The sequence below is a fragment of the Oncorhynchus clarkii genome, chromosome 17 (assembly GCF_045791955.1).
Source record: "Oncorhynchus clarkii lewisi isolate Uvic-CL-2024 chromosome 17, UVic_Ocla_1.0, whole genome shotgun sequence".
NCBI classification, from domain to species: domain Eukaryota; kingdom Metazoa; phylum Chordata; class Actinopteri; order Salmoniformes; family Salmonidae; genus Oncorhynchus; species Oncorhynchus clarkii.
Genome location: NC_092163.1, coordinates 35842017 through 35986195, shown reverse-complemented (window position 1 = coordinate 35986195; position 144179 = coordinate 35842017). Strand labels below are relative to the sequence as shown.

The window sequence follows — 144179 nt, the reverse complement described above, 5'->3', positions numbered from 1 at the left end:
CCTTCCTCAGGTGATTCCTGGTTCCCTGGCTGATGCTGTTCCCCACGACCCCCCCCCGCTTATGTCTTCAGATCACTCCAGGACTCCCGACGTCGTGGGGGTCGGCTTCAGTACCTGGTGGACTGGGAGGGGTACGGTCCAGAGAACGGTGCTGGGTTCCGGTGGATGACAGTCTAGATCCCAACATCAATTACACCTTCGCTGTCTAGACCGTTCCGCTCCTAGCCCTCGGGGCCATCCTCCTGGTTGACGTTGTGTGTGTGTGTGTGGGGGGGGGGGGGGGGTGTACTGTCACATTTACTCCTGCTCCCCCTCTGCAGCGCTCAACGTCGCCGGTCTACTAACGACCGGTCCTGGCAATCCTTCGTTACACACACCTGGCAACCCTCATTATGCACACGTGCGCCACATCATGAGGCACACCTGAACTCCATCACTACCCTGATTACTTCCCCTTTATCTAGCACTCCTTTGTTGTCACCCACCAGGCAATATTGTTCATGTTTCCATGTTAGATGCCTCTCTTGTTTTGTATTGTTCCATGTTCTTCGCCATTAAACTCACTAACTGCACTTGCTTCCTGAATCCCTGCGTCTACATTACAAAGACCCTGCAAGTGTATGTAGGATGTGGTGATTTGTGTGCTCTGGTGTCCTTTGTCAATGAAGGCTCGACAGCAAGACAGATAAAAGGTCTTAGTCCATCTTTTGTGGCAAAGGATGATGTCAAAAGCGGGCAGGTGTAAATACTGATTGACATACATGAAAGTGCCATGGCCTCTTGGAGCTGTGGCTTTGAGAAGCCTGTATGTCTCCAATTTAGATTTTTACGTGTGCCTTACATTCTGAAACTCATTTCCATAACTTTAACCAGGCCAAAAAAACAATAAACATTTGATGACCTTTCCAGGATTTTCATGACCATACGAACCCTGGATTTGACAACTTGAAACAGCGCATCGTGCTCATTCTCAAGGTGTGCATTCTTAATCTCGAACAGCCTCCTAGCCACTGTGTGTGAATCCGGGCCGATGATAGGCTACTTTGTTTTATAGAGGAGTCAGTACACAGTTCCCCAAAAAATAGAGCTACGCCCCAAGTTAAGCACTTGTTAGTGAAACATAGGGTATGTTAAGTCCCAAAAAGCTGGACAGCTCTGAAATTAGAGCATTGATTGTGTCAGGTAAAATCACAGAGACAGTGGTAGACAATGGAGATGTCCGAGATCTACACCAATGATGAGTTTGGCGTTGACAATAATGGGGCTGCAGAACGGGTTGAGAATCTTATACCAATGAAGATGGTATAACTTCTTTATATCAATTCTCATGACTCCAAAAGCAAGGAAAATGATTTCACCCCGAAGAGCAGACCATGGGCTAAAAACCCAGGTACTGAGAGTTCAGAGAGGAGACTGCTGCAGTGTATCTTGTACTTCTGTGTCTTCTCCTACTGACTGGGATCATAGGCCTCTGTGTGACTATAATGAAGTGATGGGCAGTTTTGAGGAGAACATCTTAGTTTATAAAACCAACTCCTCAACAGAAAGAGACCAGTTCCAGACCAGGTACAATGCCGTGACTAAAGAGAGAGACCAACCCCAGGCATAGAGAGAATATCTCCAGGCAAAGCTCACTGTGCTAGAACAATGTGTAAAATAGGGATGGGGGTATTACAAGTCCAGTTTGTACTTCATCTCTACAAAGAAGAAAACCTGGGAAGAGAGCAGATAGGACTGTCTGAGAAGAGGAGCAGACCTGGTGATCATAAACAGTAGAGAAGAACAGGTCTAGAATTGACCCTTCGCTCAGCCCTGTCCCAGAATTTTGGGCAACCAATTGCAACGCTCCAATAGATAGTTAATTTTTTTATTTCACCTTTATTTAACCAGGTAGGCAAGTTGAGAACAAGTTCTCATTTACAATTGCGACCTGGCCAAGATAAAGCAAAGCAGTTCGACACATACAACGACACAGAGTTACACATGGAGTAAAACAAACATACAGTCAATAATACAGAATAAACAAGTCTATATACGATGTGAGCAAATGAGGTGAGATAAGGGAGGTAAAGGCAAAAAAGGCCATGGTGGCAAAGTAAATACAATATAGCAAGTAAAACACTGGAATGGTAGATTTGCAGTGGAAGAATGTGCAAAGTAGAAATAAAAATAATGGGGTGTAAAGGAGCAAAATAAATAAATAAATACAGTAGGGAAAGAGGTAATTGTTTGGGCTAAATTATAGGTGGGCTATGTACAGGTGCAGTAATCTGTGAGCTGCTCTGACAGTTGGTGCTTAAAGCTAGTGAGGGAGATAAGTGTTTCCAGTTTCAGAGATTTTTGTAGTTCGTTCCAGTCATTGACAGCAGAGAACTGGAAGGAGAGGCGGCCAAAGAAAGAATTGGTTTTGGGGGTGACCAGAGAGATATACCTGCTGGAGCGCGTGCTACAGGTGGGTGATGCTATGGTGACCAGCGAGCTGAGATAAGGGGGGACTTTACCTAGCAGGGTCTTGTAGATGACATGGAGCCAGTGGGTTTGGCGACGAGTATGAAGCGAGGACCAGCCAACGAGAGCGTACAGGTGGCAATGATGGGTAGTATATGGGGCTTTGGTGACAAAACAGATTGCACTGTGATAGACTGCATCCAATTTGTTGAGTAGGGTATTGGAGGCTATTTTGTAAATGACATCGCCAAAGTCGAGGATTGGTAGGATGGTCAGTTTTACAAGGGTATGTTCGGCAGCATGAGTGAAGGATGCTTTGTTGCGAAATAGGAAGCCAATTCTAGACTTAACTTTGGATTGGAGATGTTTGATGTGGGTCTGGAAGGAGGGTTTAAAGTCTAACCAGACACCTAGGTATTTGTAGTTGTCCACGTATTCTAAGTCAGAGCCGTCCAGAGTAGTGATGTTGGACAGGCGGGCAGGTGCAGGCAGCGATCGGTTGAAGAGCATGCATTTAGTTTTACTTGTATTTAAGAGCAATTGGAGGCCACGAAAGGAGAGTTGTATGGCATTGAAGCTTGCCTGGAGGGTTGTTAACACAGTGTCCAAAGAAGGGCCAGAAGTATACAGAATGGTGTTGTCTGCGTAGAGGTGGATCAGAGACTCACCAGCAGCAAGAGCGACATCATTGATGTATACAGAGAAGTAACGGTCATCAAGTCCAAAAACTTGGACAAGCTCACTTAAATCGCATGAAAGCCGGTGAGGGAAATGACAAAAAACTGAGAGTTTTCTTTAAAAAATAAATGTTTAAATGGCTGAATAATTGAACAGTGTACCAGGAGTACTTGCTACTGTGGTTCCTGAAATGCAGAGGCTCTTATTATACTTTTGTTACATTGTTTGCTAGATCAACTGGTTTGCAAGCGCTCATTCTCATTGACCACCAAACGTTGCTAACGCTAGCTAGCTAGCCACTAAATCTAACTTGTTTTCTCAAAATGTGTTAGCTAGCTAATTTACCAGTTTAATTGACTAATTCCCAGCTGCTGTTAGTTCCAAACGTAATTATAGCTTTGACTGCATGCTGACAGAGGCATTTTGTGGCTAGCTACAAAGTTACAAGTTAAAAACCTAATTTGACCAGTTTACCATACCCAATAGTTTCCTAATTATCAATGGGTAGTCTGTGTTTAATATCATTATTTATTAGAAACACAGTTTGGGATCATTGTGAGAGGATTTCGCCAGTGGTTGAATGGGAAATTAGGATTCCTGGGAAAATCTAACCAAGGGGGGAGGGGCTTAGCGAAGGGTCAATTGGGTGGACAGCACATCACTGACCAGAGGGTACTGGTGGAGAGGACAGCCTGATTGGGGCATGGAGGATTGTGCTGCACGATGGTCTGATGTTTCTACCCCAGAGGAGAGTTGGTATGCTGCAGCGTGCAAACAGATTGCACTTTTGAATATGTCATAAAATGGCCTACCTGTCACTGAACTGTAACCAAAATAATCCATTACAGCAAATTATGGCTCTGTCACGTTTATATACAGTACAATAATGCTGCACCAATTTTTGTGTTTTATTATACAATTATTATGAATTTCTGAAATAGTATGTCTTTGTTTTTACTGTATTCAACTCTTGGAAAGACATCCAAATAATCTTAATTTTTCAATAAACAACTGTTTCATACACAAATTGAGTTTGGAATCTTCTCAGATTTTCTTTCTTCTCCTACATATGTTATCTGGTAAGTAGTGGAGATTTCCATTCTCAGCGTACCCTCTCTTTCCTACCCTCCCATGCAGTCAACTGACTTCAATTAGTTTTGACTGTACCATTCCGTAGCCCATGATCCTGCACTCCATTGGTAATAGCCACACGTCTCTAAGCGGCCGGTCCTCCATTAGTGACACTGATTAACCCCAGAGTGTCTGTCCACTCTTCAGCTGATGGGGCCGGACAGGGGATGTCCTGGAATCAGGGCGGCCGGGCAGCGAGGGAGACCAGCAGCTTTGTTAAAATGTATGAGTTTTATCACATCTCATTGAGGCCTCTTCATTGTCTGATTGAAACAGAGCCCTATAATAGTGCTATTGGATGAGATTTGGTATTTCCATTTTCACCGAGGTGTTGACCACCAGACTGCCAATTTGGAAAATAAAAAAATTGGCTTGCTCAAATGTGTTCCCTCCTCATAGCATATGGCTCGATTCTACTACAGAGAAGCAGAGAGGATAGCGTTTACACTTGTAGGGGAAAGAAAAGTGTTCTGAAGTGTCTTCGGGATGTTTTTGAAGCAAGAAAAATGGAGGTCTTGTTTTTTTGCATATTGCAGAAATAATAAGCATGCTAACAAACCTCAATGCAAGAGGATTTTATGAGATTTGATAGTTTGAAAGATCCAACTTTTGACACCAATGTAGTGACACCAAGTCAGAGTATGTTATCAATCTTATGATCCATAACATTATAGGGTTATTAAGGCTATCAGGTTATAAAGGCTATCACGGTTAGCATATTACAAGCTCACACAAGTTCTTGCCGCATATCTATTCATTTTGATCTATGAAGAATTTGTCTTCACGCGCCAACAAGGCCAGGTGAGAGTTACAGTATCCATTTAAATATCTTGGCAGTTAAGTCCAAAAAGAAGTGCTAGGACTGAGCTATGGAAACTTAATGAAATACACAAAAAAAAAGTTTATCTTACAATACATTTCTACAGTGTTCTGCACATGTTTAAACGGATGGCTTTCGATCAACCAATTTTAATCTTCTTTAATGTTGTCAATTACATAATGCAGCTGGCTGCATTTACCAACAGAACCTATGACATTATATTACCTGGACTGGCTGAGTTTGAAAGGCGACCCACACAAAAGTGAGGGCTGGGAGAGAGAGTATGAAGGTTTTTACTTATTTTCTGAGATGGAGTAGGGTGATGGAATTTCCTGAGCTATCCAATCAGAAGATTGAATGCCTTGGAGTCCTTGGGACAAACAAGTGCCAGTAATTGAGTTGGTTCCGTTCGAGACAGTGGCAGTTTGGGTAGGAGGCTTACTCGTTCTCCCTCTATCTCCCATTCTCTTCCTCTCTTTCTCCCCTTCCCCTCCCTCCAGGGGTGGACTTAGTGATTTGGTGGCCCTAGGCAGAGGCCAGTCTGAGAAATGCGTATTGTATCCTAATAGAGCCTAAGGGCCCGGGGCTTGGTTTCTACGAAGCTACCCTTGTCGAGAACCAGGCTTCTCTAATACAGGTAAGCTTGGGGAAGTTCATGGGGGAAAAAATAGCGAAATAATAGCGAAATAAGGGTGGCAAACCAGTGTAAATCAGTGACGCCTCGCTAAATGTCAAACCAATCAATTGCCTTGCTTGGGCGGAGCACCTACAGTGCTCATCAGATTAGTGTAGTAGGTGCAACAGACGATTCTTTTACAGTCTATGGTGAGAATAGCAGATTAAAACACCATCAAAATATTTTGATGTTGATAATGTCTATAGAGCACACCTCTGACAAAACAGAATTTAATTGAATTTTCTGCAATGTTGCAACCCTTACAAAAAAGTCATTGGTCATGCATTGGTCATGCTGCCAGAAGCACCTTCATTCATACATTTTCTGAATAAATAAATACGATGTAAAAAAAAGTTGTTTACAGTTAAGTTAAGCGGGTCAACCCTTTCTAAATAGTTATGCACCTCAAGTTTTCTGTTTGTTTTGTTTTATTTCTTGTTTGTTTCACAATAAACAATATTTTCTATCTTCAAAGTGGTAGGCATGTTCTGTAAATCAAATGATACAACCCCCAAAACATTTATTTTAATTGAAAGGCAACAAAAGAGGAAAAATGCCAAGGGGGGTAAATACTTTTGCTAGCCACTGTAGTAAACTGTACACACGTACATTTGTGGGTTTCCTTCTCAACTGGCATGTCAAACCCTGACCCTCAAGTGAAAAACACACATCCAGAAAGGGCTGAAGGAAATAATTAATTCTGTATTTTGTATTTCTTTGTACCATCATCTTTGAAAAGCAAGAGAAATGCCAAAATGTATTATTCAAGCCCAGGTGCAATTTATATTTTGGGCAATCGATGGCAGCAGTGTATGTGCAAAGTTTTAGACTGATCCAATGAACCATTGTATTTCTGTTCAAAATGTTGTATCAAGACTGCGCAAATGTGTTTATTAATAACTTTTCATGTTCAAAACTGTGCACTCTCCTCAAACAATAGCATGATATTCTTTCACTGAAATAGCCACCGTAAATTGGACCATGCAGTTAGAATAATAAGAATTTAAGCTTTCTGCCAATGTCAGATATGTCTATGTCCTGGGAAATGTTCTTGTTACTTACAAGCTCATGCTAATCGTATTAGCCTACATTAGCGCAACCGTCCCGCAGGGGATCCACCAATCCTGAATAAGTTTAACACTATTTTGGTTACTACATGATTCCATATGTGTTATTTCATCATTTTGATTTCTTCACTATTATTCAACAATGTAGAAAATAGTAGAAAATAAAGTAAAACCCTTGCATGTGTAGGTGTGTCCAAACTTTTGATTGGTACTGTACATATATACTTATCAGAAATACCCCAATTTATCAGGAATACGCATAATGACAAATTGAAAACAGATTTTAAGAATTGTTTGGAAATGTATTGAAAATAAAAAAACTGAAATATGCTATGAGTCTCAAAATTGAGCTCAGGTGCATCCTGTTTCCATTGATCATCCTTGAGATGTTTCTGCAACTTGACATGTGGTAAATTCAATTGATAGGACATGATTTGGAAAGGTCCCACAGTTGACAGTGCATGTCATAACACAAATCAAGCCATGAAGTGGAGAAGGAATTGTCGGTAGAGCTCCGACAATGTGTGTCAAGTCACAGATATGGGGAAGGGTACAAAAAAATGTCTGCAGCATTGAAGATCCCCAAGAACACAGTGGCCTCCATCATTCTTAAATGGAAGAAGTTTGGAACAACCGACTCATCCTAGAGCTGGCCTCCCGGACAAACTGACCAATCGGTGGAGAAGGGTCTTGGTCAGGGAGGTGACCAAGACCACAATGGTCACTCTGACAGAGCTCCAGAGTTCCTCTGTGGAGATGGGAGAACCTTCCAGATGGTCAACCATCTCTGCATCACTCCACCAATCAGGCATTTAGGGTAGAGTGGCCAAACGGAAGCCACTCCTCAGTAAAAAGCATAGGACAGCCTGTTTCGAGTAAAGTACAGAGAGCAAAAGTACAGAGAGGTCCATGATGAAAATCTGCTCCAGAGCGCTCAGGATCTCAGACTGGGATGACGGTTCACCTTCCAACAGTACAACGACCCTATGCACACAGCCAAGACAACGCAAGAGTGGCTTCGGGACAAATCTCTGAATGTCCTTGAGTGGCCCAGCCAGAGCCCAGACTTGAACTTGATCAAACGTCTCTGGAGAGACCTGAAAATAGCTGTGTAGCAACGCCCCCATCCAAGCGGACAGCGCTAGAGAGGATCTGCAGAGAAGAATGGGAGAAACTCCCCAAATAGTGTCGTAAGCTTGTTGTGTCATACCCAAGAAGACTCTAGGTTCTAATTGCTGCCAAAGGTGCATCAACAAAGTACTGAGTAAATGGTCTGAATACTTATGTAAATGTGATATTTCAGTTTTGGATTTGTAATAAATTTGCAAACATTTCTAAAAACCTGTTTTAGCTTTGACATGAAAATTACAATCTATTGTGTATAGATTGATGAGAAAACAAAACAACATTTAATCAATTTTAGAAGATGGCTGTAATGTAACAAAATGTGGGAAAAGACAAGGGGTCTGAATACATACAGTGGGGGAAAAAAGTATTTAGTCAGCCACAGATTGTGCAAGTTCTCCCACTTAAAAAGATTAGAGAGGCCTGTAATTTTCATCATAGGTACACTTCAACTATGACAGACAAAATGAGAGAAAGAGCAAGAGTTTTATTGCATGTACATTGACTTGGCTAATGATGGGAACAGAATAGGAGTGGAATGGGTCATGTGACAGCCTACACAAACCTCGTAAAAAATGTCAGTTTCCATGGTTGCCATGGCTATACTCGCCGATAGCAGATGTATCTAAGCAGGAAAAGCAAACAACTGAGGAATTGGGGTCTCCTGCCTTTTCTTCCCCTCCTCTCACAGTGACTTGCATTGTCACCCTATATTCCTCTCCTCTCTTTCACTGTCAATCTCTCTCTCTACCCCACCAACCCTCTCTTTCTCTCTACCACTCTTTCAACTTTCCCATCTTCTATGTTCTCTCAAGGATGGCTGCTTTGCCAATCATGACCTGTTTGCATATTGCTGCTGCGCCGTCCACTGACTGATCGACAGTGACAACCAGAGCGGGCTTTGCCAGCCAGTGCTCATAAACTTCAAATTACACACTTGAAAAATACATTTTCTGCCTCTCTGACAAGCCTTATTGCTAACTAATTTGCTAAATTGAGATAAGACCGTTCCTAAAGGGGCATAACATTTTATTAAATTCAAAGACAAAAGGGTACATTTAAGTTTGAAAAATACAAGGGGACCAGTATTGACCTCAGTCTAGTTGATTACATTATGTGCAATGATTATACTGCTTGTGTCCTATAACCTATAGGTGGATCAAGTTAATTATTTCCTAACACAAAACCTGCAAAGCCATCCAATATATGTATATTTCCACAATGTTTAGATTGAGTGAATGTATTTTTTCCCCAAATTAAATTCAAATCTAAGACGCAGTATATACTGTAGAAATGCAGTCTTCATGTACTAGGTTAGCACTCTTGATTTGTTAAACTTACTGTGTGCTGCACAGTAACTACAGTGTAACCTCAAATACAGAGCTGTGGAGTACGAGCTAATGAGAGCAGATGGAAAATAAATTAATACCTTTAGTTGTTTCCATGGCATCAAAATTTGACATTTAAAGTAAGAGCACCTATTCAAACTGTGTTAATAGCTATCATGTTTTTTTTTAAACACTTTACTTGTAGTCTGCATCTTGATTGAGATCTTAAATCTGAACTTTTTCATCAAAAGTATAATGTAGTACATTTAGAATAAAGTGTTTCATGTCACACCAAGATATGCTGGGTAGTGGGTGCACACTGAACCAGAAAAAGTTGAAGATTCTTGTCCATCGTATGAGGCCCTGCTAGACTGACTATCGGTTTTACTGGAGGCTACTTATATGGCTGCAGTACGGGGAAGAAAACGATAACTTTAAGCTGATTGAAGTGAAACTGAATCAACAAGTTGACTTGATTCATCAATGTCTAAATAATGTTGAAATACACTGCCTTCAGAAAGTATTCACACCCCTTGACTTTTTTCCACATTATGTTGTGTTACAGCCTGAATTTAAAAATCATTAATTGAGATTTTGTGTCACTGGCCAACAAACAATAGCCCATAATGTCAAAATGGAATTATGTTTTTTTTTAAATGTTTGAGTCAAGTATTCAACCACTTTGTAATGGCAAGCCTAAATAAGTTCAGAAGTAAAACTGTGATTAACAAGTCACATAAGTTGCAATAGTGTTTAACATGATATTTGAATCTCTCATCTCTGTACCCCACACATACAATTATCTGTAAGGTCCCTCATTCAGGCAGTGAATTTCAAACAGAGATTCAAGATTTTCCAATGCTTTACAAAGAAGGGCACCTATTGGTAGATGGGTAATAAAAAAAGCAAACATTGAATATTCCTTTGAGCATGGTGAACTTATTAATTACACTTTGAATGGTGTATCAATACAACCAGTCACTGCAAAGTTACAGGCATCCTTCCTAACTCAGTTGCTAGAGTGTATAGAGAGGGATGCTATGTTAGCTAGCTGACTATCCAACACAACACTGGAACTCTTCCAAGTTAAGGTAAGCTTTTGGTTTTATAGATTTATTGCCACCGGGGCCCGCCGGTGTAACTGTTTACTGACTATACACTGTAACGTGACTGCATTGTAACGGAGGAGGAGTAGTAGGAAGGATCGGAGGATCAATGCGCAGCGTGGTAAATGTTCATGATATTTATTATAACTCAGAACACTAAAGAATAAAACAACAAAGAGAACGAAATTAAACCGAAACAGTCCTGTACGGTGAATACACAAAAAACACACAACAGAAAATAATCACCCACAACTCAAAGGTGAAACCAGGCTACCTAAGTATGTTTCTCAATCAGGGACAACGATTGACAGCTGCTTCTGATTGAGAACCATACCAGGCCAAACACAGAAATCCCAAATTATAGAAAAAGGACAGACTGCACACCCCAACTCACGCCCTGACCATACTAAAACAAAGACAAAACAAAGGAACTAAGGTCAGAACGTGACATGCATAAATGTATTGGGTTTACTAAGGCATTAGTTAATATGGGGACAACGATGTAGGCTGTGTGTAGCGGTTATGACATGGTTTAGCTTGGAAATGTTTTTTTTCTCCTGGTCACATGCAGCTGATGTGTTGTTCATTGAAGTTCACAAACGAAAGGAAAAGGTGAGAGGAGGAAAGTGCATAGAGGCGAGAAGGAATACAACGTGGCTGCTATGAAAGTGAACTGCGTTTATGTGTGATCAGGGGGTATTAACTCTGCGGATTTTGTTGAAAAACATTTCTTAAACGGAAGCAAATGAAAAGGGATAAAAATACCTAAATTTGTCCAATAGAAACTCTTGTTTGCAGCTGTTGGGCTAATGATTACACCCTAGGTAAGCAAGTTGCAAGTAAGACTGACAGGCGGTATTGAATGTGTCACTGTCTGTCCACGTGTCACTGTCTGTCATCTCAAATGTTTCTCTAAACCTCTGTGCACCTACATTGTAAACTTTATTTCATTGGCTAGGTTGTAGCAACCTCATGATGGGTATAGGCAACATTCAAGCATCATGTAGTAGCCTAAACCTATTGATTGTACATTGAACTGGGTGAATGGAATATGAATGACAGTCATCCAACATTCTGTATTAGAAATAAGGTCATGCTCATGAAAAAACAAATCGTCCTCCCTCATAATAAACGGCACTGACCGCCACTGATTGACTCAGTGATGTGAATACTTATGTAAATTAAATATTTCTGTATTTCATTTTCAATACATTTGCAAACATTTTTTTTAAACAAGTAGAGATTTAAAAAAAAATCTATTTCAAATTCAGGCTGTAACGCAACAAAATGTGGAATAAATTAAGGGGTATAAATATTTTCTGAAGGCACTGCAGGGTGGATTCTTGGTCTAGAGATCTAGTATTAATTTATTTCATCAATTTTATTCAGATTGGCGTAGAGAAAACAAATATTATGATATTCAAATAGGTAGTTATCATGCATTATGTGGCTTATCATATATTAATCATTATGCACATCATTATGTCAGAATAATAGTTTAGTAATGACTTCATCATGCTTTTCCAGTTCATTGGCTCACATAATCTTCCTTTGCAGGGAACAGGAGGATAAATTACTTTCAGAATGAAACCAAATCTCATTATAAGTGTTTGCTAAATAACAATAGCCAGAACGATTAAATTATAACTCTACCCCACAGCCTTCAGATAGGGAAACTTGAAATCGAAGCTCGTGATTGCATTGTTTTTGACACATTAAACAGAAAATCGGAGGTAAAATTGCCTTCAAATAAGATGAAAGACTAATGTGTTTGTGGTGTTGAGTAGTCAGGTTTAGAGCTATGCTTGGTTGCATGCAAAGTACTGTAGTACTAGTGATGTGTTGGGAGACAGAGAGTCCTTGAGAATATGGCCGGCAGTGCACAGTATGCGTAAACTATAAAGCCTAATTCCACGGTTGGGATTCACTTCAAATATTTTTAAGATGCAGTGGCTTAAAGAGCGACTGCCTTTACAAAGTAATCAATCCCTTTGAAGACAGACAGCATCGATATGAGTCAGAAACAGTTATTCTAGTGTCAAAATTGACTACAAAGTGTAAATAGGATCATTTTGGTCATAGTCTGTCTTGGAACATCCATGCATCGCAACGGGTAAATGAAGGTTGGGTTTGGATTTGATGATGTTCATTTGCCCACTAACATGGGGTGAACAGCTGCGGTGATTTTTCTCTATCCAATAGCACAGACAGTGAGACAGACCTGCCCAGCAGCTCCGACTTTGTTAACACGTCGCACATTTATCTCTTGAGAAATACTGTACTAAACACTATAGTTAGAGATGAAATTGCGCAACTAAAACGTCCTCTGCAAAAACGTCAACATTTATGACAGATTTCTTGAGTTATCTTTGATTCATTCTGGGGATTTTGAGGATGTGAAATAGGCTTCCGTGTCTACAGTGTCTCATAGGGGGCCACACATCATTAACCAAACACAGAATCGGTCAGGAAACACACCTCCAAGACTGAAATCTCGTTTTTCTAATGAACAACAACAAAAAAACACATGTGCAATCGTTCAGTGTTCAGTGGCTCTTTAAACGTCCACAATATATATTTTAGTACCAAGGAATGTGTTAGTCTCAAGCAGCTTTGGAACTGGGCTGGCCATAACCTACAGTGCAGCATATAAAGCCTTATGAGAAACTGTGTTGTAAAATAATGTTTTAGGAAAAGCTAGCTGTGCTAGATCCTCGGGCAAAATACAGTAAATGATCATCATTGTGAAAGAATGTGCATGACTCTAGGCTAGTGATCATGAACTCTTTGTCTCCTCTATAGTTGGAGGCCTTATTCACATGCACCTCATATTTATTTTAAAACCATACATTTTTCAGGGCTGGATTAAAGCCCTGTCAAAACTGGATATGATTTGTGGATATGCTGATGATTTCATATTCCATCTCGAAAGTGTTATGAATTATTCAAGGGCATCCAAAAAAAGAGCAGCCAAAGTTATGTTCATTTGCGGTTCCTTTAATATAGTTGGCTCATACTTTTGCTGTATTTTTCTCCCTGAGATGGCTCTAACTGAAATGACACAGTGAGGACTGAGAGTTGGTAAGGTGAAGGAGTGCTTGTTAATGCCCTGGAGAGCTGGCCTGCCTTCTTTTATCTCAAATGAGCAGATCAGAGTTCTGCTGATGGACTGCTGTCGGACTAGCTGACTGACTGGCTGGGAGGTATTCAGGCACGGCTAAATGTGTTTTAAGTGATCTTGCATATTCTGCTTGCATACAAATATACCCGTGTGTTTGTGTGTGTGTATGTGTATGAAGCATGAGTCATCACTCCAGAGAACACGTTTCCAATGCTCCAGAGTCCAATGGAGGTGAGCTTACCACCCCTCCAGCCGACGCTTTGGCAATGCGCATGGTAATCTTAGGCTTGTGTGCAGTTGCTCAGCCATGCAAACCCATTTCATGAAGCTCCCGACGAACAATTTTTGTGCTGACATTGCTTCCAGAGGCAGTTTGGAACTCGATAGCCAGTGTTGCAACTGAGGACAGACGATTTTTACGCGCTACGCGCTTCAGCACTCTGCTGGTCCCGTTCTGTGAGCTTGTGTGGCCTACTACTTCGCTGTGTGCTCGATTGGCTCTGTGATCAATTTTATACACCTGTCAGCAACGGGTGTGGCCGAAATACCCAAATCCACTAATTTGAAGGGGTGTCCACATACCTTTGTATATACTGTATAGTGTATGTTAGTTGGCATTTGCTCATAAATACTAAACACTCATTATGTACATGGTTTACACCCACCTAACCTTTGACGTTTGCAGTTGTTACACATAAATTACCTCAGATCAGTCCAGTGATTGAAGCTTCCATATGAAACACCACGCCATATTCTAATTGAGGCATCATATGGCGCTCTCGAATCCCTAATGTGTATTAATGTACATTCTTGTGTATTTTATTCCTCTTGTTTTACTATCTTTCTTTTTCTTTTATAATTGCATTGTTGGGATGGGCTCGCAAGCAAACATTTCACGGTTAAGTCTATACCCATTGTATTCTGCGCATGTGAAAAATAGAAATTGATTTGAATCCATTTGGTTAATGGTCACGACCGAGCAGGAATGTGCTCCTTATAAGAAATGTGTGATTAAAGGCCACGAGCAAGTACAGCGAGTAACCTATCCATTCATATAGTTGTCAACGCCAGGTACGTTATTGTTTTGTTTACATAGCCACTGTGATTGTGGCAAGTATGTATTTTATTCCCTTTAGGAGGCTTATCTCGCCATTTGTTTTTTGGGGGTAAGTCTATCTGCAGGCTATTGTTCCTTTGACGGCTCCCGTGCTCTGTGCATATTCATTTTCTAAGGGATTACATGGAGATGTGCTCTACTTCTCCACAGAGGACATGCTGTTTTTCACCCAGCATCCCTGTCTGTACAGATGGCGAGACAGATCAGTTTCTTCTCTAACCTGTGACACCCTGCACACAAAAGCCTCTCTGGTATAGGATGATCATACCTCACTTTTTCAAATGAGGCATTATAACATATTCTACCAATTCTGCCAGTGATCCAATATAGGAATACGGGAACACCTACATGTATTCTACATTCATAATACACACATAAATTGCATTTAACTTCATGTCGGTGAAGAACGTCTTCAATGAAAGGGCCTGCTGTGACAGCACTGAAGCTGGAATCTTTTCTAAAGTACTATATTGGCTCATCAAGACCTTGACAAACGTCCTTCTCTTGAATGGAACTGATTGTGTTTCTTCTCTTACTCCTCCTCCTCCCTCTCTTTGTCTCTCTCTCTATTTATATTTATTTTTCTTATTGATTAATCAATGGTCCGAGACAGCTTTGTAATGTTAATGTGATGTAACTGATAGCCCCTTTCCAACTCCTCCACCATCAAAGGCTGTCTTCATATCCATCCCTGTTTCTACAATACACATTTCCCTTTCAAGGCAGTAAAGCATCAGTGTGACAAACAATTCAAATCCCCTCGTGTGATGCGGCGTGCCACATAGACACACCTTCTCATTTAGTGTTTGCACTGGGGAGAGCTCAGATAGGAGGACACAAAGAGTTATGTGATCCGGGTGGAAATGTTGAGCCCCGGCTGCATTTTTTATAGGCAAGCCTTAGAAAAGTATTGCGGGCTGCTGAAGGCTCGGCTGAGCTCAAACATACCTGACCTTTCCTATGATGTCAGCCTGTGGGATTTATGACACTTTACTTTGTTTAATTAGCCCCGGCTTGCTCTTTGCTTTACCTCATATCTTCCTGGGCTGCAGGTAGCCTGGCGGGTAGGAGCATTGTGCCAATAACCAAGAGGTTGCTCGATCGAATCCCCGAGCTGACAAGGTAAAAATCAGTTGTTCTGCCCCTGAGCAAGGCAGTTAACCCACTATCCCCCAGGTGCTGAAGACCTCTGATTCAGAGGGGTTGGGTTAAATGCGGAAGAAACATTTCAATTGAATGCATTCAGTTGTACAACTGACTAGGTATCCCCCTTTCCCTTGGAGGATGAATGAATGACGTACACTATATATACAAAAGTATGTGGACACCCCTTAGAATTAGTGAATTCGGCTATTTCAGCCACACCTGTTGCTGACAGGTGTATAAAATCGAGCACACAAACATTGGCAGTAGAATGGCCTTACTGAAGAGCTCAGTGACTTTAAATGTGGCACTGTCCTAGGATGCCACATTTCTAACAAGTCAGTTCGCGAAGTGGTAGGCCTCACAAGGTAACAGAATGGGACCACCTACTGCTGATGCGCATAAAAAGTTCTCGGTTGCAACACTCACTACTAAGTTTCAAACTGCCTCTGGAAGCAACGTCAGCACAAGAACTGTCAGCACAAGAACTGTTAGTCTGGAGCTTCATGAAATGGGTTTCCATGGCCGAGCAGCCGAAGAAAAAGCTTAATATCTCTATGTACAATGCCAAGCGTTAGATATAGTGGTGTAAAGCTTGCCACCATTGGACTATGGATCAGTGGCAATGTGTGATTCGTCACTCCAGAGAACACGTCACCATCTGGCAGTCTGACAGACAAATCTGGGTTGGGTGGATGCCAGGAGAACGCTCCCTACCCGAATACATAGCGCCAACTGTAAAGTTTGCTGGACGAGATATAATGGTCTGGGGCGGTTTTTCATGGTTCAGGCTAGGCCCCTTAGTTCCAGTGAAGGGAAATCTTAACACTACAGCACACAATGACATTCTAGACTATTCTGTGCTTCCAACTTTGTGGAAACAGTTTGGGGAATGCACTTTCCCGTTTCAGCATGACAATGCCCCTGTGCATAAAGCGAGGTCCATACAGAAATGGTTTGTCAAGATCGGTGTGGAAGAACTTGACTGGCCTGCACAGAGTCCTGACCTCAACCCCATCAAACACCTTTGGTATTAATCGCTCAACATAAGTGCCCGATTAGTGAGGTCGCCCAACATAAGTGCCCGACCTCACTAATGCTCTTGTGGCTGAATGGAAGAAAGTCCCTCCCTCTCTGGATCTGTTTGTTGTTCCTCCCTCTGTGGCTCTGTTTGTTGACCCTCCCTCTCTGGATCTGTTTGTTGTCCCTCCCTCTCTGGATTTGTTTGTTGTCCCTCCCTCTCTGGATCTGTTTGTTGTCCCTCCCTCTCTGGATCTGTTTGTTGTCCCTCCCTCTCTGGATCTGTTTGTTGTCCCTCCCTCTCTGGATCTGTTTGTTGCCCCCCCCCCCTCTCTGAATCTGTTTGTTGTCCCTCTCTCTCTGGATCTGTTTGCTGTCCCTCTCTATCTAGATCTGTTTGTTGTCCCTCTCTCTCTGGATCTGTTTGTTGTCCCTCTCTATCTGGATCTGTTTGTTGTTCCTCCCTCTCTGGATCTGTTTGTTGTCCCTCTCTCTCTGGATCTGTTTGTTGTCCCTCTCTCTCTGGATCTGTTTGTTGTCCCTCTCTCTCTGGATCTGTTTGTTGTCCCTCTCTCTCTGGATCTGTTTGTTGTCCCTCTCTATCTGGATCTGTTTGTTGTTCCTCCCTCTCTGGATCTGTTTGTTGTTTCTCTCTCGGGATATGTCTGTTGTCCCTCTCACTCTGGATCTGTTTGTTGTCCCTCTCTCTCTGGATCTGTTTGTTGTCCCTCTCTCTCTCTGGATCTGTTTGTTGTCCCTCTCTCTCTGGATCTGTTTGTTGTCCCTCTCTCTGGATCTGATTGTTGTCCCTCCCTCTCTGGATCTGTTTGTTGTCCCTCCCTCTCTGGATCTGTTTCTTGTCCCACCTTCTCTGGATCTGTTTGTTGTTCCTCCCTCTCTGGATCTGTTTGTTGTCCCTCCCTCTCTGTATCTGTTGGTGGTCCCTCCCTCTCTGGATCGGTTGGTTGTCCCTCCCTCTCTGGATCTGTTGGTTGTCCCTCCCTCTCTGGATCTGTTTGTTGTTCCTCCTTCTCTGGATCTGTTTGTTGTCCCTCTCTCTGGATCTGTTTGTTGTCCCTCCCTCTCTCTCTGGATCTGTTTGATGTCCCTCTCTCTCTGGATCTGTTTGTTGTCCCTCCCTCTCTGGATCTGTTTGTTGTCCCTCCTTCTCTGGATCTGTTTGTTGTTCCTCCCTCTCTGGATCTGTTTGTTGTCCCTCCCTCTCTGGATCTGTTGGTGGTCCCTCCCTCTCTGGATCGGTTGGTTGTCCCTCCCTCTCTGGATCGGATGGTTGTCCCTCCCTCTCTGGATCTGTCGGTTGTCCCAATCTCTGGATCTGTTTGTTGTCCCTCCCTCTCTCTCTGGATCTGTTTGTTGTCCCTCCCTCTCTGGATCTGTTTGCTGTCCCTCTCTCTCTGGATCTGTTTGTTGTCCCTCCCTCTCTCTCTGGATCTGTTTGTTGTCCCTCCCTCTCTGGATCTGTTTGCTGTCCCTCTCTCTCTGGATCTGTTTGTTGTCCCTCCCTCTCTGGATCTGTTTGTTGTCCCTCCTTCTCTGGATCTGTTTGTTGTCACTCTCTTTATGAATCTGTTTGTTGTCACTCTCTTTATGAATCTGTTTGTTGTCCCTCCTTCTCTGGATCTGTTTGTTGTCCCTCCCTCTCTGGATCTGTTTGTTGTCCCTTCCTCTCTGGATCTGTTTGTTGTCCCTCCCTCTCTGGATCTGTTTGTTGTCCCTCCCTCTCTGGATCTGTTTGTTGTCCCTCCCACTCTGGATCTGTTTGTTGTCCCTCCCTCTCTGGATCTGTTTGTTGTCCCTCTCTCTCTGGATCTGTTTGTTGTCCCTCCCTCTCTGGATCTGTTTGTTGTCCCTCTCTCTCTGGATCTGTTTGTTGTCCCTCTCTCTCTGGATCTGTTTGTTGTCCGTCCCTCCCTCTCTGGATCTGTTTGTTGTTCCTCCCTCTCTGGATCTGTCTGTTGTCCCTCTCACTCTGGATCTGTGTGTTGTCCCTCTCTCTCTGGATCTGTTTGTTGTCCCTCTCTCTCTGGATCTGTTTGTTGTCCCTCTCTCTCTGGATCTGTTTGTTGTCCCTCCCTCTCTGGATCTGTTTGTTGTCCCTCCCTCTCTGGATTTGTTTGTTGTCCCTCCCTCTCTGGATCTGTTTGTTGTCCCTCCCTCTCTGGATCTGTTTGTTGTCCCTCCCTCTCTGGATCTGTTTGTTGTCCCTCCCTCTCTGGATCTGTTTGTTGCCCCCCCCCCCTCTCTGAATCTGTTTGTTGTCCCTCTCTCTCTGGATCTGTTTGCTGTCCCTCTCTATCTAGATCTGTTTGTTGTCCCTCTCTCTCTGGATCTGTTTGTTGTCCCTCTCTATCTGGATCTGTTTGTTGTTCCTCCCTCTCTGGATCTGTTTGTTGTCCCTCTCTCTCTGGATCTGTTTGTTGTCCCTCTCTCTCTGGATCTGTTTGTTGTCCCTCTCTCTCTGGATCTGTTTGTTGTCCCTCTCTCTCTGGATCTGTTTGTTGTCCCTCTCTATCTGGATCTGTTTGTTGTTCCTCCCTCTCTGGATCTGTTTGTTGTTTCTCTCTCGGGATATGTCTGTTGTCCCTCTCACTCTGGATCTGTTTGTTGTCCCTCTCTCTCTGGATCTGTTTGTTGTCCCTCTCTCTCTCTGGATCTGTTTGTTGTCCCTCTCTCTCTGGATCTGTTTGTTGTCCCTCTCTCTGGATCTGATTGTTGTCCCTCCTTCTCTGGATCTGTTTGTTGTCCCTCCCTCTCTGGATCTGTTTCTTGTCCCTCCCTCTCTGGATCTGTTTGTTGTCCCTCCCTCTCTGGATCTGTTTGTTGTCCCTCCCTCTCTGGATCTGTTTGTTGTCCCACCTTCTCTGGATCTGTTTGTTGTTCCTCCCTCTCTGGATCTGTTTGTTGTCCCTCCCTCTCTGTATCTGTTGGTGGTCCCTCCCTCTCTGGATCGGTTGGTTGTCCCTCCCTCTCTGGATCTGTTGGTTGTCCCTCCCTCTCTGGATCTGTTTGTTGTTCCTCCTTCTCTGGATCTGTTTGTTGTCCCTCTCTCTGGATCTGTTTGTTGTCCCTCCCTCTCTCTCTGGATCTGTTTGATGTCCCTCTCTCTCTGGATCTGTTTGTTGTTCCTCCCTCTCTGGATCTGTTTGTTGTCCCTCCTTCTCTGGATCTGTTTGTTGTTCCTCCCTCTCTGGATCTGTTTGTTGTCCCTCCCTCTCTGGATCTGTTGGTGGTCCCTCCCTCTCTGGATCGGTTGGTTGTCCCTCCCTCTCTGGATCGGATGGTTGTCCCTCCCTCTCTGGATCTGTCGGTTGTCCCAATCTCTGGATCTGTTTGTTGTCCCTCCCTCTCTCTCTGGATCTGTTTGTTGTCCCTCCCTCTCTGGATCTGTTTGCTGTCCCTCTCTCTCTGGATCTGTTTGTTGTCCCTCCCTCTCTCTCTGGATCTGTTTGTTGTCCCTCCCTCTCTGGATCTGTTTGCTGTCCCTCTCTCTCTGGATCTGTTTGTTGTCCCTCCCTCTCTGGATCTGTTTGTTGTCCCTCCTTCTCTGGATCTGTTTGTTGTCACTCTCTTTATGAATCTGTTTGTTGTCACTCTCTTTATGAATCTGTTTGTTGTCCCTCCTTCTCTGGATCTGTTTGTTGTCCCTCCCTCTCTGGATCTGTTTGTTGTCCCTTCCTCTCTGGATCTGTTTGTTGTCCCTCCCTCTCTGGATCTGTTTGTTGTCCCTCCCTCTCTGGATCTGTTTGTTGTCCCTCCCACTCTGGATCTGTTTGTTGTCCCTCCCTCTCTGGATCTGTTTGTTGTCCCTCTCTCTCTGGATCTGTTTGTTGTCCCTCCCTCTCTGGATCTGTTTGTTGTCCCTCTCTCTCTGGATCTGTTTGTTGTCCCTCTCTCTCTGGATCTGTTTGTTGTCCGTCCCTCCCTCTCTGGATCTGTTTGTTGTTCCTCCCTCTCTGGATCTGTTTGTTGTCCCTCTCTCTCTGGATCTGTTTGTTGTCCCTCTCTCTCTGGATCTGTTTGTTGTCCCTCTCTCTCTGGATCTGTTTGTTGTCCCTCTCTCTCTGGATCTTTTTGTTGTCCCACTGTCTCTGGATCTGTTTGTTGTCCCTCTCTCTCTTTTTGTATCTGTTTGTTGTCCCTCTCTCTCTGGATCTGTTTGTTGTCCCTGTCTCTCTGGATCTGTTTGTTGTCCCTCTCTCTCTGGATCTGTTTGTTGTCCCTCCCTCTCTCTCTGGATCTGTTTGTTGTCCCTCCCTCTCTGGATCTGTTTGCTGTCCCTCTCTCTCTGGATCTGTTTGTTGTCCCTCCCTCTCTGGATCTGTTTGTTGTCCCTCCTTCTCTGGATCTGTTTGTTGTCCCTCTCTCTCTGGATCTGTTTGTTGTCCCTCTCTCTCTGGATCTGTTTGTTGTCCCTCCCTCTCTGGATCTGTTTGTTGTTCCCTCCCTCTCTGGATCTGTTTGTTGACCCTCCCTCTCTGGATCTGTTTGTTGTCCCTCTCTCTGGATCTGTTTGTTGTTCCTCCCTCTCTGGATCTGTCTGTTGTCCCTCTCTCTCTGGATCTGTTTGTTGTCCCTCTCTATCTGGATCTGTTTGTTGTCCCTCCCTCTCTGGATCTGTTTGTTGTCCCTCTCTCTCTGGATCTGTTTGTTGTCCCTCTCTCACTGGATCTGTTTGTTGTCCCTCTCTCTCTGGATCTGTTTGTTGTCCTTCTCTCTCTGGATCTGTTTGTTGTCCCACTCTCTCTGGATCTGTTTGTTGTCCCTCTCTCTCTCTGGATCTGTTTGTTGTCCCTCTCTCTCTGGATCTGTTTGTTGTCCCTGTCTCTCTGGATCTGTTTGTTGTCCCTCTCTCTCTGGATCTGTTTGTTGTCCCTCCCTCTCTCTCTGGATCTGTTTGTTGTCCCTCCCTCTCTGGATCTGTTTGTTGTCCCTCCTTCTCTGGATCTGTTTGTTGTCCCTCCCTCTCTGGATCTGTTTGTTGTCCCTCCCTCTCTGGATCTGTTTGTTGTCCCTCCCTCTCTGGATCTGTTTGTTGTCCCTCCCTCTCTGGATCTGTTTGTTGTCCCTCACTCTCTGGATCTGTTTGTTGTCCCTCCCTCTCTGGATCTGTTGGTTGTCCCTCCCTCTCTGGATCTGTTTGTTGTCCCTCTCTCTCTGGATCTGTTTGTTGTCCCTCTCTCTCTCTGGATCTGTTTGTTGTCCCTCCCTCTCTGGATCTGTTTGTTGTCCCTCCCTCTCTGGATCTGTTTGTTGTCCCTCCCTCTCTGGATCTGTTTGTTGTTCCCTCCCTCTCTGGATCTGTTTGTTGACCCTCCCTCTCTGGATCTGTTTGTTGTCCCTCCCTCTCTGGATCTGTTTGTTGTCCCTCTCTCTCTGGATCTGTTTGTTGTCCGTCCCTCCCTCTTTGGATCTGTTTGTTGTCCCTCTCTCTCTGGATCTGTTTGTTGTTCCTCCCTCTCTGGATCTGTTTGTTGTCCCTCTCTCTCTGGATCTGTTTGTTGTCCCTCTCTCTCTGGATCTGTTTGTTGTCCCTCCCTCTCTGGATCTGTTTGTTGTCCCTCCCTCTCTGGATCTGTTGGTTGTCCCTCCCTCTCTGGATCTGTTTGTTGTCCCTCTCTCTCTGGATCTGTTTGTTGTCCCTCTCTCTCTGGATCTGTTTGTTGTCCCTCCCTATCTGGATCTGTTTGTTGTCCCTCCCTCTCTGGATCTGTTTGTTGTCCCTCCCTCTCTGGATCTGTTTGTTGTCCCTCCCTCTCTGGATCTGTTTGTTGTCCCTCCCTCTCTGGTTCTGTTTGTTATCCCCCCCTGTCTGGATCTGTTTGTTATCCCTCCCTCTCTGGATCTGCTTGTTGTCCCTCCCTCTCTGGATCGGTTTGTCCTCCCTCCCTGTCTGGATCTGTTTGTCTCTCTCTCTCTGGATCTGTTCGCTGTTCCTCTTTCTCTGGGCATGCTTGCTCTCTCTCACTTATACAGCTCGTATGTTGATCTCTGCCTTGCATAGAAGCCTCTCTTTCTGCATGACCCTTTAAGATATTATGAACATAATTTATTTATGCCTAACTGTCACAATCGTTGAAAGGAGTAGATCAAGGCGCAGCATGAGTAGAGTTCCACATATTTTAATAAACTGAAACTCACCAAAACTATAAAGCACAAACGAAATGTGACGCTACTGGTGTGCACTCAGGCAACTAAATGTAGACAAGATCCCACGAAAACCAATGGGGAAATGGCTACCTAAATATGATCCCCAATCAGAGACAACGATGAACAGCTGCCTCTGATTGGGAACCATATCAGGCCACCATAGAAATACAAAACACCTAGATCACCCACCCAAGTCACTATCACGCCCCAACCAACGCAGAGAATAAACAGCTTACTATGGTCAGGGTGTGACACTAACAAAGTAAGACATATGCTGTCATATGCTGTACAAATTGAATTGAAAGCTTAAACATCTACTTGCATTTTTTTTTGTCACTAACCTTCATCAGACATGCTCCCTCAGCCCTGACAGCCTCCAGCTTCTTTCCCTCATTCTTGTCTGCTGTGTTCTGACATGTATTGTTATTAAACTCATATTTACTCAAGGCTTAATAGGTGAATAGGTTAAATCAGTTTAAGTTTTAATTTGTTTGTTTGAACTGGTAAAATCTTCATTTCTCACCGGATTGGCCTGCTGTTGGCCTGCTGCTGGCACTGCCTCTCCTGAAGAGTTTCCGTATATCCATCTAACGTTAGTCGTTAGCTAGCCTACAGTAGAGAAATTGAGGATAATACAATGACATTGTGATCAACACTATGTCACCTTTTCTACACATGACCTACTGATAATTGTTTTGCAATGGCCTACTGAATGAAAGCAATTGAGTATGAAAATATATGTGCCTGATGTTACGTCATCTTTCTCATTTATAGCCTGGCACAGATAGCAAAAACTACATTACATGCAACGTTAACTAGATATCATCGGCATATAACTTGTGTCGAATTTAAAAGACACCGTTAGCTAGCTCGCAACGTCTGTTACACTATAACTTAAAGGCAGCCTCACATAAACACCTATTGGTTAACAAAGCTTTGATTATGACCAAAGTCTATAGTAGTGAATACTCTCTCTCTCTCTCTCTCTCTATTCTAACTTACTGCAAATTCACATCGTAGCCAATCTGCATGAAACCGTCCTGTCAGAGCCTTTTCCTGTCAGTTTATTGTTAGCTTGCAGTCTCAAGCCACAGCAGTAGCTAACGCCAAACAAAATGTTAGATACAAGTAGACCTAGCCTCCCCCAGGTCCTAGTGCCTGCCCGGTAAGTAGTTTAAGATGCTATGGAACGGTTGACGGAAGAAAAAATAAATCACAGAGAAAATATATTGACAGATATATTTATTTATTTAGGGGTGGCTAATGAATATTTTAGGGGAGATAAAGCCTTTAATCTATTTTTATTAAAAAAAAATTAAAAAATAATCACTCAGATAAAAATTTAATAATTCCAACTTCGGCAGACAAGTGTCTAATTTTAGTTTTAGCCACAAGCATAAACTAGCTAGCTGGTAAGGACTGACTGAACTGAAATGAACTGACTGAGCCGAATCCGTTAGTCTCCACTCAACTCTCACTATGCGACAAACATTATCAATTTGTGCACCAGGCGTGTCCGTTTAGACTCTCTCCTCTCCCTTTGACCTTGGCTGGGCTGACACGTAAGGGGAGGTGGTACAGTTTGGAAATGGAGACTAGGTGTACTATTAACGGTGCTGAGGCAGCAATTTTGACTGCATTTGAATTTAGAATTGAAATATCTGTGCCCCGCTCCATCCTTGACCCTTCCTTAATAAGTCTATTTCACACATGAATGATGTTAGAATTTTGATCTCACAGACATAATTTGTGTTATAAGCAGTTTCGTCAAAATTCCAAAAAGTAACTTTTTCAAATCCTACTACAGAGTTACATGCAGGAAATTTTTAGTTGCTCTATATAGTTTCAGAGAGTGGATTCTGAGGTTTACAAAACACTTACATTTGCCAAATAACTCTAGGAATTGAAGAGATGAGCTCTATTTCTAAATATCACTTTTCCCAATAATAACCTGTTCCTTTGCACTCCACACCTGAGCACACGGCAGCAGACCGCCTACAGTAACATAAACTAGTGAAAATGCTATTGTGTTCTTTGAAATACTTATTTTTTTTCCATATCCATAACAAAAGGACAATTTAACATTAGCATATATGAAATGTATTTATTAGACAGAATGTTGCAGTCAAAATGGCTGCTCATTGGCGTTTAAGGGGGTAGCAAGGCCAGGCAGTTAGTGTTAACCCACTTTGATCAATTTTTCTATGGTACAGAGTTCTTTATTTTGGTGAAGTGATTTGAATTGTGGTGTTATGCTTTTATTTTCACACTTTCAACCCTGTTCAACCTTAATCGGTGTTCCAGCAGCACATTTGATCTGCGCATGTGCTGGCCGAGCGAGCCTTCCTCTTTAGCACTAGTGACGTGTTCGGAACAACTGAATGTATGTGTCTTAGAAGTAGTTTTCACATACAAACGTCATATGTCCGATCTCAGAATCCACATCAATCTCTATTCTCCAGCTCTATTTTTTTCTCTTGCTTCATCCCTCCTTCTTTTTCTTTGTTAGAGGGGGAACTGTGTTGGAGCTGTCAAATCAGTGAGCAGCTCCTCTTGTGATCATTGTCATGAAGACACACCCGTCCCACTCGCATTAAAAGTGTAGGCCATATAGAAAGAATGTCGCTCAAAATTGAAAATCACAAATAATGAGGTTTTCTATCAGCCTAATCAAGGTGTAGATTTCATTTCACATTTTCCAGTGTTCGGATTTCTTTCAATGGGACTCAATGCAGCCAATGGCATTGTCCGCTTTAGGTATAATGCTGGGAGCCGTTGTGGATTTGACAGGTCTAACTCAGTTCCACATCTGACACTGTGAAAACATCCGCTACGCGGATTTCGGCGTAGCTGACTGAATCGGGCCCTTAGTGCAACAGAGGGCCTTTACCTGCAGTTTCATTGTTGATTTATACCTCATCATCCATACCTCTCCATCCCCATATCTTTCTTTTCTTTTGCTAATTTTTACAGATTTTTCACACCTCACGCCTTCTGATGAGCCCTGCAGAAGGCTGAAAACAACATAGATGTGCAACTAATGAAGTGATTACACAGGGTGACTCTATATTTCAAGGATGTGTGCTCAGATATTCAGTAATTGATGGCCGACTAACATTTCAAATGATCCAAAGTGAATGGTGTGGTTTCTCACTTGAGTGCTCATTGAAATACATTTTTTTTTTTGTGAAATAGACAAAGTGACATTAACAGAAAAGGGCTCGATAATTTCAAAGGATGAGAAAGAGAGTCAGTTCTAACAACTTGTTTTATTAATGAAGGGTTGGTGGGAGATATTAAAATGATTGAGACCCAGATATATGAGAATGGGGGGGGTTCTCAAATTAAAGCAAAATGAAAAAGCATCACAGCTTGTCATTACAATTTGTTGTGCCTGAGGAAGATTCTCTGTGAAAATTACCCATATAATAACCAGGTTTATTACATCATAGATAGCCTGCCTCTACCTTCACTTCCCATCAATGTAACTCGAGTAATAGTAGCTATGTTAACCATACTGTTGCTGCGGGAAGTAGGGATCCTGGGGGTGTGGCAGCACCCTTTGTGGTGAAATGGCAAAACTGTAAGAATGTGTTGTTGCAATAAAAAAAATATTAACATTTTCCGTTGCATTATTGATATAAATAGGGTATGGAAAAGAGAAAAAAACATGGGATATTTACAAAAATAAAATCTTCAAACTGTAGGCTACAACCAATCATTGACAATGCACCTCCACGAGATTGAACGTTTCCGGTTCATTCCTTCCTGTAGGCTAGGAGTTAGCCCAGCCCGCTATCACCACCCAATGGAGACCGAAATGGTGGAACCAGAAAAAGTGGGGTCTTTGAAGCTATGGAACCCTGACCTGTTCACCGGACATGCTACCTGTCCCAGACCTGCTGTTTTTAACTCTCTAGAGACAGCAGGAGCGGTAGAGATACTCTTAATGATTGGCTATGAAAAGCCAACTGACATTTACTCCTGAGGGGCTGACTTGCTGCACTACTGTGATTATTATTATTTGACCATGCTGGTCATTTATGAACATTTGAACATCTTGGCCATGTTCTGTTATAATCTCCACCCGGCACAGGCAGAAGAGGACTGGCCACCCCTCATAGCCTGGTTCCTCTCTAGGTTTCTTCCTAGGTTTTGGCCTTTCTAGGGAGTTTTTTCTAGCCACTGTGCTTCTACACCTGCACTGCTTGCTGTTTGGGGTTTTAGGCTGGGTTTCTGTACAGCACTTTGAGATATCAGCTGATGTAAGAAGGGCTATATAAATACATTTGATTTGATTGATCTTGTGCAATCAGAAGTAGAGAGAATATTTGACCAGGAAGGGCTAGGAATATCAGCAATACGTGAGAAAACCCTCATTGACGCAGCAAAATTACTCAACTGGATGCACAGTCGCTTGACTCCCTTCACCTCACCATCTCCCAACTCCACATGTTGTGAGAAAAAATACCCAATCCATCACTGTCCCAGGTGTTGATTCAACTCTGGCCCAACTTCACCCACAACCGGAGAGGTCTCTTCAGAGAAGTAGAAACCCTAATCAAACTGGGCCTCTGTCTTTTGATCTCGTTCAGGTCCACGGAGAGGACGTTCACCCTTCTTCACCTAAAGACGTGGATATGCAGCACAATGAGCAGGAGAAAAGGCTGACACAGCTGTCCCTTATACATGTTCACTGTAAAATTCTGGACACAAGCCCTAATGAGTGCCTTTATCAGCCCCGCAGAGCAAGGCCACTATTGATGTTTTATGACTGCTGGCACGCCTGGCCCAGCAGTGAGGTAAGACCAATGGTTTAATAAGCTACCATCATGCAGTTAATATTCTATATTCAATGCCTTTTGGGGATGTTTTAATTGGGTTTTGCTGTGTTACAAAATGTCATAATGTTGCAATATTAATGCGTTGGCTACGCTTGTGCTCCATGCACAATAGCTTGTGGATAGTATGGCATTGGCTACTGAAACTGGTCAAATGTGCTTTTTCTCTTCTTGAACGCAGTTGTTGTGCAGTGGTGTGGTTTCTTGAGAAATTATTTCTAATGATTGTGTGACTTTGCTGGATTTAGTTGGTTGGAACCGGCCCGATTCGGCACGGAGACCTCTCAGCTCTGTTTTGTAAGCGGTGCGCTCATGATTTATGCTTTTACTAATTCAGTTGTGTGGGGTTGGAGTCGGACACATGCTATGCCCTGCTGTATGATAGACAGTTTAGTTTGACTCGAGTCAGGTCTCTCTCTCCCTCTTCAAATCAAATGTTATTGGTCACATACACACTTTTATCAGATGTTATTGCAGGTGTAGTGAAATGCTTCTCTCACCCCTTGTGGAGGATATCAGGTGATCTGGAGCAGTGCTCGCATAAGTCTCCCACTTCTATTTTCTATTTGTTTACAAATATAAACTTGGTGTAAAAGCATATGGGAACCATATCAAATAAGGGATATGGTTAGGGTGACCACATGCCTTGTATTGTGTGGAACAGTCCCACATTTTGGCCCTTTGTCCCACAACCAAACAATCATGTCCCGCATTTCATCAAACAATTCTAACACCACTAATTTACCCCAAATATTATATTAGTTCCATATTTCAGTCAGGCATTCTGACCGGTCTCTTTTGCAGCAGAGAGGAAGAGGCAATGCACCTCTCGCCATCATCTGTCCAAAATCCAATGCATTTCCATGGCATATTTTGGACCTAAGTTTTTCGCCTGCCTTCCAGCTTTTGGGACGACTCCCATTGTTAGGGCGTAGAAATTGTCATCTCATCATTATATTTAGATCTCTGTTTGTGGTCACATTGCACGTTTGACAAGTTATATATCATAAGGATGGCTACTGGTGATGTTAAATACTTATCCAATCGTTGAGATCTGACATTCTACACAAGGAAAGGCACGTAGACCAATGTCAAATGTACCAGTCAAATGTTTGGACAATTCATTCCAGGGTTTTTCATTCTTTTTACTATTTTCTACATTGTAGAATAATAGTGAAGACATCAAAACTATGAAATAACACATATGGAATCATGAAGTAACCAAATAAGTGTTAAACAAATCAAAATTTTATATTTGAGATTCTTGAAAGTAGCCACCCTTTGCATTGATGACAGCTTTGCACACTCTTGGCATTCTCTCCACCGGCTTCATGAGGAATGCTTTTCCAACAGTCTTGAAGGAGTTCACACATATGCTGAGCACTTATCAGCCGTTTTTCCTTCACTCTGCGGTTCAATTCTTCCCAAACCATCTCAATTGGGTTGAGGTCAGATGATTGTGGAGGCCAGGTCATCTGACACATAACTCCATCATTCTCCTTGTTGGTCAAATAGCCCTAACACAGCCCGGAGGTGTGTTTTGGGTCACTAAGCACAAACCAGATGGGATGTCCCACTAAGCACAAACCAGATGGGATGCTGTATCACTGCAGAATGCTGTGGTAGTGTAATAACATATTAACACATGTAATAACGCATTCACTGACTGTTGTCTGCCTGTGGCCTATACCATGCAATTATGGCTTGCACTCTGTGTTATAACCTCCCCCTCTCCCTGTTTCCTGTATATACTAACTGCACTGGAAACCCCCCGCACAGGTGGCTGACTAAGATAACATACACACTGAAACTCATAAACAGACACACACTCAAACCATCTTTGGGATGGGCTCCAAAGACAAAGAACTCTGTCGAGAACCAATGGGATACTGACACCAGGCTGGAGGGGACTGTCTATCACCTACAAGCAACCTACCAGAAGCCAGGACTACCAGAATCTACCTACGTCATTTCAATGTATAAAATGAACTGCACATCATGTTTCAGGCCTCTTCTTCCGATAGTTCCCTAAGAGCTAGACGAACGGGGCCGTGCAGCACGCTTTGCCAGATATCATTACGCTTGAATAAACGGCCTTTACTATACCTTATCCGCCTTGTCCAGAGTCTCAACTTGGTCTCGTTTCTCATGTATCTATTCATCAACAAATTGGTAGCAGAGGATGGTTGAAACCCATGAATTCAGTCCATAGACAGTTGATGAGAGAAAAGACAAGTTGACGACAGATTCTAGAAGGACGGGCGACCTGTCTACAGGAGCCATCGGGGATTCAACTCGCCTCAGGAAACTGATCAAAGAGCTCGACACTATAAGGTAAGCAGAACCTGTTAAATCAAAATCTGCATATTATATCATAGTCAATATCCAAATTATGATCAGGAGTACTGGGGGCGTGAGTATGAATTGCCGTTAAATTTATGAAAAAATTATCCGATAACCAAAGGCATTTGCGTAATGATATCAGTGTAAATAGATTGTCAAATCTTATTCATATAGTCTGGCAATAGTAGATATGGAAATCAACTAGGTGTAACAGTGAAGAATTTGATGACTCAGTGAAATGAAATGTGAATGAGATGATGAAATGTTTTGTTAATTGATCGAGACGTATAACCAAGACTGGGACTAGTGGAGTTGGCATCCCACTAGGAGCATCAGTTAATAAGTAAAAAAATTGGACTAGGAGTGAAGGAATTAAACCTGATCTCTCCAGATTAATGTCACTGATTGACCGTTTCATGAGACCGAGTGATACCGACCACCGACTCTAAATTTGACCGCTGAGTCAAAAGTTTGGGCGGGGTTGTGCGGCCGCCGTGCTGTGTAATGAATTGATTTCTGTTCCCTTTGTGCCGTTGGGGTTGCCTAGAATTAATTTGGCAAATATTATAGAAGGCATCTGAATGCATTGTCATTGACCAAAAAGTAGGCGTTTGGGACACTAACATTTGGCCAGGCAGTAGAAATGTGTGAAGCTGTAGAATTACTCCAATAAACTACCCTAGACGCATAATTATCTCGCGAATATCCCTTTTCGATATTATAGTACAGTAATTCTAAAAAACTCTTTGTGCACGAGGGTGAGACACAAGAGATAAGTCTGTGTTGGCACCAGGAATACGTCGCTGGTTTCGACCAAGTGACGGGCTAAGTGCACTAAGATATATAGGACCCAGACATAGTGAATCGTCAATATGGCCTCAATTACCGTTCCCAAACTCAAATTCAATGAATATTTAGATCAGAGAATACAGGAAAGGGCAGGAGGAAAACAGGAGTATAAATCAATAAAGCAGATATGGGGGGGATTAGGCTGAGATGGACCCAGGCAGGTTACATTAGTGGAGTTGCCCCGTCAAGGGAGCAACTCAGCGCTATGGAGAGAGAACTAGAGGAGGCAGTGAAACACGGGAAAGAGAGTGAGGCAGAAAGGAATAAGAGCCATTTTTTCAAGAAGGAAGGAACAAAGGAGAGGGGGAGAGCTGAGGCTGAGCTGAGAATAGGGACATGGGCAATAGAGGAGACAAAAAGGGCACACCCACACAAAAAACCTGATATGATGGGTGTGCTTGCTGGGGCCTCAGCTGACGTCAGCGAAGGCACAATCAACAACCACAACACTCCACCGCCCACCGTGACCACCCCATCGGCCCCGCTCTCTCTATACCCGCCACTGCCACAGGAAGAGAAGACTGCAGTGCCACCTTACTATTCACAAAATCCATTCGCACACCTCCCACACAACCCGTTTAAAACCCACGCCACCCCAGCCGCCATACAGGCCCCGGTCTTTATGGTGCAGGGAGGACAGCTAAAAGGGAACCCACAAGGAAGGGAAGGTGGATCTCAACCGGGCCTCATAAAGAGAGAAGACCACGATCTTATTCAGTTCTCCTCTACTCCGAACACAGACTGGAATGGACGCAGAGGTAAAGAAGATGATCAAGGGTCGTGGGTGTCACAAGGAAAATGTTCTGTCGGGGCTTCGTCAAGAGAACACCCCAGTAAAGACGATGAAAGCGAAAGTAGACCTGGACGAGATGAGGAGGAAATGGAACGGGACATCCGGAACTCTCTAGCCCAAGCCAGAACTATGATAGACGAAGCTGAACGTGGAGGGGGCACATTCCATGTGGAAGGGGTAATGGTAGGAACAGTGACGAACCTGTCAGACAGTCCGTAAGGCTCTCAGAACTAAGAAGCAGGGGAGTCTCATCCAGAGCGGACTGGGATCCCCAACATGGAGAGACAGGAAGGACAGGCTTCCAAATGCCGTTAAGGCCCACTCCTGATGGAGAATACGAAGAGTACCAACGCTGGAAAATGACAGACCTCACCACTTTAATTAATGGAACAGTTGCCCAGCCTACATGGGGGTGCCTCTGCATGGCTCCTCCAACTACAGACACTTACCTTTGGCCTACGCCTCTGTCTGGGAGACATGAAGGCCCTGTTGGCTAGAGCTACAGACCATACCACCATGATGGCTCTCATAAGAGATGCAGATCTGGCCACGGCCCCAGCTGCACTAGGTCTAGGACGATTCCGAACTCAGTTATGGGCTGAGTTGAGAAGAGCATACCCTACCGAACGAAACCACTCAACCCTGTCATCGTTCACCATCAATCAAGGGGAACAACCAGCAGCCTACCTGGATAGAGCAAAGACAACATGGAGAACCGTTCATGAAGACCCATATGATCACACTGCTACCACACTCAGCATGTGGAAGGAAATGGTGGTGAACGGGACCCAGAATGAAGTCCGTATAAAACTAAGGGGCACAGTGGGGCTGATGGCGCTACCTTTAGCTCAGTTTAACTCCCATGTGCATCACCACATCACCCAATTCAACAAGGAAAAGGGTGGAGCGGATACACAAGTCCAGTCCCTACAGGTACAACTTCTGAATCTTCAGCTGAAAGAAGCCCAGAAGGGGGAGAAACCCAAGAAACAGATGATGTCGGAGGAACATCCCGATATCGCACAAATCATTGAGAAAACTGTTTCCCAAATGATACAGCAACAACACCCTCCCACGCAGGGAACTCCCCTGCCTCCTCAACACCGGGAGCCGCCCCATCCAATGGCGCCACCTCCACACTATCAACCACCTACACAACATCAGTTGCCGTGGGGACAGCAACCACGCCACCCTGCACCATGGGCGAGCTGTTATAACTGTAAGCAGGGTGGACATATGGCTTGACAGTGCCCATATCCAATGACAGCGGCCCAAAACCACTGGATGGCAAACAGGGGACGAGGATACACACCAAGAGCAAGAGGAGGAGTCCGACCAACAATGTATCAACCACGAGCTCCCCCTCAACCTGCATACAACCACCCTACTCCAGACCCAAATCAGCAACCACCACCTCCTTTCCAGGGCATGTCGGACGAATATGCCCCTTGGCCCTGAAGATGCCCACCACCACCGGACGGTAGGGAGGGTCAGGTTTTTCCTCTTCACACAGAACCCACCGAGCTGTGTGAGGTGGAAGGAGTGACCCACCAATTTCTGGTAGATACAGGATGTACGTACTCTGCTATAAGAACCCGTCAACCACTCTCTTCGGAATCAATACAGGTGGTGGGGGTATCAGGGGCACCCGAAGCACAAAACAAAACCGTTCCGTTGCTCTTCACATGGGGCCAATCAAACCTGAGGCATCAGTTCCTGTACTGTCCAAATTGCCCAATCAACCTCCTGTTACGGTTTTCTTGGTGAGAAGGAGAGTCGGACCAAAATGCAGCGTGTAGATTGCGATCCATGTTTATTCAACAAACGAAAACACGAATCTAAATACAAACACTACAAAAACAATAAACGTAACGAAAACCGAAACAGCCTATACTTGTGTAAAACTAACACAGAACAAGGACATCATGATACTAAGGACAATCACCCACGACAAACTCAAAGAATATGGCTGCCTAAATATGGTTCCCAATCAGAGACAACGATAAACACCTGCCTCTGATTGAGAACCACTCCAGACAGCCATAGACTTTGCTAGATAACCCCACTAGCTACAATCCCAATACATACATACCAGAACCCCAGGACAAAACACACCAAAATACAAAAAACCCGATGCCACACCCTGGCCTGACCCAATACATGAAGAAAAACACAAAATACTTAGACCAGGGCGTGACACCTCCTTGGGAGAGATCTCTTGTGCAAGCTGAAATGTTCCATCTATCTGACTGAGAAGGGGGTAGAGGTTTCCATTGATCCCATTACCTCAACTCCTGCTCGTCCTGTCAGGTTATTAATGTTACCCCTCATCCCGACCCCTGTTCTGTTCGGCAACACAATAAATCTATTGGCTGAAATGCGTTGACACAGGCCCAGGGACTCCAGCGATCCAATTCCACTTCAACCAACTGAAACAACAGATCTATGCACTGCATCCATACAAGACCCCACAGGCTGAGATCCACTGCACACTCAATGTAACGGATGATGACGTAAACCCATACACTGACGACTGGGATGAAAACATGATGCACCTCACTCCATCCATCAGATGTTGCACCATCGTCTGCGGTCAGGAAGGAGTCGCAGCACCAGTCATACTACCACCTTATCTGAAATCATGGTTCCTTCTAGGGGAGGAGTCAGCACCCCATGTCACACTAGCTGTGGGTAATGGTTTCGAAGCCAGAAGCTTGGGCCCAATGATCAGGAGTGCATCAAAACTGGAGTGGGAACCAACCCAAACACCGGGGATACACAAAGCCACCACGGAGAAAATGTGGAGGTTGAAAGACTGACCTGAAAGACTGACCGTGCCAAGACACCATGGCAAGCCATACACAGACCACCCATCTACTGAAGCATTGCTCTCTACTATAGATGAAAAGATATGGACTCACACCCCTTTCGATGTTGGTAAGCTACAAGTGGCCCCAGTCTCCATTACACTATTGGATCCAAGCCAGATACCTATTTACCGAACTCAGTATCATCTAAAGCCTGAACAAACCAATGGGATCAAGCCAACCATTAATGGGCTGGAAGGGGCTCAGGTGATTTATTGAACTGTCTCCCCATGGAACACTCCCATTCTACCAGTACTGAAGGCAGGGGGAGAAACATACCGGATGGTACAAGACTTCCGAGCAGTGAATGACGTCACTGCACCTATAGACCTGCCTGTCCCTGACCCTCACATCACTCTGAGCAACCTGTCACCGAGACATCAATATTTCACGGTTGTGGACTTGGCTAATGCATTCTTCAGCATTCCTTTGGATGAAGCATCCCAACCACTCTCGGCATTCACCTATGAAGGACAGCAATTTACTTACTCCGTCTTGCCAATGGGGTACAGGTGCTCCCCCGGAATTTTTAACCATATCCTCAAGACTCACCTGGCTGAGCTGAAAATTCCAGAGGGGGTGATTCTGATCCAGTATGTAGACGACCTGTTGTTGGGGGCTCCCACTTCGGATCTCTGTCTACAGATGACAAAATCATTACTGGACTTCCTTGCAGTCAAGGGATACAAGGTAAAGAAGAGTAAGGTCCAGTCCTGTCGCAGAACTGTCCTTTTCTTAGGCAGAGAAATCTCTGGGGAAGGTGCAGGGCTCTCCAAAAGCCACAGAGACTCAATACTCCATCATCCACGCCCCATCACAGTGTCAGGAATGTTGTCATTCCTTGGGCTGACTGGTTACAGCCGCACACACATCCCTGACTTCGCTGGCAGAACTGAGCCCTTGAGGGAAATAGTACGCGAGGCGGGGTCGAGAAACCTACACTCACCACTGGTATGGACTCCTGAAGCATCATTGGCTTTTTCACTCTTGAAGACGGATCTCTCAGTGGCCGCAGCTTTAACCGCACCTGACTACAAAAACAAATTCCATCTTGATGTTTCTGAAAAAGAAGGATTTACGTCATCCATCCTTTTTCAGAAACAAGAGGGGGAGAGGAGAGTGCTGATGTATCACTCCTCGAAACTGGACCACATTGAAGTAGGACAAACCACATGTTCTAGGTATATGGCTGCAGTTGCAAAAGCCATTGAAAAAACCGCCCACCTGGTAATGTGCCATCCGTTGGAAATCCACACCCACCACGGAGTTGCGGCATATCTGATGAGCAAAGAATTCACATTCAGCGCCGAAAGAAAAACGAAAATCCAGAACAAATGCACACAATCACACATCACATTTGTCAACACTGACAAAAACATGGCTGACGCGCTCAACGCGGAAGAAGGACTGCCCCACTCCTGTGCGGAACGAGCTGCACAAGAATTAAAACTGAGACCTGACCTGGGGAATGAACCACTCTGCAACCCTGACCTATGGTTGTACACAGACGGATGCTGTTACAGAGGAGAAGATGGAAACATAGCAGCATATGCAGTGGTGCAGCAGCTTCCGGATGGATCACACGTGACCCTGGAGTCGGCTATCATTCCGCAACCTGCGTCAGCTCAATTAGCTGAAATCATAGGCTTGACACAAGCACTGAAAGGAGCTGAAGGGAAAACTGTAAATATCTACACCGACTCGGCATATGCCCATGGAGCAGTTCATATGGATGGACCACAATGGGTGAGGCGCAACTTCACCACCACCGGGAACCTTCCAATTAAACACAAGACACAGATGGAAAAACTGATTACATCCGTTTCTCTACCCGAAAAGGTGGCCATCATGAAGTGTAAAGGACATCAACAACTGAAAAACAGAGTCAGCGAGGGGAATGATGCAGCTGACAAAGCAGCCAAGAAAGCTGGTGGATACACACCAAGACAAATGGTGCTGCAGACCCAACCACCCCAGACTGAACTAACAGAACAACACATAAAAGAGCTCCAGATCTCGGCAGGACCATATGAACATTCAGTTTGGGGACAGAAGGGGGCTACCAAAGGACCGGATGGACTGTGGAGATGCCATGACGGCAGATTGGTGGCTCCCGCAAATCTATGCCCAGAACTAATACGGGAAGCTCATGGGCCCACCCACGAAGGCAAACTAAGGACTTTACAGAAGGTGTCTCACATCTGGTGGCACCCTCACATGAAAGATATGACAGACTTATTCTGTGACGAGTGCAGCATTTCTGGTAGCTACAATCCTAAGAAACCATACCAAACTCCAATGGGCTCATACCCAGTACCTAATGCATGTTTTCAGGACATTAGCATAGATTACACAGACATGGGGGCGGATAATGTGGTTAATGGGAAACGCTACCTATTAGTGATGGTGGATAGGTTTTCCAAATGGGTAGAGGCAATTCCAACGGCGAGAGAGGATGCGAAGTCAGTCATTAACCTCTTTGATCTCTAGGGGCGCTATTTCATTTTTGGATAAAAAACGTTCCCGTTTTAAGCGCGATAGTTTTTGAAAGAAAACACTCTGAAGTTTCAGAATCTGCAAAGATATTGTCTGTAAGTGCCTCAGAACTCATTCTACAGGCGAAACCAAGATGATGCGTCAACCAGGAAATGAGCAGATTTCTGAAGCTCTGTTTTCCATTGTCTCCTTATATGGCTGTGATTGCGCAAGGAATGAGCCTACACTTTCTGTCGTTCTCCCAAGGCGTTAGCAGCATTGTGACGTATTTGTAGGCATATCATTGGAAGATTGACCATAAGAGACTACATTTTCCAAGTGTCCGCCTGGTGTCCCTGCGTCGAAATTGGAGCGTAAAGCCAGGTGCAATTATTTTTCCATTTGAGAGCAAGGAGAAACCAGGCTTCCAGGAAGGATATATCATTGAAGAGATATGTGGAAAAACACCTTGAGTATTGATTCTAAACCACGTTTGCCATGTTTCAGTCGATATTATGGAGTTAATTTGGAAAAAAGTTCGCGTTTTGAGGGCTGAATTTTCGTTTTTTTTTTTTTTTTTTTGGTAGCCAAATGTGATGTACAAAACGGAGCTATTTCTAATACACAAAGATTCTTTTTGGAAAAACTGAGCATCTGCTATCTAACTGAGAGTCTCCTCATTGAAAACATCAGAAGTTCTTCAAAGGTAAGTTATTTTATTTGAAGGCTTTACTTGTTTTTGTGATAGTTGCCTGCTAAATGCTAACGCTAATGCTAACGCTAAATGCTACGCTAGCTAGCTACTGTTACACAAATGATTGTTTTCCTATGGTTGAAAAGCATATTTTGAAAATCTGAGATGACAGTGTTGTTAACAAAAGGCTAAGCTTGAGAGATATCATATTTATTTCATTTCATTTGCGATTTTCATGAATAGTTAACGTTGCGTTATGGTAATGAGCTTAGGTCTATAAATAGAATCCCGGATCCGGGTTTGGTCGTCGCAACAGGTTAAATGGCTACAAACTGAACCCATACCCAGGTATGGGGTTCCGCGTCAAATCCGTTCCGACATTGGCTCCCACTTCAGCAATCAGCACCTGAGAAAGGTGGAGGAGTGATTTGGCATCACACACAAATTTGGGTCTGTCTATAGGCCACAATCCCAAGGTCTCGTGGAACGCGGGAATCAAACGCTTAAATCCAAAATAGCTAAGGTATGTGCCGGGTCGAAGTTGAAATGGGTCGAAGCCCTGCCCCTGGCGTTGATGGCCATGAGAGCCTCACCAGGGTCAGGCACCCATCTCTCTCCTCACGAGATAATGACTGGTAGAGTCATGCCTGGCCCACCAAGGGAGGGAGGTCATATGCCCGCTCTTGATGTGCAACAAATTTCTATGTCTAACTATGTAAGAGAACTAACAGAACTTTCTGCAGCTCTCTCTGTTCAGGTTCACAAGGTCCAGGAGAGAGAACTGCCGGAAGATCCAGTACCACTGAAGGTAAAAGTTGGAGACTGGGTAAGGGTAAAGGTCCACAAGAGAAAGTGGCTGGAACCCAGGTGGACTGGTCCGTACGAAGTGAAGGAGGTTACTTCACACTCAGTCCAGGTCAAGGTAAATTGGGCGCACCTTGGCACCACCTCACACATTGTACACCAGCTCCAACCCCTTCCCGCACACTGACGGAAGTCAGAACTGACCTAAGTTTTCTACATTCGGTCCCAAATTCTACATCTATTTAGCCAGGGAAAATGGGAGGTTCAGCCCCATACTCCCTGACTAAATCACACCTTTCCCCCTGGGAACGTTTGGGGATCTCGGGACCCCTGTTTGTCATTTTTCTTCTCATAGGAGGAGTCACGGTATGCACACTCACATGGCTTATAGACCAACAGATGCACCCACTACAGATTCACACACTGAATTCTACTCTGCCAGGTGAAACTAACTCTCTCTCTCTTCCCTTTTATCTACCACAAGACCATACCGTTTCTAGGCGTGAGGTGGGGGTCACTAAGTGCACCCCCCAGGAGTTGAAGAGCACCACCTTGTGTTTGCCTTTCAATGCCACCACCACCGCTTACCTGCCTTGGGGCCTTTTGGGTCATGCGCGAAATAGTCTGGGGCTACCTGCCTGGACCTATTCCAGTTTTAACTGGTATATAACCAAAAAACCTGGTGGCGGAAACAGGGTATGACTGGTCCAGCTATTCCAAGGGACGGGTTGCCCTTGCCTGGCGCAAACGGCTTACACTTTCACGCACTGGTTTTCAATTAAAGCTGATTGTACGACCTGGGACCACTATGGGTTGCCAGGTTTTTACGTTGGCCCCATATGTAGATATCAGCAGGACTGAAGTCTATTTCACACTATATATCTGCTTTACGCCACAACCACAGCCTACTTCTGTGACGGTGCGTGACAGTATGGCAAAGCCACATACCCTACCCCAGCACAGGGATGGGTGGGGTTCTGCTGTTTTAGTGGTCACTACCCCTACCCCGGATGAGAACATTCGGGTTGCTACAGGTGTCTCAGGTTTGTCTAACAATTGGTTATTGTTGACCGAACAAGCAGCCAATACAACCCCCACTAGTTGCGTAGTTTGCATGGGTGCCAGACCATTGCTCCGCATTGTCCCGGCCACTGTCGAGATCGGATGTTTAATGCCCCTTATGGACAAAGACAATCCGACTGGTAATTGCTCCTTGTGGGATGCAGTTTACCCTGTTGTCTCCGCTACGGTCAGGGCACCAGTATTTTCCTCTGATGTTGCCTGGGCCGAATTCTCCTGTATTAACATGACAGTGGGTATACTACAGTTAGGTTTGCTCCCTGAGGGTTGGTGTACAAATACTATCGTAGTAGTTGGTGGTTTTAAGCCAGTGATCAGGGCTGACATCTGGTGGTGGTGTGGCGGACCTCGGCTTTTTGACAGAACTCCCAATAATGCTACGGGTACTTGTGCGCTTGTAACACTTCTGCTGCCTATCTCTGTTTACCCGATAGGTGTGGGAGATTTGGTGACCCGGATACAGGCTGTGGACCCACAGTATCTGCCTACCAGAACCAAGCGGGAAGCAGCCCTGACTGTTGGGGATCCCACGTATATTGATGCCATAGGTGTTCCTAGGGGGGTCCCTGATGAGTACAAGCTGGTGGACCAGGTCGCCGCAGGTTTTGAATCATCTCTCTGCTGGTGGTGCACTGTGAATAAAAATGTTGACCTCATTAACTATATACATTTCAATGTCCAAAAATTAGGTAACTGGACTCAACAAGGTTTTGAGGCCGTACATGGTCAACTGGCTGCCACCTCCCTTATGGCTTTTCAAAATCGCATTGCCGTTGACATGTTGCTGGCTGAGAAGGGTGGGATATGTTTTATGTTTGGGGAGCAATGTTGCACATTTATCCCCAATAACACAGCCTCTGATGGCAGCCTCACTGTGGTGTTAGAAGGCCTGCGTACCCTTAATGGTAAAATGAAATCCCACTCTGGGGTTGATACCAGCATGTGGGACTCCTGGATGGATGCATTTGGTAAATATAAGGTCCTGGTCTCTTCTATTCTGGTCTCTATCTCTGTGTTTGCTGCTATATTAACCCTCTGTGGCTGTTGTTGCATCCCATGTGCCCGCTCCCTGCTTTCTCGAGTTATTACTTCTGCTATTGCACCAAATAATGACATTGCACTGATGTTCCCCCTCCTACAACAGGAGGATCCTCCGGTGGAGTTTGAAACATGCACATATGAGTAGTTTTCACGTCTCTTTGGAGACGTGAAGAGGGGGACTACAATTTTCCTGTTCTATTTTTCTTACTTTTAGTTTTTGTCACGTCTATTCAGAAGTGAAGAGGGGGATTTGTAATAACATATTAACACATGTAATAACGCATTCACTGACTGTTGTCTGCCTGTGGCCTATACCATGCAATTATGGCTTGCACTCTGTGTTATAACCTCCCCCTCTCCCTGTTTCCTGTATATACTAACTGCACTGGAAACCCCCCGCACAGGTGGCTGACTAAGATAACATACACACTGAAACTCATAAACAGACACACACTCAAACCATCTTTGGGATGGGCTCCAAAGACAAAGCACTCTGTCAAGAACCAATGGGATACTGACACCAGGCTGGAGGGGACTGTCTATCACCTACAAGCAACCTACCAGAAGCCAGGACTACCAGAATCTACCTACGTAATTTCAATGTATAAAATGAACTGCACATCATGTTTCAGGCCTCTTCTTCCGATAGTTCCCTAAGAGCTAGACGAACGGGGCCGTGCAGCACGCTTTGCCAGATACAGCACGCTTTGCCACATTACGCTTGAATAAACGGCCTTTACTATACCTTATCCGCCTTGTCCAGAGTCTCAACTTGGTCTCGTTTCTCATGTATCTATTCATCAACAGTAGCCATGCTGGGGAAGTGTGCCTTAAATTCTAAATAAATCACTGACACCATCACATGGCACATCATTTCCGGTCACAACTTGTGGACTTGTTTACGTGCTGCTGTATGCTTTGTCGCTAATGTTACTTTGCTACCTTCTAACTTTTTTCATTCAACTTTTTCGCCCCGGGCACTTTATCTGGACATGGTTCTACAGGACCTCCACCAGCTGAAGCTAAGTAATAACATTAACATTATGCCTTCTAAATTGTAGTCGCTATACAGGAGAATGATCGCCTCATGGTGAGGATAGCCGTGCTCCAAGCCCAGCTTCAGACAGAATCGTTAGGCAAGGGTAATTTAAGTGTAGGAAAGGATGAAACAGTGTCTGTGCCACCAATAAGTACAGATAGTAGTATAAATCCCCTCTCACAGTCCCCACAGCCAGACAATTTTCTCATGGCTTCTGGAAGGAAATGCTGTAGGAATGCTCAACTGGTGTCGCTCATTCAGCCAACAGAAACGTTCAACCGGTTCTCCCCATTTAAGAAACGAGTCGGAGTCAGAGGCTGAGCCTTCTCTGGTCTCTCCTCCACCCGTTACGGGGTCTGAGACGCCGAAGCTTCCCACCATTAGCTCTGACAAATTGAAAACCCTAGTCATTGGCGACTCCATTAACCGCAGAGGGCAGGGCTACCGACGTTAAGGCTAATCTGAAGATGGTGCTAGCTAAGGCTAAAACTGGCGAGTGTAGAGAGTATAGGGATATTGTTATCCATGTCGGCACCAACGCTGCTAGGATGAAACAGTCAGAGGTCACCAAGCGCAACATAGCTTCAGCGTGTAAATCAGCAAGAAAGATGTGTCGGCATCAAGTAATTGTCTCTGGCCTGCTCCCAGTTAAGGGGAGTGATGAGCTCTACAGCAGAATCTCAGAACTCAATCGCTGGTTGAAAACTGTTTTCTGCCCCTCCCAAAATATAGAATTTGTAGATAATTGTCCCCCTTTCTGGGACTCACCCACAAACAGGACCAAGTCTGGCCTGCTGAGGAGTGATGGACTCACTCTCATCTTATCTATGAACATTGACAGGGCTCTAACTCCTCTAGCTCCACAATGAGATAGGGTGCAGGCCAGGCAGCAGGCTGTTAGCCAGCCTGCCAGCTTATAGGAGTCTGCCACTAGCACAGTCAGTGTTGTCAGCTCAGCTATCCCCATTGAGACCGTGTCTGTGCCTCGATCTAGGTTTGGCAAAACTGAACATGGCTGTGTTCGCCTTAGCAATCTCACTGGAATAAAGACCTCCTCCATTCCTGTCATTATTGAAAGAGATTGTGATATTTCAAAATATCTCAAAATATGGCTACTCACTCACTTCCAAGGCAGTCATAGTCAATGAACTAATCACTGATCATAGTCTTGATGTGATTGGCCTGACTGAAACATGGCTTAAGCCTGTTGAATATACTGTGTTAAATGAGGGCTCTCCTCCTGGTTACACTAGTGACCATATTCCCCGCGCATCCCACAAAGGCGGAGGTGTTGGTAACATTTACAATACCAAATTTCAAATGACCAACAAAACAAATGACTGCGTTTTCGTCTTCTAAACTTCTAGTCATGAAATATATTTAGCCTACTCAATCACTTTTTACACCTACTGTTTACAGGCTTCCTAGGCTGTATCCAGCATTCCTCACTGAGTTCTCTGAATTCCTTTTGAACCTTTTTGGTGACTTTAGTATTCACATGGAAAATCCACAGTCCCACTCCAAAAGGTTTTTGGAGCCATTATCGCCTCAGTGGGTTTTGTCCAACATGTCTCCGGACCTACTCACTGCCACAGTCATACTCAGGGCCTAGTTTTGTCCCGCGGAATAAATATTGTGGATCTTAATGTTTTTCCTCATAATCCGGGACTATCGACCACCATTTTCTTATGTTTGTAATCGCAACAAATAATCTGTTTAGACCCTGACCAAGGATCATCAAAAGCCGTGCTATAAATTCTTGGTTAACCTAAAGATTCCTAGATGCCCTTCCAGACTCCCTCCACCTACCGAAGGACGTCAGAGTATAAAAAAAAAAAATCGGTTAACAACCTAACTGAGGAACTACATTTAACCTTGCGTAATATCCTAGATGCAGTCGCACCCCTAAAAACATTTGTCATAAGAAACTAGCTCCCTTGTATATAGAAAGTACCCGAGCCCTGAGGCAAGCTTCCAGGAAATTGGAATGGAAATGGCGTTACACCAAACTGGAAGTCTTCCGAATGGCTTGGAAAGACGATCTAGGTGCAGTATTGAAGAGCCCTTACTGCTGCTCGATCATCCTATTTTTTCAAACTAATTGAGGAGAATAAGAACTATCCAAAATGTATTTTTGAAACTGTCGCTAAGCTAACTAAAAACCAGTGATAAATTCATGAACTTCTTTGACGAAAGGATTATGATTATTAGAAAGCAAATTACGGACTCCTCTTCAAATCTGCGTATTTCTCCAAAGCTCAGTTGTCCTGAGTATGCACAACACTGCCAGGACCTAGGATCAAGGGAGACACTCAAGTTTTTTAGTACTATATCTCTTGACACATTGATGAAAATAGTAATGGCCTCTAAACCTTCAAGCTGCATACTGGACCCTATTCCAACTAAACTACTGAAAGAGCTGTTTCCTGTGCTTGGCCCTCCTATGTTGAACATAATAAACAGCTCCCTATCCACATGATGTGTACCAAACTCACTTAAAATGGCAGTAATAAAGCCTCTCTTGAAATAGCCAAACCTTGACCCAGAAAATATTTTAAAAACTATCGGCCTATATAGAATCTCCCATCTCTAAAAAAATATATATGAAAAAGCTGTTGTGCAGCAGCTCATTGCCTTCCTGAAGAGAAACAATGTATATGAAATGCTTCAGTCTGGTTTTAGACCCCACCATAGCACTGAGACTGCACTCGTGAAAGTGGTTAATTACCTTTTAATGGCATCAGACCAAGGCTCTGCATCTGTCCTGGTGCTCCATGACCTTAGCGCTGTTTTTGATACAGTCGATCACCACATTCTTTTGGAGAGATTGGAAACAAATATTGGTCTACACAGACAAGTTCTGGCCTGGTTTAGATCTTATTTGTCGGAAAGATATCAGTTTGTCTGTCACGGTCTTCCTCCTCTTCATCTGAAGAGGAGAGGCGAGAAGGATCGGAGGACCAAAATGCGGCGTGGTTTGTGTTCATCTTGATATTTAATAAAGAAAACACTGAACACTGAAACACACTATACAAAAACAATAAACAAAATAACGACCGTGACGCTAATGAGAACTGTGCTGACACAAGCAATCAACATAGACAATCACCCACAAAACCCAACACAAAACAGGCTACCTAAATATGTTTCTCAATCAGAGACAATGATTAACACCTGCCTCTGATTGAGAACCATATTAGGCCCAAACACAGAAACAGACAAACTAGACATCCAACATAGAATGCCCACTCAGATCACACCCTGACCAAACAAAACATAGAAACATACAAAGCAAACTATGGTCAGGGTGTGACATTGTCTCTGTGGATGGTTTGTCCTCTGACAAATCAACTGTAGATTTCGGTGTTCCTCAAGGTTACATTTTAGGACCACTATTGTTTTCACTATACATTTGTACCTCTTGGGGATGTCATTCGGAAACACAATGTTAACTTTCACTGTTTTCCGGACGATACACAGCTGTACATTTCGATGAAACATGGTGAAGCCCCAAAATTGTGACCCCACTTCCCAATTTCAGAATACTATCTTTACTGTCCTAGATGGGTATTTAAGTTCTGGTCAGATAACCTAAAAAGAACATGCTTTTTTGGCTATTCAACACCCTAAAATTGCCACTTTCTATACTTTGCCGAAATTACACAAGAATGTTACACAACCTCCAGGGCGCCCTATTGTAGCGGGCATTGATGCAGTAATGGCCCCTCTATCTACTTTTGTTGACTTTTTTATTAGACCACTCGCAGAACAGCTCCCCTCCTTTGTAAAGGACACCAGCAGTATGATCTCTATCATTGAATCTCTTGATCCTCTCCCTGAGAATACCTTGTTAGTTACTTTTGATGTTGAGTCATTATACACTAATATTCCACACGAGGGCGGTATTGAAGCTATGGAACATTTTCTTCTGCAACGTGACCCTAATGAATGACCTTCCAGTGCATGCATTGTAACATTGGCTGAAATAGTACTCACGCTTAACTATTTCATGTTTCTAAATGATTTCTTTATTCAGACGAAAGGTACTGCTATGGGATCTCCCATGGCTCCTAACTATGCTAATTTGTATGTGGGTTACATGGAGAAACAGTCTATTTTCAATCCTCTCAAAAATGTTTTCATGCCAAACATCATTATTTGGAAACGGTATATTGATGATATTTTTGTTCTATGGAGGGGTGATGCAAAACAGCTCCAGAAATTCCATGCTTTTCTTAACTCCTGTTCTGAGCATCTGAGATTTACTATGCAATCTGACACACGTCAAATCAGTTTTCTTGATCTTCTGATCTTGTATGAAGATAATGTTCTATACACTGATCTTTACAGGAAGCCTACTGATCGTAACAGTTTGTTGAGGGCTGATAGTTGTCACACACTTCCCATGAAAAATAGTTTGCCCTACAGCCAATTCTGTCGAATCAAAAGAATTTGCAAAAAACAATCCGATTTCGACAGAAATATGGCTGAGACGCAAAGAAAGTTCAAGGAGAGGGGCTACAAGAATGATCAGATTAATATTGCCATTGAGAAAATTCAAAACAAAATGAAGGTCAGTCTCGCAAAAAGACGCATTCTTGCGTTCTAACTACCCACTAGTCAAAGTGCTCTGAACAAATTAAGGGAATTGTTCACAAACATTGGCACATCCTAAAATCCGATGATAGTCTCGGTAATGTGTTTTCGGACCTTCCCTTGGTCGTATTCTCGCGGGGCAGAAATCTCAGAGACTAATTGGTAAACTCTGATTTACCACCCCAAGATATTCCTCAACAATGTCTATTTGCGCCCCTACTGGATGGAAATTACAAATGTAATGGCTGTGCTCAATGCAATGGCACTTATAAATGTAGATCCTTCAAACACCCACAAACAGGGAAATCAATCCCAATAAAAGGTGTTATTACGTGCTCCACTAAGGCAGTTATTTATCTTATAACTTGTCCTTGTGGTAAAAATGATGTAGGTGAAACAAAGCGCGAATTAAAAGTACGTATCTCAGAGCATCGTAGCACCATTAGGTGTAAAAACTTTACTTATCCAGTTGCGGCCCACTTCTTGGAGGCAGGCCACTCGATTTCGTCTCTGCGTTACATTGGCATCGAACATGTCACCCTCCCTAGGAGAGGGGGGGACCTTAATATTTATTCTTAAAACGAGTGGCTGCCTGGATCTTTAATTTAAAGACCCTTGAGCCCTTCGGTCTCAACGTAGACTTTGATCTGAAGCCCTTCTTGTGATTATTGTGACTTTGCCATTGTAATTGTCTGTAAGCTTGTCTAGTCAAATTAATCTATGATCGTATGCTATCCATTTGTTGTTTGTATGCTGTTCTTTGTATGACATTTTAATATTTGATTATTAACCAATGATTTTAGGCCACTCTTGGCCATGATTACAGACACCTGTGTCTTTTGACACTATATAAACGAGACATCCCGCAGTGTTCGTGATTATACCCTGATGAAGACAGCTTGGCTGTCGCAACGTTGGTAATTACATTTTTGCATCTGAGCTCCTAGAGTGTGCGGCTCTCTTTTATTTTTAATTTCGAAGCCCCAAAATTGCCCTCCTTGGAAGCCTGTGTTTCAGACATAAGGAAGTGGATGGCAGAAAATGTTTTACTTTTAAACTCAGACAAAACAGAGATGCTAGTTCCAGGTCCCAAGAAACAAAGAGATCTTCTGTTCGATCTGACAATAATCTTGATGGTTGTACAGTCGTCTCAAATTAAACTGTGAATGACCTCGGCGTTACTCTGGACCCTGATCTCTCTTTTGACAAACATATCAAGACTGTTTCAAGGACAGCTTTTTTCCATCTACATAACATTGCAAACATCAGACACCTTCTGTCCAAAAATTATGCAGAAAAAATTTATCCATGCTTTTGTCACTTCTAGATTAGACTACTGCAATGCTCTACTTTCCGGCTACCTGGATAAAGCACTAAATAAACATCAGTTAGTGCTAAACACGGCTGCTAGAATCTTAACTAGAACCCCAAAATGTGATCATATTACTCCAGTGCTAGCCTCCCTACACTGGCTTCCTGTTAAGGCTAGGGCTGAATTTCAAGGTTGTACTGCTAACCTACAAAGCATTACATGGGCTTGCTCCTACCTATCTTTCCGATTTGGTCCTGCCGTACATACCTACACGTATGCTACGGTCACAAGACTCAGGCCTCCTAATTGTCCCTAGAATTTCTAAGCAAACAGCTGGAGGCAGGGCATTCTCCTATAGATCTCAATTTTTATGGAATGGTCTGCCTACCCATGTGAGAGACACAGACACGGTCTCAACCTTTAAACACCGCTTCACCACAGCTAACCGGATGTTTGTCCCTGACGCTGCCAGCTGCCTGGTCCTGGAATGGACTCATTCCTCCAGAGAGCTCTGATATATATAACACTTAACAATCACAATTGCATTATTGTAACTTGTGCTCCCCCCCAAAAAAAAATTATGAACAAAAATAGTTATCTAATAAAACACTTAACCAAACTTGCAAGCCCCGACTCTGATGAGTATGTGGATATATGATGTACTTTCAAAACCCATTTCAACAGAATGACAACTGCAGGCTCTTTTTCTCACTATGGAATTTCTTTGCCTCCAAGGATTATAGTGTCCATTTTAGGAAATTTCTTCACCTCACATGTTGAGCTTATTTGTCCATTTCAATGGCAATTCTAGCATTTGGGGCAAACGGAATTTTTTTTTTTTAGATGCATGCCAGCGAAGCCACTACACAACACAACACAACACTTAACAATACATGAAATGCACTATAACGGCGTCAAACGGTGCCCACAATAGGTTAGGCACTACAGAAAGCTGTCCCGACAGCGGAGCTTTCCTTCCAGTACCACGGAGTGAATCCTTACTTCCGCTACACCTGGCTACCAGGGGAGCCTCGTCTGACAGCGATACAGTTCATTCAGCCTAATATACAAACCATAGCTTATATGGCTGACTTGCTTAAATAAATATGGTTTCTACTGACTCATTGTGGATTTGTGTAACTCGATAAGAACTGCATTCTCCTTCAATAATAACGCATGCAGACATGAGTTTGGACCATACACAAACATTATTACCATTTTATGTTCAGTAAAGTCATTTATATGTTCTTATGTCATTAACACTTAGCTCTCAGTATAAGCAAGGGAAAGCAAACGAGCAGCGACGAGGCAGGCCTATTTGTTTAGCACTTTAGAAATCGACAGCGACGTCAATTCAGATAGATGTTGAGGGCTTAACTTTACTGTTCTTTAAGTCACCACAGAGAGAGAGATAAAGAGCAGACACAGCAGTTAGCATTTAGCCTACCATTTGATGTATTTAATTATGTAGTCTAAAAAGGAAGGAAAGCGCATTGCGCAAAACATCCCTCACAATATGAACTGGGAAAATATGTTACTGAGATGTTTTATTTCTAATTTATCTTCATATCACGAGGATTGAAAATGATTTGCTAGTAGATTGTCGACATGATTCATGACGACAGCTTATCTAGCTTGCAAGCTGAAAGTATGACTTGACATGATCAGTCCAATCAAAGCTACGGGAGATATACTGATGACAGTTGTTTTTTTTGTACTTTCTGTGGATTTGTCAATGCTCAACCACAGATAGAACCTTACAAATCAAATCACATTTATTTATATAGCCCTTCTTACATCAGCTGATATCTCAAAGTGCTCTACAGAAACCCAGCCTAAAACCCCAAACAGCAAGCAATGCAGGTGTAGAAGCAAGGTAGCTAGGAAAAACTCCCTAGGAAGGCCAAAACCTAGGAAGAAACCTAGAGAGGAACCAGACTATGGTTCTGGCTGTGCCGGGTGGAGATTATAAAAGAACATGGTCAAGATGTTCAAATGTTATTAAATGACCAGCATGGTCAAATAATAATAATCACAGTTGTTGTCGAGGGTGCAACAAGTCAGAACCTCAGGAGTAAATGTCAGTTGGCTTTTCATAGCCGATCATCAAGAGTATCTCTACCGCTCCTGCTCTCTCTGGAGAGTTGAAAACAGCAGGTCTGGGTAGCAAGTCCGGAGAACAGGTCAGGGTTCCATAGCCGCAGGTAGAACAGTTGAAACTGGAGCAGCAGCACGGCCAGGTGAACTGGGGACAGCAAGAAGTCATCATGCCAGATAGTCCTGAGTCATGGTCCTAGGGCTCAGGTCCTCCTCCGAGAGAGAGAAAGAAAGAGAATGAAAGAGAGAATTAGAGAGAGCATACTTAAATTCACACAGGACACCGGATAAGACAGGAGAAGTACTCCAGATATAACAGACTGACCCTAGCCCCCCGGCACATAAACTACTGCAGCATAAATACTGGAGGCTGAGACAGGAGGGGTCAGGAGACACTGTGGCCCCATCCGATGATACCCCCGGACAGGGCCAAACAGGCAGGATATAACCCCACCCTCTTTGCCAAAGCACAGCCCCCACACCACTAGAGGGATATCTTCAACCACCAACCTACCATCCTGAGACAAGGCCGAGTATATCCCACAAAGATTTCCAGTAAAGACTTAAAGGTTGAGACCGAGTCTGCGTCTCTCACATGGGTAGGCAGACCATTCCATAAAAATGGAGCTCTATATGAGAATGCCCTGCCTCCAGCTGTTTGCTTAGAAATTCTAGGGACAATTAGGAGGCCTGCGTCTTGTGACCGTAGCGTACATGTAGGTATATACGGCAGGACCAAATGGGAGAGATAGGTAGGAGCAAGCCCATGTATTGCTTTGTAGGTTGACATTGCTACTGACATTGCTTCAGTATTTTAATGTATGCTACTGATTTTTCATTTGCAAGGATTTCTACTGAACCTGAACCCATAAGTGACCCATACAAATTAATGCATTTATCATGTGTATTTCTTGTTGTTATTTGAAAGTACTTGCCAGTACTTGGAATAGTTTTGAACACTTTTTCTTAATCCAGAAGCCTGAGGCTCAGTTTGCCTTCAAGGAACTTAATTCAGTGCTTGACGCAGATCCCGGGATTCTTAATCTGTATTGACAATGACATCGATGCAAAAAAGAATCACTCCGACACTTGCCTGTTACTTTTTCCTCAACTGGGACAGAGTTTCTCTCTATTTGGGTGACTCCTTTAAGTGCCTAGCACTCTGTGTTTACACACCCCGTCACATCTGTTTACTACTGAGACTTCAGTGGAGAGAGAAAACAGTTCCTCTGAAGGTATACAGCAAATGTGCTGAGAGGTGGAGGTTTGTGATTTTAGCGGGGAGCTGAGATGTGAGACACTCGACATGTGTGAGTGGCATTTTAAGAGACTGGCCACACTAAGACGATCCAGAGGAAGGAATAAAGCCCTTTCTTCCCTGTCAATCAATCAATAACACAGTCCTCAGAAAGGAGTATATATCTACCCTTACCACTGTCAATTGATTACAGTTGATTGGGCTTGAGGTCAATCCGTTTTTAACTCTGACAGTTCCGAATTTGATTCATGGATTAGGAAATGCTTAGGCCAATTATTTTCAATGAGGGCTGATTCAATTCAGCAACTCAGTCCAATTCAGTCCATTTACTGTGATCATGTAAGTCATATCAATGGTCACAGGGGACATACTGTGTCTAATAATGTTGTTAATGATTCGCTGACAGGGGATACCAGTAATAGTTAAACACCACAGCTTTACCTTTAAGCTATGGCAGATCAGAAAGGATGAAGGATGGCGATATCCCTGGTTAGCTTTTCATCCCTGGTTTCCACAGAAACGGAACAATCCTTCAGCACACAATGAGCTAACCCTCAGGTACACAAAGGGCCTAATAGAGGACTGAACAATAGGCTCACTCTGGTAATTATGCCTTGGACCCCTAGCAGGAGCTCCTGCCAGGTGAGAAGCCAGAGATACATCTCCATATTTTCTCAATAATGAAATAAAGCTATTTCCTCCCTGCATGAGGGCTCAGATATACAAAAGCCAGTGGTCTGAAAGGGGTGAATGGGAGAAAGGGATGACTAAATCAATGGGTGAAATATACTGAGTTTACAAAACATGCTCTTTCCATGACTTTTTGATTTTTATTGATGTCACTTGTTAAATCTACTTCAATCAGTGCAGATGAAGGGGAGGAGACAGGTTAAAGAAGGATATTTAAGCCTTGACACAATTGAGACATGGATTGTGTATGTGTGTCATTCAGAGGGTGAATGTGCAAGACAAATATTGAAGGGCCTTTGAACAGGGTTATGGTAATAGGTGCGAGGCACACCGGTTTGTGTCAAGAACTGCAACGCTGCTGGGTTTTTCATGCTCAGCAGTTTCCTGTAAAGGAAATACAGGCAACTTGATTTGACTGTGGGAAGCATTGGAGTCGACATGGGCCAGCATCCCCGTGGAACACTTTCGCAACCTTGTAGAATCCATGCCCCCAACTAATTTAGGCTGTTCTGAGGGGGGTGCAAATAAATATTAGGAAGTTGTTCCTAATGTTTTGAAGATGGACATGATATCAGTTCTGCTGCCATGTACAAAGCTTTTCAGAAAGCTATCCCAAATGATAGTGATAAAGGTCACAGAACTTATCAAATGCGTGGATGAATATCATAATCTGCCCATTAGTATCCATATAGAAAGCTCTAATGAACTACCAACAAGTGTCATGACGATACCTGAATGCATCATAGCAGCATGTCCACGTCATGTTTATGTATGCAAGCATTTAACAGGCAGAATGAAGATTTTATTTGATATGGCTCTCATGAAATCCGGGATCCACTTCTTTGCTTTCCATGAAGTAAAAAATTCCTTTCTAAAGATATCAGCACGAGCTGTTTCCCTCCTTGTAAACTTAAATTCTGCCCTTTTTATGCAAGTATCGTAAAACTCTTGAATTATGGATGCCCCCGCAGTGTTTGCATTGGAATTGCACACGGTGGCCATAAAACGCCAGAGCTGTGACAACACCATTAGCACAGATGAGCGTCAGGAGGTAAAACACTTAGGTGATCCATCCCAAGGACCCACTGCCCTGTAGACAGCCAGATTAGCCTTAGCCACGTCGCAGCTATAATGACCTGCCAGGGGCACTAATTCATTTCACAGTGCATCAGCACTCTCCCTGGCACTGATACCATCTCGGCAGGGAAGCAGTCACAGGAAGAGACACTGAACTAGGGGTGACCCTGGCATGTTTTTATTTCAACTTTATTTTGACAGGGAGTCATGCTGAGTCATGCTGAGACCATGGTCTCCTTTACAGATGAGCCCACATCAATATACACTATACACATCAATTTACACATCTATACACATCAGGGTATGTAAACATTATATTAAGTGGCATTGTTTAAAGTAGCTAGTGATACATTTTTTACGTCAATTTCCATTATTAAAGTGGCTGGAGTTGAGTCAGTATGTTGGCAGCAGCCACTCAATGTTAGTGGTGGCTGTTTAACAGTCTGATGGCCTTGAGATAGAAGCTGTTTTTCAGTCTATCGGTCCCTGATTTGATGCACCTGTACTGACCTCGCCTTCTGGATGATAACGGGGTGAACAGGCAGTGGCTCGGGGAGTTGTTGTTCTTGATGATCTTTATGGCCTTCCTGTGACATTGGATGGTGTAGGTGTCCTGGAGGGCAGGTAGTTGTGCAGACCTCACTACCCTGTGGAGAGCCTTATGGTTGTGGGCGGAGCAGTTGCCATACCAGGCGGTGATACAGCCCGACAGGATGCTCTCGATTGTGCATCTGTAAAAGTTTGTGAGTGCTTTTGGTGACAAGCTGAATTTCTTCAGCCTCCTGAGGTTGAAGAGGCGCTGCTGCTCCTTCTTCAAAATGCAGTCTGTGTGGGTGGACCAATTCAGTTTGTCTGTGATGTGTATGCCGAGGAACTTAAAACTTACTACCCTCTCCACTACTGTCCCATCGATGTGGATAGGGGGGTGCTCCCTCTGCTGTTTCCTGAAGTCCACGATCATCTCCTTTGTTTTGTTGACGTTGAGTGTGAGGTTATTTTCCTGACACCACCCTCCGAGGGCCCTCACCTCCTCCCTGTAGGCCGTCTCGTCGTTGTTGGTAATCAAGCCTACCACTGTAGTGTCGTCCGCAAACTTAATGATTGAATTGGAGGCGTGCATAGCCACGCAGTCGTGGGTGAACAGGGAGTACATGAGAGGGCTCAGAATGTACCCTTGTGGGTCCCCAGTGTTGAGGATCAGCGGGGTGGAGATGTTGTTACCTACCCTCACCACCTGGGGGCGGCCTGTCAGGAAGTCCAGTACCCAGTTGCACAGGGCGGGGTCGAGACCAAGGGTGATGACAAGTTTGGAGGGTACTATTGTGTTAAATGCTGAGCTGTAGTCGATGAACAGCATTCTCACGTAGGTATTCCTCTTGTCCAGTTGGGTTAGGGCAGTGAGCAGTGTGGTTGCGATTGCATCGTCTGTGGACCTATTGGGGCGGTAAGCAAATTGGAGTGGGTGTCAGGTAGGGTGGAAGTGATATGGTCCTTGACTAGTCTCTCAAAGCAGGTCCGCAGGTTTTGGTAGCGGGTCATGTCAGTGGCACTGTATTGTCCTCAAAGCGAGCAAAGAAGTTATTTAGTCTGTCTGGGAGCTGACATCCTGGTCCGCGACGGGGCTGGTTTTGTTTTTGTAATCCGTGATTGACTGTAGACCCTGTCACATACCTCTTGTGTCTGAGCCGTTGAATTGCAACTCTACTTTGTCTCTATACTGACGATTAGCTTGAGGGAATAGCTACACTGTTTGTATTCGGTCATGTTTCCGGTCACCTTGCCCTGGTTTAAAGCAGTGGTTCGCGCTTTCAGTTTCGCGTGAATGCTGCCATCAATCCACGATTTCTGGTTTGGGAATGTTTTAATAGTTGCTGTGGGTACGACGTCGCCGATGCACTTTCTAATGAACTCACTCACCGAATCAGCGTATTCGTCAATGTTGTTGTTGGACCCAATGCGGAACATATCCCAATCCACGTGGTTGAAGCAGTCTTGAAGCGTGGAATCAGATTGGTCGGACCAGCGTTGAACAGACCTGAGCGCCGGAGCTTCCTGTTTTAGTTTGTGTCTATAGGCTGGAAGCAACAAAATGGAGTCGTGGTCAGCTTTTCCGAAAGGAGGGCGGGGGAGGGCCTTATATGCGTTGCAGAATAACAATGATCCAGGGTTTTAGCAGCCCTGGTTGCACAATCGATATGGTGAGAGAATTTAGGGAGTCTTGTTTTCAGATTAGCCTTGTTAAAATCCCCAGCTACAATGAATGCAGCCTCAGGATATGTGGTTTCCAGTTTACATAGAGTCAAATAAAGTTCGTTCAGGGCCATCAATGTGTCTGCTTGGGGGGGAATATATACGGCTGTGATTATAATCGAAGAGAAGTCTCTTGGTAGATAATGCGGTCGACATTTGATTGTGAGGAATTCTAAGTCAGGTGAACAGAAGGACTTGAGTTCCTGTATGTTGTTATGATCACACCATGTTTCGTTAATCATAAGGCATACCCCCCTGCCCCTCTTCTTACCAGAAAGATGGTTGTTTCCGTCGGCGCGATGTGTGAAGAAACCAGCTGGCTGCACCGACTCCGATAGCGTGTCTCGAGTGAGCCATGAAGCAAAGAACGTTACAGTCTCTGATGTCTCTCTGGAATGCTACCCTTGCTCGGATTTCATCAACCTTGTTGTCAAGAGACTGGACATTGGCGAGTAGTATGCTAGGGAGTGGTGCGCGATGTGTCCGTCTCCGGAGCCTGACCAGAAGACCGCTTCGTTTGCCCCTTTTATGGCGAGGTTGTTTAGGTTTGCCGGCTGGGATCTGAACTATTGTCCTGGGTGGTGGGCAAAACACAGGATCCACTTCGGGAAACTCGTATTCCTGGTTGTAATGATGATGGTATGTATACATTGGTCAATGATGGTATAGTTTTACATTGGTCAATGTGGTGAGGTTGTCTTCAAAAACAGCTAACACTGCTTTGCATGTTAGATTCTGCCAGATGGTTATTTCCATTACCTAGTTACTCCCAGTTCAGTGTGTGTGTTGCATCTTTTGAGGATTGTTTTCAGGTTGTCTGTATAGCGTTTCTCTTTCCTCCATCACTCTCACTCTATGGAAATAACCTTATTTACAAGAGTGCCTTTCATAAAGTTCCTCCCATTGAGAAAAAGTGACAGATTGAAGCAAACAACATGATGTGTAAGCATTTATATAGTCGTAAACTGTTTGCCCTACATTCAAGATTTCTAGTCAAATGGTTTGGCCAGTGGTTAGCGTCATAACCGTGGGAAGTTGTTTTGAGTAGGGAGTATTGAAGGGTAAAAAAAAATCACCTTTATAATAAAGCATTGCATGCATCTATGCAGACTAACAGAATTGCCTTCATTTCTCAGAGTCGCCTCTTCACTGTTGACGTTGAGACTGGTGTTTTGCGAGTACTATTTAATCATTCTGCCAGTTGAGGAATGTACTTGTCCTCTTGCTCAGTTGTGCACCGGGGCCTCCCACTCCCAATCTGGGGCCTTTCACCCATAATGCGCTCAGCAACCTACTACTTTCATCCTGAAGAGAAAGCACTGTGTCCCACTGTTACAGGACCTCAGAATTACGGGACCTGAGAAATGCCAAGTGCAATGTCCCTGTTAGGGACGGCAGCCAGATGTGGACAAACTGTCCCAAGAGGGGCTACCACTGCCAACTCTGTAACAGAGAGGAGCTGCATGAGATCACACAGCCAGCCAAGAGAGAAGGGACTGTAATTTCAGGAGCTGGACAGTGACATACACTTCCGATACTCATACATTCAGCACTTGGACAGCGACACATATATACGCACAATCTCTTGATGAATGCTGCACGTGTGGTTGTGTGAATGTGTGTGTGTGTGAGTGTGTAAGTGCAAATGTAGCTGTCCAGATACTGAAATCACAAATCCACACCTATCTGCATGAAATGTGTCTATCAAAGCGCTATTGGATCAGAAAGTATGACTCAGAAGCAGAAGGGCTTTGAGTGGGTGGACAGCAAAGGCTCTCTGTGCTAATGGTGCCTCATGTCTCTGTACCTCCTGTTTTTGCCCTCAGCCATGGTTGTGTTCATTAATAAGCCTACCCACATACAGCTGACAGCAGACACTGGAAAGATTACCTTTGCCACAGCCAGGCTTCATCATTTGTTGTTTAACACAGCCAGGTCACCCGTGATATCGACGTCTATCCATGTCTGAGGTACGTTGGGAGATGATGTGGAAACCGACCACTAGGGGCAACCGTGAACGCTATTAAACTTACTTAGACCTAACCTTAAATATTCTGAGTTAATGCTTAAACGCAGCCCTAACCTTAAACATTTGGAGTTAATGCTTAAACTTAACCATAAACACTTTGAAATGTGATATTTGGAACAACTTCGAAGTTAGAATTTTGAGAAACATGTGAACGTCTAACTCTGACATGAGACTGTGAGAGCTTGTAGGTTTTACAGTACAGTACATATCTTTTTTTCATGTTTTTTAGAAAGGTGGGCCATACCGCAGCATACCATATCTCCTTTCCCGTGATGAATTTTTACAGCTTGGCACATCACATAGGCCCTTGTTTTTCAAACGACACATTAATCCCCTAGAGGGTTTGGCTAGAGGGGTTGGAGAGGATGCCAGTTCATTGGGCCAGTCTGGCACTGCTGAACATGAAACAGTGTAATAAAAACCCATCTGTTGGAAGACTGAAGCTGAGCCAACGGAACACAGCCTATGTGCTTGAGGTTTTGGCTGACTGCGGAATAAAGACTACACTCTTACCCTCTTTCCATCCTCTCTACTATTCAAGTGTGGCAACTTTGAGTTTTCTTTAAGGGGATTTTAAGAGAGGGATAAAAAAATATATAGAGTGTGTGTGTGAGTGCATGCGTGTGAGCAGGGGTGGAAAGAGTACTGAAATATGTCACTGAAGTAGAAGTACTGGTACTTTAATGACATTTTACTCAAGTGGAAGTAAAAATGCAGGTGTAAAAAAGGAATCAAGTAAATGTCAAATGTAGCTCATTTAAAAAGTACTCAGTCATTTAGTTACTTTTTAAAATACAAACATTGACCTTAAGGTTACCTGAACGTTGGTACACATGATCCATTCCATGCAATAAATTGATAAAGGTGGAGAGGAAATGAATGTACAGCAAGTTAATTTCTAAGTTAATTTATTGTTTGAGTTCCAGCAAGGCACATCTGTATATAAAAAAATAAAGATTTGTCAATACTATTAATTTTTGAAAATAGATTAAACATTCAAAGCAGTTAAAATGTATTAATGAATTATAAGAAATACATAATAAAGCACATAAACTCACAAACCAACTCTTTCTCTTATTCCCTCACTCATTCACTCACCCATAGGACCAATGTGACCCATTTCAGGAAACTAGGCATATCTTACAGGAGAGCCGTTTGAGCGTAAATGTTTTTTTTAAATCAAAATGCGTTTCTTTGGCAGAAATGCCTTCCCAAACATGTGAACTTTCATGTGCCTGAATAACAAATGTGCATGCGATCTGTAAATAAGAATTAAATTGTTAAATTGCGAGCCTAGTTGGTTTAGCAACAGAAAAAGTCAGCAACCATCCCGCTAGTCATAAATGGCTGAGATAATGAGTGGGCTGGACATGGTGAGAGATGATTTTGGATTGGTCTGCCATATAGCACGCTTCTGTCTATTTCAGCTGGTCAGTAGGTCTAGGTAATCCTGTCTAACAAGGCTTTTTTTAAATGTATCACTTAGTTAAACTCCATAAGTGTTGCTCTCCACTTTCTAGAGGACCGAGTTTTGTTCGAGTATGATAGCTAAGGAGATGGAGAAAACACCTGTCTCCGGATTACATCTTCAAATTAAGTTCAACCATGGCATCCGACAGGAGACACGTCCATCCATGATGACTATCTTTTGACGGGTAAGATAGCCTAGCTAGCTACATTTTCAGATATTTCAGATTTCAAATTTTGGCAGAATTTTTCATTTTAAGTTCAAGTGTACTGTTAGCTAGCTAGTTATGTGTATGATCTTATTATTCATATCTCAGAGCCATTGCTTGGCTAGTTATAGCCTATTGTTAGCTAGCTAACGTTGAACCTGGTTGGTTAGATACCTGCAGATGCAGATTCATGCAGAGTAGTAACATCATGAGTTGGGATTGTAGTTCATTGTTTACCTAGCTAGCTAGCTACATGTCTTAACAAAATACTCCACTATGCATGTAACCATTTCGGTTGTGTTCGTAAATTCAGTCTGGCCATCTACTCCGATGAACACTCTCATCTGAGTACACCAGAGCACAGAATAACTGCTGAATTTAGTACACCCGTTGAATATGGCCGGTTGAATATGGCCGTGTCAGTAAGCGTCAGCAGAAAAGCGTAATTACATTTTTGCCAGCAGCACAGTTAAAGTCACCAACGCTCTGGATGACATGAAAACAGCCTAACTAGCTCTGCTAGGGCGAGTAAAATGGTCAGAGTGGATTGTTCTCTCACTTGTGTCTGGATGTAGCTAGCAAGCTAGCCAAGAGGTCAGAACATTCGGATCAACCCTACTCATCGGCCAGAGCGCCAAGTGTGTGCTCAGAATGCTCTGAGAGTGAAATACTCTGAATTTACGAGCAGACAATCTGACAGCACCGTTGCAGTCACCAACGCTCTGGATAACATAACAGCCTATCCAGCTCTGCTAGGGTGAGTAATGTGAGTAATGTTCAGTGAGCTGTCAAAATTTTTTCTGGAAGTAGCTAGCAAGTTAGCTTGGGTGCTTGACGGTGTTGTTAGTTCAGAATGCTCGGATCAAACCTTAAAGAGATGGGTGGGGCTAAAGCTTAAGAGACAACGAGAGGCTCTCCAGTAGTAGTACCAAAATATTCAAAGGCCTTTTTCTCAAAAGTGAGTTCACAAGTTTTTCAACTTTCAAAACATAATTACTTTCCCATTGTAACTCAACTGTAGTATATGATATAAGATTTTGTACCTCTGAGTCTCTACTTTTATCCAATGTAAAGAAGAAAAAAAATGTAATCAAATTTTGTGACATAAGACCAATTTGAGCTTGTCAGTCACAAATGGGGAGTGCCAGGGAACAATGGAAATAACTAAAGGATTTGATATCAAATTAGCTCTGTAGGAAACAAAATTATTTGATCTCAAATTAGCTCTGGAGGCAACAACAGAGTACATTAGGTATTGTGGTGTTCCTTGAGCAAAAACCAAGGAGTTCTTTTCTAAAGCCTTCACTTCTCTCTGAACGTGCTGTTCAAGTTTAGCAGGAGCTGATTTTAAAAGGAATTGAGTCTATCCTGGATTCTAGCATTCCAACCTAGCTAAAAAGACGCTCACAGGCGGCAGAGGCAGACAGGCCTGTGTTCAGTTTGAAGGACAGTTTCCATGTATGGAAAGGAATGAAGCAAGTCCATCTTGTCTGACTCACAAGCAAGGTACCCATCCAGCTCCCCTGTACCTTGTGACGTTTTTGGGCATCAGTGATGAAAAGAAGAGATGAATTCTGCATTCAGATGAATGCTGCCTCTGTTGCTCTGTCTCATCCTCTGCCATTATGTCAAGATGATGCTTCAGGTAGACCAAACCTGTATAGTGGCAAATTCACAACATACACATATTGAACATTCCTGCAAATTCTGCTTTATGTGGCAACTTAGTTTATCATATAATTGACATTACTAATTTTCCATACTCAGCTTCTGAGACTGAAGTGAGATTGTCAGATGTTGTCAAACCTGAAAAGTTGTCTAATGATGAATTTATTCAATGTCTAGCTGTACCTATTGTGTAGACTCACACAGTTACATGCACAGTTAGACTTACAGAGTCTCTGGCTTTTAGATTGATGTTATTCTAATTTACACAACATACAATACATAGCTCGAAATCCTAGGTCTCTTTAAAACTTGTTTGGGATAGGGGCAGTATTTTGACATGCGGTTGAAAAACGTGCCCAAAGTAAACACTTTGGCTTTAGTGTTTCCAAGCGCTTGAATGAGAGCGTGTTCTTTGGTATTTTTCTCCGGTAAAGAGACTAACGATTCTCCGTCTTAAATTTGTAGTTTATTTACGTATTAGGGTACCTAAGTTTTGATTATAAACATTGTTTGACTTGTTTGGAAAAGTTTATTAGTAACGTTTGGGATTCATTTTGTAAGCATTTTGATGGAGGGAAACTGGGTGGATTATTGACTGAAGCATGCCAGCTAAACTGAGTTTTTATGGATATAAAGAAGGACATTATCGAACAAAAGGACCATTTGGGATGTTACTGGGACCTTTTGGAGTGCCACAGAAGAAGATCATCAAAGGTAAGGCATTTATTATATCGCTATTTCTGACTTTCGTGTCGCACCTGCCTGGTTGAAATATGTTTTTCATGGTTTTGTATGCGAGGCGCTGTCCTCAGATAATCGCATGGTGTGTTTTCGCCGTAAAGCCTTTTTGAAATCTGACACAGCGGCTGGATTAACAAGAAGTTAAGCTTTATTTTGATGCATTACATGTGTGATTTTATGAAAGTTAGATATTTATAATACTGTAGTTTGAATTTCGCGCTCTGCAATTTCACCGGATGTTGTCGAGGTGTCCTGCTAGCGGCACGCCTTTCCCAAGTTAAATACTGTATATAGCTAGCTAGCTAATTCACTCTAGCTCACTTGCTGATGGTAGCAAGGTAGACCATAGCCTGTCGTTTCCAATGGGATAAAATTAATCATAGTGGGCAGAACAAGCAAGGTGGGCAGAGCCAAGCATGAGCTAGTGAGTTTCTATTGGCGCGTTCTAGCATTTATTTGCATATTTCCATTAGGGTATGCCTACTCTTTGAAGTGTGCATGTGCAATTACTCCATTCACCCTTGCACTCCTTCAAAACAACTACATTTTTAGTGACTTTGGCAGAGGGTAGTCTATAAAACTCAGTCCACTCTGATTGTTACAGATTTTAGTTTTGGAAACAGAAACCTGTATGGAGATCAAATGTTTAATTGATGAGAAAATATGCAGAATGTCGGCCAAAATCCATCTTTTTCCATCTTCTCCCACTGCCAAGCACTGAGCTTCCTCTCATCACTATATTTGGTAGTGAATGGAACGCCAACTGGATGCTTCACATTTTTACATTGGGTGAAATATCTGTTTTATCTGTGATGTTAGCCTAATGTTGTTAGCTAGCTCAGATAACTTACATGGCTAGTCAGCTAGCCACCACCACACATAGCGACATTGACGTGCTAGCCATAACAACTATCATCATCGGGTGGGGGTTAGCCATGTAGCTAACTAGATAGCTAACTTAGCTGCAAGGATAGCTTGATAATGTTAGCACACTGGACTACTAGGCTAACGCTAACATACCTAATGTAAGTTATACTTTTAGATAGCTAGCTATACTAGCTGCTAAAGCCATCCATAGTTAAATGCTTTAGCATTTATAGCTAGCTAGTTATCTTACCTCTACAATGTTTCCTCAAGTTTGAGGCAGAGTTAGTGTAAGCTGCCACCTCCGCCATCCTGGGTAAGCAAAGCTTGCATTGCGTTGCCTCTCCTGTGCTTGAAGGATAACTGGTCACAGTCTCCTCCGTCTCCATTCTTTTCACACATCGGTTTGAAACTTTTTCTCTCTTTCACTATATGTCTCGAATTAAACTTATTTTTAGCTTTCTAAAAATATTCCGACCATAATCGTTCAGTTTGTATGCATGCACAGCTTGATTTGATTTTGCTGTATTGGCTCAATGCGTAAAATTTGATTGAATTGGTCACAGACTAAACAACGATGAGCAATTTCTTCTGTCTCCAATGAACTCTTGCAAACTTTCCATGCCCACATTATGTATTCTTATAGATATCCTACAAAACTGTACTCTGTTACGGATGGTTTTAATAAGGTAGCGAAGTACAGTACTTTATTCAAAACAAACCTAAGCGTAAAATGACTGACTTTGAAAAATACAAATACTCAGTACAAATACTCAGAAAAGCTACTCAATTAAAGTAAGGAGAGAATTTGTAATTTGTTACTTCCACCCTGCGTGGACGTCTATACCAGGCAGTTCCAGAGGAAGGCCCTAAAATAGTCAAGGGGTACCGGTGCAATAACTCTGAAACCAGGAACCTGAACTGCTTCTACACCCAAGTCATAAGAATGCTAAATAGTTAACCAAATAGCTACCTGGACTATCTGCATTGACACTTTCTTTTTATCTGCATTGAACTTTTTTGACTCATCACATATGCTGCTGCTACTGTTTATCATACAGTATACCCTGTTGCTTAGTCACTTTACCCCTACCTATATGTACATGTCTACCTCAATTACCTCATACGCCTGTACATTGACTTGGTTCTGGTACCCTGTGTATACAGCCAAGTTATCATTACTCATTGTGTATTTATTCCTTGTGTTATTTTTCTATTATTTCTCTCTGCATTGCCAATAAGTAAGCATTTCACTTTTAGTCTACACCTGTTGTTTATGAAGCATGTGACAAATACAATTGTATCTGATATCGTGCTTGTGTGTGTGTGTAACCACGCAACTGCATATATGGAATGGAAAGATTGGGGCCTATAACACATTGGTCTTTTGTTTATCCACCTTTCATTTCTGATCTTTTCTGCACTTTACATCATCACTTCTAGTATTCTTATTTTGATACTTACACACTTTGATACTTACGCATCATTTCGAGGCCTCACTAGCCATGATCATTACATGATGCCACAACACCGTTCACGACGCTTGGGAATGTCAAGCTGTAAAACACAATCCAAATTGTTTGTCTCAACATTCATACTTTTAGGAACACTGTGTTGGATCTCCCATTTAGGGATGCTGGAGAACAGGCATGAAACTTCAGGAAGAAATGCATGATTCTAGGTCATTTTAAAATCCCATTATCTTTCAGTAAGGATGGTGGAGCTTTTCAGGTGGCCATGTGCACAGATATTGCATCTCTCTCTTTTCCTCTCATTTCTCCATTCATTATTCCACAGTAGGCTACACCTCTTTTGGAGAGGGTCTGCTTCTCTGCCTGTAAAAAGCGATTTGAATAACTTAAATCCCTTGAATTTCAATTTGCATACTTTTGAAGGTATTGAATGGTGTTACCACTACTTGCATTGATTTGTCATTGCATTCTTGGAATGAGGCCTGTTCTAGATCAAAGGGAAGAGGGGGATATGAAAAGGGGAATGTCTTTGAAAGAGTATGTGTCATTCCCTTGGTTGAACCACAGGATTCTGAAGTCAAGTGAGGAGTAATGAACTGCAGAGAAATGCATAATGGAGACTGAGGCAGTCTAGGAAGGTGAAATGGCAAGAAGAAGGTATTAGATGAGGTGATGTTTTCCCTTATTATAGAGTATACATCCCCTGTTGCTGCGTACAATGTAAATGGCCAAGTTTACCATGAACTGCCACTGAATGTCGTTTTTTTGTTGTTGCAGAAGGCTGGCCACTACAAGGAAGTGACTCGCGTGAGGTTGAAGAAAAGTAAGAAGTGGAAAGGAGAAAGAGAAGAGGGTGAGAGACTGATTAAAAGTGGTTGTAGATTAAAAAGCCGTTTGCTGCAATCAGCACCCACTGTGTGGAAATGCCACAGGCTGCTAAAAACGGGGATGCAGTTGAAGACCTCCTGTGCAAAACGCTTGCTCTAATGATGGTGTGTTAACACTGCATGTGCTAATAGCGTGAGTAGACTTTTAATTGCTGGTCCAGTTCCCCATGAACTACCCTGCAGAGACAATCCAGAAGAAATGACGGTCCGCTTTAAATAAAATGCAGCTTATAAAGGCATCGCTTAAGACTTCATAAGCACTACACAAATCATCTATAGCTGTATTGCATGCTCTATAAAGCGTTTATACATGTGGCATAACTGTGTGACATTAACCGCCAATGTCAAATATGCCATAAACATGTGCTTTATAAAGGGTGTCATAAGCACTGCTTAAGGCTTTATAAATCATATTAAATGAAGGCTTCACAAAACACTTATAACCTTATCATGCATGTTGATAGAGCATTAAGGCTTTATAAATCATATAAAATGAAGGCTTCACAAAACACTTATAACCTTATCATACATGTTGATAGAGCATTGCAATGCCAGGATAGTAGGTTTGATTCCCGGGACCACTCATACGTAAAAATGTATGTGCAAACGTAGTGCTTCTCCTTGCCCCAACCTGGGCTTGAACCAGGGTTCCTCCGAACACAACGACAAGTCACTCACAAAACATTGTTACCTGTTAGTTCACAAAAGCTGTGGCCCTTGCAGAACAAGGGAAACAACCACTTCAAGGTTTCAGAGCGAGTGACGTCACCGATTGAACTAGTTTGAACTAACCATTTCACACCGGCTACAAATGCAGGCATAACCACTGCTGAAAAAAAAAAAGAATTGACCAGCAAAGGATGGTGGCCAGCCCTCATTGTGTTTTCGCTGGTGACCAGCCTCCGCTGTGTTTTCGTTGGACACCAGCCTTCGCTGTGTTCTTGCTGGTGTCCAATGAAAACACAGCGAAGGCTGGTCACCAGTAAAAACACAACAAAGTATTTTGCTGTGTTCTGGACACTGGTGACCAGCATAAATTGGTCACCAGCATATGCTGGTCACCTGCAAAACGCAGATTGACATAAAGTGTAGCGAACTCAATCAGTAGGGCAGAAGCGTTATCATTGGTTATTGCGAAAAGGTCAAGAGGCATGGTTTACGCTAGGTTTTTTTCACAAGTCTGACCGTCATCACAATGGCTAGATGAGACTTTTTCTTTTAATAAATTAAAACAATTCCTCTTCAAATCAAATTATCCTGTCTGGCGCCAACCCAGACAGGATGACCACATCAGTGAATCAACCCACTCAGGTGACGCACCCGCTCCAGGGACAGCATGAGAGAGCCCCAGTAAGCCAGTGACTCAGCCCCTGTAATAGGGTTAGAGACAGAGAATCCCAGTGGAAAGAGGGGAACCGGCCAGGCAGGGACAGCAAGGGCGGTTCGTTGCTCCAGAGCCTTTCCGTTCACCCTCCCACTCCTGGGCCAGACTACACTCAATCATATGACCCACTGAAGAGATGAGTCTTCAGTAGAGACTTAAAGGTTGAGACCGAGTTTGCGTCTCTGACATGGGTAGGCAGACAGTTCAATAAAAATGGAGCTCTATAGGAGAAAGCCCTGCCTCCAGCTGTTTGCTTAGAAATTCTAGGGACAATTAGGAGGCCTGCGTCTTGTGACCGTAGCGTACGTGTAGGTATGTACGGCAGGACCAAATCAGAGAGATAGGTAGGAGCAAGCCCATGTAATGCTTTGTAGGTTAGCAGTAAAACCTTGAAATCAGCCCTTGCTTTGACAGGAAGCCAGTGTAGAGAGGCTAGCACTGGAGTAATATGATCAAATTTTTTGGTTCTAGTCAGGATTCTAGCAGCCGTATTTAGCACTAACTGAAGTTTATTTAGTGCTTTATCCGGGTAGCCGGAAAGTAGAGCATTGAAGTAGTCTAACCTAGAAGTGACAAAAGCATGGATTAATTTTTCTGCATAATTTTTGGACAGAAAGTTTCTGATTTTTGCAATGTTACGTAGATGGAAAAAAAGCTGTCCTTGAAATGGTCTTGATATGTTCTTCAAAAGAGAGATCAGGGTCCAGAGTAACACCGAGGTCCTTCACAGTTTTATTTGAGACGACTGTACAACCATTAAGATTAATTGTCAGATTCAACAGAAGATCTCTTTGTTTCTTGGGACCTAGAACAAGCATCTCTGTTTTGTCCGAGTTTAAAAGTAGAAAGTTTGCAGCCATCCACTTCCTTATGTCTGAAACACATTCTTCTAGCAAGGGCAATTTTGGGGCTTCACCATGTTTCATTGAAATGTACAGCTGTGTGTCATCCGCATAGCAGTGAAAGTTAACATTATGTTTTCGAATAACATCCCCAAGAGGTAAAATATATAGTGAAAACAATAGTGGTCCTAAAACGGAACCTTGAGGAACACCGAAATTTACAGTTGATTTGTCAGAGGACGAACCATTCACAGAGACAAACTGATATCTTTCTGACAGATAAGATCTAAACCAGGCCAGAACTTGTCCATGTAGACCAATTTGGGTTTCCAATCTCTCCAAAAGAATGTGGTGATCGATGGTATCAAAAGCAGCACTAAGGTCTAGGAGCACGAGGACAGATGCAGAGCCTCGGTCCGATGCCATTAAAATGTAATTTACCACCTTCACAAGTGCCGTCTCAGTGCTATGATGGGGTCTAAAACCAGACTGAAGCATTTCGTATACATTGTTTGTCTTCAGGAAGGCAGTGAGTTGTTGCGCAACAGCCTTTTCTAAAATTTTTGAGAGGAATGGAAGATTCAATATAGGCCGATAGTTTTTTATATTTTCTGGGTCAAGGTTTGGCTTTTTCAAGAGAGGCTTTATTACTGCCACTTTTAGTGAGTTTGGTACACATCCGGTGGATAGAGAGCCGTTTATTATGTTCAACATAGAAGGGCCAAGCACAGGAAGCAGCACTTTCAGTAGTTTAGTTGGAATAGGGTCCAGTATGCAGCTTGAAGGTTTAGAGGCCATGATTATTTTCATCATTGTGTCAAGAGATATAGTACTAAAACACTTGAGCGTCTCTCTTGATCCTAGGTCCTGGCAGAGTTGTGCAGACTCAGGACAACTGAGCTTTGAAGGAATACGCAGATTTAAGGAGGAGTCCGAAATTTGCTTTCTAATAATCATAATCTTTTCCTCAAAGAAGTTCATGAATTTATCACTGCTAAAGTGAAAGTCATCCTCTCTTGGGGAATGCTGCTTTTTAGTTAGCTTTGCGACAGTATCAAAAAGGAATTTCGGATTGTTCTTATTTTCCTCAATTAAGTTAGGATGATCGAGCAGCAGTAAGGGCTCTTCGGTACTGCACAGTACTGTCTTTCCAAGCTAGTTGGAAGACTTCCAGTTTGGTGTGGCGCCATTTCCGTTCCAATTTTCTGGAAGTTTGCTTCAGAGCTCTGGTATTTTCTGTGTACCAGGGAGCTAGTTTCTTATGAGAAATGTTTTTTGTTTTTAGGGGTGCAACTGCATCTAGGGTATTGCGCAAGGTTAAATTGAGTTCCTCAGTTAGGTGGTTAACTGATTTTTGTCCTCTGGCGTCCTTGGGTAGACAGAGGGAATCTGGAAGGACATCAAGGAATCTTTGTGCTGTCTGTGAATTTATAGTACGACTTTTGATGATCCTTGGTTGGGGTCTGAGCAGATTATTTGTTGCAATTGCAAACGTAATAAAATGGTGGTCCGATAGTCCAGGATTATGAGGAAAAACATTAAGATCCACAACATTTATTCCATGGGACAAAACTAGGTCCAGCGTATGACTGTGACAGTGAGTGGGTCCAGAGACATGTTGGACAAAACCCACTGAGTCGATGATGGCTCCGAAAGCCTTTTGGAGTGGGTCTGTGGACTTTTCCATGTGAATATTAAAGTCACCAAAGATTAGAATATTATCCGCTATGACTACAAGGTCCGATAGGAATTCAGGGAACTCAGTGAGGAACGCTGTATATGGCCCAGGAGGCCTGTAAACAGTAGCTATAAAAAGTGATTGAGTAGGCTGCATAGATTTCATGACTAGAAGCTCAAAAGACGAAAACGTAATTTTTTTTTTTGTAAATTGAAATTTGCTATTGTAAATGTTAGCAACACCTCCGCCTTTGCGGGATGCACGGGGGATATGGTCACTAGTGTAGCCAGGAGGTGAGGCCTCATTTAACACAGTAAATTCATCAGGCTTAAGCCATGTTTCAGTCAGGCCAATCACATCAAGATTATGATCAGTGATTAGTTCATTGACTATAATTGCCTTTGAAGTAAGGGATCTAACATTAAGTAGCCCTATTTTGAGATGTGAGATATCCTGATCTCTTTCAATAATGACAGGAATGGAGGTGGTCTTTATCCTAGTGAGATTGCTAAGGCGAACACCGCCATGTTTAGTTTTGCCCAACCTAGGTCGAGGCACAGACACGGTCTCAATGGTGATAGCTGAGCTGACTACACTGACTGTGCTAGTGGCAGACTCCACTATGCTGGCAGGCTGGCTAACAGCCTGCTGCCTGGCCTGCACCCTATTTCATTGTGGAGCTAGAGGAGTTAGAGCCCTGTCTATGTTGGTAGATAAAATGAGAGCACCCCTCCAGCTAGGATGGAGTCCGTCACTCCTCAGCAGGTCAGGCTTGGTCCTGTTTGTGGGTGAGTCCCAGAAAGAGGGCCAATTATCTACAAATTCTATCTTTTGGGAGGGGCAGAAAACAGTTTTCAACCAGCGATTGAGTTGTGAGACTCTGCTGTAGAGCTCATCACTCCCCCTAACTGGGAGGGGGCCAGAGACAATTACTCGATGTCGACACATCTTTCTAGCTGATTTACACGCAGAAGCTATGTTGCGCTTGGTGATCTCTGACTGTTTCATCCTAACATCGTTGGTGCCGACGTGGATAACAATATCTCTATACTCTCTACACTCGCCAGTTTTAGCTTTAGCCAGCACCATCTTCAGATTAGCCTTAACGTCGGTAGCCCTGCCCCCCGGTAAACAGTGTATGATCGCTGGATGATTCGTTTTAAGTCTAATACTGCGGGTAATGGAGTCGCCAATGACTAGAGTTTTCAATTTGTCAGAGCTAATGGTGGGAAGCTTCGGCGTCTCAGACCCCGTAACGGGAGGAGTAGAGACCAGAGAAGACTTGGCCTCTGACTCCGACCCGCTGCTTAATGGGGAAAACCGGTTGAAAGTTTCTGTCGGCTGAATGAGCGACACCGGTTGAGCGTTCCTACAGCATTTCCTTCCAGAAACAGTGAGAAAGTTGTCCGGCTGCGGGGACTGTGCCAGGGGATTTATACTACTATCTGTACTTACTGGTGGCACAGACGCTGTTTCATCCTTTCCTACACTGAAATTACTCTTGCCTAGCGATTGCGTCTGAAGCTGGGCTTGTAGCACAGCTATCCTCGCCGTAAGGCGAGTACAGCGACTGCAATTAGAAGGCATCATGTTAATGTTACTACTTAGCTTCGGCTGTTGGAGGTCCTGACGAACCGTGTCCAGATAAAGCGTCCAGGGTGAAAAAGTTGAGGAGGAAAAAATATAAACGGTAATTAAAAAGTAAAAAACGTAAATTTGTCAGGTAGCAAAACAGGTTGGCAACAAAACGCACAGCAAATCGAAAACAAGTCTGCAAGTCGTGACCGGAAATGACGTTATGACTTGATTGCGAGCTTGCTAACTCGCTAGATTTACTTTGAAGAAGCATATTTAACTAATTGTTTTTGGATGGGGGGGGGGGGGGGGGTATGGCTAGGCTACATTGGGAAACTAGCTAGCTAATGTTAGCTTAACTAGCAAGGTAACAAGATAGCAAGTTTTTTTCCGAGAAGCATGTTTACCAGTCACATGAATATACAGTGCCTTGCGAAAGTATTCGGCCCCCTTGAACTTTGCGACCTTTTGCCACATTTCAGGCTTCAAACATAAAGATATAAAACTGTATTTTTTGTGAAGAATCAACAACAAGTGGGACACAATCATGAAGTGGAATGACATTTATTGGATATTTCAAACTTTTTTAACAAATCAAAAACTGAAAAATTGGGCGTGCAAAATTACAGGTTAAGTTAATACTTTGTAGCGCCACCTTTTGCTGCGATTACAGCTGTAAGTCGCTTGGGGTATGTCTCTATCAGTTTTGCACATCGAGAGACTGAAATTTTTTCCCATTCCTCCTTGCAAAACAGCTCGAGCTCAGTGAGGTTGGATGGAGAGCATTTGTGAACAGCAGTTTTCAGTTCTTTCCACAGATTCTCGATTGGATTCAGGTCTGGACTTTGACTTGGCCATTCTAACACCTGGATATGTTTATTTTTGAACCATTCCATTGTAGATTTTGCTTTATGTTTTGGATCATTGTCTTGTTGGAAGACAAATCTCCATCCCAGTCTCAGGTCTTTTGCAGACTCCATCAGGTTTTCTTCCAGAATGGTCCTGTATTTGGCTCCATCCATCTTCCCATCAATTTTTACCATCTTCCCTGTCCCTGCTGAAGAAAAGCAGGCCCAAACCATGATGCTGCCACCGCCATGTTTGACAGTGGGGATGGTGTGTTCACGGTGATGAGCTGTGCTGCTTTTACGCCAAACATAACGTTTTGCATTGTTGCCAAAAAGTTCAATTTTGGTTTCATCTGACCAGAGCACCTTCTTCCACATGTTTGGTGTGTCTCCCAGGTGGCTTGTGGCAAACTTTAAACAACACTTTTTATGGATATCTTTAAGAAATGGCTTTCTTCTTGCCACTCTTCCATAAAGGCCAGATTTGTGCAATATACGACTGATTGTTGTCCTATGGACAGAGTCTCCCACCTCAGCTGTAGATCTCTGCAGTTCATCCAGAGTGATCATGGGCCTCTTGGCTGCATCTCTGATCAGTCTTCTCCTTGTATGAGCTGAAAGTTTAGAGGGACGGCCAGGTCTTGGTAGATTTGCAGTGTTCTGATACTCCTTCCATTTCAATATTATCGCTTGCACAGTGCTCCTTGGGATGTTTAAAGCTTGGGAAATCTTTTTGTATCCAAATCCGGCTTTAAACTTCTTCACAACAGTATCTCGGACCTGCCTGGTGTGTTCCTTGTTCTTCATGATGCTCTCTGCACTTTTAACGGACCTCTGAGACTATCACAGTGCAGGTGCATTTATACGGAGACTTGATTACACACAGGTGGATTGTATTTATCATCATTAGTCATTTAGGTCAACATTGGATCATTCAGAGATCCTCACTGAACTTCTGGAGAGAGTTTGCTGCACTGAAAGCAAAGGGGCTGAATAATTTTGCACGCCCAATTTTTCAGTTTTTGTTTTGTTAAAAAAGTTTGAAATATCCAATAAATGTCGTTCCAGTTCATGATTGTGTCCCACTTGTTGTTGATTCTTCACAAAAAAATACAGTTTTATATCTTTATGTTTGAAGCCTGAAATGTGGCAAAAGGTCGCAAATTTCAAGGGGGCCGAATACTTTCGCAAGGCACTGTATAGTAGACAAGGATAATGGTGATGCTAGCAGCGTTAGAAACGTGTTAACTGGCCAGCTAGCAAGCTATACTTTAATCTAGATTGAATAAACTACCTAGAAGTAGCATGTTCTGTGAACCTGATTGTAAACAAATTGTTATTTTTAGCAGCTAGATAGTGAGTTACTAGACATCGAGTTCTGTGTCACAGACCACTGCACAAAAGTATTAGCTAGCTATTTACTTTTAGACTGACTGCTTTACTGGAGCCAAGAGCTCCCTCAGGACAACCGCTATTCTGCCTCAAATCAGTAGATGTTACTTGAAATTCAATTAATCCCATACAATTAAATTCATCCCTGCTCGTGCATTTCAAGTAACTGACATTCTGACTGTTTAGATTTTTTGACAAGGGGAACACAGCTAAATGTTTTGGACAAATGCAATTCCAGTTGAATACATTCAGTTGTACAATTGTCTAGGTATCTCCCTTTCCCTTCTCTAATTAACACATGGTCTTTTTTTGTAGTTCACCATCCAGATGTCTGCTGGTATTACAAGAGATAATAATTGTATCTGCTTAAATGGTGGGTGGTGTAACGGGTTTCTTCTTCCTCCTCTGAGGAGGATTAGTAGGAAGGATCGGAGGACCAAAGTGCAGCGTGGTATGTATCCATAATGTGATTTAATGGAAAATGAATACAAAATACAAAAGACCAAGAGAATCACAATGAAAACCGAAACAGTCCCGAATGGTGCAAACACTGAAACGAAAAATAATCACCTACGACTCAAAGATGAAACCAGGCTACCTAAGTATGGTTCTCAATCAGGGACAACGATTGACAGCTGCCTCTGATTGAGAACCATACCAGGCCAAATACAGAAATCCCAAATCATAGAAAAAAGAACATAGACTGCCCACCCCAACTCACGCCCTGACCATACTAAAACAAAGACAAAACAAAGGAACTAAGGTCAGAACGTGACAGTTGGGAGATTTTGTTGGCCAAAATACATTTCTTACTAGCATAAATTTAAAACTACTGCCTACTATAGCTGTGGCAGATGGGGTGGGATTTCTGTTAATTATACATATCATCCGCAGATAAAGCTTCCGATCATTGCTTACAGCTGTATAACCTACCACATAGGGCCTATTAATTGATCCCGCCTCTGTACAGTATCTTTCACAATTCGCACATTGATTATAGCCTGTTACTCTGGTCTATCATATGCACATTATAACAGGAATCATCAACTAGATTCGGCCACGGGACAATCTTTTCTTGAGCGGATGGTCAGGGGGCTGGAACATAATTTCAAATAATTTGTAGACTGCGAATTGACTGCAAGAAGCCCAAACTTGACTAAATCATTTCAAACATCGCTTGCATTTGTGTACGATCACATATCTCTATTATGTGTGATTTGCCGTTGTTTTGCAGTCTATTACAGTGCCTTGCGAAAGTATTCGGCCCCCTTGAACTTTGCGACCTTTTGCCACATTTCAGGCTTCAAACATAAAGATATAAAACTGTATTTTTTTGTGAAGAATCAACAACAAGTGGGACACAATCATGAAGTGGAACGACATTTATTGGATATTTCAAACTTTTTTAACAAATCAAAATCTGAAAAATTGTGCGTGCAAAATTATTCAGCCCCTTTACTTTCAGTGCAGCAAACTCTCTCCAGAAGTTCAGTGAGGATCTCTGAATGATCCAATGTTGACCCAAATGACTAATCATGGTGGTGGCAGCATCATGGTTTGGGCCTGCTTTTCTTCAGCAGGGACAGGGAAGATGGTAAAAATTGATGGGAAGATGGATGGAGCCAAATACAGGACCATTCTGGAAGAAAACCTGATGGAGTCTGCAAAAGACCTGAGACTGGGACGGAGATTTGTCTTCCAACAAGACAATGATCCAAAACAGAAAGCAAAATCTACAATGGAATGGTTCAAAAATAAACATATCCAGGTGTTAGAATGGCCAAGTCAAAGTCCAGACCTGAATCCAATCGAGAATCTGTGGAAAGAACTGAAAACTGCTGTTCACAAATGCTCTCCATCCAACCTCACTGAGCTCGAGCTGTTTTGCAAGAAGGAATGGGAAAAAAATGTCAGTCTCTCGATGAGCAAAACTGAGAGACATACCCCAAGCGACTTACAGCTGTAATCGCAGCAAAAGGTGGCGCTACAAAGTATTAACTTAAGGGGGCTGAATAATTTTGCACGCCCAATTTATCAGTTTTTGATTTGTTAAAAAAGTTTGAAATATCCAATAAATGTCGTTCCACTTCATGATTGTGTCCCACTTGTTGTTGATTCTTCACAAAAAAATACAGTTTTATATCTTTATGTTTGAAGCCTGAAATGTGGCAAAAGGTCGCAAAGTTCAAGGGGGCCGAATACTTTCGCAAGGCACTGTATGTCCAACAATAAAAAAATACATATTTTATATTTTTTGCTCAGAAAACTTGGGGGAGCAAATAAATTACCCGGGTGCCAAATTCAGCCCACGGGCAGCCAGTTGGGAAACCTTGCATTATAATATCTATAATTTGCACAATGCATGTCAAATTTCAGAGAAATACTCATTTAGTAGTGTAGAATGACAATTCTCCTTATGTATTCATTATGTATTTGTCCATTGCCAAAAAACAGATTATGGATGGTTCTGCATGATAAAATACAACCAATATGCAGTCTTTTTTAATCATTAGCCATTAGACAGCTGTTTGTTTCTCATGGTTAGCTCTGAATTCTGTTTGGTGTTGTAATAATAACAATCATTTTGTGGGTGCTTATGTTTGTCCTATTTCAGACATGTACAAGTGTGTATTAATACACACGTGTGGATTAGAAATGTGTTTTTTGCATATCCCACTCTCCCTGAGACAACCTCGGAGAGTGGAGTCACGGCCGGGTCTGCTATTATCAACGGCGACCGTGGAGCAATTAGGGTTAAGTGCTTTGCTCAAGGGCACATTAACAGATTTTTCACCTTGTTGGCCCAATGCTCTAACTGCAAGGCTACCTGTCGCTCTGAATATGTGTAAAGGGTGAGGAGTGGATGTGCACTGGACAAACAGTCTAGTTGGGGCAGAGATAATGTCCATTCCCTTTTTTCATGTCCGCTATTATTATTGAATGACAATGACTACTTTTTCCGGCCTCTGATTTGTGATCATCGGGTAATGTAGAGAGAGACCAAGCGTAATCTAATGCTGATGTTCTGCTGTGGGAACTAACTACTTGTAACGGTTTTCCGTATGAGAAGGAGAGTCGGACCAAAATGCAGCGTGTCTATTGCAATCCATGTTTAATGAAGAAACACACTAAACACAAACACTACCAAAACAATAAACTTAACGAAAACCGAAACAGCCTATACTTGTGTAACCTAACACAGAAACAATGACATCAGGACACTAAGGACAATCACCCACAAACACACAGTGAAACCCAGGCTACCTAAATATGGTTCCCAATCAGAGACAATGACTAACACCTGCCTCTGATTGAGAACCATATCAGGCCAGACATAGAAATAGACAAACAAGACATCCAACATAGAATGCCCACCCAGTTCACGTCCTGACCAACACTAAAACAAGGAAAACACACAAGAACGATGGTCAGAACGTGACACTACTGTATACCGTTTTCAAACAGAATTCCTACAGATCATGAGGGTGTCTGTGCCTGGCATCCTCATCGGGAAATTATGGCCACACAATTTCTATGACTAAACTATTGAGCAGACCTGCGCAAAAATGCTATTGGTGTTTTGAAATACCACAGGTCTCCTGTAACCTTATATCAAACCTATTAACATAATTATATTTGACTTTATAGGTCAAGGATGCCTTCTTTGCCCTAGAGGGTCCGGTATGTATGCAAAACGGATTTGCTCTCAAATGTCATTCATGTCTCTTATTAAGCATTAGCATAAAGTGTTGGCGATGACATCCCAGACAATGAGCAATATTTTGGATGGGACAACGCGGGCCCATAGCAGACTTTTCTGCAAGGTATGATTCAAAGATGAATAAAATGAGGTGCGGCTCTGTGCTTGTGGTGTGCTAGCGTACGAGGATGGTTAGGGGGAAGGTGTTGTCTTTCACCCAGGAAAACAGCAACATTAAAACTCCCTTTGCCATAATCATGCAGGACACTTTGGTATGATTCATGTGATTCATGTGAAAATTGTCATTCTGTCATCAATTACCCAAACATTTTACTTAGAGAGACAAGGATAGATAAGGGGAGATGGACACGGTATCCACGCAGGAGTAGAGGTGTCACCATGGGAAAAGAGAGGGACACGGGATCAAATAGCTGCAGCGACCAATAGAAAGGGAACGACGACCACCCAGCATTTCAACAACATTTGCAGCATAACTTAAAAGAGAGACACGGCAGTAACCTCAGTCGGGGGCAGGAGGAACAGAGGGGCTGTAACGTAGACTCAGGGAGGCAGGAAGCAAGTGTAGTTAGTGAGTTTAATGACGAAGAACATAGAACAATACAAAACAAGAACAGCATCTAAACCAGGGAACATAACCAATATTGCCTTGTGGGTGATAACTACATAGTGCTATATTAAGGGCAAGTAATCAGGGAGGTAATGAAGTCCAGGTGTGCCTAATGAGGCGCAGGTGTGTGTGATGAAGGTTGCCTGGTATGTGTAAGGCTGGGTTGCCAGGACCGGTGGTTAGTAGACAGGCGACGTGGAGAGGGGGAGTGGGAATGGATGTGACAGTGACAACAGGGGGGTGAAGGGCTACCCCCACAACAGTGACTTGGGGCAGGAGCAACAGAGGGGAAACAAGGGTGTGAGGGGCTACCCCCACGAGGACCACTAAATCACCCAGGACCACCATCAGTACCATCTCAACCTACTCGGCCGCCTCGTTGAGTAATCTCCCCTGACAACTGAAAATGTCAGTTAGCTCCCTGAGCTTAAACCAAGGCCTCATCACATAGCCATGGCTTTAGTTTAGTGCACTGAGGTAATGTTGCAAGCGAGAAAACAGACAAGAACAGCTTCAGGTGGATTTTGCATTTATTTTGCTGGGGACAGTCTTTTACTTGAAGAGGGTGGGTTTATGTGATGAGTGGATAACATTGGCTGGACTTTGTGGGGTTTATTGAATGTACGGTACATCATGTTAAAGACATTACTTCACTATTTACAGATGACATTCTGATTGACCGGGCTGAAGGAGACCTCAAGATAGGACTGTACAGTTCTGCTCTTAGATCAGCAGAATACCCAGTTGACTCCAACTGCTCTTAGAGAAGCAATATCGAGACCTAGTTGGCAGATTTCTGTTCTAAGAGCAGCAGTGCTGATAGTTTACTTGTGCTGCTTGTCATAGCCATGTCAGGAAAAATTTTGGGTGTGGGGGTGCTTCGATTTTGTTGCAGATGGCCGTGTCATTCCACTAACACAGGACTAGTAAAAACAATATACAGTATTGAGATTGTTTGGGATGAGTTGGACCGCAGAGTGAAGGAAAAGCAGCCAACAAGTGATCAGCATATGTGGGAACTCCTTCAAGACTGTTGGAAAAGCATTCCAGGTGAAGCTGGTTGAGAGAATGCCAAGAGTGTGCAAAGCTGTCATCAATGCAATGGTTGGAAGAATCTCAAATATAAAATATTTAGATTTGTTCAACACGTTTTTGGTTACTACATGATTCCATGTGTGTTACTCCTCCTCCAAGCTTCACGGGTGGAACTACACTAAATTTGGACTCGTCGGACTAAAGAACAGATTTCCACCGTTCTAATGTCCATTGCTCGTGTTTCATTGCCCAAGCGAGTCTCTTCTTTTATTGTTGTCCTTTAGTAGTATTTTTTTTGCAGCAAATTGACCATGAAGGGCTGATTCACGCAGTCTCCTCTGAACAGTTTATGTTGAGATGTGTCTTACTTGAACTCTGAAGCATTTATTTGGCCTGAAATTTCCTTTCCTGTGGCGGTCCCTCATGGGAGCCAGTTTCATCATATCACTTGATGATTTTTGTGACTGCACTTGAAGAAACTTTTAAAGTTCTTGAAATGTTCAGCATTGACTGACCTTCATGTCTTAAAGTAATGATGGATTGTCGTTTCTCTTTGCTTATATGAGCTGTTCTTGCAATAATATGGAGTTGGTCTTTTACCAAATAGGGCAACATTATGTATACAACCCCTACCTTGTCACAGCACAACTGATTGGCTCAAATTAACTTTTAACAATGCACACCTGTCACGTATACTCCATCTAGGTCATCAGGCTGCTGATTATCCCGCACACCTGTCACCATCGTCTCGAACCTGCGCCTCTTGACACTCACATGGACTCCTTCATCCCCTTGATTATCTGTCACTCCCCTTGGTTCTTTCCTCATGTGTTCTTGACTCTTTTTTCATGTCGGTGCATTATTTGTGTTTCGTGTTTATTTTATTTATTAAAGCACTCACTCCCTGAACTTGCTTCCTGACTCTCAGCGCACATCGTTACAACACCTGTTAATTGAAATGCATTCCAGGTGACTGCATCATGAAGCTGGTTGAGAGAATGCCAAGAGTGTGCATAGCTGTCATCTAGTCAAAGGGTGGCTACTTTGAAGAATCTCAAATATAAAATATATTTAGATTCGTTCAACACTTTTTTGGTTACTACATGTTTCCATGTGTGTTATTTTCACACCCTGATATATTTCACTTTGTCTTTTTGCTTGTCTCCACCCCCCTCCAGGTGTCGCCCATCTTCCCATTATCCCCTGTGTATTTATACCTGTGTTCCCTGTTTGTCTGTTGCCAGTTCGTTTTGTCTTGTCAGGTCTTACCAGCGTTCTTTCCTGCCTTCCTGTTTCTCTAGTTCTGTTTCCTAGTTTTTCCCGGATCTGACCATTCTGCCTGCCCTGACCCCGAGCCTGCCTGCCATCCTGTACCTGCCTGACTCTGACATGATCATGAATATCTGCCTGCCCTCGACCTGCCCCGTGTTTCTAATACATCATCTGAGAACTGTACTATCCGCCTATCGTGTCTGAATCTGGTTCAAATCCTGAGTCGTGATTAGTTATTTCATAGTTTTGATGTTTTCGCTATTATTCTACAATGTAAAAATATTGATTTTTTGACTGGAACTGTATATATTCATGTTTTCTTACAATACAGATTTTTCAGGGGATGCTGCAGCACCCTCAGCACCCCTACTTCCAGCGGCTATACTGCTCCTAGAACAGCAACATCAAGATAGTATAGTTATGCTCTTAGAGCAGCAGAATACCCAGTTGACTCCAACTTGTCTAAGACCAGTATAATCAAGTAAATACAATTTTATTTTAAGAGCAGCCATGCTCCTCTTTTTCTCGTGCTGCTCCTAAAACAGGAACATCAGGATAACATCGTACAGACTGATGTGTCTCCCCTGTTTAAATAAAGCTGAAATAAAATAAAGCATTAGTGATACACTAAATAAAGGTTAAATAAAAACATAATGGAGTGACATTGAGTTCTTCCTTTATACACAAATGCAGTGTTGTAAGGCCATAAGGATGTAGTGACAGTACAATGAGATTAACATGACGACAAAGTATTCACAAATCACCAAACATTTATTTCAAAGTTACAGTATGTGAGAACGTAAGTTAACCAAAAACATGTGCCAGGTCTTTTACCAAATAGGGCAACATTATGTATACAACCCCTACCTTGTCACAGCACAACTGATTGGCTCAAATTAACTTTTAACAATGCACACCTGTCACGTATACTCCATCTAGGTCATCAGGCTGCTGATTATCCCGCACACCTGTCACCATCGTCTCGAACCTGCGCCTCTTGACACTCACATGGACTCCTTCATCCCCTTGATTATCTGTCACTCCCCTTGGTTCTTTCCTCATGTGTTCTTGACTCTTTTTTCATGTCGGTGCATTATTTGTGTTTCGTGTTTATTTTATTTATTAAAGCACTCACTCCCTGAACTTGCTTCCTGACTCTCAGCGCACATCGTTACAACACCTGTTAATTGAAATGCATTCCAGGTGACTGCATCATGAAGCTGGTTGAGAGAATGCCAAGAGTGTGCATAGCTGTCATCTAGTCAAAGGGTGGCTACTTTGAAGAATCTCAAATATAAAATATATTTAGATTCGTTCAACACTTTTTTGGTTACTACATGTTTCCATGTGTGTTATTTTCACACCCTGATATATTTCACTTTGTCTTTTTGCTTGTCTCCACCCCCCTCCAGGTGTCGCCCATCTTCCCATTATCCCCTGTGTATTTATACCTGTGTTCCCTGTTTGTCTGTTGCCAGTTCGTTTTGTCTTGTCAGGTCTTACCAGCGTTCTTTCCTGCCTTCCTGTTTCTCTAGTTCTGTTTCCTAGTTTTTCCCGGATCTGACCATTCTGCCTGCCCTGACCCCGAGCCTGCCTGCCATCCTGTACCTGCCTGACTCTGACATGATCATGAATATCTGCCTGCCCTCGACCTGCCCCGTGTTTCTAATACATCATCTGAGAACTGTACTATCCGCCTATCGTGTCTGAATCTGGTTCAAATCCTGAGTCGTGATTAGTTATTTCATAGTTTTGATGTTTTCGCTATTATTCTACCATGTAAAAATATTGATTTTTTGACTGGAACTGTATATATTCATGTTTTCTTACAATACAGATTTTTCAGGGGATGCTGCAGCACCCTCAGCACCCCTACTTCCAGCGGCTATACTGCTCCTAGAACAGCAACATCAAGATAGTATAGTTATGCTCTTAGAGCAGCAGAATACCCAGTTGACTCCAACTTGTCTAAGACCAGTATAATCAAGTAGATACAATTTTATTTTAAGAGCAGCCATGCTCCTCTTTTTCTCGTGCTGCTCCTAAAACAGGAACATCAGGATAACATCGTACAGACTGATGTGTCTCCCCTGTTTAAATAAAGCTGAAATAAAATAAAGCATTAGTGATACACTAAATAAAGGTTAAATAAAAACATAATGGAGTGACATTGAGTTCTTCCTTTATACACAAATGCAGTGTTGTAAGGCCATAAGGATGTAGTGACAGTACAATGAGATTAACATGACGACAAAGTATTCACAAATCACCAAACATTTATTTCAAAGTTACAGTATGTGAGAACGTAAGTTAACCAAAAACATGTGCCTTAAAAGCCATGTTAGTCCACTGTATTTAAAGTTGCTCTGACAGCATTTTCAGACCACTACAATGATGCTCTGAGGACACTATGACTACAGTCTATAATCCTGCCCTGAGGATAGTGGTTTAAGGCTAACTTTCATGGGTGTCGGATTTACTAGTTTAAAGAATCACGGTAAGATGTTCAAGAAAACAAATAGGCTCAATTACAGATGTTGTTAGCATCTGACTCCTGGGTGATCTGTTCTTGCTCATTTTTGGTCTATGACATTTCAGATTTTGATATGGTAATATATCACAAAGTATTTAGGACGTAGTGAAGTAGTTTTTCAAAGTAACTTTAGTTAAGTTAACTATTTTTTTTCTTAAGGTTAGTTGACATTGACACGTCCAGCTCCGGTAAGGTCATCAAGGTAGCTAAAGAGGGAATATATGTAAGAAAAAATCATGCATAATGAAAATATTGAATTTGTGAAATACTGTGTGTGTAGTGTTCATTTAGTCTACATCGTTACTTGTAGAGACATCAGTGACTACTGGGCATGAACAATTATTAAAGCATGGTGCAGAGTGTATATCTTTATTATACTTATTAAGAGCAATATAATGCCTTCGGATAATAAAATGACAATCACAGTGCTTTGACAATGAGATGTGTATCTCCTCCAAATCTTTGTAACATAGGAAAGGAGGCCACTTAATAGTACTATGAGGATTCCACCCATAGTTTTTAAATTATATGAGCAGGGCTGAGGTGATGACCAGAAGACAATCTTTTGGGCACCCCTGTGAAAGCTCTGTGGCAAAGAGGGTCAAAATGAAAGCCCAGTGCAATTACCAACACTTCCTCCACATGATATATATTACCTGATAAGCTGAGCACTCATTCTTCTCTGTTAGATACTCCTTCCGTTGTCAGAGACGAAGCTGGGAGTCTGCAGTGTCAGACACAGGGAAGAGTGCTTCATTCTATAGCTAGAGGACAACTGATATCTCCAGGAGTGATAAGTATAACTTTCGTTGTTGTTTAGTATTGTCTTTTTGCTAGCTAGGACCATCTACTTTCAGTGCTGCCTGTCTTCCCAGTAGACTACTTGGTGTATGAACTGCTGACTGCTATTAACTTGCAGATGATTGTTGACACATCAACGAGGATTAAGGGGCAGGGCAATTTGTGACTGTTTTCGTAATCAGTGGCTGTATTGGAAGGGGAGTGGTTTCTCCTCTACTAGGCAATCAGCAAATAGTAGCAGGAGGTGTGCTTTTCACCTTTGCAAGGCAATTAGCAATTCATTTGAGTATTTTAGCCTCCCCTGTTTTCTCTGCGGCAGCTATAAGCAGCGGTCTCGTCGCAAAAAGTAAGATCGTAGCTGAAAAAAACCTTGTTCTGCTGATCTAATTTTGCTCTTTTGTAGCTTTCGCAACTACAGTATGTGTGTGTTTTCTATCCTAGTTCACTCATCTCTTTATAGGCTTTACCTAGGCTCCCCAGCCCTTGTCTGCAATGCTTCTAATTTAGTGTATCCTGCACTCAAAACCAATGTGGAATTCCTGGACTCTGGCAGCATTTGGAACTGTCGATCTGCGGTCAAGAACACCAAGTTTGCTTACTCTCAAGACTAGTGTCCTCCAGGGTCAGCTCGGTTATAAGACCTCTTCTCTCTATACACCAAGTCACTCGGCTCCATCATATTCTCACATGGTCTCTCCTAACATTGCTATGCGGATGACACTCAATTACTTTTCTCCTTTCCCCTTGCCCTGGTGGCGACACGTATCTCTGCATGCCTAGTACATATATCAGCTTGGATGTCGGCCCACTACCTCAAGCTCAACCTCAACAAGATGTAACTGCTCTTCCTCCCAGCAAAGACCTGCCCGCTCAAAAACCTCCCCATCAGGGTTGGCAACTCCACGGTGTCCCCCATCCCAGAGTGCAAAGAACCTTGGCGTGACCTTGGACAACACCATTTAATTTTCGGAAAACATCGAAGCAGTGACTCGCTCCTGCAGGTTCATGCTCTACAACATCTGAAGAGTACGATTCTAACTCACACAGGAAGCAGTGCATGTCCTAATCCAGGCACTTGTCATTTCCTGTCTGGACTACTGCAACTCGCTGTTAGCTGGGCTCCCTGCTAATGCCACCAAACCCCTGCAAATTTTCCAGAACACTGCAGCCCGCATGGTGTTCAGTCTTCCCAAGTTCTGCCATGTCACCCCACTTCTACGCACACTGCCTTCCAGTTGAACCTGACATCCACTACAAGACCATAGTACTTGCCTAAGGAGCAGCAAGAGGGGGGCAGCAAGAGCAGCAAGAGGAACTGCCCCTCCCTACAGTACCTTCAGGCTATGCTGAACATCCTACAGAGCACCATTAAATCCATGATTAAAAAATTGAAAAAATACGGCACCACAACAAAGCTGCCAGGAGAGGGCCGCCCACCAAAACACACGGATCAGGCAAGGAGGGCATTAAGCAGAGAGGCAACAAAGAGACCAAAGATAACCCTGAAGGAGCTGCAAGGCTCCACAGCGGAGATTGGAGTATCTGTCCATAGGACCACTTTAAGCCATACAGTCCACAGAGCTGGGCTTTACAGAAGAGTGGCCAGAAAAAAGCCAGTGCTTAAAGAAAAAATTAAGCAAACACATTTGGTGTTTGCCAAAAGGCATGTGGCAGACTCCCCAAATATATGGAAGAAGGTACTCTGGTCAGATAAGACACAAATGTAGCTTTCTGGTCATAAAGGAAAACGTTATGTCTGCTGCAAACCCAACACCTCTCATCATGTTGAGAACACCATGCTGTGGGGATGTTTTTCATCTGCAGGGACTGGGAAACTGATCAGAATTGAAAGAATGATGGATGGCGTTAAATACAGGGAAATTCTTGAGGGAAACCTGTTTCAGTCTTTCAGAGATTTGAGATGGGACGGAGGTTCACCTTCCAGCAGGACAATGACCCTAAGCATACTGCTAAAGCAACACTCAAGTGGTTTAAGGGGAAACATGGAATGGCCTAGTCAAAGCCCAGACCTTAATCCAATTGAGAATCTGTGGTATGACTTAAAGATTGCGGTACACCAGCGGAACCCATCCAACTTGAAGGAGCTGGTGCAGTTTTGCCTTGAAGACTGGGAAGAAATCCTAATGGCTAGATGTACCAAGCTTATAGAGACATACCCCAAGATACTTGCAGCTGTAATTGCTGTTGTGTAAATCAAATGATACAACCCCCCTTCCCCCCCAAATTTTTTTTTATTTTAATTCCAGGTTGTAACTCAACAAAATAGGAAAAATGCCAAGGGGGGTGAATACTTTCCAAAGCCACTGTAACTGGCTAACATTGGCTAGCATGCTAGCTACTTCCAGACACAAATTAAAGAACAGCTCACTGACCATTTTTCTCGCCCTAGCAGAGCTGGTTAGGCTGTTTTTATGTTATCCACAGCAACTGTGCTGCTGGCAACAAGTTACGCTTTTTTTTGCAACGGTTACTGACAACTGCCATATTCAACAGGTGTTGAGCGTTCCTAAATTTGTCAGTTATCCTGCGCTCTGGCACACAGAGACGAGAGTACTCTGAAATCTGAGTGGATAGCCAGAGCGAATTTACCAGCTATGTCTATCAACAGTTGTCGCAGTGACATTCTATTGAAATGTTTACTTGCATAGTGGAGTCTTTTGTTAAGACATGTAGCTACCTAGCTAGGTAAACAATGAAACATAATCCCAACTCATGACATTACTACCCTGCATGAATCTGCAGGTAGCTAACCAACCAGGTTCAATGTAAGATAGCTAACATTATGCTATAACTAGCAAAGCAAATCGCTCTGAGATACGAATAATAAGATCATACACGTAACGTTAGCTAGCGAACCAGACAGCTAATGCTAGCTAGCTAAACGTACACTAACTTGAAATGATACCGACTTTCTGCCAAAATTAGAAATGTGTAATATCTGAAAATGTAACTAGCTAGACTATCTTACCCATATACATCATGGATGGATGCATCTCTCTGTCATGGAAGCCATGGTTGCCCTTAGTTTAAAGATTGAATCTGGAGACAGGCGTTTTCTCCATCTCCTTAGCTATCATACTCTAATTCCACTGATTTCAAAACTTGGTCCTCCAGAAAGTGGAGAGCAACACTTATGCAGTTCTACTACGCGATACATTTTTTTAAAAGCTGCGTTAGATAGTATTAGCTACACATACTGACCAGCTCATATAGCCAGAAGCGTGCTATATGGCAGACCAATCTGAACTCATCTCTCAGCATGTCCAGACCACTCATTATCTCAACCGGTCATGGCTAGCGGGAAGGTTGCTGACTTTTTCAGTGGCTAAATAAACTAGGCTCGTAATTTAACAATTGTATTCATATTTACAGATGGCATACAAGTCTGGTATTATAAGGCACATGTTTACATGTTCCAGAAGGAATTTCTGCCCAAAAAATGTTTTTTTAGGTTACGTTCAAATGGCTCTCCTGTGAGGTAGTAACCCGCGACATACACCTAGTTTCCTGAAATGAGTCACATATAGCAACAGGCAGCAAACACTAAGTGACTTGCCCTTTGATGAGTTAACTACAGTTTTGCTTTAGCAGTGTTTCAATACCAGGATATCATTAGCTAATTTGATGGTAATTATACATCAAAAAGAACCATATCAAAGGATCACCTAGCCCTCAGAGGAGTGATGTACATATTTCACTTGAAACTTAACTTTAAATACAAAGTCTTGATTATCCACAAGTAGCCACATTCATGAAGTAGTTCATGTTTACATAAACTCAGCAAATAAGAAATGCCCTCTCATTGTCTACTGCATTTATTTTCATCAAACTTAATATGTGTAAATATTTGTATGAACATAAGATTCAACAACTGAGACATAAACTGAAGAAGTTCCACAGACATGTGACTAACAGAAATTGAATAATGTGTCCATGAACAGAGGGGGGGGGGGGACAAAGTTTAAAGTACCAGTCAGTATCTGGTGTGGCCACAAGCTGCGATAAGTACTACTGTGCATCTCCTCCTCATGGACTGCACCAGATTTGCCAGTTCTTGCTGTGAGATGTTACCCCACTCTTCCACCAATGCACCTGCAAGTTCCCAGACATTTCTGGGGGGAATAGCCCTCACCCTCAGATCCAACAGGTCCCAGACGTGCTCAATGGGATTGAGATCCGGGCTCTCCGCTGGCCATAGCAAAACACTGACATTCCTGTCTTGCAGCAAATCACGCACAGAACGGGCTGTATGGCTGGTGGCATTGTAATGCTAGAGGGTAATTTCAGGATGAGCCAGCAGGAAGGATACCACATGAGGGAGGAGGATGTTTCCCCTGCAATGACAGCAAGCTCAGTCCGATGATGCTGTGACACACCGCCCCAGACCATGACGGACCCTCCACCTCCAAATCGATCGCGCTCCAGAGTACAGGCCTCGGTGTAACGCTCATTCTTTCGACGATAAACGCAAATCCGACCATCACTTCTGGTGAGACAAAACCATGACTAGTCAGTGAAGAGCACTTTTTGCCAGTCCTGTCTGGCGACGCAGGTGATGTCTGGTGAGGACCTGCCTTACAACAGGCCTACAAGCCCTCAGTCCAGCATCTCTCAGCCTATTGCAGACAGTCGGAGCACTGATGGAGGAATTGTGCGTTCTTGGTGTAACTCAGGCAGTTGTTGTTGCCATCAGTACCTGTCCCGCAGGTGTTATGTTCGGATGTACCGATCCTGTGCAGGTGTTGTTACATGTGGTCTGACACTGCGAGGACGATCAGCTGTCCGTCCTGTCTCCCAGTAGCGCTGTCTTACACGGAACCCAAACCGGCTGCGAGTGTGTGCCATTGTGCGCCATCGTGCATAAATGTATTTTGTCCCCTACACCAAACGTGATCACGACACGCAGGTTAAAAGATCAAAACAAACACTGAACCAATTACATTAATTTGGGAACAGGTCGAAAAGTATTAAACATTTATGGAAATGTAGCTAGTTAGCTTGCACTTGATAGCTAATTTGTCCTATTTAGCTAGCTTGCTGTTGCTAGCTAATTTGTCCTGGGATATAAACATTGAGTTGTTATTTTACCTGAAATGCACAAGGTCCTCTACTCCGACAATTAATCCACACATAAAACGGTTAACCGAATCGTTTCTAGTAAACTCTCCTCCTCCCAGGCTTTTTCATCTTTGAACTTATATAGTGATTGGCATCTAAACTTTCAAAGTATTACTACACCGACCGGCAACAGAGTTCGTCTTTCAATCAGCAACCTGGGTATAACCAATGAGGAGATGGCACGTGGGTATCTGCTTCTATAAACTAATGAAGAGATGGGAGGATGATCCACAGCTATATGTAATACAAATCGAGGTGAGGGCGATGGAAATGCATTTGGCAGTTAATCTACTTCAATTCGGTAAATGGCACTGTGTGCTCTTTTCAAAGGATGGATCCCAGTCGGTTATGGGTTATGGGATACAGGGGGTCGAGGGTGGTCTGTCGGGATTAGGATGACAACCCAACTCGGGATGAGGAGGGCTTTTAGCGGGTGGAATAGTAGGGACCAATTGGAGGTTTACTTAGTATAAATGCAAAGATCATGGTGCAGCTTTATAGACACTCAATCATCATGGTACTTTTTAATGGTACGTTCACAAACATATATTTTGATAAAAATAATTGAAAGTTGTGTCTCATTATGATAGGTGGTGAAATAAGTATAGCCAGTACAATTGTAATGGCCTAGCAGATAATAAGAAAAGACAATCCATATTTACCTGGCTAAAAGAGAAGGAATATAATATATATTGTTTACAGGAAACCCATTCAACAGGTTTAGATTAAGTTTTGTGGAAAAATAACTGGGGGGGGGGGAATATACTTCTCCCATGGGCAAAGAAATTCAAAAGGGGTGATGGTTTTAATTAACAGTAATTTTGATCTAAATGTGCAAATTGTCCAAACAGATCCTCAAAGTAGATGGATTATTTTAAATATGTTATTGGACAATAAACAGATATGGGTTATTAACCTATACGGTCCGAATAATGATGATCCAAGCTTCTTCAAAAATATATATAAGAATGTATCAACTCTACAAGCAACACTAGACTCTATTATTATGGAGGGAGATTTTAATACGGTCTTAAATACCTCTATGGACCGGAAAAGAAATCCCACTACAAACTATCACCCTCAGGCACTTAAGGAAATCATGAATGTCATGGATATATTGGAATTAGTGGATATATGGAGACTTAAATACCCTGACCTAGTGAGATATACATGGCGGAGGCTTAATCAAGCTAGTTGCCTTGACTACTTTCTTATACTATTCTCTCTGGCACCAAAAGTGTTGATAGGGGACAGAATGCGATCGGATCATCACATAATTGGCATATATTTTACTCTTACAGAATTTCCACGTAGGCGAGGATATTGGAAATTTAATCAAAGCCTACTAGATGATAAATTGTTTAGAACTAGGATAGAAGAATTTATAACTGACTTTTTCAGACATAACATAGGTACAGCAGATCCCCTTACTGTATGGGACACTTTAAAATGTGCATTTAGAGGCAATGCAATTCAGTACTCATCTATAAAACAAAAGCAATTTAGATCAAAAGAGTAAGATGTATAAATTGAAGGTAAAAGCAGAAGTGTTTTAGTTTACACCAATTGGGGGATCGGCGGTAGGGTTTGCGGGGAATAATAATAAAGGTATATTATTTTTTTTAAGTATGTATGTCTACGTATGTCCTTTGGTCTGATGAGTCCAAATGTGCGATTTTTGGTTCCAACCGCTGTGTCTTTGTGCGACGCATAGTAGGTGAATGGAGGATCTCTGCATGTGTGGTTCCCACCGTAAAACATGGAAAAGTAGGTGTGATGGTGTGGGGTTGCTTTTATGGTGACACTGTCAGTGATTTATTTAAAATTCAAGGCACAGCTAACCAGCATGGCTACCACAGCATTCTGCAGTGATACGCCATCCCATTTGGTTTGCACTTAGTGGGAATATTATTTGTTTTTCAACAGGACAATGACCCAAAACACCTCCAGCCTGTGTAAGGGCTATTTGACTAAGAAGGAGAGTGATGGAGTGCTTCATCAGATGACCTGGCCTCCACAATCACCCGACCTCAACCCAATTGAGATGGTTTGGGATGAGTTGGTCCACAGAGTGAAGGAAAAGCAGCCAACAAATGCTCAGCATATGTGGGAACTCCTTCAAGACTGTTGGAAAAGCATTCCAGGTGAAGCTGGTTGAGAGAATGCCAAGAGTGTGCAAAGCTGTCATCAAGGCAAAGGGTGGCTACTTTGAAGAATCTAAATATTCTGTATTTTGATTTGCTTAACACTTTTTTGGTTAATACATGATTCCATATGTGTTATTTCATAGTTTTGATATCTTCACTATTATTCTACAAGGTTCTCAAGGTTCTGTTTTAGGACCACTATTGTTTTCACTATATATTTTACCTCTTGGGGATGTCATTCGAAAACATAATGTTAGCGTTCACTGCTATGCGGATGACACACAGCTGTACATTTCAATGAAACATGGTGAAGTCCCAAAATTGCCCTTGCTGGAAGCCTGTGTTCCAGAAATAATTAAGTGTATGGCTGTAAACTCTCTATTTTTAAACTAGGACAAAACAGAGATGCTTGTTCTAGGTCCCAAGAAACAAAGAGATCTTCTGTTGAATTTGACAATTAATCTTGATGGTTGTACAGTCGTTTCAAATAAAACTGTGAAGGACTTCGGCGTTACTCTGGATGAACATATCAAGACTGTTTCAAGGACCGCTTTTTTCCATCTACGTAACATTGCAAAAATCTGAAATGTTCTGTCCAAAAATGATGCAGAAAAATGTATCCATGCTTTTGTTACTTCTAGGTTAGACTACTGCAATGCTCTACTTTCCGGCTACCCGGATAAAGCACTAAATAAACTTCAGTTAGTGCTAAATACGGCTGCTAGAATCCTGACTAGAACCAAAATAATATATAATATTACTCCAGTGCTAGCCTCCCTACACTGGCTTCCTGGCAAGGGCTGATTTAAAGGTTTTACTGCTAACCTACAAAGCATTACATGGGCTTGCTCGTACCTATCTTTCCGATTTGGTCCTGCCATACATACCTACACGTGCTCTGCGGCCACAAGACGCAGGCCTCCTAATTGTCCCTAGAATTTCTAAGCAAACAGCTGGAGGCAGGGCTTTCTCCTATGGAGCTCCATTTTTATGGAATGGTCTGCCTACCCATGTGAGAGACGCAGACTCAGTCTCAACCTTTAAGTCTTTATTGAAGACTCATCTCTTCAGTAGGTCCTATGATTGAGTGTAGTCTGGCCCAGGAGTGTGAAGGTGAACGGAAAGGCACTGGAGCAACATACCGCCATTGCTGTCTCTGCCTGGCCGATTCCCTCCTCGCCACTGGGATTCTCTGCCTCTAACCCTATTACAGGGGCTGAGTCACTGGCTTACTGGTGCTCTTCCATTGCCGTCCCGATGAGGGGTGCGTCACTTGAGTGGGTTGAGTCACTGATATGGTCTTCCTGTCTGGGTTGGCGCCCCCCCCCTTGGGTTGTGCCGTGGCGGAGATCTTTGTGTGCTATACTAGGCCTTGTCTTGGATGGTAAGTTGGTGGTTGAAGATATCCTTCTAATGGTGTGGGGGCTGTGCTTTGGCAAAGTGGGTGGGGTTATATCCTGCCTGTTTGGCCCTGTCCGGGTGTATCATCAGATGGGGCCACAATGTCTCCTGACCCCTCCTATCTCAGCCTCCAGTATATATGCTGCAGTAGTTTATGTGTCGGGGGGCTAGGGTCAGTCTGTTATATCTGGAGTATTTGTCCTGTCTTATCCGGTGTCCTGTGTGAATTTAAGTATGCTCTCTCTAATTCTCTATTTCTCTCTTTCTTTCTTTCTTTCTTTCTCTCTCTCGGAGGACCTGAGCCCTAAGGACCATGCCTCAAGACTACCTGGCATGATGACTCCTTGCTGTCCCCAGTCCACCTGGCCGACTGCTGCTCCAGTTTCAACTGTTCTGCCTGCGGCTATGGAACCCTGACCTGTTCACCGGACGTGCTACCTGTCCCAGACCTGCTGTTTTCAACTCTCTAGAGACAGCAGGAGCAGAAGAGTTACTCTTAATGATCGGCTATGAAAAGCCAACTGACATTTACTCCTGAGGTTCTGACTTGTTGCACCCTCAACAACTACTGTGATTATTATTATTTGACCATGCTGGTCATTTATGAACATTTGAACATCTTGGCCATGTTCTGTTATAATCTCCACCTGGCACAGCCAGAAGAGGACTGGCCACCCCTCATAGTCTGGTTCCTCTCTCGGTTTCTTCCTAGATTTTGGCCATTCTAGGGAGTTTTTCCAAGCCACCGTGCTTCTACACCTGCATTGCTTGCTGTTTGGTGGTTTTGGCTGGGATTCTGTACAGCACTTTGAGATATCAGCTGATGTAAGAAGGGCTATATAAATACATTTGATTTGATTTGATGTAGAAAAAAATAAATAAATAAAGAACCCTTGAATGAGTAGGTATGTCCAAACTTTTAACTGTTACTGTATATATAAAAAAAGATAAACAATAATTAGCTGTCTGGTCTTCATTTTGGGTTAGGGTTAGGCATAAGGTTAGCAGTGTGATTAGCGTTTTATTTAAGGTTACGGTTAGGTTTAAAATCAGATTTTGTGACTTATTTGCTTTGCCAGCTAGTGATCACCCTGCAGAGCTACCTCCACTACGTGAGTCATCCCAATAAATGCCAACCTGCAAACAAATAGCAAAGCAGTTGATACGACTTGGCTATTGATCGTAAAAATATATGAGGAGGCAATTATAAAATAATTTTTTTGTCCCAGGGGCTGTATTTAAACACAGTTCAAACAAATACATTGAAAGTGCTGTTTTGCAATATAATATTTATTGGTTATGGAGGAAGTGAGAGCTCCTTCAACATCCACCGAGCCACCCACCACTATTCCGAGACAGCATGATCGATTGCTGTGATGTATGAAATGCCACAGATTCACAGTAGCATAATACTGCCGGTGTCAATGGAGCCATTGATTTCCTGAATGCATTTCTCCTTGTTATTGTTCTGTGACCTCCCTCAAAGTCATGTACACAAAATTGTTTGTACAATAAAATACATGGGCATACTCATGTAGGTGGTAATGCCTCAGTAACATTTTGAGTCTATGCTTTATGGTGATGGTGTATATTATTATGCTTTGTGGTGATGGTGTATATTATTATGCTTTGTGGTGATGGTGTATATTATTATGGTGATGGTGTATATTACTATGTTTTATGGTGATGGTGTATATTACTATGTTTTATGTTGATGGTGTATATTATTATGCTTTATGGTGATGGTGTATATTATTTTGCTTTGTGGTGATGGTGTATATTATTATGCTTTGTGGTGATGGTGTATATTATTATGCTTTATGGTGATGGTGTATATTACTATGCTTTATGGTGATGGTGTATATTATTATTATGTTTTATGGTGATGGTGTATATTATTATGCTTTATGGTGATGGTGTATATTATTATGCAATATGATGATGGTGTATATTACTATGCTTTATGGTGATGGTGTATATTATTATGTTTTATGATGATGGTGTATATTATTATGCTTTGTGGTGATGGTGTATATTATTATGCTTTATGGTGATGGTGTATATTATTATGCTTTATGGTGATGGTGTATATTACTATGCTTTATGATGATGGTGTATATTATTATGTTTTATGGTGATGGTGTATATTATTATGCTTTATGGTGATGGTGTATATTATTATGTTTTATGGTGATGGTGTATATTATTATGCTTTATGGTGATGGTGTATATTATTATGTTTTATGGTGATGGTGTATATTATTATGCTTTATGGTGATGGTGTATATTATTTTGCTTTGTGGTGATGGTGTATATTACTATGCTTTATGGTGATGGTGTATATTATTTTGCTTTGTGGTGATGGTGTATATTATTATGTTTTATGGTGATGGTGTATATTATTATGTTTTATGGTGATGGTGTATATTATTATGCTTTATGGTGATGGTGTATATTATTATGTTTTATGGTGATGGTGTATATTATTATGCTTTATGGTGATGGTGTATATTATTATGTTTTTTGGTGATGGTGTATATTATTATGCTTTATGGTGATGGTGTATATTATTATGCTTTATGGTGATGGTTTATATTATTATGCTTCATGGTGATGGTGTATATTATTATGCAATATGATGATGGTGTATATTATTATGCTTTATGGTGATGGTGTATATTATTATGCAATATGATGATGGTGTATATTATTATGCTTTATGTTAATGGTGTATATTGTATATTATTGCTATGCCCATTTAAAACCATTGTGTTTTTATCATTTCATTTTACAGATGCACTCTCTAGTCGTGTACCAAGTCGTCCAATTTGTGTGATATGTTACGGATTTTGCAATTCCTATAATATATGAATTTAGCAATGTGTGCACTATGTTCAAAATCTATTGTGCTTAAGATCCCGGAGTGCATCTTTAAGGATACCCTTGTAATAATATTTAATCAAGTGTATGAGTAACATCAACCCCCAAGTTAGCTTTAAAGTAGCCATATTTGTTTTTAATCAGCAGAAGATGAGAGTAATTACAGAGCTGCCAGACATTTTGTCTCGGCCATTTGTCATGCAGTGCCGCCCCTCTGTCAGCTGTCTACAGAGCACAGGAGGTTGTCCCTTCATCACGGAAACTAAATTAGCAACATCAATAAACATCAGCAGCCTGGGTGTGACCTTAACACAAGGTTGAATGTAGTTACTCTTCCAAGTCAATGTAATATACAGGTTATGCTCTTGAATAACTCGACTATAAGTACTCCTTAATAAGGACTTTATATGCTGTGTCAAAAAGTACATCCTAAAGACACTAACTCAATCACCATCTGCAGTTTTGTTTGATACAAGCTGCTTTGACCCCTATGTGTTATCAAGAAGTAGCAAAGTATAAGGTCCTGTTCAAAGCTGATAGTCTGCAGTTTGCTATTCCTCTATCATAGATTAGCATGCATGGACCGACCTCAGAAGCCAATGGGGATTTTCATGGACTGGATAACAAAGTCACAGACACCAATCAACATCTGAGAGCCCATTGATTGGTGGGATAATGAGGCACTGGATAACTGGTTTGCATAGAGTCCCAAGGCAGAGGGAGAGAGAAACAGAGAGAGAGAGCATCAATACCCGACTCAGAAAGTTTTGGAAAAGCAGACTGAAACTCAGGATCAATGGTACTTCAATTCATTAGCTATAACTGTTTCATAGTTTTACATTCTACCTATTGTCAAAACAAACCAGCCCAGCACAGTACAGTACAGCTCAGTTCGGTTTTCCTTAGCTCTGCTCAGTAGTGTGAAAAGGCTCAAACTCGTATCATCCATGGCGTGATGAAAGAGTCGAGCAGAAAGATACTTATCTTCCCCTCTCTGTCTCCTTCTCAGATGTAGCCCATCATAGACCTGGGAAGGGGTGCGTTTTTTTGTGCAGAGACATTGTAACAATTCATACTCTGTTTATGCTTAAGTGGGATCAAGCATCTTTTGGTTGCTGTTGGCGTGCCATCAACTCTGTCAAACCTGCAGTGGTGGTGAGAATAGGATGGAAAAGTTTGGGTTTTGAAGACGTGTTGTTTTAGTAAGAGGAAGAGCTGTAGGCTGACCTATACCCCAGGAATGGATTGAGAAACACCTGCTCTATACCATGCATCATTAGAGCTGGAGCAATCAAACCTGATATATATGGAGGCTAGCTGTCCAACCAAAAAACGTGTCGCCTACACCAAAACGACTATGTCCTAAGGCGTCCTAAACGTCTGTCTCGGGAACACTATCTCTTCTTGTCCTCTGTCGCCTTACATATGCTTAATGATGAATACCCATCATGGTATAGTAACATTATTGAATGTATGTGGATGGGCTGCGAGACACAGGCAGACAGAGGTGACCGCAGGTGTTTTCTTAACCCAGCAACTGTGTCCCAGTTAGTGAATTAACGCTCTGACGGCGTTAATTTAGTTAATGGTGTTTAAAATTAGCTTCCGCATCTATCATTACCATGGGCTGAATGGCTTTGTGTCAGGCCCTGGCACAGTCAATCTGTCACCGCACGTCCATCTGTCCCGCCTCAATGCGCCATCAGTCAAACACTCTGAAATATTGCCACGGGACACACACACCAAACACTCTGGGAGTTACATCCACACACGCTCAGTGGGGAAATGGAAAGAATAAACAACAACGACAGCGTTGTTCAGTCACTGCACGTGGCTTGAGCTGCTAAAGGCCGTCTTTGCCTCTCTTTCTGTTTCCTTAAAGTACGGTAGTAAAAACATTTTCTCAGAGGGGTCCCTTACAAAGAGAAGGTGAGGGACGAGAGCATTTTATTTGTTGACTTGAGGTACAACGACTGTCGCCAATGGTAAATGTATCCTAGCATTAAAGAAATTGTAAAAATACATAGTCATAAATTGATTTGTCAAGATATTTTCTCATTCAAAATGCTGGCATAGTGTGTCAGTTAAGGGGCTACCTTTTCTTATGTTTGAATTTGATTCTGTTATGACAAAAATCCTCAAATTATTGTTATTTTCTGATCACAATGTTTCAAAGTTGTTATTGAGACCAGGTGCTGCTGGAAGTGGTATTGGAGGGCCAGTAGGAGGCACCCTTTCCTCTGGTTAAAATGCCCCAGGGCAATGATTGCCTTGTATAGGGTGCCGTCTTTGGAATGGTACGTTAAACGGGTGTCCTGACTCTCTGTGGTCACTAAAGATCCCATGGCACTTATTGTAAGAGTAGGGGTGTTAACCCTGGTGTCTTGGCTAAATTCCCAATCTGGCCCTAATACCATCATGGTCAACTAATCATCCCCCCTCCTCTCCCCCGTCCTTATTCCCCAGGTCGTTGCTGTAAATGAGAACGTGTTCTCGGCAAGTTGCCCGGTAAAATAAGGGTTAAATCAATCAAATAAAAATACTTTCTGTTCACAATGTTTCATCTCCATAAATCACTCTATTTTAAGGGTCATAGTCTGAGAGGGGAAGAGATACAGTACAACTGCTGCACAGGAGTACTGGCCGAAAAGGCTATTATTTTAACTATGGTTGTGGAGGTGGATTGATTATACACAACAGTGACAAATCTGGTGTGCCCAGCTCTATGCAGAAAGATATAGTACAGTAGCTGTAACTTCAAGAGTTGTCCACTTGGACCTAAGAAAGATGACCAGAACTCAACAATAAGCTTTTATAAACATTATTGTGGATTTCAATACAAATTGCATATGACATTATTAGTTGACCATGCAGCAAAAATACATTTTAACCTCTGGCACTGTTCATGTTTGACATTTCATATCCACCGTTTCGGGCATTGAATATTAAAAAAAGGCACTCACACATCTGAGCTATCTTTATTGCAGGTGCATGGTAACAGTTGAATAAGATGATAAAAAATTAAAAACCCAATCACTGCTCTTGCTATTATCCCTGCTCTTTATTCAACTTTAATAAACATCAGTGATTTAACTTAGTTAAATGGAAAATCATCAAATGAGGTAAAAGGTCAGAAAGAACCAGAAATATAATATACAATCTATAAGTATATATACAATTAATTTAGAATATGCATGTTATTTCCTCCTAAAACTATGTTTTAGATCATTTAACATGCGTAACAGATGCATTTAAGAACCTGTGTTTTTCACAACTAACCAACTAGGGATGCAAATTTCGGTCAATTTTGCTGCCGACTCTAGGGACCTCATTAAGAAACTCTAATTTTGTTTACAAAGAGTAAAAAGACATGACCAACATAAAATGCTAGGCGTCCATACAAGGAACAGACATTTGAAACATGAAACAATAGCAAGAATATTTTCTAACAGCCAAAGGGGCTATATTGTTGAACATGCAACTGCCAATGTAAAACAGCGTTCGTGGAAAAACACTGTTCTAAACAGCGCACCTGATGCGAGCGGTTCCATGTGTGACAGAGATTCTAATATTTGTTATAAACTTTTTAAAAAATGATAATTTCACGATGCAACAACAAGGACGAGTTGCTAATATAACTAGGATTGTGCCTTTGGCTTCTGGACAATGAAATAAAATGTATATGAAATCAAATAGCACAGGAAAGAAATGCTGGTTTCAATGGCATACAAGCAAGTCTTGATAAAATACAGAGTGGCTGCTGTTCTGGATTTTCTAGAACCCGATTTGCCGTAGCTAAAGATACATAGATTTGTTGTAGCTAGAAACAGTAGCATTTCACTGCACCTACGATAACATCTGCAAAAGTGTGTACGCGACCAATAAACTTGGATTTGATATTTGCGCATGTGCAGGATTTTTAAAAACGTAGCTGCCTCCCAATGCCCACTCCTATACCTATTGCATTCCTCAGTTGGCAATTTGTGAGCGCGATTTCATGTTCTTTTTTCAGGAGGGGAGTTAGGCTACATTTGCTTGATTACTCAAACTAAATTCTTCTGCTGCTCCTTGTTTGTTACATACTTTAAGCTGAGACTGCCATATTTGTGGTGTTTGTGGTGATGCCAAAAATGAGGGGTGTGGTACTAAACAAAGTCATTAGCTATTGGATTATCTCTAACAAATCAGAGTATCAAAGTCAATGACGAATTTTCAAAATGCCGCTTTACTCACGTGTCTTCTGGCTCTGGCCCAACCCATCGGTTTCTGGGACCAATCAGAACTGTTCGAATGTGTTTGCGTTCTATAAATAGTTGGGGAGGTCCTCAGATCCAGACCAATTGTGGAGAAAGAAGCTAACGTCTGTGGGAGTGGCGTAGTGTTTGGCCCGGAGGCAAAGTCTTCATGCAGCTATTTAGATGCACACAAAAGACATGATTGACACGTCCGCACAAACGTTGTTGTCTGTTGTAACAGTATTGCAAACATAAGCTCGACACAAAAAGGCAGTCCTGCGATGTAATGTTCTTCTTACCTGCTGAGTTACATGCAGCTATTTAGGCAAGCATATTAAACACAAGCAAAACGCTGCATTGTTGTTAATGGCCCGTAAATAAGCATTTCACTGTTAGTCTACACCTGTTGTTTAGGAAGCATGTGACATATAAAATGTGATTTGATTTGAGGCAGTCAAAACTGTTATTTAATGTTTTTGAACAACTCGAGAGTCATGACCCCAATTTGTGAAAACAAATTGTATTTTTTCTGGTCACTCGTTCATTTTAGTCATTCGTTTGACCTGCTGGTCACAAGGAATACTGCCACTGAGGTATATGTATGAATTAACACAGCAGGATTAATACCACTCCTCCGGCTCAGCGATTCTGGAGACGTTCACCGACCGTTCTATCATGTGTGTGTGAAGATCCTTAGCTTTGAGAAATAATTTTCCAGAGGGGCGGGGTTGGGGGGAAAACTCCGTATTCACAGCCACGGCTTATAAAATAATTTCCTCAATGTTTCTATGGTCGGATTTGGCTAGGCTACTTTGAAGCATGGTAAGACATGCCTCATAATATGAAGTAAAACGTTCAAGTTTCAAATAATTAAGTATATGTTCTCAAAATGCACACTGCTTCCAGCTCATATTGCAAAGTGATGGGCGATGTGCTGATAGCCTGCCTACAGTTGCCTACTGTATGCATTCGAATGGAGGACGCACTTCAATTAGGAGGTGAGAAATAGAAATTGTAGCAATAGAAAGCAGGGATTCTCCTCTATTTAATTGTGGCCATCAAAACTCTGTTTTCAACATGCAATTGCATTTATAATTGTTGCGCAATGATTGGGCATATAACAGGGTCAGTCATAGTAGAATGATTCCTGGAAAATATTGTCACGTACTGACTATAGTTCTTTTGTGTTTTCTTTGTTTTAGTGTTGGTCAGGACGTGAGCTGAGTTGTATGTTGTATGTCTTGTTGGTCTATTTCTATGTTTGGCCTGATATGGTTCTCAATCGGAGGCAGGTGTTAGTCATTGTCTCTGATTGGGAACCATATTTAGGTAGCCTGTTTTGTGTTGGGTTTTGTGGGTGGTTGTCTTCTGTCTTTGTACAAGATAGGACTGTTTTGTTTTTTTCACATTTGTTGTTTTGTATTTTGTAGTGTTCACATTTATTGTCCTTATTAAACATGTTGAACACTAACCACGTGGCATTTTGGTCCTCCTCTCCTTCAACGGAAGAAAAATGTTAATTTTTCTGCTTGTAGGCTCGGGTATTCAAACCGGAAACTGTTCGGTTACTGGCCCAAAGCTCAAGGAGTGTTGTTCAAGGACCTGCAGCGTTTTCTGTCAGACAGGGGAAATTATTCCGCTCAAACTAGGCTTTCAATGCTATGCACGTTTGATAAATAAGATACATGATCTAACGAAATGCACAGGACAATTTAATTCCACAAAATTATGCAAATTAATCTATAAACCAATAGGTATGACCGGTCAAATCGATTAACAGTTAACCGTTAACATCCCTAGATCCAACCTAATGAACCTAAAACAACAAAGTAACACCTGGATAAAACTTCCTTAACTTCCTGAAAACGTACGTAGGAGGATGAGAGTAGACATCCAGGTGATCGTCCCCACTCTGTCACCTGTCATGATAAGGCAACAGGCCTGTGAAATCCCTGTAAGTGTGCCATCCCTTGTTTTTATCAGGCCTGTCTTTAAGGGCCTAAACTGGTGGGGAGATTCATCTGTCATACTCTCAGTTTAGGGATTCCATAGGTGTCTAGGAAAATGCCTGTTTGGGAAAGGACCAGCACATTCATAGGGATGGTAAACTAATCAAGTGTCGATTGTATTGCTTTTACTTATTTCTATCATACGAGGTCATCTATGTCACATTTTGCCGTATATATAATGTGCCATTTATTGTTTCCCAAGTAGGGCCAGTCAAGATTAATTCAGGGCCTAATAATGAAACATTTAACTGAACTAATCCCCCCATCCACCGCTGCTGAATTTAGAAAATATGTCACTACAAGTCCCAAGACATAACCCGATGCGGACTGAAATACATGTAACACTGTCATGACAAACATAATAGTCAACAGTTCAGATTAAATTCAGACGTTACAAGTTGGATGCTTGTCATGGTCAGTAAAGATCAACATAGCATAATTTCTATGGCAGGAATTGGGTTTCCATCCAATTGGTGCCAGATTTTCATGCAAATATTCTAAAATCCGCATAAATAAATATATGTGCACTGTCCCACCAGTGGTGTTTCCACCAAACTGACTTGTTGCAGAAAAAAATCCGCGTGTGATGACAAAGTGCATTCAAAATGTACCTTTTTGTTTAGGTTTTCATGTACCGAATGAAAATCAAATGTTGAAAGTGTTTCCGTCTCATTTTTAACTCTGCTGATGTTACGTTAACAAATGTGCCTGCTCTGGTCTAGACACATGCTGTAGCCAATAGCTCACAGATACAGTGTGGTTGGGCTCTGTGGGAAGGCTAGTCTACAAGATGAGATTAGGAAGGGGAATGTGAATGTTTTTATTTGTCAAAATGCCAATCAAGCATCGATCATCATTTCACCAGAATAAGACCCTCAACATGTATTGGAAAGGAGCATCAAGCATCACTTTCACCCCCCTGTGAAGTTCACCATAACTTATTTCATCTGTAGCCTAATTTAAAATGTATGGTTTCCCGAGTCACAGTGGGAGGACCACACACCAACATTTGCACATAAAGGCGTTTCCACCGCCATTTCTCGCATAACTAATTTTACAGACACATAAAGATCCCACCAAGTCGAACAAACAAATTATCTGTCGGCATTTATAAAATTGTACCGAAACGTCCTGTTTCCATCACAGCTGTCATAATTATTTGCATGTGGTATGACTTTACTTGCATAAAAACTGGAAATGTGGTTAGTGTCACCCAAACCTTCCATCAACTGGCTTTGAAGAGAGGTGACACTACCTCCCCCTCTCCATCCAACCTAAATTGAGGCATCCTCATTACCATCTAACACAGGCACTAAGTGATGTGGTCCCTCCCTATTCCCCATGCATCTCCTGTGTTCGCCAACGGCCTGATAATACCCCGCTATCGATTTGTGTGTCAGGGTTTGTGGAAGGTGTAATGTCTATTGATCGGGAGTGGTGGCTCAGTTTAAGTGTAAGGTCAGTTTTTTCAATCACTACAAAGGATTTTCTCACAACCCAACGGAATCAATAGCTCATTACGCTAGCTCTTCCTCACACTACTGTAAGGGGAATGAAAACACGGGTAATTTTGCATTGACGTTAGAGTAGCCACCTCCAAATGAGCTCTGCTTGGCTACTGTAGACGAGTCACAACACAAGCCTCAGCACAGCAACACTCAAGCAAAAAACATGGGGCCAACTTGCAGAGAAGAAAAGAAAAAGCAGGGCAGCTTTCAATCAATCAAGCAAGCACTCTGCCTTTTAAAGGATAAATACATCTGGAAGCTAAAAAATTTTAGCTTGGCTCTAAGACCATCACAAACTTCCATAGATGCAGCATCGAGAGCATTCTGTCTGGCTGTATCACCACCTGGTACGGACGGCAACCGTAACCGTAGGGCTCTCCAGAGGGTGGTGCGGTCAGCCCAACACATCATCGGTGGCACACTGCCTAACCTCCAGGACATCTACAGCACCCAGTGTCACAGGAAGGCCAAGAAGATCATAAAGGACCTCAGCCACCAAAGTCACGGCCTGTTCACCCCACAGCCTTGTAGAAGGCAGAGAGAGTACAGGGGCATCAAACCTGGGACTGAAAGACTGATAAACAGCTTCTATCTCCAGGCCATCAGAATGTTAAACAGTCATCACTAGCCGGCCTCCGCATAGTACCCTGACTTGAACTTTAAACACAGTCACTAGCCGGCTACCACCCAGTACTCTACCCTGCACTTTAGACACTGCTGCCCTATGTACATAGTCATTGAACAATGGTTACTTTAACAATGTTTACATATTGTTTTACCCACTTCCTATGTACAGTGCATTTGGAAAGTATTCAGACCCACATTTTGTTACATTACATCCTCATTCTAAAATGGATAGTTTCTCCCATTCTCTGCAGATCCTCTCAAGCTCTGTCAGGTTGGATGAGGAGCGTTGCTGCACAGCTATTTTCAGGTCTCTCCAGAGATGTTAGAACGGGTTTAAGTACGGGCTCTGGCTGGGCCACTCAAGGACCTTCAGAGACTTGTCCCAAAGCCTCTCCTGCGTTTTCTTGGTTGTGAGCTTAGGGTTGTTGTCCTGTTGGAAGGTGAACCTTCACCCCAGTCTGAGGTCCTGAGCACTCTGGATGTAATTTTCATCAAAGATCTCTCTGTACTTTGCTCCGTTCATCTTTCCCTCGATCCTGACTAGTCTCTCAGTCCCTGCCGCTGAAAAACCTCCCCACAGCCTGAGGCTGCCACCAACATGCTTCCCCGTAGGAATGGTGCCAGGTTTCCTCCAGATGTGACGCTTGGCATTCAGGTCAAAGAGTTCAATCTTAGTTTCATAAGATCAGAGAATCTTGTTTCTCATGGCCTGATTGTTGTAGTGCTGCAGAGATGGTTGTCCTTCTGGAAGGTTCTCCCATCTCCACAGAGGAACTCTGGAGCTCTGTCAGATTGACCACGGCCCTTCTCCCCCGATTGTTCAGTTTGACCAGGCGGCCAGCTCTAGGAAGAGTCTTGGTGGTTCCAAACTTCTTCCGTTTTAGATTGATGGAGACTACTATGGGACCTTCAATGCTGCAGAAATGTTTTGGTACCCTTCTCCAGATTTGTGCCTCGACACAATCCTGTTTCGGAGCTCTACGGACAATTCCTTCGACCTCATGGCTTGGTTTTTGCTCTGACATGCACTGTCAACTGCAAGCCTTTCAAAATCATGTCCAATTAATTGAATTTACCACAGATAGATTCCAATCAAGTTGTAGAAACATCAAGGATGATCAATGAAAACAAGATGTAGCTGAGCTCAATTTCAAGTCTCATAGCAAAGGGCCTGAATATTTATGTAAATAAGGTCCGTGTTTTAATTTGAATACATTTGCAACAATGTATAAAAACCTGTTTTTGTCATTATGGAGTATTGTTTGTAGAATGAATAAATAAAGACAAATCCTCATCAATTTTAGAATAAGGCTGTAAAGTAACAAAATGTGGAAAAAGTCAAGGGGTCTGATTACTTTCTGACAGCACTGTATATACTGTATTCTAGTCATGGATCATCCTATATAGCTTCTGCTGTACTCATCTTTTCTATTCATATACTGCCCATGTATATTTATTTTCTGGGCTCTGACATTGCTTGTTCTGATATTGCTCAATCTAATATGTCTTCATTTCTTGTTCTTTAAAAAAAAAAAACTTTGGGATTATGTGTGCATTGTTAATGTATTGCTAGCTAGATATTGCTGCATTGGAGATATAAACAAGTATTTCCCTGCACATGCGATGATGTGCAAAACTGTGTACGTGACCAATAAACATTGATTTGATTTAATTGGGTTGCCCTACAGCAAAACGAGACATTCTTTCCTCTACATGTTCAATGCTATTTTATTAAAAGCTACCAAGGACTTGCCGGAACAACAAATAGTTCATTTGAAAGACTTTAGTAAAAATTAAACAAAGAGCCCACATGGGGCCTGCTTGAGAACGAAATAGAATACCATTACAAAGACGGATGAGAGAATGCACAAAGGTAGACCAAATTCCATGAACTCGGGTAGAAATTAAATCATGAACATTATGTTAGTTCAACATGGACTGATGCTTGGCCGCAAAGTGCTCGGTTGCCATGGCACTCTGAAGCCTGTCATTTAAAGCAGCAAGGCCCACAGTAACCTTCCTATGAGACACAATGAAGATTGTGCTAGTAATTCCCCCACACACATTTTCCTTTGATTAGCTTAGATGGTAGTGTAGTGAGATGGAGCTTTAGGGTACAAACAGGTTTTCAAATTCATTTGTGTTGTTTAATTTGAAAGTTACATATTATCACTAACAAATATGTTATCATGAAATAATCTAAATGCAAAACAGTATTGTCCAAGGGTACCTTCAGATGAAGGAAGACTCTTGTTTACATGTTCTACCGTAGCCGACATCTAACATAAATAGGACTGGACTAAAACAGCAAATGCACTTTTGGCAATGGCCATCTTTCAATCAATTGTTATTTTCCCTCCTTCACCATTGGAGGAAAGCAAAGGGGGAAATCGCCTTTGTTGTCTTGACTCTAAACTATGGGCCTGTGATGTATGAGTGTAATAAAAAGTCAATTTCCAGTGGTGGCCTTCCAAGTCACAGTGAGACCACAGGACACAGTCTCTAATGGGTAAGTACAAAGAACATTTATGGGAGACACAAGCTCTATAGAAAATGCCTAACTTCAGACTTTCGGACCATAGGCTAGAGCAGGCTAGGGAGAGGTTAGGAAGTTTTATTGCGTTAATTTAAATTCACTGACCATGGTCCCAATAGGCTACTCTTAAATAAAAGACAAATGCAAATAGACCTTTTATATTTTTATTGAACTACAAAGCTACCTTTGGAGCTTGATATTGTTTCGGAACAATATAGTTGGAGAAAAATTCAAAAAGGTTGTGTGAACGTTTGAGAATTATGTAACTGGCTTCTGTTCAAGACCACTAGTGCATATTTACTGTGTGTCACGTTCTGACCTTAGTTCTTTTGTTATGTCTTTGTTTTAGTATGGTCAGGGCGTGAGTTGGGTGGGTTGTCTATGTTCCTTTTTCTATGTGGTGTTTTTATGTTTGGCCTGGTATGGTTCTCAATCAGAGGCAGCTGTCAATCGTTGTCCCTGATTGAGAACCATACTTAGGCAGCCTGTTTTCACCCTTGAGTTGTGGGTGATTATACTTTCTGTTTAGTGTGGGTTGCACCTGACGGAGCGGTTTCGATTGTTTCTTTGTTTGATGTTGTTCAGTTTAAATAAATAACATGAAAACGTACCACGCTGCGCTTTGGTCCTCACCTTCTTCCACCGACGACCGTTACACTGTGCTTTTTATTTTTTTTGTGAACAGAGAATTACCTAAACATGAAGGTGAACATTTGTATATACAAGGTGTACAAGGCAATAATCTTTATAATAGCCTAATCCTCATAGAAAGATAATGGATATTGGTGGGCAGCCATTTTGTTAACATTTACAGCAAGGTAATGAATAAGAGAGATTTTATTTTCAAATACCAGGTGTATGAATACTTCCACTTGATTCAGTGGAAGGGCTCCCAAGTGGCGCAGCGGTCTAATGTACTGCATCACAGTGCTAGAGGTATCACAACCAGCGTCCCATAGGGCGGTACACAATTGGTCCAGCATCGCTTAGGCAAGGTTTTGGCCAGAGTAGTCAGTCATTATAAATAAGAATTTGTTCTTAACTTACTTGCCTAGTTTTATAAAGGTAAATAAAATAAAAAATGTAAATCAGCAGAGTGAACTAGGCCAATTAGGTATTTCGAATGGATTTTGGTTCCGAATGAATTGTCTGCTGTGGTATTGCGTTATTGTTTTACCACGACTATATATGTGTATTATTTTGACACAATCTCACTCAATTTCTGCAGATATGTACAAAAAAGTATTTTAGCAGATTTTGTGTGTTTTTGTGTGGCTTAATTGGAAAATACCCACATTTTTGTACAACTTCATTCATAGCAAAGTACATTTCTGGGGTGAAAACTTCAGGATGCTGACTTGAGTTCCTCTGTCCAGTGTCTGTGTTCTTTTGCCCATCTTAATCTTTTAATTTTATTGACCAGTCTGAGATATGGCTTTCTCTTTGCAACTCTGCCTAGAAGGCCAGCATCCCGGAGTCGCCTTTTCACTCTTGACCTTGAGACTGGTGTTTGCTGGTTGCTGATAATGGGCCTATGTAGATATTCCATAAAAAATCTGCCGTTTCCAGCTACAATAGTAATTTACAACATTAACAATGTCTAGTTGTTAACTGGTGTTTTGCTGAGACTGGTGTTTTGCGGGTACTATTTAATGAAGCTGCCAGTTGAGGACTTGTGATGCGTTTGTTTCTCTAACTAGACACTCTAATGTACTTTTCCTCTTGCTCAGTTGTGCACTGGGGCCTCCCACTCCTCTTTCTATTCTGGTTAGAGCCAGTTTGCGCTGTTCTGTGAAGGAAGTAGTACACAGCATTGTATGAGATCTTCAGTTCCTTGGCAATCTCTCACATGGAATAGCCTTCATTTCTCAGAACACGGATAGACTGACGAGTTTCATAAGAAAGTTATTTGTTTCTGGCAATTTGGAACCTGTAATCGAACCCACAACTTCTTACACTACAGATATTCAACTAGTCTAAAGAAGGCCAGTGTTATTGCTTCTTTAATCAGGACAACAGTTTTCAGCTGTGGTAACATAATTGCAAAAAGGTTTTCTGATGATCAATTAGCCTTTTAAAATGATAAACTTGGATTAGCTAGCACAATGTGCCATTGGAACACAGGAGTGATGATGGGCCTCTGTACGCCTATGTAGATATTCCATTAAAAAGATCTGCCTTTTCCAGCTGCAATAGAAAATGTACAACATTAACCATGTCTACACTATATTTCTGATCAATTTGATATTTTAATGGACAATTCTGTCAACGGTAGTGTAGGCACAACGAAATATGAAATGCTTTATGAAGGATTTTGTTAAAAATTATGTAAGTAAATGTGTGACACAAAATAAGGGCCGTGTAGAACACCACTGCCCATCATGCATTGCTCTAACTTTCAAAATATTGTTCTGAAGTTTGCCCGCCCCCAAAATATATTTTCCTATTAATTAAGTCGCACAAAAATGTGTGTCTTTTCACAAGAATTAGGCCACACAAAATGCAAAAAAATTGTGTGTGAAATTGAATTAATAAATAATCAACACAATGTTAATATGTATCTGTAATCTGAGTTTAACAGAGTTGGTATAAGAAAATAAAAGACCATTTATAAAATAAGTTAAAACTATGGAATGGTTCACTCCATCTCCATGAACCTGTTGCCTCACCAGTTGAAGGCTACTTTTTCTGTCCTTCTGCTCGCATTGGTAGAGGTAGGTGACTTTCTGCCTTTCAAATTTGTTAATTGAAAGTGTGTAAATATTGCTGTCTAGTAAAAAGTCAAATATGTTTCCTATGAACTTAATTGAAACTTTGAGTCGAAATTCTGTTTGTTAAGAATGTTATCTTTCTACAATGGAATGTTCATATTTTGTGTTGAGCATGAGCTGCTAGCTCTCCATGTTGGTTTTAGCATTTGCTAGCTGTGCAGCTTAGCATGTTAGCATCTTAGCAATGCCGTTATTGTCATTGGTTAAAACGAGTAAGCATAAAAATTCTCACTGGTCAGGCAGGGAGCGTTAGCCTGCTTTACTAGCTGACACATGCAGATACCTTGAACTGAAAGCCGGTTGTTTAAGGTTTCTAGAACTATGCAAGTATGGTACCTTTTGCGAAGGAAATTGAGACACATTGAACTGAAAGCTTGGTATTTCCTATTTTTCTAATTATGCCGACGAAAAATATACTGAACAAAAATATAAATGAAACATGCAACAATTGCAAAGATTTTACTGAGTCACAGTTCATAGAAGGAAATCAGTCAATTGAAATAAATTCATTAGGCCCTAATTTATGGATTTCACATCCACTGGGGAGCCAGGCCCAGCCAATTAGAAAGTTTGTCCCCACAAAAGTTTTTTTAAATTACAGACAGAAATACTCCTCAGCACCCCCCAACACTTCAGACAATCCCGTAGGTGAAGAATCAAGACAATCCCGTAGGTGAAGGTCCTGGGCTGGCTTGGTTACACATGGTCTGTGGTTGAGAACGTTTGGACGTACTGCAAAATTCTCTAAAACGATGTTGGAGGTGGATTAGACATGAACATTAAATTCTCTGGCAACAGCTCTCTCAAAACTTGAGACATCTGTGGCATGGTGTTGTGTGACAAAACTGCACATTTTAGAGAGGCCTTTTATTGTCCCCAGAACAAGGTGCACCTGTGTATTGGTCATGCTGTTTAATCAGCTTCTTGATATGCCACACCTGTCAAGTGGATGGATTATCTTGGCAAATTAGAAATGCTTACTAACAGGGATGTAAACAAATGTCTACACAACATTTGAGAAAAATAGGCTTTTTGTGCGTACAGAACATTTCTGGGATCTTTTATTTCAGCTCATGAAACATTGGACCAACACTACCTGTTGTGTTTATAATTTTGTTCAGTATAGATACACTGATACATTCAGACCATTGTTGTGAAGTCATCCTTTCATGACATGAATCACACAACTGGACTCTGCCTGTCCTCTGAGGTTGCTGCTTGGAAGGTCAGAGTGCTGCGAGTACTAGATTTAGTATCTCTGGCTGGTAAGCCGAACGCCAGAGCGAGCATCTTGTGGTAATATCACCCTGCCTAAGACTTGAAGTAGTGTCTCTTTATACCCTGGTTTTAGTAGAGCCACTGGTTAGAATGCTGCTTCGTGAGTGTGAAGTGTTGTTGACGAGACCTACTCGGTTTTAATGTTCACTCACCAGGGAGTGGCAAAGACTAAATGTGCCTGTAATGTTGGCGAGGTGCCAGACAGCCCAGTAGTAATGTTATTCATAAACAAGCAATATTATTATTTATTTAACGCAATCTTGGCGCCCATTTTATTGAACCTTTATTTGATAAGGGAGTCATACTGTGACCAAGATATCTTACAGATGAGCCCCAAGCTACATAAATTATGGAAAACACACATGAAAATATAAATACAAAATTAAAGCAGAAAGAAAAGCACGGTCATAAAAAAAACACAGGAATAAGGTCCTCAATCCGCTTTCTGAATTACCCTAGAGGCACCAGAACATGAAATGTAATTACAATTTGAAGATTGGTCCACAAACAGGTTGCAAGAAAACTAAAAGCTGATTTACCTCATTCAGTAGAGACCAAAGGAATTTCCAGAGTTGGCCATCACTGAGACCAGATGTGGTAACTCATACGTCGAGGGTTTAGTCGAAATGTTAGGTACAGTGGGACTTTTTGTAAAAGTACTTTATAAATGAAAACATAGTAATGTATGAACCTACAGTATGTGACATCAAAGAGGGCCAAGGAACTTTCTGGTAGAGAATGCGGTGATGATAACTAACATTGTCGCCCGTAATATGATCAAATGCATCTAACGGCTTTGATGACGTGGCAGCTGTGTTCATATAGATGATGTCGCCATAGTCTAGGACCGGTAGGAACAGGCAGAACCTATTTCTAAAGAAGAAGCCCATTTTTATTCTCAGCTTCTTCGCTAACTCATTAATAATATGCTTATTTAATGAAAACTTTTAGTCTATCCAGATGCCCAGATATGTGTAAGCACAGACACGTTGAATATGGACACCAAAGTACATATGCTTAAATCAGACTTTTATGCTCTCTAGAGAACAGACTCATTTTTACCTGCATTCAGTACTAATTTCAGGTCAATAACGTTTTTCTGTAGTACAATGTAGGTAGACTGTAGTTCAGATAGAGCCTGGTCAACTGTGGGAACAATAGCCAGTAACAATGTTTATTACATCAACAGGGGCAGGCAAACAACAGGTCAAGGCATGCAGGGGTTAATCCAGAGTAGTGGCAAAGGCACAGGATGGCAGGCGGGCTAAGAGTCAGGACAGGCAAAGATCAAAACCAGGAGAGCGAGAAATGAAAGACTGGGGGAAAGCAGGAGCTGAGACAAAACACTGGTTGACTTGACAAACAAGACAAATTGGCAACAGACAAAGAGAACACAGGTTTAAGTACCCAGGGGATAATGGGGAAGACAGGTGACACCTGGAGTAGGGTGGAGACAAGCACGAGGACAGGTGAAACAGATCAGGGTGTGACATACACAACATCAACATACAAATGCAGGTACATTTCTTTACAGGCAAGTCAATGTTGTTAATGTAAACAGTAACAAGTACAGAACCCAGAATTGACACCTGCTGGACACCTTTTGTAATATCCAGGAAACCTGATTTAACACTTTCAGTAGACATACAGTACCAGTCAAACATTTGGACACACCTACTCAGTCAAGGGTTTCTTTCTTTTTACTATTTTCTACATTGTAGAATAATAGTGTTGACAACAAAACTATGAAATAACACATATGGAATCATGTAGTAACCAAAAAAGTGTTCAACAAATCAAAATAGATTTTATATTTGAGATTCTTCACAGTAACCACCCTTTGCATTGATGTCTGCTTTGCACACTCTTGGCATTCTCTCAACCAGCTTCATGACATAGTCACCTGGAATGCATTTCAATTAACAGGTGTGCCTTATTAAAAGTTCATTTGGGGAATTTCTTTCCTTCTTAATGTGTTTGAGCTAATCAGCTGTGTTGAGACAAGGTAGGGGTGATATACAGAAGATATTTGGTATAAGACCAAATCCATCATTACTTTAAGGCATTAAGGTCAGTCAATCTAGAAAATTTAGACTTGAAGAAAATATCGACTTGGAGAAACTTTGAAAGTTTCTTCAAGTGCAGTTGCAAAAACCATCACGCGCTATGATGAAGCTGGCTCTCATGAGGACCGCCACAGGAAAGAAAGACCCAGAGTTACCTCTGCTGCAGAGGATAAGTCAATTAGAGTTACCAGCCTCTGAAATTGCAGCCCAAATAAATCCGTCAGAGTTCAAGTAACAGACACATCTCAACATCAACTGTTGAAAGGAGACGTGAATCAGGCCTTTATGGTTGAATTGCTGCAAAGAAACCACTACTAAAGGACACCAATAATAAGAAGAGACTTGTTTGGGCCGAGAAACACGAACAATGGACATTGGACCGGTGGAAATCTGTCCTATGGTCTGATGAGTCCAAATTTAAGATTTTTGATTCCAACCGCTGTGTCTTTGTGAAACGCAGAGTAGGTGAACAGATGATCTCTACATGTGTGGTTCCCACTGTGAAGCATGGAGGAGGTTTGATGGTGTGGGGGTGCTTTGATGGTGACACTTTCTGTAATTTATTTAGGATTCAAGGCACATTTAACCAGCATGGATACCACAGCATTCTGCAGCGATAACCCATTCCATCTGGTTTGCGCTTAGTGGGACTATCATTTGTTTTTCAACGGGACAATGACCCAACACACCTCCAGGCTGTGTAAGGGCTGTTTGACCACAATCACCCGAATTATTGCAACACAATACCAGGCAGCCATTGCAAGTGTACCCATAAGTTTACCAGTCAAATTGCCAGGGTTAGAGGTTCCAAGCCAGTTCTATTCATACTATTTCAATGTGTGCTGCAGGGAAAGGGGCATTGGCTAGGCAGCCGAAGACTCATTTGGTACAGCACCTTGCTTGTTTCAGCAAGGAGCAACAAAGTTTCATCACATTGTTAAAGTCTATGTTACCGCAGAAACAGACTCGACTACACGAAAATGACTGGCCGTCCCGTCTTTTAGTTCCACAAAAAAATGCTCTTCATCCATAACCGGTACACGATTACACTGTAATTGTGCCAGACCTAATTGTCATTTCACTTGACATTTAATTAAATTAAACAGACGTCTGAAATAAGTTAACTCAATAGAAGCCTTTGCATTTTAATACCACATTATACCAGGCCTGTAAAAATGAGGAGCAGGAATTGTATTTTAAGAAGGGCAGGCGGGAGGAAGGCCGTGAGCAATGACAGGGCCCCATAATTTCCACAGTGAGAGTACATCACTGTGAATGTTAATGACTTCATAGGCAAGCTTTCTCTTCTCATTTTTAGATTGCGTCCTAACCACACATTTTATGGCACAAGAGCAAAGTCACTCAATGGTATCGGTGATTAAATCACACAACCCGTTAAAAGGACTGCAAAGGGCAGTGGCCAGGTAATCATACTGTCTGTCTTCTCTCTTCATTTCCCGAACAAGCTGGGCTTGAAGTGCGTAGGCCTACATAATTTGATCCACTGTTTCATGTTTTTGAAGGCCTTTACAGTATAGCAATGTAGATTAGAAGTTGTCCAGAATAAGAGAGAATGCAAGTAAAATATACAAAAAATGTTTATCAGGCTATGAAAACACTATTTTAATCCTACTCAATATATAACATCAGTAGGGCCCTATAAAATCTTAGATTTTTCGCCTAATTCCATTGAGTATTTCCTAAATTCCGTAATGTTTTTCCAGGTTTCAGACCCCCCCCCCCCCCCCACCAGGTTTCACTTTCAAAATCACACTTTATTAATAGAAAAACAACAACATTGGATGTTCTAAGTCAACAAAAATGCTTAAACCACATCAGAAGACGACTTTTGAGGTCTGGGAAAAATACATTTTATTTTTTGGATGTAGATACCTTTTCATTTAAGAATGCACCAGTAAGAGATTTTCTTAGTTAGCACCGTTTCTATAGCAAGCGTGATTGCAGAGTTTGCTAAACAAATCACCAACGGATTGTTGCAAATAATCCATTGGTGAGCATAGACTACTTTGTCGGTAACATTTAATTAAGAAGGTTTTTGGGAAAGCGTTTCCATCTGCCAGAAGAGAATGTCATTAGCGTCATTGCTAATGGATACACAAAGTGATAAACAACTAAACACACACACACGGGCATTCCTGCACCGTTGCCTCTTCAGAAAGTTGAAGGAAAACACAAATCACTTATGCATTTTGTTCATGTCTATATATTTGGCTGATTTCCTACTAAGTTCAATACATATGAGGAAGACAGGTTTGTGTCAATGATTAACCTTAGCATTGACCATGAAGGGTAAGTCAAGCCTCAGAATGTTGGATCATGAATTTGGCATCCTAATCATAGGGCTAATTGAAAGGGAGAGGTCAAAATGTACACAATTGTTAACCCGAGGAAAATGGGGGAAAGTCATGCATTTTCAATTTCAGTCAGGGGGAGGGTTTAGTATATTTAATTTAGACCAGGGGAGGGTAATGTAATTTAAAGTAGATGAAATGTCATATTGTTCATACTGCTCATGTGAAATGTCACATTGCAATGGATAGGTGTTCCCAATCATGAGCCCTGGGCCTGCCCTGCTCTTGCTGATGTTAACCCTTTGTGCTGCCTAACCAATGACTGCTGATGTATGGTGGCTCTTCAGGAGACGAGTACCTGTTTGAAAGACAAAATTGTAGTCTACTATCCATAGATTTTGTCACACTTTTAGAATCACAAGTTTGGCCAGTCTTTGGTTTGAGGATCATGTGGTGAGCTATGCAATCCTTGTTTGTTAATATAGCCTAGCAGATGCTCTTAGATTCCCACGCCCTAATCAAAGTCAACACAAATGTATTTGTAACAATAGCATGGAATAAAATAAATTAGAAAATGTTAAGTGCATATAAGCTGCATGACTCTGAGGATCCAAAGATCATGTTACAATGGATCAATGTCCACCAGACCCCTCTCACCCACAGAAAGCCAAGCCAATCGTAAATTGTATGCAGCAGGGAACTCTTTTTGGTCTTCAGGAGTGGTGATCGGAATGTGCCTTTGTTACAGAGACATTTTACCACCCAAAAACTCTAACGTCCAACACTGGAACAATATTTCCAAACATCCGGATGTGGGGAATGATGAGAGATGGTCTATGGAACATTAATGTCTATTTCGTGATGTCATAACAAAAATGGTATAAAAATGTTTACCGAAAATATTGTAACTTGAAGAGCTTTCACACTCTGTATGTCAGGTTTACATCCTTTACGTTGTGTAGGATATATCAAGGATGAAGAGAATATTTTTGTTAAGATAGATATATATATATAACAAGATCATAGTTTTGATGATACGTTGTCCATTAAGTAGCCACACCCCGAATGAAATCAGAGAGCTTGTCAGCGTGAACCTTTGGAACCTCTCTTTTGAAAAGAACTGGGTAAGAATTAACATATCATACCAGAAGACATGAGACCGTGGACCACATGTTGAAATGGTTTGAAACTGTAACGGCTGTTGGAAGGTGTGGAGGACTAAGGTGCAGCGTGGTACGTGTTTATCTTCATTATTTGAACTGAACACTGATTAACAAAAAAAACAAAGAGAACGAACGAAACCGAAACAGTTCTATCTGGTGCAGAAAGACACAAAACAGAAAACAACTACCCACAAAAACCCTGTGGGGGAAAGCTACCTAAGTATGGTTCTCAATCAGAGACAACGATCGACAGTTGTCCCTGATTGAGAACCATACCCGGCCAAAACAAAGCAATACAAATACATAGAAAAATAACATAAAATGCCCACCCAAATCACCCCCTGAGCAACCCAAAATTAGAGACATAAAAAGTGCCAGAGTGACAGAAACTCTGAAACGCTCAACCTCAACACTAGATGAGAAAATTACCTCAACTACCAGACCAGGAAACATGTAGCGTTAGCTACACGTGGGAAATTGTTGAAACAACACGAGGTGAAGAAGATAAACACACCAGACTATACTCGAACATGAACAGGCTCTGACTCTGACTCAAACTCTGACTATTCACATGAGCTAAGAACAAGTTCTGAACAAAGCTCATTGGAGACCGAACAACTAAGAAGAAAGACATTGTAACCTCTGGTGGACAATCAGAGCATGTACAAGCGGGCTGCGGAAAGGCCCCAAAAAAATCTTTCAAGGTTTGGTTTCGACAGAGATGTATGACGAACGACGGCATTCAACACATACATTCAATATGTCTTATTCCAAAATGAGAGGTGGTTTGTGCACAATGTATATGATTAATGTGAAGACAGTCCTAGAATGTATCCAAAATAAACGTCCCTTTCTCTCGATTTTTTCTCATCTCTGTGTAATAAGCCGTCATATCTTGTCAGTCAAATCACATTTTATTAGTCACGTGCCAAATACAACACCTGTTGTATTTGGCACATGTGACTAATAAAATTTGATTTGACCTTACAGAGAAATGCTTACTTACGAGCCCCTAACCAACAATGCAGTTAAAAAAATATGGATAAGAATAACAAATAAAAGTAACAAGTAATTAAAGAGCAGCAGTAACATAACAATAGTGAGACTATATACAGCGGGGTACCGGTACAGAGTCAATGTGCGGGAGAACCGGTTAGTTGAGGTAATATGTTCATGTAGGTAGAGTTATTAAAGTGACTATGCATAAATTATAACAGAGAGTAGCAGCGGTGTAAAAAGGGGGGGGGGGGCAATGCAAATAGTCTGGGTAGCCATTTGATAATGTGTTCAGGAGTCTTATGGCTTGAGGGAAGAAGCTGTTTAGAAGCCTCTTGGACCTAGACTTGGCGCTCCGGTACCATTTGCGGTGCAGTAGCAAAGAGAACAATCTATGACTAGGATGGCTGGAGTCTTTGACCATTTTTAGGGCTTTTCTCTGACACCGCCTGGTATAGAGGTCCTGGATGGCAGGAAGCTTAGCCCCAGTGATGTATTGGGCTGTTCGGACTACCCTCTGTAGTGCCTTACGGTCGGAGGCTGAGCATTTGCAATACCAGGCAATGATGCAACCAGTCAGGATGCTCTCGATGGTGCAGCTGTTGAACCTTTTGAGGATCTGAGGACCCTTGCCAAATATTTTCAGTCACCTGAGGGGGAATAGGTTTTGTCCTGCCCTCTTCATGACTGTCTTGGTGTGCTTGGACCATGTTAGTTGGTTGGTGATGTGGACACAAAGAAACTTGAAGCTCTAAGCCTGCTCCACACCCCCGTCGATGAGAATGGTCTCAGTCCTCTTTTTCCTGTAGTCCACAATCATCTAAAATGTCTTCCACATTTTGTTTTCGTTTTTCAGCCTTATTCTAAATGTATTAAATTAAATGTTTTCCTCATCAATCTACACACAATACCCCATAATGACAAAGGGGGCACATTTATTAAAAATTAAAAACAGAAATACCTTATTTACATACAGTGGGGCAAAAAAGCATTTAGTCAGCCACCAATTGTGCAAGTTCTCCCACTTAAAATGATGAGAGAGGCCTGACATTTTCATCATAGGTACACTTCAACTATGACAGACAAAATGAGAAATAAAATCCAGAAAATCACATTGTAGGATTTTTAATGAATTTATTTGCAAATTATGGTGGAAAATAAGTATTTGGTCAATAACAACAGTTTATCTCAATACTTTGTTATATACCCTTTGTTGGCAATGACAGAGGTCAAACGTTTTCTGTAAGTCTTCACAAGGTTTTCACACACTGTTGCTGGTATTTTGGCCCATTCCTCCATAAAAATATCCTCTAGAGCAGTGATGTTTTGGGGCTGTTGCTGGACAACACGGACTTTCAACTCCCTCCAAAGATTTTCTATGGGGTTGAGATCTGGAGACTGGCTAGGCCACTCCGGGACCTTGAAATGCTTCTTACGAAGCCACTCCTTCGTTTCCCGGGCGGTGTGTTTGGGATCATTGTCATGCTGAAAGACCCAGCCATGTTTCATCTTCAATGCCCTTGCTGATGGAAGGAGGTTTTCACTCAAAATCTCACGATACATGGCTCCATTCATTCTTTCCTTTGCAGAAAAACAGCCCCAAAGCATGATGTTTCCACCCCCATGCTTCATAGTAGGTATGGTGTTCTTTGGATGCAACTCAGCATTCTTTGTCCTGCAAACACGACGAGTTGAGTTTTTACCAAAAAGTTATATTTTGGTTTCATCTGACCATATGACATTCTCCCAATCTTCTTCTGGATCATCCAAATGCTCTCTAGCAAACTTCAGACGGGCCTGAACATGTACTGGCTTAAGCAGGGGGACACGTCTGGCACTGCAGGATTTGAGTCCCTGGCGGCGTAGTGTGTTACTGATGGTAGGCTTTGTTACTTTGGTCCCAGCTCTCTGCAGGTCATTCACTAGGTCCCCCCGTGTGGTTCTGGGATTTTTGCTCACCATTCTTGTGATCATTTTGACGCCACGGGGTGAGATCTTGCGTGGAGCCCCAGATCGAGGGAGATTATCAGTGGTCTTGTATGTCTTCCATTCCCTAATAATTGCTCCCACAGTTCATTTCTTCAAACCAAGCTGCTTACCTATTGCAGATGCAGTCTTCCCAGCCTGGTGCAGGTCTACAATTTTGTTTCTGGTGTCCTTTGACAGCTCTTTGGTCTTGGCCATAGTGGAGTTTGGAGTGTGACTGTTTTAGGTTGTGGACAGGTGTCTTTTATACTGATAACATGTTCAAACAGGTGCCATTAATACAAGTAACGAGTGGAGGACAGAGGAGCCTCTTTAAAAATAAGTTACAGGTCTGTGAAATCTTGCTTGTTTGTAGGTGACCAAATACTTATTTTCCACCATAATTTGCAAATAAATTCATAAAAAATCCTACAATGTGATTTTCTGGATTTTTTCCCCCTCATTTTGTCTGTCATAGTTGAAGTGTACCTATGATGAAAATTACAGGCCAATTGTGCAAGTGGGAGAACTTGCACAATTGGTGGCTGACTAAATACTTTTTTGCCCCACTGTAACTGTTCAGACCCTTTGCTATGAGATTCTATATTGAGCTCAGGTGCATCCTGTTTCCATTGATCATCCTAAAAATATTTCTACAACTTGATTGGAGTCCACCTGTGGTAAATTTAATTGATTGGACATGAATTGAAAAGAAACACACCTGTCTATATAAGGTCCCACAGTTGACAGTGCATGTCAGAGCAAAAACCAAGCCATTAGGTTGAAGGAATTGTCCGTAGAGCTCCGAGACACGATTGTGTCGAGGCACAGATCTGGAGAAGGGTAGCAAAAAAATCCCCATCCAATTCTGCAGGATTGAAGGTCCCCAAAAACACAGTGGCTTCCACTGTGACAACCATCTCTGCAGCACTCCACCAATCAAGCCTTTATATTAGAGTGGCCAGACAGAAGCCAGACAAAAAGCACATGACAGCCCACTTGGAGTTTGCCAAAAGGTACCTAAAGGACTGACCATGAAAGACAATATTCTCTGGTCTGATGAAACCAAGATTAAACACTTTAGCCTTAATGCCATTTGTCACGTCTGAAGGAAATCTGGCACCAGCCCTAAGGTGAAGCATGGTGGTGGCAGCATCATGATTTGGGGATGTTTTTCAGCGGCAGGGACTGGGTGACTAGTCAGGATCAAGGGAAAGATGAACGGAGCAAAGTACAGAGAGATCCTTGATGAAAACCTGCTCCAGAGCGCTCAGGTCCTCAGACTGGAGTGAAGGTTCACCTTCCAACAGCACAGTCCATAACTACTTAAAACTTCCAAAGATCTAATCAACTATGAAGGATAGTATACCTAGCAACATGTTGAAATAGTGGTGTCTTTTGTTGGGCAAATCAGATGTCAATGTAGATTATATAAACCCAACCTCACTCCAAATGTACTTTCACATACAGCATGTGTAAGAAATGTTAGAGAAGTTACTTTCAACTATTTCGTTGTATCAAATTTAATTTTTTTCACATGCGTTGAGTACAACTGGTGTAGACTTTTCTGTGAAAGGCTTGCTTACGAGCCCTTCCCAACAACGCAGAGTTGAAAAATACAACTAAAATAGTAACATGAGGAACAAAATGAAATACACAAGGCTCTACTGTATATACAGGGAGTACCCGTGCAAAGGTTCAAGGTACATGAAGGTAGTGTAAAGTGACTTGGCATCCAGATAGATAATAAGAGTGAAACAAAAAACTGAGCAGCAGCAAATGATGAGTGTAAATGTGTGTGTGTGTGTGTGCGTGTATGTGTGTTTGTGTTGTGTCGGTATGCATGTGTGTGTGCGTATGTAATGTATGTAAATGTGTGTGGCTTTTGTGTGTGAGTGTTAATGTAGCGTGTATATATACTGTATATAGTCTAGTGAGCATGCGTACGGTCAGTGCAAGATAAAGTCAGTGCAGATAGTTTGGGTACCATTAATTTACTATTTAGCAGTCTGGCTATTTAACAGTCTTATAGCTTGGGGGTAGAAGCTCTCTCGGAGCCTGCCGGTCCGAGAGCCGATGCTACGGTACCGTTTGCCGGACAGTAGCAGACTGAACAGTCTATGGCTTGGGTGGATGGAGTCTTTGGCAATGTTTCAGGCCTTCCTCTGACACAGCCTAATATAGAGGTCTTGGATGGCAGGGAACTCGGCCCAAGTGATGTACTAGGCTGTCCGCACCACCCTCTGTAGTGCTTGTCAGTCAAGGGTAGTGCATTTGCCATACAAGCGGTGATGCAGCCAGTCAAGATGCTCTCGATGGTGCAGCTGTAGAACTTCTTAAGAATCTTGTAAGCCTCCCAAGGGGGAAGAGTCACTGCCGTGCCCTCTTCACGACTGTGCGGATGTGTGTGGAACATGTTAGGTCTTTAGTGATGTGGACCCCAAGGAACTTGAAGCTCTCAACCCACTCCACAACAATCCCGTCAATGTGGATGGGGGTGTGCTCTCCCCACTTTCTCCTATAGTCCACGATCAGCCCCTTGCTCTTACTGACATTGAGGGAGAGGTTATCATCCTGGCACCACACTGCGAAGTCTCTGACCTCCTCCCTGTAGGCTGACTCATTGTCGTTGGTGATCAGTCCAACCATCATCCTGTCCACAGCAAACTTGATGATAGTGTTGGAGTCATTGGTGGCCGTGCAGTTGTGGGTGACCAGGGAGTACAGGAAGGGACTAAGCACACACCTCTGAGAGACCCCCGTGTTGAGGGTCAGCATGGCGGAAGTGTTGTTGCCTACCCTCACCTCCTGGGGCTGGCCCGTCAGGAAGTCCAGGCTCCAGTTGCCGTGGGAGGAGTTCAGTCCCAGGGTTCCTAACTTGATGAAGAGCTTGGAGGGGACTATAGTGTTGAACACTGAGCTGTAGTCTATGAACAGCATTCTCAAATAGTTACTGTATTTCCCTTCTTGTCCAGGTGGGAAAGGGCAGTGTGAATTGCAGTTGAGATTGCGTGGATCTGTGGATCTGTTGGAGCGGTTATGCGAATTGGACTGGGTCTAGGGTGTTGATGTGTGTCATGACCAGCCTTTCAAAGCACTTTATGATTACAGATGTAAGTGCTACAGGGTAACAGCCATTTAGGCAGGTTACCTTGGAGCTTTTGGGAACAGGGACAATGGTGGTCAGCTTGAAACATGTTGGAATTAAAGACGGGGATAGATTGAACATTTCTGTGAAGACACTTGCCAGCTGGTCAGCAAATGCTTTGTTATTTAGGTAGTTTACTCAAATGAGTATGGAAACTGATCAATGTGTAATTGTGTCAACATGATATGTTAGCTGAAAAGGACACAACTTGTTTCCAAAGCCAAGCAGGGTACATAGAGATAGGCATCTGGATGGTAGACGTGTTCTCAATGAAGTGCATTGCCAATCATATACCAGTAGAAGTCACTGTTCAGGCAGGAATCATTGATGTTGAAACAATGATGTTGATTCAAACATACCATTTTACTATCGACATTGAAACAAAGTCAAATAAAATATGTCTAATCAAATATTTTAAAAAATTCAACCACCCAATATATAGTGAATATAGGATGATAAAGATGTATTACGTTTCTATGTGGAATTTTCAATGCTATTTCAACGTATACAAAGTTCTGATGATTACGTTGAAATTCAATTGATGTAACAACCTGATAGTCAGGTTAAGCCAATCTATTTAAGTTGAAGTTTTACCCTAATTGCAATGTTTACAACGCTGGTTGAAATTAGATGAAAACAGTACTGGTTGATGACTTTTTTCAATTCCAATGTATTTTCTACGTTGATTCCACATCACAATACGTTGTAAAATTACGTTGAAACCACATTGATTCAACCAGTTTGTGCCCACTTTGATAGTTCCCTCGAATGCATGTAAGGCAGGTAGGCCTACTCTAGGAATAGTATCTTCTCCCCGTGCCCATTTGTTGTCTTGTGGTTCCATCAGAATAATCATGTCTTTTCTGTTCTGGCTTTCTTTGTTGTCTTTAATAGTTTGGGATATTCAACTGCATATTGTGTTTTTATGGAATGTGGTCCACTCTGGCTTGTTGTCTTGGGTTTGAGAAAGACACTATATCAAAATAACATCACTTAACTAACCAAATTCAACTTTCATACACACAGCCCTTTATTGTCTAAAAAAGAGACCTAAATCTGTGAAATATGCCTTTGAATTTCCTCAGAGAAACCTCATCTCTCTTGGTCTCAACAATTCCTTACATGCTGACCAAACCGAACGCATGCACGTTGATTTTGTTCGCCCACACCAGAAGCGATCAGGACGCGCAGGTTGAAATATCAAAACAAACTCTGAACCAATTATATTAATTTGGGGACAGATCAAAAAGGATAAAAAATGTATGGCAATTTATCTCGCTAGCTTGCTGTTACTAGCTAAGTTGTCCTGGTATATAAACATTGGGTTGTTATTTTTCCTGAAATGCACAAGGTCCTCAACTCCGACAATTAATCCACATATAAAACTGTAAACCGAATTCGTTGCTCGTCATTTCTTCTCCTTCCTTAAGGCTTATTTTTCTTCTTTGGACTTCATATGGTCGTTGGCAACCAACTTTACAGCATAACTGCAACCTACCAGAGTATGGACCTAAGTTTATCTTTCATTCACCCACGTGGGTATATGCTCCTAAAAACCTATGAAGAGATGGCACATGGATATATGTTCCTGAGCATTCTCTCAAGGGAACTCCTTCAAGATTGTTGGAAAAGCATTCCAGGTGAAGACTTGGTTTTTATCAAATAAGGCTATCTTCTGTATACCACCCCTACCTTGACACAACACAACTGATTGGCTCAAACGCATTAAGAAGGAAATAAATTCCAGGAATTCATTAAGCTGGTTGAAAGAATGCCAAGTGTGTGCAAAGCTGTCAAGGCAAACAAACGGTGGTTACTTTGAAAAATCTCAAATATAAAATATATTTTAATTTGTTTAATACATGATTCCACGTGTTATTTCATAGTTTTGATGTCTTCACTATTATTCTACAATGTAGAAAATAGTAAAAAATAAAGAAAAACCCTTGAATGAGTAGGTGTGTCCGAACTTTTGACTGGTACTGTATAGCGAGCCAGATATTGCTATATCTGTTTTATATTTTCTCATCCTGGCTAGGATGAGAAGATTTATAGGACCACAGTTGTGGCTACTTTAATCCACACTAATGTTGCATTACAAAAACAAATAATTTTACAGTCTACATCTCAATTGTGTTACAAATTGCAATGAGGGTATTGTTTTGTCCAAAAAGTTCAGTGTATTGCTTTTTTGATTCCTTACTTAGTGTTGCACAAGTACTTCGTAGGCCAGATGCAAGTTGTGGTATTTTAGTCCGAATGTGAGTTGTTGTGATATCATATCAAAGCAGAGGATGAAGCTTTCAAAGAAAAACAGAACAACACTGCCCTCTTGTGGAAAACAATGAGCAATGGCATAATCCACATTGCCTCCCTCATCTCTAACAGAGTGAAGAAGCCTTATCCAGGGGTTATTGTGTTGTAAATTGAATGATCCATTTGTAAAAAATCATCATATCCATGAAAAAAACGTATATAATTGTGCCAACATTTTGTTAAATCCCATCATCAGATGTGAATATTTCTTGACAAGAAAGTCAAACTAATATAACAATATCCGAAACCATTCTAGTCACAATGATCAATGACTGGACAAAAAAGTGTAAAAATGTTACACTGGTTTCAAAATTAAATATGTGCTGAATTAATCTGGTATTCAATTCCTCCAACAGCTCGAACTCTGTGAATAACAACGTTTCTAGTATTATGTAAAGTGTTGTTTCTAGTATTATGTAAAGTACTGACAGTTTGTGTGGGAAGTTGACATCTTCCCCATTTGCTATTGCTCAAATACATTTTCTGGAATTTATGGACCAGTTATTCTCGTCAGTTTCATTCATCATGGCGATGCTCAGCGTAACAGGTACATTTTTATGTATGGCAATACATCTAAAGAGTATCTGTTCAATATGGACATTTATATGGATGGACATTTCTTTTTTAAACAATTAACCACAATGCTGAGGACTGTTTAAATGTTAACATTTATAATTTTGTAAACTTTCATTCATTTGTAAAGGGTTTGATTGAATATAAAAATGACAGCTTTCAGTGCATTCATATGTACAAATACTTATTTATCCTACAGTATATAAGTATACATACATTGTACATGTACTGTCTTACAGCATGAACATAAACAGCACAAACTAACTTTGTTGGCACCCCATTATTCTTTGTCGGCACTTAATTTACAAAGCATTTTTATTTTTAATATCTTTAAATAATGACCTGTTTTATATACAGTGAAGTCTAAAAGTATTTGGACAGTAACAAGTGTTGTTGTTTTGGCTCTGTGCAGACTCAGCTTTAATTTGAGGGTATTTTCATCCATATCTGGTGAACCGTTTCAAAATTACAGGTATTTTTCTACATACCCCCTCATTTTAGGGAACCAAAGTATTTGGTTTGTGGTGGTAAATAGACAGCTATGAAGATTAGAGATGAAAACTCTTGGTAAAAAGTGTGGTCTACAGTTTAACATGAGATACGCTACCTCGGGTGAGCAAAACCTTGAGACTTCCTAAGATTTCTACAAACTTGTTTTGGCTGTGTTTCTGATTATTTTGTGCCCAACAGAAATTAATGGTAAATATTGTAATGTGTAATTTTGTAATAACTTTTATTGTAAATAAGAATAGGATATGTTTCTGAACACCTCTACAATAATATGGCTGCTACCATGATTACAGATAATCCTGAATTAATCGTGAATAATGATGAGTGAGAAATTTGAAGGCATAAATATCATACATCCCCAAACAATGATATCATTCCTTGTTATTGGTAATGTCTTGGGGTATGATCTTTGTGCCTTTGTAAGTTTGTAGTCACTAGCTTGATGTAGTCATTGTGCGCTAGGAATAGAGGGACCAAGTAGTAATCTTTTGACTACTTTAATAGACACATTTAAGTGAATTGTCCAAATAGTTGGGTTTTTTTTGGGGGGGGGGGGGGGATTTGCACAAAAAAGTGCTGTAATTTCTAAACCGTTCCTTCGATATGAATGAAAATACCATCAAATTAAAGCTGACAGTCTGCACTTTGTATAATTTCAAATCCAAAGTGCTTGAGTACAGAGCCAAAACAACAAATGTGTCACGGTCCAAATCCTTTTGGACCTCGCTGTTTTTTTTTATCATTTGTTTTTCTATTCAACAGATCGTGTGGTCAGAATATATGTTAGAGTCAGTGTATGGTTTAAAGAATATTCACTATCAGTAAGTTGTGGGGAGGGAAGTTGAAGCAGTTACCCAACACCAAAATGTCCCTTTCCTCTCCTTCTCACCCAGTGCTCACCATCTTGTGGCTTGGGCAGTCAGCCAGGGTGGTTTGGACTCAGGGTAAGCATGCTCTCTCTTGCATATTTCCAAATGTGCTTGTTAAAACTGGTTGTTTCTCTCCATACACAGTTGTATGTAAATGAATCTATGTTCCCGATGTGAGAGAGAATAAGGCGCATTATGTACAGTATTATACGTTATGTATAGTTAGTAGAATATCACTGAAGAACATGTCATTATGTTCATAATGTAGCTGATACAGTAATCAGACAGCAGACATTCGGTGCACTATAAGTAGGGCCAGTTGTTTTGGTTGATTTTTATGGGTTAAGTTTTTACAAGCATTATTCACTAGGTTTGCTGCATGTATAAAATGGTATTTACCTGACACAAGCGGTCTCCAATAAATCAATGTCTGGTTGTGTGTGAGTGTTTGGTGGGGGAATCGCCTAAAGCTTACCATATACTTTCCAGTCGAAATAGTTTGCGCATATATTATGACACATTTTTGTGACGGGATTTGGTCTTCGGCTTAGTTTTCTCGGCTTTCTTGAGGCAAGTTGAATTTAGATAGCCAAAGTTTACTCCCCTCTGTTGGTGATTGGTCAACAGTAGGAGTGGAAATATGGACGGGATTCTTAAATGAAGTGTTTTATTTTTTTTTTCATTCAACGAGAGACGACTAATTTTCATGTAAATATTTTCACTTTAGAAATGCTCCACCAAACATCTTAGTTAGATGTAAAATTGTGCGACTAAGACCTCCTTGGCAAAATTAATGACCGATTTCTTGATTTAATTCTTTAATTCTGACTATTTTGAGGAAGTGTTATGGCTCAAGAGGGACAAATAATAATATTTACACTTTTTTCTCGTTTTCAAGTGTAGGTCTTTAGGGAGTATGCGAGTACAGATGTTCAAACCGAACCTATGTATCCCCACGCCTTATTAAGCCAGGGGAGGCGTAGTTCTAGGAATCTTAATCAGAGACGGAAGAAGAAGCGAGACACCCCACTCAGCTTTTTTTCTGTTTTGTTTCTGGTTGAATAAAAGTCCATATACTAAGTAGACCAGACCCAACTGCTATTGCAGACTGGTTGGTTGTGTAGCAACAAAACCGACGGGTGGGCAACTATTGCACAATGAGCACTCTCAAATACATTGTTACAGATGTTGGTTAGCTAGCTAGTGAATTATAGCCATATTATTATTGACATGAAATAAGTCAAAACAAGTCATGTATCATGAACAAGACAAAACTAGATGAAACGAGACACCTACGATTCCCCACATGGCAGCTTCTTGTCAATGTTGCTAGCTATCTGACCATTCAGAATCATAACAATGCACGGCTTCCGGCTCTATCGACACGCGCGCTTCATTTTCACCGAATCCCATCTATTGGTGTCTATGGGAGACACACTCAGTTAAGTTCACACAACTTTCTTTTCGCCATAAGCGCAAGTGTAAAACAGTACAGTGAAATGTTTAACCTTAAGACCTCTTTCCAACAATGCAATGATAATAATATTATAAATAATATTGATTGGAGACAGCTTGTGTCAATTAAATAACATTTCCTAGGATTTTGAATTTGCAGCAAACCTAGTGGATAATGATGGAAATACCGAACATTATTATTTTTTTTTAAATAAACAACTGGGGTTGTAGAAACGCTAGTTTTAGTTGGAAAATGAATTGCAACAGTTTGGAGTAATGATTACACCCCTGACTGCAACTATAACACAGGAAAACAGCTTGTAACAGTTTCCCTTAATAATGTTGTATACTTTGCATTGTATCAGAATATGCTTCTGTAAAGCAACATCCTCTTCACAAGTCATGCGTTGTGATTAACTGGAGAGCTGTAGTGTGGTCACCTATGTTGCAAGCATCAGTGTAAAGGGGTGTTTTCCTGGTTTCATAAACGTTTTGCAAGGCTGGATCCATCTAACACTATGAAATGTGAAAATCCTGCAACCAAGTACTTTTTCATGGCACTGTGTAACCCACAGGCAATATGATGTATTGAAAAACAAGGTGTGTGTGTGTGTGATAGGCGGTTCTTTGGACTTTAATTGGGGAGGATGGGATCTTAGTCATGGCTGGAACAGAATAAATGGAATCGAACACGACAAACACAAGGTTTCCATGTGTTTGATACCGTTGCATTCACTGCATTCTAGCCATTATTATGAGCTACCCTCCCATCAGCAGCCTCCTGTGGTGTGTGTGTTGCTTTACCTTTGTAGTGATTGCACACTTTTCTCACTCTTCCACAGGCCCTCTTCCAGCCCCCTCGCTCTCTTTCTACCGCCCCCGTTTTGGCCACAACATCCAACTTTTCTCAGACGTGGAGCTGATCTGCACACTTCCGACAAACGTTAGATTGCCAATAACTGTCTCTTTTAGCTGGGACAACCAATCCCTCTCTGCATGTATCATGAACAAGACAAAACTAGATGAAACGAGACACCTACGATTCCCCACATGGCAGCTTCTTGTCAATGTTGCTAGCTATCTGACCATTCAGAATCATAACAATGCACGGCTTCCGGCTCTATCGACACGCGCGCTTCATTTTCACCGAATCCCATCTATTGGTGTCTATGGGAGACACACTCAGTTAAGTTCACACAACTTTCTTTTCGCCATAAGCGCAAGTGTAAAACAGTACAGTGAAATGTTTAACCTTAAGACCTCTTTCCAACAATGCAATGATAATAATATTATAAATAATATTGATTGGAGACAGCTTGTGTCAATTAAATAACATTTCCTAGGATTTTGAATTTGCAGCAAACCTAGTGGATAATGATGGAAATACCGAACATTATTATTTTTTTTTAAATAAACAACTGGGGTTGTAGAAACGCTAGTTTTAGTTGGAAAATGAATTGCAACAGTTTGGAGTAATGATTACACCCCTGACTGCAACTATAACACAGGAAAACAGCTTGTAACAGTTTCCCTTAATAATGTTGTATACTTTGCATTGTATCAGAATATGCTTCTGTAAAGCAACATCCTCTTCACAAGTCATGCGTTGTGATTAACTGGAGAGCTGTAGTGTGGTCACCTATGTTGCAAGCATCAGTGTAAAGGGGTGTTTTCCTGGTTTCATAAACGTTTTGCAAGGCTGGATCCATCTAACACTATGAAATGTGAAAATCCTGCAACCAAGTACTTTTTCATGGCACTGTGTAACCCACAGGCAATATGATGTATTGAAAAACAAGGTGTGTGTGTGTGTGATAGGCGGTTCTTTGGACTTTAATTGGGGAGGATGGGATCTTAGTCATGGCTGGAACAGAATAAATGGAATCGAACACGACAAACACAAGGTTTCCATGTGTTTGATACCGTTGCATTCACTGCATTCTAGCCATTATTATGAGCTACCCTCCCATCAGCAGCCTCCTGTGGTGTGTGTGTTGCTTTACCTTTGTAGTGATTGCACACTTTTCTCACTCTTCCACAGGCCCTCTTCCAGCCCCCTCGCTCTCTTTCTACCGCCCCCGTTTTGGCCACAACATCCAACTTTTCTCAGACGTGGAGCTGATCTGCACACTTCCGACAAACGTTAGATTGCCAATAACTGTCTCTTTTAGCTGGGACAACCAATCCCTCTCTGCAATACATTCCCTCACTATACAAAACAGAGATGATGTCAGGTTCACCACGAAAGCCATTGCAGCCAATGAGGGGATCTACGTATGCTGGTACAATGCCAGCAATACTGGAGACGTGTCGGGAAAAAGCAATCCAGCCAACCTTACCATCTGTAAGTGTGTCATAATGTCTAAATCTCTTATTACAGATCATCATGAGGGCATACAAATGTAATGTTTAACGGGTGCCCCTCTTCACTTAAAAAAATTTAAATAAACTTCCAATAAAGAGATACACAACTTCCTCTCAGATTGTGGTTGAACTATGCCTCTTTTAGTCTCCCCAAGAGACAAATGCTAGGTGTTGAATTAAGGTTTCTACAGTATTTTAGTTTCAGGATTAGTTGTGCATTATTTGTTTTGCGAGCCTCACAGTCGGCAGTTGAATGGTGTTTCCTCCAACACATTAGTGCAGCTGGCTTCTGTGTTAAGCGGGCAGGTATTAAAGAAGCGCGGTTTGGCGTGTTATTTTTCGAGCCCGTTGGGGAGTTGCAGCGATGAGACAAGATCGAAATTGGGGAGTAAAAGGGGTTAAAATGGAATCAGTAAAACCTTACAGGCCTTACAGATAATTATTATGGCAGCATTGCAACAAAGACACAGAATTTAATGCTCAACTACAAATTACCGCTGGATTTCTTAACACGCTACTAACGGAGATTACGTTCAGAGCTAAAATAACCTAGCCTGAGGACTCACGCTATTCTTCCGCTGCTCTGTCATTCGCTACATACTTTAGTCTAAGACTGCCATCATTGAAGTCGCCCTAAGTCCGCTCAAATATAAAGATTAAAATAGTCCGATGACAATAACTAGCAGAGGGCAAAATCGTCTTGAAAAATGTTGGTTGCAATCAGGACAAAAAGACAGAGGAAGAGGTGAAGCAAGAGAGTTTACGCTGCCCAAAAGCTGTACATGTTGAGCAGATCGCTCATTATTAAGCTAGTGAGGAGTTTTTGTATGGGAGACAATGAGAGAATGTCGAATTTAGTCAAGACGAAAATGTATTGCTATTTATGTGGTGAGGCTTATTTGATCTCGTACGAGTGTACTCACCGGACAGTTTATTAGGTACAACCATTTAGTACTGGGTCGGACCCCCCTTTGCCTCCAGAACAGCCTGAATTTTGGGGGGCATTCTACAAGGTGTCGGGAAATGTTCCACGGGGATGTTGTTCCATGCTAACATTGCTGCAGATTTGACGGCAGCACATTCATGCTACAAACATCCCATTCCGTCTCATCTCTAAGAGGCTCTAGGTCTGGGGACTGGTTGAGGTCTGGGGACTGCGCAGGCCACTCAAGTAAACTGAACTCTTTCCACTCCTTAAATGTCCAGTGTTGGTGATCATGTGCCCACTGGAGCCCCTTCTTTTTTATAGCTGATAGTTGTGGAACTCGGTGTGGTCGTCTGCTGCAATAGCCAATTAGCGTCAAAGATCGACGAGTTGTGTGTTCCGAGATGCCGTTATGCACGCCACTGTTTTAAAAAAATTTTTTTTACCCTTTTTCTCACTATTTCGTGGTATCCAAATGTTGTAGTAGCTACTATCTTGTCTCATTGCTACAACTCCTGACCCTGTTCCCGCCCGCCTGACCACTGCCTGCCTTTGAGCCTTCCTGCCATCCTGTACCTTTGCTCCGCCTCTGGATTACTGACCTCTGCCTGACCTGACCCTGAGCCTGCCTGTCGTCTTGTACCTGCCGTCTTGTGCCTCTGCTCTAAATTATCGACCCCCGCCTGCCTTGACCTGTCGTTTGCCTGCCCCTGCGGTTACAATAAACATTGTTACTTCACACATTCTGCACTTGGGTCGTACCTCGATCCCTGATAAAGGCGCTTACAGGTAGGCCGCGGTAACTTGCGAAGGTCTCATAGACTTAGTGGGGGTAGGAAGGCAGGCAGCCAAAACGCAAGTAGTTTTGTAAGCGGCGCAGTTCATGGTGCTCGCACCCGTGAGCGGCGCCGTTGGCTCGGCGCTCGAGGCGCCAAAAAATGAAATTAGCTGAAGTCTTGAAGCCGCACATGGTTGACCAAAGAGCAGAATTCATCAACCAATCAAACAATGTTTTAATGACAGCATTCGAGCTGACAACAACCAGGACCGCTGGTCTCTACACACGTTAGGCAGATTTTCTCACGGTTCAATTGCCATTTACCGCTGCCTGTCTGCAAGCGCCTTTATGGGGCGTTAAATTGGTGGCGGATAATGGTTGCAATTGAGATCAGCTGTGCGGGTGATATTTACCTTGTATTGATGGTTTAACGAGAGATCAGCTGTCAATCAAGTGGCAATTACGAGTAGTCGCAATAAGGCTTGAATCGATCCCTGAGTCATTATGATTACTGAAATCTACAAAGAAAGAAATAGCCAAGAGAGAAAGACTTAAAGAGAACTATAATCAATAAATGTATGACATTCACTGTCCTATCTCTCTGACTCTCTTATATCTTTCCATCTGTCTTCGACACTCGAATAGCCTCTCTTCCAGGGCCAATTTTGGTGGTGCCCGCCTTCATACCCATCGGAGGAAACTACACCATCAGCTGCCAAACTACCACCCACTTCCCCAACAGAACCCTGGCCCTTTACTACAGACAGCTGCCTGTTACTGTGGGAAACGAGATCTTTAAGTTTAAGGGGTCAGCGGCCCTTCTTGACAGCCACGATTCCATCACACTGACCAGGTGGCTAGTGGACAGCACAGAAAACTTCGAGTTTGTCTGCAGACTGGAGATTGTGGACTTCAACCAGCATATTTACCTCTCTCCTCCCTCTAGTTCCCTCCCAGCTATTGCAGGTTGGTGTATGAGCTCAGGAATAGTTAATAGTCGATAGGCCTACAGCAATAATGCTGTGTTGTACTGTAATGTAATGTGTTGGTAAAAAAATAAAAAATAAACATGAGCTGACGCCCAACCAAAAACTGTTTCTAGAGGTGCTACTAACTAAGGGAGAGTAAACTTGATAAAAATATGAAAGAAAGTCGACACCTGTGTATTCTCCCAGCAATTTAATGATGAAGGAAAGTCACACCGTCATGTTATGTTCACAACAATTTACTGGGTAAACAAACGTTTTGGCACTCAGTGCCCTCTTCAAGAAGTCAATGCGTGCCGAAACGCCGGTTTACCAGTACATTTTATGTGAGCATTCAGTATATGACTGTGTGACTTTCCTTCTTTATATGTTATACTTTATATGACCAGATTCAAATTACTAACTAAAGTCACTTGTCGAATATGTAATATGTCCTCTGACTTTCCACCCCACTTCTCACAGAGAAGGCGCCTATCCGTCTTGTGCCCCAGTATCAGGGCTCCAAGTGTCTGGGACAACTGGAGGTGCAGGTCAGAGGCAGCTGGGGCCCTGTGTGCCAACAGATAGAAAGCTGGAACTGGGCAATGGGTATCGTGGTTTGTCGAGAGCTGGGCTGTGGGACACTATCTTCCGTCTCGACGAAGCAAGACTACAACCATAAGGTTGACTTCTCCATCGGTTCCATATTGTGCAGAGGAAGCGAGGGACGACTCAGGGAGTGTCAGATTGATGCGGTGCAGCCCCTTTCTAACTCAAGGAAGGGGGTGAAAATGGTTTGCTCAGGTGGGAGAGAGTGCATTCTTCATCAAGTTATGTTGGTTGGTGTTAATTCTGTACAACTCTTTAACAGGTTGTTGGTTGTTAAATTGCCGTCAGTGCAGGATTTTTCCCAATCCTGGTCCTGGGGATCCAAAGGTCTGCACATGTTTGTTTATAGCCCACCACTAACTTAGCGGATTCAACTTAAAAACTGCTCATCAAGCTTTTGATAAATTGAATCAGGTGTTTTATTGTTGGTTATGAAAAATAAATTCACCCCTTTGGGTCCCCAGGATTGGGAAACACTCTTTAAAGGCGTTACCTAATGTTTTGTGACACTGTTTTGACCAGATACTTGTCTTTTGAAGATTTGTTCATTTTTATATTTTGTATGGATGATTTTCTTTTGGTCTGGATTATTTTTCTAATCCTCTTCCTCTGCCTGTAGATGCTCTGCCAACTATTAAGATCTCAGTCACAGGCTACAGACAGGTATCGAGAGTCGACATCAGTGATGAGCACTCGTTGGAATTGTCCTGCATGTTCAATGCCCCTTGGTTTGGTACGGAAAAGGTAACACTGTAGCTCCCTATAATACTAGTAACTACGCTAACAGTGAAACTGAGAAAAAGGGTTTTAAAGTTATTTTTTGCTAACCAGCCAAATAAGTTGTAGGTAGATAAGTGATAATGCAGTGATGTATCATCTTATTATTGAAGTAATTCTTATGCACATCAACCATGCCCACTGATCTGACCTCTGAACCATAAAATGCTATTACTGCACTCTGCTAATTTATGACCTTAAAACCTCTTCAGGATCACACCCTTTTTTCAATTTTCGCCTAAAATGACATACCCATATCTAACTGCCTGTAACAAGGATATGCATATTCTTAGTACCATTTTAAAGGAAACACTTTGAAGTTTGTGGAAATGTGAAAGGAATGTAGGAGAATATAACACAATAGATCTGGTAAAAGATAATAAAAAGAAAAAACCAAACGTTTTTTTTTGTACCATCTTTGAAATGCAAGAGAAAGGCAATCATGTATTATTCCAGCCCAGCTGTAATTTAGATTTTGGCCACTAGATGACATCATTGTATGCGCAAAGTTTTGGACTGATCCAATGAACCATTGCATTTCTGTAAAAAAAAATGTATCAAGACTGCCCAAATGTGCCTAATTGGTTTATTAATAACTTTTCATGTTCAAAATTGTGCACTCTCCTCAAACAATAGCATGGCATTGCGGCAGGTAGCCTAGTGGTTAGAGCGTTGGACTAGTAACCGAAAGGTTGCAAGATTTGAATCCCTAAGCTGACAAGGTAGAAATCTGTCATTCTGCCCCTGAACAAGGCAGTTAACCCACTGTTCCTAGGCCATCATTGAAAATAAGAATTTGTTCTTAACTGACTTGACTAGTTAAAGAAAGGTAAAAAAATAAAAAATAATTATTCTTTCACTGTAATAGCTACTGTAAATTGGACAGTGCAGTTAGATTAACAAGAATTTAAACTTTCTGCCAATATCAGATATGTCTATGTCCTATGAAATGTTCTTGTTACTTACAACCTCAAGCTAATCGCATTAGCCTATGTTAGTCCCGCAGAGGACCCACCGATAAACAACTATATGGGTAATGCAAAGGCAAAGTGCAGTATCTACAATCTAACTGTATTTTTCTGTTTGATGGAAACCGTTTGAGAGGTCTAACTTTACTGAACAAAAATATAAACACAACATGCAACAATATCAACGATTTTACTGAGTTTCAGTTCATATAAGGAAATCGGTCAATTGAAATGAATTCATTAGGCCCTAATGTATGGATTTCACATGACTGGGAATGCAGATATTCATCTGTTGGTCACAAATACCTTGAGACATTGGCAGGGGCGTCAGTATCTGGTGTATCTGGTGTGACCAGTAACCAGTCAGTATCTGGTTGTGACCACCATTTGTCTCAAGCGGCGCGACATCTCCTTCTCATAGAGTTGATCAGGCTGTGGATTATGACCTGTGGAATGTTGTCCCACTCATCTTCAATGGTTGTGCAAAGTTTTCTGGACATTGGCGGGAACTGGAACACGCTGTCGTACAAGTCGATCCAGACCATTCCAAACATGCTCAATGGGTGACAAGTCTGGCGAGTATGCCCGCCATTAATTATCTGGGACATTTTCAGCTTCCAGGAATTGTGTACAGATCCTTGCGACATGGGGAGGGGCATTATCAATCTGAAACATGAGGTGATGGCGAAAATAGGCCTCAGGATCTCATCACGGTATCTCTGTGCATTCAAATTGCTATCGATAAACTGCAATTGTGTTTGTTCTCCGTAGCTTATGCCTGCCCATACCATAACCCCACCGCAACCATGGGGCACTCTGTTCACAACTTTGACATCAGCAAACAGCTCGCCCACACAACTCCATACATGTGTTCTGTGGTTGTGAGGCCGGTTGGATGTACTGCAAAATCCTATAAAATTACATAAGGCGGCTTATGGTAGAGAACATTGCATTCTCTGACAACAGCTCTGGTGGAAATTCCTGCATTTAGCATGCCAATTGCATGCTCCGTCAACTTGAATACATCTGTGGCGTTGTTTGACTGCACATCAGAGAGTGCCATTTTTTTGTCCCAGCACAAGGTGCACCTATTTAATGATCATTGTGTTTAATCAACTTCTTGATGGGCCACACCTGTCAGGTGGATGGAGTATCTTGGCAAAGAAAACATTTTCACTAACAGGGATGGTAACACATTTATGCACATTTCGGGGATATTTTATTTCAGCTCATGAAACAATGGGACCAACACTTTACATGTTGCATTTCTATGTTTGTTAAGTGCACATTCCAACTGTAATTAATGGTTTTATGTAGTTATCTTTTCATGTTTTGAATGTTGTATTGTAGTAACCCTCACAACCATTTTTTTGTCAAAAGGTAAGGACTATTTTCATCACGCAGAATAATTATACCTCAAACATATTTTTGACTTTGTGCAATATCTACAATCTAAATGTGTGTATCCAACTTTCTTGTTGTTTTGCTGTTTGACTTTGTATGGTCATTTATATGACATAGGGGTCATAGGTCAAATCAGTTGTCATGATTTCTGTGCATAAAAAAATCCCTTTATAATAAGATAATACAAAAGTGCATTATTACTTATCTACACCATATTGGCTGGACAGCAAATAAACGTTATAGCCATTTTTCTCAGTTTCACTGTTTGCATAGTTACTGCACTTTGCCTGTGTATGGCAGAGTTGGTAAATGCTGTCAAAACATAATGGAACAAAGCCAAAGTGCAGTAACTTCTGTTACTGCTGTTTGCCTTGGTTTTTACTTGGATTTTGCAGTTACTGCATATTTCACACTCCATGTTCTCTGAAACTGAACGTAATTGAACCAGGACACTTTGTCACACGATAAAACACATACTATAAAGCCTGATTTCAGTCTTACCTACATTTTGACCAAAAGTGTAGTTACTGCATGTTTGCCTTTGTAGGGCAGAGTACTGGTGGTATGCAAGTACTGTATAACGTCAACAACAACTCAATTTGTGATGTTTCTTCTCGTCATTTTACTCAGCTTTTCATGGACTTGACGAGGGTCTCCATAGATTCGTACATTAACACAATCGACAACGTGCAAATCGCCTCAGGAGAGGAAATGAGGACCATGCTTCATGCGCCTGTCATATCAGGAGAGTATGCCTGTAGAATTAGAGGGTCTGAACAGACTGTGTCCTCAGTGAGGATCTTCGTGAGCAGTGAGTACCTATGTTTTCTCGCTTAACTAAAAGCAACTCCATCTCTTGTATAGGTATTCACAATATGTCCGCCTCTCCCCTACTCTGTACTGTAACCGATTGGTACAGTGCAATCTGCTTGTATAGCGATTGTCTGAATTATCTTACACTCCATACCCAATGCTCAGATTTCACAGTAACTCTTGTGTTCTCCGTTCACTATCAACAGAATGGTACAAACCAAATGTTGGACTCATCATCACGGCTCTCCTCACAACCGTATCTGGAGCAGCCATATTAGTGTATATGTGTGTCTATCGTGTCCAGAAGGGGGAGACAGCAAATGCTGTCACTTCTCAAGGGGTGTCCACAGCTGACCCAGAGGCCTCACCAGGAATGGAGAGAGTGTCTAGAAACATGCAGGAAGCCCCGCCCGAAAATCTCCATACAATCCCTATGCAGTAAACTTTTTGTGTATTTACAATTAAATAAAACGTATGGGCCTGTCTGAAACGTCACCCTAAACCTTTTATATAAGGTAGTGTCCTACTTTCTACCAGTCATGTGGCTCTGGTGAAGAAGTTGTTGCCAGAAAGGGACCCACTGGGCACACACTGGTTGAATCAATGTTGTTTCCATGTCATTTCAGTGAAATTATGTTGAACCAACGTGGAATAAAGGCTTAATTTACATCTGTGCCCAGTGGGGAGTAGGGTGACATTTGTAATTTGCCCTATAGATGTTTCCTCACGAAACTAAAACAAAAAAATACCATGATTTTGGGGATTTTCACAAAAATTACTCCACAAGCGTATTAATGTCCCAAAGTGGGTTCTCTGCTAGTCGTAACGTTAGGGCCCATTTTATACAGAGAAATTGGCTTGGTAGGCAATGTAGCCAATCACAGCCCTCCTTGGACATCCTGCAACGCACCAACACAGAGGGCGACCATTTTTTATACATTTTCACATTCACTGTGTTGGTGATGCTTACAAATTGGATCATAGCTTTAAAAGTAGCAGAGATCCCACTCTTGAATGTTGATATATCTGTAGAGCATATTATGTTCAACAATAAATAGAATACTTAGCTCAATCAAAAATGTGATATTTTCAATATGCACGTTTACATTTTTCAATATTTATACATTTATGTTAGAAATGTGTTATTGAAATCAAAATACTACTCATATTACAGAGCAAGGGGAGAAGCTTCACACCAACAATTGCTTTATAGCACCTACAGATAAAACATGGAGTCTTAAAGGAGGCCTGGGTTAGGCCAAAGTGTCATAGAATATTCTAACTTCAATTAATTATTTCCCAATGATCTTTTGTGTCAAATATATGTCAACAATCTTTCCTTCAACAGGTCCTTCTATGGATTAAATGTTGTGAAAATCATGGTCTTTTTTTGTTCTAGTAACATGAGGAACCACTACTACAGTATGTCTGTGATTATGCTTATGTAATGCAATCTAATAAGACTGTCTTGAGGAGGACAGGAAGTCATAAATACACTGCTCAAAAAAATAAAGGGAACACTTAAACAACACAGTGTAACTCCAAGTGAATCACACTTCTGTGAAATCAAACTGTCCAGTTAGGAAGCAACACTGATTGACAATACATTTCACATGCTGTTGTGCAAATATAATAGACAACAGGTGGAAATTATAGGCAATTAGCAAGACACCCCCAATAAAGAAGTGGTTCTGCAGGTGGTGACTACAGACCACTTCTCAGTTCCTATGCTTCCTGGCTGATGTTTTGGTCACTTTTGAATCCTGGCGGTGCTTTCACTCTAGTGGTAGCATGAGACGGAGTCTACAACCCACACAAGTGGCTCAGGTAGTGCAGCTCATCCAGGATGGCACATAAATGCGAGCTGTGGCAAGAAGGTTTGCTGTGTCTGTCAGTGTAGTGTCCAGAACATGGAGGCGCTACCAGGAGACAGGCCAGTACATCAGGAGACGTGGAGGATGCCATAAAAGGGCAACAACCCAGCAGCAGGACCGCTTTGTGCAAGGAGGAGCACTGCCAGAGCCCTGCAAAATGACCTCCAGCAGGCCACAAATGTGCATGTGTCTGCTCAAACGATCAGAAACAGACTCCATGAGGGTGGAATGAGGGCCCGACGTCCACAGGTGGGGGTTGTGCTTACAGCCCAACACCGTGCAGGACGTTTGGCATTTACCAGAGAACACCAAGATTGGCAAATTCGCCACTGGCACCCTATGCTCTTCACAGATGAAAGCAGGTTCACACTGAGCACATGTGACAGACGTGACAGTCTGGAGACGCCGTGGAGAACGTTCTGCTGCCTGCAACATCCTCCAGCATGACCGGTTTGGCGGTGGGTCAGTCATGGTGTGGGGTGGCATTCTTTGGGGGGCCGCACAGCCCTCCATGTGCTCGCCAGAGGTAGCTTGACTGCCATTAGGTACCGAGATGAGATCCTCAGACCCCTTGTGAGACCATATGCTGGTGCGAGACAATGCTAGACCTCATGTGGCTGGAGTGTGTCAGCAGTTCCTGCAAGAGGAAGGCATTGATGCTATGGACTGGCCCGCCCGTTCCCCTGACCTGAATCCAATTGAGCACATCTGGGACATCATGTCTCGCTCCATCCACCAACGCCACGTTGCACCACAGACTGTCCAGGAGTTGGCGGATGCTTTAGTCCAGGTCTGGGAGGAGAGCGGATATTTCATTCATTCAGATCTAGGATGTGTTATTTTGGTGTTCCCTTTATTTTTTTGAGCAGTGTAGTTCAATCAAACTCAATTGTTGTATAGGAAATGAACGTGGGATTAAACAGTGGGTTTTAACTTTGGATGTTGTCTTTATATATGTGTTTGATGTGTCCCTTCATAAGACAATGACCGGTAACTAACTGGGTTTTTGAGTGCTTGTTGTATTCAGCAAATGATCAGTATTTTATTCATACGAATAATCAGTTATCAGTTTAATGTGGTTGAATACTCTGAAATTCCAAAATGCTCAACATTGTAGTTTCATTTGATCAAAGGATGTGCTAGATGGTGCCAGAGATGCATGGGAAGCACACACAATTCAGAAAAAAGACAACAACAACAAAAATAAAAGTAAGAGACAGCAGGCAGTGATTATAGATCTCAGATTCATTTAATTTGTTCTTTTTTTATGTTAAAAAGTCAATTGACACAAATTATGTAGGTTGTTGAGAAAACTTTGACAAATAAATCTGGTCACAACATCGTTTCATTCCAGTGGTCATAAAAAGCTAAACCAAGCACAGAAGAAAACTATTTACAGGAAACCTCTCTAAAATGTAAACCTCTGACAACAATGTATTTCCTTTAGAGTTATGCGAGTGAAGATTGACTACAGGCTCTTCTGTATGGCTACTTCAGTACACTATGAAAGAGTGTTTGTTTACGAGAACACATGACATAATCGCTTTCATATCATTCATAAATCACCTTAAAGAAATATGAGGGTATTCCCACAAGGGTGGGAGTGTTTTCTCCGTTCAGCTGCCAAATCAGCAAGTGTCCATAGTTGATTGATTATGTCCATGGCACTGCCGCCTATGAGTGTGACGCTAGAACAATATGCCCAACAACCACTGATGCATTTAGATGCAACATACAAGCTGACAAAGATACAAGGAGGATCCCGAGCAAGCTTTCTTTATAGCTGGTTTAAACTTTTCCCTCAAGAGTTTACTCTTTTTTTTCTCTTTTTTTTTTCTTCCTAATCCTTATTCGTCAGTGCAGAAAGATAGGAATGTAGGCCTTGTTAAACATGGTGAAGAGTACATGTGAATGAGGGGAGAACAGCTATTGATCCTGGATGAACACGTTGATACATTCATTGTTTTCCAGCGAATCACTGTCAAGGCAGTATAATTCAATGTCCCTATTCTTATTTCTCTGTCCTGGGAGGGATTGAAAAAGAAACGTAAATACATGTCATCAATCTCATTGCAAATCATCAGGTTCGCTAGACATTCCCCCATCACTTTTAACTCAACAGGGATATTGCTGTGTCTAAGAGTACTGCGTACCATCGTGGATTGGTACAGAGTTGAAGGTCTCTAGAAACGTCTGCTGGAGCTGGTGGATGTCACAGACTTGGTGATGGTGGCACCTCCGCCGCTGCCAAAGCTGCTGCCGCCACCAAAGCTGCTGCCGCCGCCAAAGCTGCTGCTGCTGCCGCCAAAGCCGCCGCCGCCGTAGCTTCCGCTGCCGCCACCATAGCCGAATCCACCTGAGCTTCCGGCGGAGTAGTCTGGGTACAGAGAGATAGAGTGGGATCAGTTTAATCGGCTGTAAAGCTAGAGAATATTTCGGTTTCAATGATGCATGGCAAAGTCCATGTGTATTCCTCAGCATAACATAAAATGATCTGAACTAGGGGACACAGTTAGAAATGAAATCAAATGGTACTTACTGCCGCCAGAGGTCTGCTGCACATGGATTGTTGCAGACGTACCACCGGAGGATATTCTGTAAATAGATACGTCCAATGTTATTGAAGTTTGGATGGAAAGTTGATCAAATATGCTAACTGTCATTCATAACATGCTAAGCTAAGAGGCTAATGTCTCAACTATCCAGCTTTAACTCACCTGCTTTCCTCTCCTTCCAGCAGCTTCCTGTAGGTGGCAATTTCAATGTCCAGGGCCAGCTTGACGTTCATCAGCTCCTGGTACTCACGCACCTGGCGGGCCATGTCCTGCTTGGCTCTCTGGAGGGCATCCTCCAGGTCCTTGATGCGGAGCTTGGCGTCCTTCACCGCCATCTCACCGCGCTCCTCTGCCTCAGCGATCTGAGCCTCAAGGTTGGCCCGCTGTGGTAAAATAGAATGGTGCATTAGCATTAACCTCAAGCTATTAGCAATGCTCATTAGCATTAGCCTGTATCCACTGTAGAAGCATGGATTAGCAGCTAATGGTAATACGCTAGTGCTATGAACCATCTTGCTTGGACATCAGCTATTTATGGACAATCCTCATAAAAGAGAAATTAGCTGGCTGTGTCTAAGAGATTTTAGCTGGCAACCTCACCTGTCCCTTGACAGACTCAATCTCATTCTGGAGACGAGAAATCATGCGGTTTATCTCAGCAATCTCAGCCTTGGTTGAGCGGAGGTCCTCACCATACTGTCCAGCAGAGCTCTGCATCTCCTCATACTGAGAAAAGTGAGGAAGAAATGTAAGAAAATGTAAATGAGGGAGGTGAAGATTGCGGAAGCGCTCACAGTTATTTAGCTTATTTTGGCCAAAATTGTCCTGGTAAACTCTGTTCATGTTCAAACTCTGCTTACCTTCTGCTTGTACCAGGTCTCGGCCTCAGCTCTGCTGCGGTTGGCGATGTCCTCGTACTGGGCGCGCACTTCAGCCACGATGGAGTCCATGTCCAGGTTACGGCTGTTGTCCATCTCCACCACAACAGAGGTGTCCTTGATCTGGCCCTGCAGCTCATGCAGCTCCTGAAGAACCAAGAGAGGATAGAGACAACATCTGATTCACTGACTATCATGTAGTGTTGAAGCTCTCCAAGATTCAGATATGGAAGACTTATGTGTTGCATGGTAAATGTGAAAAAGTTAATGAATGTTGAAAATGTTAATGAATGTTGAAAATGTTAATGAATGGTTCGTACCGCCTCGTAGATGGCCCTGAGGAAGTTGATCTCATCCTGAAGCGCGTCAACCTTGGCCTCCAGCTCCACCTTGTTCATGTAGGCACCATCAACATCCTAGAGAGAGCGAGAGAGTGTGTGTGTGTGTGAGAGAGAGAGAGAGAGAGAGTAGTTAATGGAATGGAATTGATATGGGTTCTAACTCTGATATGAGTTATGACAAGACATCATGTTATATCCTGCACACCTTCTTCAGCAGGACAAACTCGTTCTCCACTGAGGCACGTTTGTTGATTTCATCTTCATACCTGATGACAAAGCAAAGGGCAATATTTCATGCAAAGTCATCACTCTGGGTGGCTTCTTACACTGAGGTTAAACATAAGTTATTGCTTATACTAATACGGCTACTTTTGAAGCACCGCCGACATATCGACACCTACTTGTTCTTGAAGTCCTCAACCAGGCCCTGCATGTTCTTCAGCTCCCCCTCCAGCTTCATCTTCTCGTTGCCCAGACCATCAAGCTGTCTGCGCAGGTTGGAGATGTAGGCCTCAAACATGGCGTCGATGTTGGAGCGGGTGGTGGTCTGGTCCTGCAGGAGGCTCCACTTGGTCTCCAGCATCTTGTTCTGCTGCTCCAGGAAACGCACCTGCAGGGACAAAAGGGACATGGTCAGTGAGTGAGTGAATAAATGGATGCGTGTTCATTAATGAATGAGGATGGGTGATGGATGGCCCATGAATAAGGCTTTATAGCCTCTAAATTCAAATTCAATTGTCAGCCTGAGTAGACTTGGTGATGAAAATAATGAATCAGTTCTGTCAATTTTTAAAAGGGAGTAGAACGAATTGGGCTCCAATGGTGTGGCAAAAACATAACTTAGCTGAAGTCAACCTTGTAGCAGACTTGCAGTAAAAGCCACACCAGTACCTGCATAGCTGTGTAAATAGCATCACAGGGTTGGGCTTGAACAGCCGGTCAGTGTCCAAGACCTTGTTAATTTAACCGATGATGACATATGGCAATCTACATGTATACACCCAGGCTGAGAAGCCTACATCCTGGGAGGCAAGACGAAACCTGATCCCATCGATAAACTTCCCTGAGATGTGTAGCTCTCATTGTTCACTCTCAGAACAAAAGATAGGCAAGTAAAAGAGAGTTTATCGGCATGCCAAAGCATATCCAAACTTTCTCTGCCTAGGACAGACTCACAGTGTGTGTATGGCTTTAAAATGTTTTACCTATCTCTCATAGTTATGAGTCATCTCCTTTTCGCTCTGTTTCACTGTGAAGGCCACGCATTCATTCCAGCCATAAAAAAAACTAGGTGTGGCAAATAAACCACAGAAGACAAAAGCAGCTTTGAAGGCTTTACAGAGGTGTTTACATTGTTCTTTGCCTTGCTTGTGAGAGTTGACTCTCTGCCAATTAAGGGGGTGTATTTTATTCTCTACCTCAAGTAAGGCATATAGGGGGGTGTGCAGGTGGAAATACCTAGAGACTGGTGGAAACATGGAGTTCATCTTTCATTGGAAAAGACAAAAGGGAAAGTTGATTTACTGTACTGCAACTGCACTCGACATGCTCATCTCCCATGACAACGGTGACAGGCATAGACTTTGGACTGTGGGCACTCTGTAGAAAGGTCCACACGACCACACCCCACAGGTATGAGATCGGGTGAGTCATGGGGTAAGAGACGGGTCTCCACCCTTGTTTAGATAGCAGCCAAAGAGACCGCTACAGTCACAGGACGGGCTATCAACTCCTGGGTAGAGACCTTTAATAACTTTTGTGAAAGTTAAACACAGGGGCAGTCAGAAACAGCTTTTGCACAGATTATAAGAGAATCCCAAAGGTCGAAATTCATTGACGGATTCAGCATTAGAGATAAGATTCATAGCTGCCCTGGTGTCCTACCTTTCTCTTTCTTTGAACCAGAGTGTAAGATTATTGAGCTCACAAGGGGAGTTGTGACATAAGGGCTTAGTCTACAGAAAAATAAACATTCCTGCATATTGAGATCGTCTTTTCTTAGCTATATACAGCCAGGAAATCCTGTTATATTAGGATGCTAATATGTGAGGTGAGAACAAAGGCTTGTATTTGTTGCCTTTCTGGTTTACTCCATTGATTCTGATCATTGCACAGTGTCCCTGTAGTCAATGTCAAAAATCTATTTGGTTAGAGTTTGATATGGAAGCCTGCAAATAGTATAGCTCTACACAAGCAAAGCAGTATACTATCATTCTGCTTTAATACAGGGTTTAAGCTCACTTTCTTTAAGAATAAATTCAGTGCATGAGAAAGTCAATGGAAATGTGTACTGGTACTTATCTGGCTCATTACAGAATATATAGTAAAATAGCATGCAATTGATGTCGATGTGAATGCTCAGTGTTTGAAGTGCAGGCGAGGTGGAGTCATATAGAGTTAACAGGAACTGACCTTATCGATGAAGGACGCGAAGCGGTTGTTGAGGGTCTTGATCTGCTCCTTCTCGTGGGTGCGGACCACCTGGATGTTGGGGTCGATCTCCAGGTTCAGGGGGGCCAGCAGGCTCTGGTTGGTTGTGACAGCTGTGATGGGGTATCCGCCACCCATACCACCACCGAATCCAGCGCCGAGACCGCCACCGTAGCCACCTGCGCTGCTGCTGCTGATGTAGCTGAAGCCACCGCCGCTGCCCCCGCCCATGCCCATGCCACCGCCGAATCCGGCGCCGGAACGACGGACGGATCCGCTGCTCATCCTGGTGGAGCCGGGGGCAATCATAGACTGGCTGGTGAAGCTCCTGCGAATGCTGGTGGTGCCGCCGCCCATGCCGCCGCCCATGCCGCCGCCGCCGCCGCTGGTGTAGCTTGTCCTGCTGAAGCTCATCGTTGAAACTTTAGGGGAGTGTTGACTCTTCTTTACAAGCCTGGAATTCTCGAAAAATTGAGAGGGGTAGAGAGCGACAGAAGTAGGACAGAGGACAAGGA

The 144179-nt window shown here is 42.3% G+C and overlaps 3 protein-coding genes across 3 annotated transcripts in view; 2 read left to right on the top strand and 1 right to left on the bottom strand.

The window, feature by feature from the left end:
• Positions 1–32251: 32251 nt before the first annotated feature.
• Positions 32252–102026, top strand: LOC139369423 (uncharacterized). Its single transcript, XM_071108696.1, is given in 8 exon segments — positions 32252–32772; positions 32855–32993; positions 33042–33254; positions 34717–36904; positions 38568–38732; positions 40129–40296; positions 41797–41877; positions 101704–102026. Coding segments are annotated over 8 exon segments (3798 nt in total).
• A 21075-nt stretch (positions 102027–123101) lies between these two features.
• LOC139369422 (uncharacterized) lies at positions 123102–138686 on the top strand. The gene is made up of 8 exons (XM_071108695.1): positions 123102–123123; positions 124553–124603; positions 128025–128327; positions 130696–131016; positions 131499–131819; positions 132244–132368; positions 135404–135584; positions 135793–138686. Exons 1-8 carry the CDS (start codon positions 123102–123104, stop codon positions 136026–136028), a joined length of 1560 nt encoding a protein of 519 aa, XP_070964796.1. The 3' UTR covers positions 136029–138686.
• A 4-nt stretch (positions 138687–138690) lies between these two features.
• LOC139370750 (intermediate filament protein ON3-like) overlaps positions 138691–144179 on the bottom strand; it is a 5530-nt gene continuing 41 nt past the window's right edge. Inside the window, exons 1-9 of the mRNA XM_071110438.1 lie at positions 143647–144179; positions 141636–141844; positions 141440–141500; positions 141214–141309; positions 140876–141040; positions 140616–140741; positions 140178–140398; positions 140000–140055; positions 138691–139837 (exon numbers count right to left, since the gene is read on the bottom strand). The exon at positions 143647–144179 is cut by the window's right edge and continues 41 nt beyond it. Coding sequence (XP_070966539.1) covers positions 139644–139837; positions 140000–140055; positions 140178–140398; positions 140616–140741; positions 140876–141040; positions 141214–141309; positions 141440–141500; positions 141636–141844; positions 143647–144078 — 1560 coding nt within the window. The 5' untranslated portion in view covers positions 144079–144179 and the 3' untranslated portion in view covers positions 138691–139643. The remainder of the gene's footprint in view (positions 139838–139999; positions 140056–140177; positions 140399–140615; positions 140742–140875; positions 141041–141213; positions 141310–141439; positions 141501–141635; positions 141845–143646) is intronic.

Excerpts from the sequence above, each read along its gene's own strand:
- LOC139369422 (XM_071108695.1), top strand. The coding sequence starts at position 123,102 with ATGGCGATGCTCAGCGTAACAG. Across the intron at positions 128,328-130,695 it reads TCCAGCCAACCTTACCATCT|CCTCTCTTCCAGGGCCAATT; the intron begins GTAAGTGTGTCA and ends ACACTCGAATAG. Across the intron at positions 131,820-132,243 it reads GGTGAAAATGGTTTGCTCAG|ATGCTCTGCCAACTATTAAG; the intron begins GTGGGAGAGAGT and ends CTCTGCCTGTAG.